Source organism: Lepus europaeus, chromosome X, assembly GCF_033115175.1.
Source record: "Lepus europaeus isolate LE1 chromosome X, mLepTim1.pri, whole genome shotgun sequence".
NCBI lineage: Eukaryota > Metazoa > Chordata > Mammalia > Lagomorpha > Leporidae > Lepus > Lepus europaeus.
Genome location: NC_084850.1, coordinates 90,175,227 through 90,319,405, shown reverse-complemented (window position 1 = coordinate 90,319,405; position 144,179 = coordinate 90,175,227). Strand labels below are relative to the sequence as shown.

At 38.5% G+C, this 144,179-nt stretch overlaps 2 protein-coding genes across 5 annotated transcripts in view; both read right to left on the bottom strand.

Moving 5' to 3' along the window:
* VSIG4 (V-set and immunoglobulin domain containing 4) overlaps positions 1 to 21,233 on the bottom strand; it is a 26,430-nt gene extending 5,197 nt beyond the window's left edge. For all 4 annotated transcript variants that reach the window (XM_062183368.1, XM_062183367.1, XM_062183366.1 and 1 more), the window contains exons 1-5: positions 21,088 to 21,233; positions 14,742 to 15,098; positions 12,419 to 12,700; positions 2,025 to 2,105; positions 1,338 to 1,415 (exon numbers count right to left, since the gene is read on the bottom strand). In XM_062183368.1, the coding sequence (XP_062039352.1) occupies positions 1,338 to 1,415; positions 2,025 to 2,105; positions 12,419 to 12,700; positions 14,742 to 15,098; positions 21,088 to 21,142 (853 nt within the window). In that variant the 5' untranslated portion in view covers positions 21,143 to 21,233. The remainder of the gene's footprint in view (positions 1 to 1,337; positions 1,416 to 2,024; positions 2,106 to 12,418; positions 12,701 to 14,741; positions 15,099 to 21,087) is intronic.
* Positions 21,234 to 58,566: 37,333 nt separating this feature from the next.
* LOC133752745 (heat shock factor protein 3-like) lies at positions 58,567 to 138,173 on the bottom strand. The gene is made up of 11 exons (XM_062183092.1): positions 138,103 to 138,173; positions 114,544 to 114,739; positions 92,027 to 92,135; positions 78,123 to 78,250; positions 74,462 to 74,586; positions 71,565 to 71,640; positions 67,629 to 67,762; positions 64,271 to 64,492; positions 62,076 to 62,175; positions 59,690 to 59,753; positions 58,567 to 58,946 (listed from the first exon to the last, which is right to left on the bottom strand). The coding sequence occupies exons 1-11, from the start codon at positions 138,171 to 138,173 to the stop codon at positions 58,567 to 58,569; spliced, it is 1,605 nt and encodes a 534-aa protein (XP_062039076.1).
* Between the last annotated feature and the right edge of the window lie 6,006 nt (positions 138,174 to 144,179).

The following is a 144,179-nucleotide window of genomic DNA, read 5'->3' as shown; positions in this document are numbered from 1 at the left end:
CATGGAAAAATGAATACAGTGACCTTAGTCAAATCCTTGTCTGTCCTCAGCATGTTTTCCCTATAAGTTCAATGAAAGGATTGAATTATGTCTAATGGACATTCAGCTGTAATATTCTGAATCTATGAGGATAGGTAAGAAGATAGAGAGAGGTACAAAAAGGAACTCCAACGTTTGTTGCTACAGTTGGCTTTATTTTTAATAGACACTAAGGTATTGTCTCCTAGAAATCGGGTGTGTGTGGTCTTCAGAACAGATTGGAACTGGAACTTAAGCTGTAAGTTTGCTGCAGATAAAAGATCTCCTCTAGAGGTGAGTCAAGGACTGAAAAACAATACAGTAAATATGGCATAGATCCAACTTATACTCCTCCCAAGGTTATCTCTTATCTTCCCAAACCAACTCTCATTATCTAACTTATCTTCTCCCAGTGATGTAGCCCAGCAAGAGGCATGGAACTTAGGAAGCCTCCAAGCCAAAAGTGGCAATGCAAAGTTTGCACAGGAACCTAATTTGAGTTATGCCCAGAGATAACCAAGAAACTCTGCAACTAGGAAATGAGAGGCACAAAGAGTATTCAGAAGTCTACCCTCAAAAATAAATAGGAAAATAATGAGACCAAGAGTGGCAGTCATCAGACTATTTAACACTAATAAATCAAAAACAGATGTGTAGTGTATATCTGGAGTCTTGAAGTCCCCTGGTATACCAAGCACTAATATTTTTGTTGTAGGTCTATGGAGTTGTCTGGAGAATTCTAGGGCATGGGTCATGACAACACAGTGGTTCATTAAAGGAAACAGTTAGCTATTGACTGTTATATAATATTTTGTTATTTTAGCCATCAATGCAGTAATGTCAGTGCAAAGCAGCAGACTCTCAGTTCCAGATGAAACACAGAAGATCTTATCTTAGTGGTTTGAATCTGTGAGATAATTATTTGGGGACCCTTGAGACTTTGGAGGAATCAAAAATCAGCTGAAAGCTACTTGGAAATCCTTGGTTAAGAGCTAAAGTAGTGAGATGCTGCCACTATCCTCACCTGGCTCAATGCCCATCTCTCTGAGAACTCGCTGACATCATGGCACTATCCCTATTCTTGCTCAGAATGCTTGGGAAGTATATTATTATGGCAACAAGGAAACGGATAAGAACAAATCCACTGCTCCTTTTAACTCCAGTGTAACTTGGCTCTCTATCCCATCTACCCCATTAATTTCCAGGGCCCTTGCTGCTTTGTTGAGTTTAATGCTGCAGGACAATGTGTATAGTGGGAAGTTCTAGTAGCAAAGATCAAATCCTAGAAGGAAGGATAGAAGTTCTGATATTGCTCTTACCTGGCCCAGTAATGGTTTCCTCATGGTGCCCATCTACTTCAGTGGTCCAGTTCCATGATGGGTTCATCATAGATGTCACTGTGAGAACAGGAAATTAGAATAAGAGGCCTCTCCTACATTCAGGAACCATGAGGTAGGGGATGGCTGCAAAGGTGGGGGCACTTCTCTGGGCAACTGTGTTGTGCCTTCAAGTGTACTTGGTTATGTCATTGACAACTAGTACTATGAGATAAGGCATCTTAGTTTCTTACTGTTTGGAGTGCTTAGTGGGAAGAAAGAAGATATGGGGATGTAATATTCCCCAAATCATATAGAAAGTCAGGCTAGGAGCAAAACTTAAATTACAGTGTTATCCTGCTTTTCCAATGGGAATGTTTTAATTTTATATTTTGCCTCTGTAGTTTTCACAAAGAAAAATATGTGCATATATTTATGATTCCATTTTTTGCCACCCTTAATGCATTGATATCTTTCTTTTGCTTCCATTCTTTTACTGCCATTTTCTCACTGAGGAACTCAGTGATTTTTTTTTCATTTTTTGATTCCTATCCAATGGCATTAGGGCTTCTTTCTTGGCTTCCATGGCATCATTTCAGACCTCTTCTGTTCCTATAGGCACACTGTAAGATAATGAGTAACAGGCCTCAGACAATTTAACACCAACAAATCAAAAGAATAAAAACTCACCTTCCAAGGGCAATTGCGTGGTTATATGTGTCTCAATTTTGGTAGGTGCCTTAGTCGTGATCTTGGGTGGCTTAGAGGAGTCTGAAAGTAAAAAGGGAGCCTCATCAGGGGCTCTGGTATCTCTGGATAGACAGTTGAATGTTCCAGGGAATTTGGAAATAAGTAAAGATACTGCAGATCTATACTTGGACATGTCGCACCATTTCTCTCATGATGCTAAGGCCTATATTGCCTTTCATCCTTTATACCTCATTCTTAGGCAGAAGTCTTAAACCAGGATTCATAGAGCTCTAAGGAATCCATATATAGAGTTCAGAGGGTGTTTTAATTCAGATAGGAAAATATATATTTTGTCTTGTTTTTATTTTGTTTGTAGCTCATTTTTTCTTATCATAAAAGGCAATAATTATAAATCTACACTGATGTGATTATAATACATAAAGATGCAATTTGTTGCAATTTCAGCATTAAAGAGAAGGAGTGGAGCTATATAGAAACAAAGTTCTTGTATACTATTATATACTATTTACTAGACTGTAAATTAAAAATTAATGGCAATCCCAAGGGCAAGTACCAAGAAAATAACTCAAAATATATAGTAAAAGGAATAACAAAGGGATTACATAGTGCACTAGAAATTATATATTTAATATCAAAGATGGTAGCAATGAAGGAATTAAAAAATACGAAAGACCTGAGACATAAGAAATAAGTAATAAATCATCACCTTATCTGATCTCAAGCAATCAAATTTAATGGAAAAGAATTATGGAGTGGATTAAAAATATAATGTGTTATATTCTATGCACACTTAGGATTCAAAGGCACAAATAATTTGAAAGCAAAAAATGGAAATATGTATCTTGAAAACAGTAGCAAAAATAGTTAGAGTAACTTTAGTGATATCTGACAAAAGGGACTTCCAATCGAAGATTGTTACTAGATACAAAGAACAATTTATAATTATAAAGTGATACATTCAAGAAACTATAATTTATAATTATAAAGTGATAAATGTCAAGAAGACACTTCAAATATAAACAGATAAGTGCCTAACAGTAGAGCCCCAAAATACAGGAAGCAGAAACCTACAGAGCTGAAAGGAGAAATAAATAATTCAATAAAAATTGTTTGAGACTCTACTTTCAGTTACGGATAGAACAACTAGACAGAAGAGCAACAAAGAAAATGAAGACTTGAACGGAACATAATGATTAACCAACTAGTTCTAATAGACATATACAGAGCACTCCACACAATAGCAGCAGAATACATATTATTTTCAGTGCACATGAATCATCATACAAAAGAATTCATATGTGAGGCCATGAAACAAATCTCTTGGGACCCACATTGTGCAGTGGGTTAAGCCACCGCCTGTGAGGTCAGCATCCCATATGAGAACAGGTTAAAATGTTGGCTGCTCCACCTCTGATCCAGCTCCCTGCTAATGTGTCTGGTAAACAATGGAAGGTGCCCCAAGTGCTTGTACCCCTGCCACCCATGTTGGAGACTTAGATGGAGTTCTTGGGTCTTGGATGTGGCCTGGCCCAGCCCTGGTCGTTGAGGCCATTTTGGGAATGAATCAGCAAATGGAAGTATCTCTCTCTGTGTTTCTCCTTCTCTCTGTAATTCATCCTTTCAAATAAATAAACAGTTTTTAAAGATACATATCTAATATTGAAGTATTGTTGTGTTCCTTTTGGGGAGTCATGCATAAGAAAAAAATTGATACCTTGAGTTTTCATTATTGTCTATACGACTGAGAGACAGTGACCTTTCTACATACTACTTGTTGAATTATTTATTTAGTGGAGGGTTAAGCTTGTGACTATAAATTGAAAGTACGTTACTGTAGAAATTAAAAGAAAAATAAGAAAAGAAGAAAGAAGGAGAGCGAGGGGCTATCTTTTTAAAAAGATTTATTTATTTGTTTTAAAGTCATAATTACAGAGAGAGGAAGAGACAGAGGGAGAGAGATCCTCCATCCACTGGCTCATTCCTCAGATGGCCGCAGAGGCCAGGACTGGACCAGACCACAGCCTGGAGATTCTTCCAGGTCTCCCAGGTGAGTGACAGGGACCCAAACACTTGGGCCATCCACTTTCTTTCCTGGGCCATTTAGCAGGGAGCTGGATCAGAAGTACAGTAGCTAAGACATGAACCGGCTCCCATATGGGATGCCAGTATTGTGGGCAATGACTTTACCCGTATTGCCACAATGTATGCCCCTATTATGTTCTCTTTTTTTTTTTTAAGATTTTTTTATTTATTTATTTGAAAGGCAGAGTTACACAGAGAGAGGAGGGGAGAGAGAGAGAGAGAGAGAGAGAGAGAGAGAGAGAGAGAGAGTTTTCCATCTGATGGTTCACTCCCCAATTGGCCACAATGGCCGAAGCTGTGCCTATCTGAAGGCAGGAGCCAGGAGCTTCTTCCAGGTCTCCCACATGGGCGCAGGGGCCCAAGGACTTGGGCCATCTTCTACTGCTTTCCCAGGCCATAGCAGAGAGCTGGATTGAAGTGGAGCAGCTGAGTCTTGAACTGGTGCCCATATGGGATGCACCACAGTGCCGCCCCCCACTCCATTATGTTCTTGAACATGTATATATGAAATAAATCTTGGGGCTTGTGTTGTGGCATGGAGGGTTAAGCCATCACTTGCAACGCCAGCATCCCATATGGGCAACAGTTTGAGCCCTGGCTGCTCCATTTCTGATCCAGCTCCCTACTAATGCACCTGGGAAAGCTGTAGAGGATGGCCCAAGTGCTCGGACCTCTGCACCCAGGTGGGAAACTCAGAAGGCACTCCTGGCTCCTGGCTTCAGTCTGACCCAACCTTGGCCATTGCAGCCATTTGGGGATTGAACCAGCAGATGGAAAGTTTCTCTCTTTCTCTCTCTCTCTCTCTCTCTCTCTCTCTCTCTCTCTCTCTGTCTTGTCTCTCTGTAACTATGCCTTTCAAATAAATAGATCTTAAAAAAGAGAAATACAAGAAATATGTTCCCTTTATATAAGTAAATAAATGTAAAAAAGGAAAAAATAAAGAAAACTCATTGAATGTGAAAGAATCAAAATAATATTATGTTCCCCAACCAAAATGAAACTAGAGCTAAATAACAGAAAATAATTTCTCAAGAAGAGACAAAAAAACCAAAAATGACAGATCTTTAACAAGACTGAACTGCTAATCAAACAGCCACAAAGAAAAGGTCAGACTCAGGTGGGTTCACAAGGTGATTCTACCAAACTTTAAAGAAAAATCAACGTCATGGGTGGTACTTTAGTCTAGTGGTTAAAGATAAGTTAAGACATCTACATCCCACATCAGAGTAACTGGGTTCAATACTTGACTTTGGCTCTTAATTCCAGCTTCTGGCTAATGAAAACCTTTGCAGTAAGCAGTGATAGCGCAAGTAATTGAGTTCCTGCCACCTACTTGGGAAACCTGAATTGAGCTCTTGGCTTGATTTGACCTTGGCCTAGCCCAAATCACTGTTCATTTGGGGAATGAACCAATGGGTGGGGGCTTGCTGTCTCTCTCTGTTTCTCTCTCATTCTCCCCCTCAAATAAAAAAAGACAAATAATGCTAATTCTTTATAAATTATTAAAAATAGTGAATAAATCATAGCATAGTATATGAGACCAGGATTAGTCTGATATAAAAGCAGACATAAAAATAAAACAAAACTAAGAACCAATATCTTGGGGCCGGTGCTGTGGCATAGCGGGTAAAGCTGCTGCCTGTGGTGCCAGCATCCTATATAGGCACCAGTTCGAGTCCCAGCTACTGCACTTCCAATCCGGCTCTCTGCTATGGCCTGAGAAAGCAGTGGAAAATAGTGCAAGTCCTTGGGCTCCTGCACCCGCAGGGAGACCTGGAAGAAGCTCTTGGCTCTTGGCTTCAGATTGGCACAGCTCTAGCTGTTGCAGCCATTTGGGGACTGAACCAGCAGATGGAAGACCTCTCTCTCTCTCTCTCACTATCTCTCTCTGCCTCTCCTTCTCTCTCTGCCTCTCCTTCTCTCTCTTTGTATTCTTATTCAAATAAAGAATAAAAAAGAAAATAAATAAATCTTTAAAAAATTTCCCTTGTGAATATATATGTGTATCTATATCTATATCTATATCCATATCTATGTATATATATATATATATATATATACACAAAAATCTTTTTAAATTCCTAGCATACTACATCCAGCAGTATATTGAAAGGATTATACAGCTTGGCCAAATTTGATTTATCCCAAGATAGTAAGATTGTATCAACATACAAAATGAGTCAATATTTTATTAATAAAACATAGAGAAAAAATGCACACCAAAATCTCAATAGGCACAGAAGGGGATTTGACACATCTAACACCCTTACATTTAAAACATTTAACAATCAGAAATAGAACTTTGTCACTTTGTTAAACAGTATCTATAAAAGGACTACAAGTAGTATCAAATTCCTTGGTGAAAGACTAAATATGTTTCCTATAAGATTGGGAACAAGAGAAGGCTATCCTCTAGCCATGTTTATTCACCATTTGCTAAAGGTATTAACCTGGATTATGCCAACAAAAAAAAGAAATAAAAATGATCTGGATTAGGAAGGAAGAAACGAAATTATCTCTAGTTTTAGATGGCATGACCATATATGGAACAGTCTTAAAAATTTGTCAATAAATGTGTTCCACAAGTGCACAAGGTGGATATATAATTATCAGTGGTATTTCTATACATTATCAATTTACAAGACAAAACTGCTATTAAGAAAACAATTCCACTAACATTAAACAATTCAGGGATGGGCACTTGGTACAGCAGTTATGTGGCTGCTTGGGATGTCCATGTTCCATATCAGAATGCCTAGTATAAGTTCTGGCTACTCTGCCTCTGATCCAGCTTCGTGGTATGCATAGCCCCCAAGGCCTCAGATGATGGCTCAATTAGGTTTGTCCTTGACAACCAAGTGGGAGCCCTAGATGGAGTTCTAGACTCCTGGCTTCAGGCTCGCCCAGCTCCGGTTGTTGTGGGTATTTAGGGTACAAACAATTGAATGGAAGATTTCTCTCTATCTCTATAACTTCCAAATAAAATGAAACATAAATTAAAAATTGAAAAAAAACATAATATATAGACGTCCGTTTAACCAACTAAGTCCAGAATTAAACCAATATATTATTGGTCACTGATTTTCAACAATGCTGCCTCACCATGACCATTCAATGGGAAAGCATAGCCTCTTCAGCTAACAGTGGAGAGAAAACTGGATAGTCACATGGAAGAGTGAAATTTGGCCCCTATCTCACACCATATAGCAATATTAACTCAAAATATGTCAAAGACCTAAACTTACGAACTAAAACTATCGGGGCCGGCACTGTGGTGCACTAGGTTAATCCTCTGCCTGTGGTGCCGGCATCCCATATGGGTGCCAGTTCTAGTCCCGGTTGCTCCTCTTCCAGTCCAGCTCTCTGCTATGGCCTGGGTTAGCAGTAGAGGATGGCCCAAGTGCTTGGGCCCCTGCACCCCACGTGGGAGACCAGGAGGAGGCACCTGGCTCCTGGCTTTGGATCGGTGCAGCTCCAGCCGTTGCGGCCATTTGGAGAGTGAACCAACAGAAGGAAGACCTTTCTCTCTGTCTCTCTCTCTCACTGTCTGTAACTCTACCTGTCAAATAAATAAACAAATAAATTAATTAATTAAACTATAAAACTCTTAAAGGAAAATGTAGGAGTAATTGTTCATGAGCTTGGTTTGTCAATAGATCCTTAGATATGACACAAACTCTAATATGTTGTTGGTGGGAAGGTAAAATTGTTTAAACTTTTGGAAAAAGTTTGATCCTCAAATAGTTAAACACACAGGGTTACTATATGACCTGAAAATTCTCATCTTAGTCATATAGCTAAGGGGACTACAAACATGTCCACACAAACATTTTTATATGATTTTTTTTTGACAGGCAGAGTGGACAGTGAGAGAGAGACAGAGAGAAAGGTCTTCCTTTTGCCGTTGATTCACCCTCCAATGGCTGCCGCGGTAGCGCGCTGCGGCCAGCGCACTGCGCTGTTCCGATGGCAGGAGCCAGGTGCTTCTCCTGGTCTCCCATGGGGTGCAGAGCCCAAGCACTTGGGCCATCCTCCACTGCACTCCCTGGCCACAGCAGAGAGCTGGCCTGGAAGAGGGGCAACCGGGACAGGATCGGTGCCCCGACCAGGACTAGAACCCGGTGTGCCGGCACCGCAAGGCGGAGGATTAGCCTGTTGAGCCACGGCGCCGGCCCATTTTTATATGATTTTTCATAGCAGTTTTTTTTTATCCATAATGGCCAAAATGTCAATGCAACCCAAGTGCTCATTTAATAAAGAATGGATAAATAGTGTAGTGTATCCATGTAATGGGAAATTATTTACTAATAAAAATAATGGAGCACTGATACATGCTACAGCATGGATAAACCTTGAAAACATTATTTTAAGTGAAAGAGAAGAGACATAAGAGGTCACATACTGTATGATTCAAAATTATATGAAATACTCAGAATAGGTAGATGAGGAAGGACAGAATACAAATGAGTGTTTTCTAGAAATTAGGGGAACAAAGGGATAGAAGTGACTGCTTAATGGGTATGAAGTTTCTTTTTGGGTTGGTTGATATGTTTTGGAACCAGATAATAGTGATAATAAATCAAGCATATGAAGTACTGAATTATATACCTTAAAATGTTGAATTTGGAGCAGGTGTTTGCTCAGCAATTAAGACCACTGCTTGGAATGCCAGCATCCCATATTGGAGTGCCTGGGTTTGAGAGTTAGTTCAGCTCATGATTCCAGCTTCCTGCTCATGCATACCCTGTAGGGCAGCAGGTGACACTCCAAGTGGTTGGGTCTCTGCCAATCATGTGGGAGATCTGGATTGAGTTCAAGGCTCCTGGATTCAGCTTAGTTCATTCCTGGCTGTTGCACACATTTTTGTAGTGAGCCAGTGGTTGGAAGATATCTCTCTGTCTTTAATATAAATAAATAATAAATTAACAAAAATTTTTAAAGGCTGAATTTTTTAGTATATGAAGTATTTTCCAATACGAGAAGATGTCAGTGAATGGTTAATAAAATTTCTTTAGGCAGAGGGAACATCATGCTATGTTTTAAATGTGGAGAGAAATATTAGAAGATAAGGTATACTAGGTAGACTAAGAAGAGACTAAAATCTTGGGCTTTGCTATTTGTTTGTGAGGATCCATTGGGAGTAATAGAAGCTTTTTGATGAATAAAGTAAAACTTGCTCAATGTAAGTTTTAGAAAAAATAATTCTAAAAACTGTGTAGTGAGAGTTTTAACCAAGTGAGTTCATTCTTTAACAAATACACATTTAGTGCCTCCTAAGCACTAAGAACTTATCTGAACTCTGGAGAGCATCCATGAAGTAGGCAGAATTATGCACTCGAGGATTTTATGATCTAGTGACATAAAATATACACTAAATAAGTGCTGGATAAGTTAGTGGTTTGATGACAATTGACAGACATGGGGAAGTCATTTAGAAGACTGTTGAAATTGTTCAGGAAAAAAAAAAACATGATTAGACCATGAGGATATGTGAAGAGAATGAGCTTAATAATAGATCTGATTTAGTCGTTTGATTTTACAGCAGTTGATAAATTTAATTATTACTTGGTATGAAGTAAAGGATAGGGAAGAATCAAAAGATAACATGGTGTCTTCCAACATGTTTGAGGAGCTGGTTTGGTGAGTAAAGGTAAGTTCAATTTTAGAGAAGCTGATATTAGAAATGAAGCTGTCCAGAAGGTAATTAGGCATTGAGATCTGCACTCAGGAGAGAAACTAAGCATAACATTATGGTTTGAGAGATATTAGCCTAGAACTGATATTGGAAGTTGCAGAATTGAGTAAAATCCTCCAAAACTATAGAGATACATGAAGAGAGGAATGTGAATGAAGTCTTTGAGAACACTTATTATTAAGGAGTTAATGAAAAAATAACCAGCAAAAGAGTCTGAGAAAGAACAAAGAAGTCTTAGGAGAACCAGGACAGAGTGATATCATTGATAGAAATAGTTGAAAGAATTTTGAGCAGGAAAGAATGGGCTACAGAGATGTTAAGAAGGATGAATGTGAATGGAAGATTTTGTTTTTTGGTGATTTGGAGGTCAATGCTGAAGCTTAGAAAGTTATAGTGTGGAGAATTAATTGGGAGGTGCAGCTGGTGGAATCTCCCTTCTTTACAAGGTTGGTCGTGACTGTAGGAGAGATAAAGTGCCAAGCTGAGAGACATATTTTGAAGGACAACATAAATATGTTATGGATATATATGTATTTGTATATATATATATATTTTAACTATATATTACATGCATGTTTGACTTAGCTGGGTAGAGCAGAGAGTCGGAGTAGCTGAAGTTGAGTTCAGGAGGAAGGATTGCTGTGGAGAAGAGCAAAGGCTGTCTTACTCTGTGCCAAGAGGAAATATGGGAATGGGTAAGGGAAATATCAAGGCTGAGAGGAGAGTAGTTGATGGAATTCATAGAGAAGATAAGTTAATAGAATTCATATCTGAAAAGGGTCTGGATCTTTTCAGAGAAGGAGGTGACTTCCTCTTCCAGAAGCTGGGTTAGAGGCCTGAAAAAATGTGCAATTGTTCTGAAGTTCTCTTATAAGGTATGAGACAAACATGAATAAATAGACTGGCAAACAGAATGAGGGTGGGCAGGCAGTGAATATTGCAGAACATTTAACTAAAGTGGGGACAATGTATATCGGTGATTTGTTTTGTTTCTTTGTCAGCAGAACTCAGCAGTGTAAGAGTAGGAGGGAAGGCGTGGCCTTTATGACCATTCCAGCACTGAAGAACAACGCAGAGGGTAAGGTGGGTGAAAGTTTAAGAACTCTGTAAGGCAGAGGAGACAGAGGGAGCTAGAGTCATACAACCAGTTTGGGATAGAGAAGGAAGCAGGCAGAGGAAACCAAGCTACAGTAGCATGATTCAGAGAGCAAGGAAGTGTGACAAGCTGAAAGTAACTTCTATGGGCCTCTGTTTTCTTATCTGTCAGTAGGAGGTAATGGTGAACATTGCTTAATAACATTGCACTAAGAATTGACTGTGGTTAAAAATAAAATAGACTGGTTGGCTATGAACAAGCATCTGTCCAGATGGTTCAGGAGCTAACTCACAGAAAGCAAAAATGTTCACATTGCTCTTTATGAAAGACATATTCTTGGTCTTTGTGATCATGACTTTCTCTCTGTTTTTGACCAGAATGTTAACTCTTAGAAAACAGGGACATTGTCCATGTAACTCACTCAGGGTAAGAAAACCCTTGATACTCTCAAACTATTAGGTCAGGATCTATGTATAGCTAGTAGTGCTATGGGAGTGCTGTAAGAAATAGACCTGAATTAACCAGAGCCCATATTCAACCAGAACTTGAACTTGACTTTAGGAAGAAAGGAAGGGGACTATAAGAAAGGATGCAGACATCTGGGCTGTATCTCATAAAGCAAAACCAAACTTCATTAAATAAGCAAAACAACAATCAAATAGAAAATGTAACATATAGGAGTGAATTTGACATTTTGAGGCTGGATGATTGTTTATAGCCCTTTGTCGACTGTTAAGGAGCAGTGTTTTTCTTTTTATACTATTTATTAACTCTTTATTTAGTGTAGGGTTAATCTTAAGAGTATAAAGTAAACTGAAAATAGATCTTTGTAAAAATTAAGAAGAGGGAGGAAGAAGAAGGGTGTGAGCATAGTAGGGAGGGAGGTGGGGAATATCACTATGTTACTAAATCCATATATACGAGATACATGAAACTTGTATACTTTAAATAAAAATTTTAAAAGAAGCCAAACAACAACAAAACCCCACTACCAACAACCAAATAAAAAGAACAAAATATTAACTTCCAAAATGTTTCCAGGATCTGATAGAGATTCAACCATGAGAAATGAGCAGAGGTAGTGGAAAGAGCATGAAATCTGACTGCAAGTCTAGGTTTGCACTTTCTTGCTGTGCGCCTATATGAGTGACTAGATTTCCCTTCTTGACTCTGTTTCTTCTTCTATATAATGGGAATGACAATAGCTATACATGAAACAGTTGTGGGGATTCAATGAGAAAGTATGTGTAGGGTTCATATACTTTGTACCTGGCAATATGAGATATATATTATCACTTGTCTCTTTTCCATCTTTATATGCTGAGTACTATCTCTAGTGCTGTTGTTTCCAGTCCTGACATTTTTTTCTTTGAAATTTTACAACCATTGCCTACCAAGGACCCCATTCTCAGTACTTCTCTGGCATATGTGCTCTGCTTTGAGATATCTCTGATTCAAGGTAGTCTACTAATATTCTCACAAAGAGAGAGAGTTGCTTACCTTTGACCACAAACTTCACAACGTCGCTGCGCTGCTCAGAGCCAACACGGCCCTTGGCAGTACAGAAATAGGAGCCCGAGTCAGCCACCATTGCAGGCTTGAAGAGTAAGGTACTCAAGACTGCCACTTTGATGGGTTCCTGGTTATTAGCTTGTTCCTTGAACCAAACATAACTGATGGGGGGCGAACCCCAAGCCTGGCATTGAAGGCTAATCCTCATTCCCTGGGGCACCGTGAAGCCATAACTGCTGCCAGTTGTCACCGTGGGCTTGGAGACAGAGACTGCAGAGGGAAGACAAGAGAGGGGGTTCTGAAAAGTCATAAGGCTACAGTGACACAAGGCCAAGTCATTCCTGATAGGTATAAGGGTATACATTTATCTGTAAGTGGAACTAAAGGGGGAGCTCCTGACTTGGGAGGGATGAAGGGAAAAAGGCAATACAAATTAAAAATAGCTTTCTTTGGGGGATTAGACACTTTTTTTCAGTATCTAGGATTGGAATTATCTGGAGTTAAAAATCAACTGACTTTAAAAAATAATGGCAGGGGCCGGCACCGTGGCTCACTAGGCTAATCCTCTGCCTGTGGCGCTGGCACACTGGGTTCTAGTCCCAGTCGGGGCGCCGGATTCTGTCCTGGTTGCTCCTCTTCCAGTCCAGCTCTCTGCTATGGCCCGGGAGTGCAGTGGAGGATGGGCCAAGTACCTGGCTCCTGCCATCAGATCAGCGCAGTGTGCCGGCTGCAGCGTGCCGGCCGTGGCGGCCACTGGAGGGTGAACCAACGGCAAAAGGAAGACCTTTCTCTCTGTCTCTCTCTCTCACTGTCCACTCTGCCTGTCAAAAAAAATATAATGGCAGGGACAGCATTGTGGCATAATGGGTAAAAGCAGCTGTTTGCAATGCCAGCATCCCATATTGGCACTGGTTTGCGTCTTGGTCTTGGCTGCTCCATTTCTGATTCAGATCCCCGCTAATGGCCTGGGAAAGCAGTGGGAGATGGCCCAAGTGTGTTGGCCCTGACCCTGGCCAACACACTTGGGAGACGTGAATGAAACTCCTGGCTCTTGTTTTTAGCCTGGCCTGGGCCCTGGCCACTGTGGCCACCTAGGGAGTGAACCAGTGGATAGAGGATCTTTCTCTCTGTCTCTCTATCTCTATAACACTGAATTTCAAATAAAAATAAATAAATATTTAAAAAATAAAGCCTTTCTTTATACTCAAGTAGCTTTTGGATTATCAGCAGATTTGGAATACCAAGGACATGCCTTATAAAATTGCAAGTCAGCAAATCTTATCTTGGTTAACCCTTGCATCCACTTCCCCAGGGCTTCACTACCAAGTATTTGTCTACTTTTCAATACCCTGATCAGATATATTCATTTTTATGAGTTTTAAGACCCAAAGTTCATGGAGGTCCTTGAGGCTATGGTTGCTAGAATTTCTGGGACACTTCAAGAGGTAGAGATTTGAAGGTCAAGAACTCTTCACAACACTTTCTACATTCTTCCATACAATGACAAACCCGAGGATACTCTGCTTGTTCATGTCCCTTTTTTTTAAAAAGGGAAATTCACTATTTTAATCATGGTGTTATAGCAAAACTATATAAAAAGATAAGAATGAAACAATTTATACTTTTATTGTCAATAAGGTGTTTTTCAGCCTTTTTAAAATTAAAAATTAAACTAGGTGTTTCACAATTCAATGCGGTTTGTAGGTACAATTCTAAGACTATATTGATATTTCCTTCCTCCTGCCCTCCCTGCCCCCTTTTCCTTCCACCCTCCTTCCCTCTTCCTTTCTTTGTTTTTTAGTTTTTGAGATAACATGTTTTAAATTTATGTTACAGTAAAAAAGGCTTAATACTTCACTGAATAAGAAGTTTAACAAGTAAAAAACAAAAAGGACCCTAGTTTAGTGGGAATATAGACAATGGTTATAAACAACAATTGAATGGGAAAGTGACCACTTAAGCCATATACAGTAAATTTTAAAGCAGTCACAGATCATTAAAATTACAGTAGAATACCATTTTTTGAAGTAACTCTCACTGTAAAGAAATGTTTAGAATGTAAAGAATGTTGGCATGCATTGTTCTAGTTCCTTTTTTTTTTAAGTTTAGTATAACATTCTTAACCATTGGGTTGACAAAGTTATAAAGCAAAGTTTTACAAAACTGATCAGCACAGAACTGAAGAGAGCATATGTAGAGATAAACAAAGGTCTCTGGGTTTCCAAGGCATTTCTAGGATTACTCTATGGGTAAACTAGTCCCCTATGGCTTCTTTGCCTATCAATACTTTGCTACCCCCACAGTGACTCACGTTTCTGGACTCGGAGCTCAATGGTCTTGTCTTTCACCACTTGGTTGCCATCAGGGGTCTTCCACCTGACTTCACACATGTAGTGACTCCGGTCATCCATCTCCAGGATGTTCAGTCGGAGGGACACATTTCCTGGATCCTCTTGGTTCACGTGCAGGCGACCGCGATACTTTGCCTGTTGGATGTGGTCCCCAGAGGAGTCACGCAGGAAGATGGTGACTGGATCTGAGCCACGTTGTACTAACCACTTCACCAAGATTTGGGTGTAGCCTTGCAGGGGGGTATAGGTGCAGGGAATATTCACATCTCCTTTCCATGGCCCTGTTACACTCTCTGGAGCTTCCAGGATGGGATGGCCTAAAGAGGGAAAACATAGGAAGAAATCAAAAGTGGATGACATATTAACATAGAAGCTTCAGTGGTAGTGGCAGTCCTCAGGAGACTTCTGAGAAACACCCCTCAACGTTCCTTCCATCAAGCCTTTGCATTTACTGTGCTCCTTTGTTTTCTGCCAATCTTCCCATTTAAAAACAATTGGTCCTCAGAAGTACAATCCTTAATATTTAGTCTTGTGCGTTTCAAGTCTTTCTCATATCACTGTCTTGCTATGAGGTGAACTTGGATAAGTCATCTTTCACTATGGAGATTCCTTTTTGTCTATTTAAAATGTGAAAAGTTTAGATAGAATGATCTCTAGGGATTTTGCCAAATCTTAACATTCTGCAAGTTTGTTTAGCATTTCATTTAGTGTTTTCATGTAGCATTTTCCAAAAGAAAAGTGGGAGCAAAACATGTTGAGCCATTGGGTCTGTGCTATTGCATTGGTATAAATATGTATCTGGTAAAATGTGGGGGCTACCTTGTTGTTATTTCCCTTTGCTCCACCAGAAGGGCTCAGTGGGGAAAGAAGAAGGCAGGCAAAACACAATTATGAGCATGGAAACTATTTAACAAAACCACTAGTTATTGTTATGTTTAAAGCCTATACTTTGTGAGGGTAACATTTTTTTTTTTCCTGATTACCCCCCTCCCCCTTTTTTCCTTTTATTTCCCTTTGGATTTCTGTTAGTTCTCAGTAAAGATAAACTGGAAAATTCCATCCTGAGGGGGAAAAGATTTTGTCTGTGCTTCACATGGAGAAGAAAATGGTCTGAATAAAGTTCTAGAACTGGGAATAGTGGGAATGCTGGTAGGAGAGAAGGGAGATTGCTCCTTGGTGTGCCGGGAAGGTAAGCCCAGAGGGAAGAAGATAAAGGCATTGAGACAACATTGCCCTCCATAATAATTTTCCACTTATAAGCTCATATTTTGAGAATTTTGTGTTTTATAAAATTGGGACCAAGAGTGAGAAATTGTGTGTAGGCAATGTCTTAATGCCTCTCCCAGGAGAGGTGTTTCCAAAATGTGAGCTCTTACTGAGTAAAAGCCTTTTACTTAGCCCAGGATTCCTAGGATTCAGTCAAGAAGATGGAAGATGACACATTTTGGATTGGATATTTGGCTATGCTTTCTAGATCCCAGAATGTTTTTTCAAGTACAAAGGCTTCTATTAATTGGGATACTAAAGCTGAGCCTCTGATTTGTGCTCTCACCAAGTCCTCTTAGAATATAAACAGCACAATTTGACCAAGATAAATGTCTTGAATATAAAAGAATAAATAAACGTAAATCCACGTTGCTCAATCCACCACACACTCTTTGGAGAGTTTTAGACATGGCCGGGAGTAGAACTCAGACCTACAAATGGGAAGACAAGAGGGGAAGATTTTTATTTGTCCTAAAATGAACTTTATAATAAATCAGAGCTGACTTTGGATGGACTAAGTTATCTGACAGTGTCCTAGAGTTTGTTTGGGTGTTGGATAACATTACTCTTTAAAGTCCCTTTCAATCCTGGATGGTCTTCTGTAGTAGACTATACTGGAAACAGAAGTTAAGCACATATTTTAGCTGGTGATGAACTTTTACCAGGTGGTGAATGTCACTGTGCTATTGAAAGTTAATGCTTCCATGTGTATGAAAATCCAGCTTCCCATCATCATGAACACAAATGCCCACACATATTTTAGCCACATCCAAACATAACATCCTTAAACCCATGAAAACCATCTGAGCCTAGGTTTCATGGGATCTTTCCCATTCATTTTTCTCTGGCCCTCTCTAATCTCCCTCCTCTCCTCTGAAAAACATTCTCACACTCCCCCCACCCAGACAAAAAAGCATCATTCTGCTGTGAGGACATCTGAACGTACTTTTGTCTATGCATGTGTATGTCTTCCTTTTGACCTAAGGGAAGCTGAAAGACCTGGCCGAATTACTCTCTGGAAATGTGCAAGAGATTCCCAAACAGCTTACATTGATCTGTCAAGAACATGGCCCAGTTTCACAATTTTGAGTCACTTCTGAAAGTAGGTCATGCTTGATTCCTCCATTCCAAAATGGGAGCATGAAACAGTTTGTAACCAGAATTTTCTAGAATGGTATGTTCCCCCACCTCTGTTTACTTTTTTCTTCCATCCTCCCTTCTTCCTTCTTCTTCCTTCCACCCATTCTCCTCTCTTATTTTCTTCCTTCTCCCTTTCCCTTTTCTTCTTCTTGCTCTTTTCTCTTCCTCATCCTGGCTCATCAGTAGAATAAGGAGAAAGAGGATGTTAGTCACAAGACATCATAAGAAAGAGGACATTGTACTATACTTCATCTTCCTTGATCTCCAAGGTAACAGTCACCACAATAGTATTGACCTTCCACCTATCTCCATGGTTCTCAGAGAGGCTAGAAAAACTGCTAGTGAAGGGCTTCATGAAGTAGTTAGAATAAAACCATGTGGATCCAAGATCTGCCTTATTCTATACTTATGTTACTTTCGATAAATTATTAAACTTATCTGGATTTCAGATCATCATCAATAAAATGGAAGTAATAAACATCATGGAGGGTTATTATGCAGATAAATATGTTCATAAGTGTGAAAGCACATAACATATAGCTGGTATTTAACAGGTGATTGGTGTTGATCTTATCCTATGCCTCAAGGGAAACCTCTCATATAAACTTTGATTCTTCCTATCCTTTACAAGTCCTCAATATACCTTCCCCTTTTAATAAGAGTTATTTAAATGGATCATTGTCAGCTTTAACACTGACCAGAAGAAGGTATCACATGGCAAGGTTAGGAGCTTCCTTCCCCAACCAGATAGACTCTAGTGAGTTATGAGTTGGCTATTAGGCCATCTGGGTAGTAGGGCAGCCAGAGAGGATACAGTGGCATAATAACAGGATCAGTTTGTCACCCATTGTGAAATGTTGGCCATTTTACACAATAATGCTGACTTTCCTGAAAGGTTGAGTAGGAAAAATTCATTTCAGGAAAGCCCCACCTTTTAGGGGAATGTTCTGCCCATTATGAATACCTGAGAACCAGAAAATGGCAAGCCACTTGGTACAACAGGGGTTGAGGTTATCAGGAAGGATGGGATTTGGAGACTTCTGTGATGTATAGTTGAAAGGCTTTTTAGAAACCAGTTAGTCATATTCTTTCATGGCACATATGGGCAAGCTGAGGCCCAGAGCGAGAAAGAAATCTGTCCAAAGTTACACATTGGAAGAGAAGTGGTCCTGAAGACCCAGACTACAGGGTTTCAGATGCTACACGAAATTATTACCTTCTTAGCTTACTAAAACACAAGTCACAGTTGTAATCAGCAACCCCTTACCTGGGCCTACCTCACATGGTTTCATGGATGTCATCCTCGGGCTAGATAGCTTCTAGAATGAAAAAAAATGCCCCCATCTTCCAGATACTTTCTTAAAAGTCTTTCACAGAATCTCAGAGCTTTGCCCTTCCCCCTTAAGGGTAGATTGTGTTTCCTTCAAGTATTTGTTTCCCTTGGGACAAAGGCCAGGGATAGACATTCAGTCAAGGGGTCTGTTGAAGAAGAGTTTGGTTGGTGAAAGAGGGAATAATCCTAGGGCCTATCGTGGTCTTGGGACCTGAATTCAGAAAAGCAAAATCCTGGAGCTTGTGTAATGGTCCAGAGGAAAATAAAGTCCTGGTTTTGTGCATGTGTGACATTCTGGGTCCCTTTCTGCATCTTCCTCTTCCCATAATCTTAGAGAGGGTGATATTCCCCAAGTCCTGCAATCCCCCACCCCCAACACATGTCTGCTTTCTCCCTTCTGTGAGTTGCCTCCTGGTTGGAGGATTAGCTTAGATAATAGATGTTTATCAAATGTTCATAAAATTTGCATGTTAGGACTTCTTTTTATTATGATTATGTCAACATTTGTCTTGGCCCCACAGGAAGAAACTGACAGTTCATTCTGCCCCTCTAGGGGCTTTTTAGCAGTGAAGCCATTCCTACAGAGTTGTGGTGTTGGTAAGTTCCTTTTAGACTAGCGAAGTTAATCTCCTTATTGCATAGCTGGGCTGGGGACACTGAGACTCAGGGAGAGGGAAGGCATTATTTACCAGTCAGTATATTCTGAACATCACATCTATAGTATATGATTCTATGCACAGTTGGAAGGCTTGTTCTAGGGCTGGAGCTCACAAGCTTGGGAAGGAACAAGACACACGTGAGTGCTCTCATGTCTCTCTCTCTCTCTCTCTCTCTCTTTCGTACACACACACAAACACACACACAGAGGATTTAAAATTAACATTTATATAATGTTCCTCAAAGCCCCATTTTGCCTCTATAAGTCTCAGCTCAAACCAAGTTGTAGAAGGTACATTCTAAAGCCTGGTATAGAATACAAATACTGTGGTTATCGAACAATATTCTTCAGGAATGTTAACTGCCAATAAGGCTCTGTGGTCTAGGAAAAATTCTTTCCCCTCTCAGTTGACTCAATTCAGAGTACTTTGTAACTCCTAGGTTTCTAGAATTTGATGGATCACAGAGCTCAAGGTTAGGGAATCCTAATCTAGGTTAGCTATGGAAACTGGGTTATTTATGACCTCACAAGTGACTTCAAATTAACACCCATCCAGCCTTTCCCTCTAGGGAGATGAAACAAGCAAGGTTGCACTGAGAACTTCTTTATCCTACAATGAGTTTCACTTAACAACTACCCAGGGTCAGTTTCCAGAAAAAACAATTCACTCTTCAGTGGTATAGTTGAGGGTAGTGGAAGACCCAAGGGAATGCTACAGTAGCAAAGTCGGTCTCTTCTGCAATACATGTCTAGCATTGGTTTCCCACAAATAAACCAGATAAACTGGGTAATGTCCGGAGGAATGTGAGTTAGTCCATGAGAGGGTAAGAATCTAAATCTTATGAAGATAAGCTGGAGGAACTGGGACTGGTTAGCTTGCAGAAGAGAAGAGTAAGGGGGCATAGTGTCTTTCCATAATTTTTTTGGAATTTATTTATTTATTTGAAAGTCAGAGTTACACACACAGAGAGAATGAGAGGCAGAGAGAGAGAGAGAGAGAGGTCCTCCATCCACTGGCTCACCCCTCAAGTGGTTGCAACGGCTGGAGCTGTGCAGATCCGAAGCCAGGAGCCAGGAGCATCCTCAGGGTCTTCCCACGTAGGTGCAGGGGCCCAAGGACCTGGACCATCTTCTACTCTTTCCCCAGGCAATAGCAGAAAGCTGGATTGGAAATGGAGCAGCCGGACTCGGATCGGTGCCCATATGGGATGCCGGCACTGCAGGCAGAGGCTCCACCTGCCACACCACCTGCCAGCGCAGGTCCCCCATAGACTTTTGAAAGGCTGTCATAGGGCATATGGAACAGATACATACTTTGTGGCCCCAAGAAATAGGGCTGTGGTCTTTGGATGGAACCCAAAGATTTATTTCAACAAAGATAAGAAATTCCCAAAAATGGGAGCTCCTCCTGTATTGAGTAGATTATGTGAGTTCCCAGCCATTTTAAGTGTGTGAATAAATATTGCTGATATGTGTTCATAATAATGCAGCATGATACAGGTTACTTCTAAAGTTCCATCTAAGCCTTAGACAACGTTTATTCTAAGGAACCAAAACCAGGAGTCAGAGAGGTTAAGTTTAATGGCAAAATTTCAAGTAAAAGAGAGCAAATGGAGGCAGTCTTAGGGTGACATTGGGAACCTATTTGATGTCTCTGAGATACAAAAATCCATAGAAAATCATATAGATGTTTTCCAAGAGGAAATTTGCTTAACTTTCTACCCAATTACTTCCTAGATTCTTCAGCAACCTTCAACTACTTCCCTCCCTTTTGCCCAAAGCTGAGAGAGCCTGCCACATTGGCTGAGAATACTAGTCAGTACAGACTTTCTGTGGTAAGCATTCACCATCAATCCCCAGTCTTTCGCCTGAGCCAGTAATGGTATCCTGGTCCCACTCAACGCCTTACCATAGATGACCACTGTTAGGTGACCCAGGAGCAGCAGACCCAGTAAGATCCTCATTGTAGCCAGAGCCACTTCTGATTTTTCTTCCAGCCTCCTGCTGCCACAGAATCTTGCACTCCTGGTGGCTCCCCGTGTCTGTGCCTGTGCACTTCTCTTCCTTTACTCTATTTCTCACTTGAACTCCTAGTTCCATCACGTATTCCCCTTCCTTCCTTATTTCAGCACGAGTCACATGGGGAACTCCCCCTTCCCCCTTGCCAGGGGTTGGAGATTTGAGGGTGAGTGAAGCAATTCCTCCCCCTGCTAGAGTATTGACTGGACTTTTCCTGGAGCCGATGGGGGCTCTCTGGCCTTTGATCCTACAGGCTGTATTTATTTTGGGTCCCCTCCACAAGACTCCACAAGAGGTTGGGAGATGACCTTTGGGATGAGTCTTCTCCCTCCAGTGTGAGGGTGTTTTCCTTTCTGGTGAGCCCAGGGAGGAGAGGTCAACTTTGTTGGTCTATGCTATTTTCACCAGTTATGCTGTTAATTCCTGCCTGCTCAGCTTATGCAAGTGAACAGTGTTGGAAGTGGAGTGCCTGTGAGCTTCAACAGTATAAGAGCTTAGTGTGTGAAAGAGTTTTCTACACATCAAAAAAAAAACAAAACCCACAATTAATTAGCAAGCCCATGGATAAAGTTGCTATGGGGGAATATGCCTTATATCTCATATGGAAAATCTCTTTGATGTTTGAATTACTTTCTCCAGTAGCTCCAGAACCCTGGTGGTGAGGGAGAATCTATTTTCATGAATCATTCTCATACCTTTCCATAATGGATCTAACATTTACTTTTTTTTAAGGGAAAATTAAGTATGGCCTCTAGTGTACTCTAGTGTACTAACCCATTGACTTGATGGTAGTGTGTTCTATTAGGCTGAACTTTCCATTGAATGTCAGTTGATACAGACATCACACCAACCTACAAGAGAGTAACATTAAGCCCCTTAGAAAAGCTCAATTGCTCCAAAAATCACTCCTATTCACAGGCAACAGAGTGATTGGAATTTCTTCAACTGTGTAACACTAGGTTTGGCACAGGATATTTTTTTAACTTCAACTTTTTAGATTTATTTATTTATTTGAAAGTCAGAGTTACACAGAGAGAGAAAGAGAGGCAGAGAGAGAGAGAAAAAAAAAGAGAGAGAGGGAGAGGTCTTTCATCTGCTGGTTCACTCCCCAATTGGCTGCAATGGGCAGAGCTGGGCCTATCAGACGAGATTGGGCGCGTTCAGGGTGGTATGGCCGTAGACAGCTGGGCCTATCAGAAGCCAGGAGCCAGGAGCTTCCTCCGGATCTCCCATGTGGGTGCAGGGGCTCAAGGACTTGGGCCATCTTTTACTGCTTTCCCAGGCCATAGAAGAGAGCTGGATCAGAAGTGGAACAACGGGACTTGAACCGGCACACATATGGGATGCTGGCACTGCAAGCGATAGCTTTAGCTGCTATGCCTCAATGCCCCCCCCCCCCATCTATGTTTAAAAAAAAACAAGGCCAGCTCTCTGCTGTGGCCAGGGAGTGCAGTGGAGGATGGCCCAAGTGCTTGGGCCCTGCACCCCATGGGAGATCAGGAGAAGCACCTGGCTCCTGTCATTGGATCAGCGTGGTGCGCTGGCCGCAGCGCGCCAGCCGCGGTGGCCATTGGAGGGTGAACCAACGGCAAAAGGAAGACCTTTCTCTCTGTCTCTCTCTCTCTCACTGTCCACTCTTCCTGTCAAAAAAAAAAGTAAATAAAAAAAAAACCCCAAATGATTTGGGACTGTGAGATGGTTAAGAAGAGATCCCAGCATTTCAGCCCCCATTTTCACATGAATTTCTATCAAGCCCCTTTGCCTTAAGGAACTCATATCCTATGGATGAGTGTCCCTTGCTTTTTGGTTTCATTCTGTTCACCTCATTGGAAGTTTTAGCTTTTATTTCCCATTGAGTCTTCACTTAGGCAACTCTGAACTTCAGAAAATCTTCCTATTGTATTTTCCAATCAACACTCTACCATGACTACCTCCTTCCCACCCATACCTCCCCCTGCAACTCCCCTCTTTAGCTTTCCCTGTGAAAGAGCTGGAAGCCCATGTCCCATTGGACTGGTGTCAATTTCTGCCTGACTTGATGACTGTGTATCTTTGCAGCTGCCTTTTGCATCTTGTTAGGACTGCTTGGATTTGAAGAAATTTCCTGAAGATGATGCTCAGTATTTCTCTGGGAAGGATTCCCAGCTTTGCCATGGGCTCAGTAGGCTTGTTGATGCAAAAAAAAAAATCATGGGAAGTAAGGAAGCCTGGAGATAAGCCTGGCTCTGTGTCTACTTCATTCTGAGATCTTGGGTAAGTCAAATCTCTCTGAGTCTCAGCTTCCAAGTTGCAACATGGGCATAATTAGGCTTGATGCTTATATCCTCTCAGATTTTTAAAGTCAAGCTACTTGGTATATGCAACAACAACTATAGCAAAGACAGCTGCTATTTTTCAACTCTTTTACTATTCCAGCACTGTGTGTTAAGCAATTTGCATGAATTTTTTAATTCCACTGTTAGATCCCTTTAGGTAGGTATTATTTTCCTCACTTTGCATTTTCTCATCATTCTTTACTCCCTTACACTGCTTTTCTTTTTCTTCAGAGTCCTTACCACTATTTGACATACTGCATATTTATTTACTGGCTCACCTGTTTGTTGTCTGCTTACCACTCTAGAATGTAAACCTCATGAAGGAAGTAACTTTCACATTATGTTCACTACTCAATCTCCAGTGCCTACAATTCCTAAAACACAATACTCAGCAACTATTCACTGAATGACTTGAGCAAAACATGACTTTACATGTAAAAATAAGGCCTAGAACAGTGAACTAATTTACCTTTATAAAAGGTACCTAGGCAAGATTCAAACTCATATTTGTGTCTCCAAAATTATACTGTTAAGTACCAAACTTTTCTGCTTCCTTCATATCTTTAATGATCTCTTATTTCCAGACCTTCTCTGGATGTTGTAAAGGAGTCAGAAAAATGTTAGAAATGGCCCCTAAGTGTTATTTTAGTATAGATGAAGTAGACACACAAACATGGATCATGGATGTACCAGTGGGCACACATGTGTGCACTCCAATACAAGGTGAATTATAACTGAGATTTAAAAGTTGTTGCATACTGGGGCCAGTGCTGTGGTACAGTGGATTATCGTCTTAGCCTGGAGTGCTGGCATCCCCTATGGGTGCTGGTTCCAGTCCCGGCCTCTCCTCTTCCGATCCAGCTCTCTGCTATGGTCTGGGAAAGTAGTAGGAAATGGACCAAGTCCTTGGGCTCCTGTACCCATGTGGGAAACCCGGAGGAAGCTCCTGGCTCCTGGCTTCGGATAGGTGCACCTCCAGTTGTTGTGGTAATCTGGGGAGTGAACCAGCGGATGGAGGACCTCTCCCTGTCTCTACCTCTCTCTATAATGCTTTCAAATAAATAAAATAAATCTTTTTTAAAAAAGTTGTGGCATAGACAGTATCTAGTGAGGACACAATAATCAAGGAATGCTTCCCAGAAGACATGATAACTAAAATTACTGTTTATAGAAATCCTACTCTAGGCTAGGCCATAACTTCTAGGCCTTGCCTTACATGTATATCCTGTTCTGATTAAGACAATTGATGTCCAGAGTTATCATGGAACCTGACCATAGTCATATAGCTGGTAAATGGCAGAATTGAGATTTCCCAACCAAGTTGGCCTGTTTTCAAAGACTGTCTTTTCTTCTTGATGGCCCAAGGCTATACTTGAGCTGAGCCAGCAAAAGGATGGGGTAGTTGAAGAGGAAAAAGGAGGCAGCTGGACAACTACTTTAATTCAGGAGGTTCACCTTTTTTCCCCCATATCTTCAAATTCAATGCTTCCTGAAATGATGGTATGTATGTGGTCGGAATTCACAGATTGTGGGTGAAAAGCACAGAAAATGGCCCAAATCTTTTGAGACCCAATAACCTGAGGTCACTGTGGCTCCATGCCTACTTTCACCATCACATAAAATAGACACGTAGACACACAAGTACTCATTGATATACATAAAGACATACATAAACAAGCATGGAAACACATGTATACACTCAAGCAGAATATACGAGATAACATGCATGTAAGCATATAAAACTCACTTAAATGTATAGATGTAGCATACATACACTGAGAAGCAGACATATAAAAAATCAACCTAATGATAAACTAAAAAAATAAGCACATGAGTTTAAAATCAAATATTAAGAAGCCTCACATACTAAAGACCAAAACAGTGGGAGAAACTCACATGTGCAATGGAAGTTAGAAGTTGTAGTAAACCCCATGGACTTCAGGGGTCTAGGAAGATTTCCCAGCAGAGCTAGAATATGGGCTGGGATCTGATATTTGTTTATCATTGGATAGGTAAAAAGATGGGAAATTAATTCCAAGTACAAGGCAGAAAAAGAGCCAAAACCTGGAGGCAGTCAAGGGCAAAAATAATTCTAGTGAAGACAAAATTAGTTGGACTGTACCTTGATGTATAGGTACAAAGGTAGAGAAAGAAAAATCTTGGCCAGATTATGGAGAGTCTTGAAAGCTAGGCCAAGATGCCTTGATTCATAGGCTTTTATGAGAACTCTAGGTTTAAGGCTGGAATAGGACTCTATTCCTGCTGAAATCAGGCTTTGCTCTTTATTTTTATTTTATTTTTTGAACCAAATATGTTAGCAAAATACCAGTGGAATAGAGTGAGGAAATTGGAAGCAGGAAGATGAGAGATTAACTAGACTATTGGCAGCATGACACAATGCAAAGGGCATTGGAATGGGCTTTAGGAGGCCTGGATTCACCCTCCTCTCTAGGCCTCAGTATTCCCATCTAAATCTTTTTTTTTTTTTTTTTTTTTTTTTTTTTTTGGACAGGCAGAGTGGATAGTGAGAGAGAGAGACAGAGAGAAAGGTCTTCCTTTTTGCCGTTGGTTCACCCTCCAATGGCCGCTGTGGCCGGCGCATCTCGCTGATCCGAAGCCAGGAGCCAGGTACTTCTGGTCTCCCATGCGGGTGCAGGGCCCAAGGACTTGGGCCATCCTCCACTGCCTTACCGGGCCATAGCAGAGAGCTGGCCTGGAAGAGGGGCAACCGGGACAGAATCCGGCGCCCCAACCGGGACTAAAACCCGGTGTGCCGGCACCGCAAGGCGGAGGATTAGCCTGTTAAGCCACGGCGCAGGCCCCCATCTAAATCTTAAAGTTGCCATATTCATATGTGAATTTTTCAAGCTATATTCTGGGGACCCCCAGGCATCTTGTAGTGGATAACGAGGGAATATGGAAAGGGAGGTTTAGGTGACAGGATTTCAACCAATAGTGTGCTGGAGTCAACTTAAATTCTGAAAGTTGATTGTGAAAATTTCTTCCCAACTCCATGTTTAGTAACATAACATCAGTAGCTTGAAATCAGCCATTGTTCAAATACCACAGGACAGACTTGTTTTTTTCTTCAGATGCCGATTCTTTATTTTTGAGTTTAGTCATTTATTTTTGGACTGTATTTACTGGTTTAATAGCCAAAAGCTGGGGTTGTGCCAGGTTGAAGCCCATCTGGTTCTTTAACATGGGTTGTAGGAATCCAAGTACTTGGGCCACCATCTGACACCTCCCAGGGTCCACATTAGCAGGAATCCGGATCTGAAATAGAGATAGGATACAAACTCAGGTACTCTGACATGCAATGCAGTCATCCCGAACGACAGCTGAATCTTCTGTGCCACAATGCCTATTATGAGAGCTATCTTAAACTCTACTGGTTTGAAATCTATCTTAAACACTACTGGTTTGAATTCACTTTAACCAGAATTAGTGATTTTATGTGCAACAACTATTGGGATTACAGTATGTCATTTGCCTTAAAGGTATTTATTATATGAGCGGTTTGAAAATCACAGGGCTAGCTCACCTTTAAAGACCCTGTTAGAGCCCAGGCATGAGATTAGAATCATAATAGATAATGAACAAATGCACACTATATACCTCAGGGGTTTCTTTAAATAATTATGTATTTCTTTATTTTAAAGACAGAGAGACAAATGGGGGAAGACAGAAACAGAGAGATTTTTATCTGTTGGTTCACTTTGTAAGAGCCCATGATAGCTGGGGCTGGACCAGACTAAAGTCAAGAGCCTGGAATTCAGGGGTCCAAGTACTTGTTGCCTCTCATGGTATGCATTAGCAGGAAGTTGGAATCTGAAGTAGAGCTGATATTCAAATCCAAGCACTCTATATGGGATGTGGGCATCCCAAACAGTGTCTTAACAAATGTGCCAAACACTTTGTTCCCCTTAAATGTTTCTGACAGAATTCTGGGTACTGGAGGTTTACCGGGAAGAAAACAGACATAGAGCTTACATTTTAGAGGAAATAGATAGATACTATTAAACAAATGACCAAATATGATAAGGAAAATTAATAATTGTGTAAGCATATCTGGACCCCCAATATGTCTAATGTTAATCCCAAGAACCTGTGACTATGTTAGGTTCCGTAGCAAAAGGGAATTAAATTTGTAGATGGAATTAAGAATGCTAGCCAGCTTCCTTAATCTAGGAAGATTATCATGGACTATCCAGATGGATATCCAAAAGTAATTGCAAGGGTCCTTAAATGTAATCTTAAGAAGGAGGCAAAAGAATCAGAGTTAGAGCAAGATGTGACTATTATGAAAGAAAGGTACCAAGGGAAATGAAATCAGCAAATAAGAGTTATCTGCACCCCCATGTTTACTGTAGCTCAATTTACAATAGCTAAGACATGGAATCAACCTAAATGCCTGTCAACTGAAGACTGGATAAAGAAATTATGGGATATTTACTTTATGGGATACTACACAGTGGTAAAAAAAATGAAATCTAATAATTTGCAACCAAATGGATGAATCTGGAAAACATCATACTTAGTGAAATAAGCCAGTCCCAAAGGGACAAATACCATATGTTCTTCCTGATCTGTGATAACTAATAGAGCACCTAAAAGGAAATCTGTAGAAGTGAAATTGACACTTTGAGAATCGATGACTTGAAGAACCCCTGTCTTGACTATTGAGGAATAGTTTTTTTTCTTAATAGAGAATGGGACTGGGAATGGGAGAAGGAGGAGGAGGTAGGGTGGGAGGCCGGGTATGATGGGAAGAATCACTATATTCCTAAAGTTGTGCTTATGAAATCTGTACTCATTAAAACAACAGTTTCTTTGGGGAAAAAAAAGAAGAAATGAAAATAAAAGATGATAATGGCCCTTTGTCAAGAGGAATCAACTCAGAAAAAAAGAAAGAAAGGTACACATATTTGTACCTTCAATGATGGAGGAAGAACATTTGACAAGGAATGCTGGTAGCCTCTAGAAGTTTGGAAGGGTAAAGAAGCTGATCCTACCTCTAGAGCCTCCACAAAAGATTGCAGCTCTGTTGACATATTGATTCAGCTCAATAAAATCATAGCAGATTTCTGGCCTATATTTGAAAGATAGTAAACTTGTGTTGTTTCAAGCTGCAGCTTGAAACTGGTGGATGAGATGACAAATTGGAATGTAGGGTCTTGTAGATCAGTTAAAGAAATTTAATTTTTACTGTGACATAAGGAATGATTGCAGGGATCTTAACAGAGAGGTGGCATGATCTTATCTGTGTTTTAAGTGAATTTCCCTGGTTTATTTATGGCAGGACACAGAGTGGGTAAGGGTTGAAGTAGAGAAATCTGTTTGGATGCTATTGTAAAAAATGTCTACAGATGGTCCCTGAAAATGTTTTGATTTTGCAATGGTACAAAAGCAATAAGCATTCAGTAGAAGCCATTTGGAATTTGATCTTTCCCTGGGCTAATGATATGTTGTGATGCTAAGCAGTGTCAGCCATGCCATCACAAAGGTATAGTATAATCAGTATTCTACACTGAACTGTGCTGTTAAGCTAAGATGTTTAGCAGTTAGGTGAAGTAAATGCATTTCTGACTTACCATATTTTTAATTTACGATAAATTTATTGGCATGTAACCATCTTTTAGTTGAGGAGTATATGTAAATGCAGAATAGTGGTGGTGAAATCAGAATTTAAAGAATAGATGTCAGGCACTGAAGAAGTGCCTAGGATTTCACTACAAATCATGGCTAAGTGGAAAGCTTAAAGATTGCTTATGTTGTAAGTTTGGTATGCCTGGGCAACAGTAAAGCCATGAGCTCGGGAAGCGCTAAAGGGGATGGCCTATTTTTGCAGAAGAAAATTGGGTACTAGCCATATGGAAATATGGTGATGGGACTCTTGCATTGAGATGATCTCCTAGGAAGAAGATGATATGACTAGAGCTCAAAAGATAGAGGGAGAGCTTTGATAATCACTTAGAGACAGGTGAAAGATAAACCAAGGGAACTGGCCATATACCTGAGTAAGGAAAAATAGAGAGAGGAATCGAGAATAAAGGATGGAGAACTAAGAATTCCTGTGGGGCACCCAATTTCCTCCTTTGCACACCAATTCAGATTCATACTGAGAATAACGTAAGTTCAGAGCTTAGAGGACCCTTTGAAACCATAACAGGTTCTATTTTGCCTTAGTTGTGCAGAAGGAAATAAAACACTGAAAGAATATAATTTGTTCAAAGATACATAACATAGTGAAGGTCAGTGGCAAAGGCAGGACTAGAACTCAGACTACCCTTAACTACATTACAGTGCTACTCATGCTGCTATATCCCCTAATTCTGCAGGTTCTACCTAATCACATTCAGAAATTTATTTGAGATATGTTACCTTTAGATTTGGCAGAGTGAAGCTGCTTTTCTTTTTCTAGGGTCTCAGTTTCTCACCCTGAATTATAATGCTAATAGAATTGATTTAGTCTATTAGCAAAACCAAAAATATGTTTGAAACTCAAAACCAGATCCACTGGTTACATGAATGCACACATAATGTGAAATAAAAAAAAGGCTAAACAAGTGTATACCACCAGCCTCTTTTGTTATGTTTTGACTGAACAGTAAGAGCCAATATTTTTGGAGCTCTGGCTTTCAAAATGATAGAGAAACAAGAAAGCAAGACAGTTGTGACTGTGACTGGGTAGGTGTCGTACACACACATTGCCTGAATTTCGTGATTTTCCCACTCCCACTCAATCTGTTCACTGACTTGGAGAGTTGAGCCAACGACGCTGATATCCCGAAGTTCAGGAAGATTTCTGACATGCTAGGTCTGCCAGAATTTCTCCTGGATCCTCATGAATGGATTTTCAACTTGATTCCAAAAAAATGTCATCGAAAGACTTGAGTACTTATTATGTGTGACAGGCTCTGTTAGGCTCTACACATGAGTGTTATCATTTATTCCTTCATAAAATATGTGGAAGATACTAATTTTATTCAAATTTTATAGACAAAGAGTGTAGGGCTCCACTATAGATAGCTTTCCTGACACTTGATGGTCATTTCAAAGCAGAGCTAGGATTTGAACCTACTCTACTCAGTCTACAGTTAGAGACCACGTTCTGACTACTACTACCACTACCAATACTGGCTATTATACTTTGAGTTTCATCTCTAATTCTGGGCCCAGTTTAAGGCCTGGTATATCCCAAGTAGTTACTATCTATTAGGTTTGGCCAAATTGAATGTGGAGGGTGCTATACAGGACATTTAAAGTACTATAAAATCACAGGGGAATGAAGAATTAAATGCTCTAGAGGACCATGAAAGAAAGGCTTTTGAGGAGGAAGTGGTGAGATTTGAAATATAGTTTGACGATTGAGTAGGTCTCCTATAGGAAAAATTAGGGACAAATGAAAGCACTAATGAAAGCTAAATTTTAGGGTAAAGTAGAACAACTTTTGATTGGATAAATGACTTCTAAAGATGCTAAAGCACCTGCAGCTTTGACCAATTTGCTACACTTCAGCTTCCACATTTGAGAAGTTGTTTTTGCCTCAGGACAGAATTTGACCTATGCTATTCTCAAATGCATGAAATTGCGAACTATGTAAAACGTTTTCTACTGTATTAAGCAAAAGATGCATTTCATGAGCACATACCATCTTGCAGAATTTCAAGAAACTGTTTATGCCTTGCCTCTATTGGTAGATGAAAATAAATAAGCCAACATGACCATGTTCTTTAAAAACCAAACAAATTATTATAGAATCAGAAAGTAGCTGTTGCTTAGCTCTGGGAAATAGGACAAACACAGGAAATGACTGCTAATGGATTCAATATTTCTTTTTGGGGTTGTGAAAATGTCATAAAATCGATTGTTGCTGAATCTAAATATTATTTTTTAAAGATTTTGTTTTTATTTATTTGAAAGACAGAGTTACAGAGAGGAGAGAGAGAGAGAGAGAGAGGAGAGAGAGAGAGAGAAAGAAAGAGAATGAATCTTCCATCTGCTGGTTCAGTCCCCAAATGGCCGCAATGGACAGGGCTGAGCCAGGCCAAAGCCAGAAGCCAGGAGCTTCTTCCAGGTCTCCCATGTGGGTGCAGGGGCCCAAGGACTTGGGCCATCTTACACTCCTTTCCCAGGCACCTTAACAGGGAGCTTGATTGGAAGTGGAGCAGCCGGGACTGGAAGCAGTGGCTATATGGGATGCCATGCCACAATGCCCTGGATCTAAGTATTCTAAGAAGCATTGAACTGTATACTTTAAAGAAGTAGATTTTATTGTCTGTAAATGATGTCTTGATGAAGGTATTAAAATCATTACAGTTTCAGAAGGAATTTTAATAGTCTAGGAAAAGAATGATAAATAATAAATCAGAATATGAAAGTTTAAAAAGACATATTCCCAGTTAGACTAAATATATAATGGGCTTCCAGATAATGTTTATTGTTCTAATTTTTAAAATAATTTGCATGCATCCTTTCTGAAATCAGAAAAAAATGGTAAGGTAAGGAAAAGATTGATAGTCCATATTCAGATAATGGTTTAATGACTTTGTCAGAGAGCAAGCAAGGTCCACATAAAGTGTCTAAAATCTCCCTATGAGGAGCAGAATATCTGGTACCACGCAAAGGAACTCTCTAAATGGGGAAAGCCTTGGATGATTGTTCTTAAATGGGTTTAGTTCTGGCTTCCTTAAGAGTCAATTTTAGTAATATGATCTCATATTAAGAATTACATAGCTCAAGATACAGAAATTTCATGTACCAGACATGATAAAAACTGATCTTTCAAAAATGTTAATGGAAACATAAGCATTTTTAAGTATATTATCCTAAGTCTGCCAGTTGTTATCATTGCTTTATTTTAGATGAAACAGAGGCTCTAAAGTTGTGTAACTTGTCCAAGGTCACACACAGTAGAACCAGGAGGCTTTGTATGCTTCCAAATTCATGCTCTTTCTATACTGTTCAATACTACTCAGATTAATTCAAGTGGAGCGTGAGTAAACTTCCCCTGGTGCATCCCCTTAGTTTCTGGCACAGCTGTAGCCTTTCACACACCCAGACTGTTTCTTTGCTTTCAGGGAGTACAAACTGGAAGTGGTGTCCCATTTCCTGGGTGAGCCAAGAGTAACTATGTGTCCTGCTAGGCTTTCACTGACCACAGAGATTGAGAACCCTTGAGCAAACCAAATTTTCGTATGTCACTGGTTTGGGAGTAAAGCAGAAGTTACAAAAGCTGACAAGCCCAGCTGGAGCAAGGATGTTGAAATAGACACAAAAAACATAACTAATATAAATGTTCTAAACTTCTACTTATCTGTGTATACTTCCTGCTACCTTATACCTAACTTTGAAGGCACTAGATATTTTTCATTTCTCTTTTGTCATTTCTTTCAGGTGCCTCATTTTTCTGCTCTCCTTAGAATCCTTACAGTCAAGTTTCTCATTGAGTCTTTGTAGCTCACATATGGAATACTATAAGCTTCTCATGAACCTATATACATCAAGTTTATGTTTATATTTAATCTCACTCTTTTTTTGATAATCTTTTCTAAATAGAATTCCAACCACTTCACTATTTCTTAATAATTTGGCTTTATTATCTAAGGCCTGAAGCCTGAACTTAAATATCCCAGACATCCTAGTACAGAGATAGGTAATAGTGTAGGACACAAATATAATTTATTGTTAATTTCTATTGTCTACTTAGAAAGTAAGCTCCATTGTGGGGGATGAGTTTTGTGTATTTTGTTTACTAGTGTGTTACAAGTGTCTTCATTCATGCTTGGAACCTATTGGGGTTCAATAAACATTTATTGAATGGGTGAATGAATGAACATTCTGAGGTCTTGTAGTTCATTTTCTTCCTTGTAGTGCTCACACAGCAACAAAATTCGCCTGTTAGATCTTAGAGGTCATATATGCCAAGGAATAAGACTGTATGATTTTTCTTGAAAGACCTTTCTGATTACTAAAACAGCCCACTTGGAGGGAGTGTATTCTTTTGTTCATGTTTTCATACATTCATTAGCTGAGTGTCTACTCTGGGCCTGAACCTGTGCTGGTGCCGCAAATACAAAACTGAGTAAAATACTCCTGCTTTAGGGAACTCTAAAATCCAGAGTAGACACACAACAACTATCTAGACTTCTAGTCTGTATATAATAAGTGGAATGTAATGTATATTAAGTTATACAAGAGTAGAAAGGGATAATCTTCATTCTATGATTACAAAAGAAAATTCCAGTATAGGATATACTTTCTGTAGCAGTTTAAGCACATTCAAGTCTTAGCAGAGAACAGTTAGGTGTTGTTTGGAATAGCTTTCAAGATTTATAGACTGTTGGCAGAAACAATCCCTGTCCTTAATCCTCCCTCTTCTACCTCTTCTAATCTGTTCTACTCTAGAATATATAATCCCAGTTCCATAAGCCTTGCTTCAGAAGTTGTGGTCTCATGGTCTTGAGTCATTTCCTGAGATGACTTACTAGGCTTTCGTCTTTATTAAAGATTTATTTTATTTATTTGAAAGACAGAGTTAGAGAGAGAGAGAGGGTTCACTCTCCAAATGGCCACAATGACCAGAGCTGGGCTAGGCCCTGGAGCCAGAAGCCATGAGCTTCTTCTGGATCTTCCACATGGGTGTAGGAGTCCAGTCACTTGGGCCATCTGCTGCTGCTTTACCAGGTGCATTATCAGGAAGTGGGATTGGGAAGTGAAGCAGGGATATGGGATGCTAGCATTTCAGGTGGTGGCTCTACTGGCTATATCACAATGCTGGCCCTAGGATTTCTTCTTAAGGACTAAGGATTTCATTTTACTTTGTGATTTTTTATTTATATAATGATATCCAACTTCATTTTTTAATATATAGTTTTAAGAGCATAATGACATTTTACATACTACTCTCCCTCCCTCTTTTTCTTATTTTTCTTTTAATTTTTACAATGACATGCTTTCAATTTTCTCTATAATCACAAGCTTAACTCTCCATTAAATACAGAATTCAACAAGTAGTAAGTAGAAAAATGGCTCTTCCTCAAGAGTATAGACAAAGGCTATGCACAATCAAATTTCAAAATGTCAATTTCACTCATATACATTCCATTTTTTGTACTCTGTATAGTGGCTAATAATTTTAATATGCTGTGATAGTCAATCATATGACTGGGGGTTTGGAAATTTAAGCACTTGCAGAGGGTATGCTGACTGAGATGGAGAAATACTGTTGATGACCTAATAGTGAAATCAGTGTTCCACTTCCACGGGGCAGGGAACAATTAATTACGATGGTGTAGCAACAGGGTGGAATTAAGGGATAGAAAGGGCAGATGGAAAGAACCAATCAAAAGGAGTTACCAGAATGCCCCGACTTGCTGAGGTCGCCGCCACTTGCACTTCCTTCACTGCCTGGCTCATTGTCACCTAGATGAAGAATGGTAATTTTATTAGTATGCTGTTTTGTAACGTTGTTTCTGGGTGACACCGCTGAGGATGAGACATGAATAGACATATCTACAGGCTCAGATATCTGTGGCAAAACTGGCTCAGTGGAACTCTAGTGATTCTGAGCCATGTGAGGAGGTGCAATGGGTCCAATAGTACATGTTGTTCTTTCAATATAAATTGACTATCTAGTAACTCAAATGCAGCTTTTGCCTATATTCACTTTGGAAGCTATTACAAGGAAAAATCTCTTCAAAACCTTACAGTTAATGATACTTCCATCTGGCTCTCTCCTTTTAATTTCTAAAACTAGCTTAAAGTGAGAGCTTTATATCACAGGCATGTTTTAAACATGGCATTTTCAAGAGCACTTTATTTTTCCAGAGACTTGATAAACATTTTATAAATTCCAGATACTAGGAAGAAATATGTATTTCTCATGAAACATTTGGGCACAAGTGTGTGCTGCTCCTGGCTGAAGGAGCTTCAAAGGTTTATGTGGTTCTAACTGCTCTAGGGTAGATTTCTAACTTTATGGGCCCAGTTACTACTAACAAGTCTGATGGTGTCAAATTAAGCAAAGACATAAAGTAGTGTCTCATTCTTGGCTATACTTTACAACCATCCGGAGAACTCTGAAAAGTCCCATTGTCCAGATACTACTTCAAGCAAATTAAAGTCTGGGAGTTAGTCTCAGACTCAGTATTTCATAACGCTCTCCAGCTGATTCTACTGTACAGCAAAGGTTGAGAACCACTGCGTTAATCACTGTGTAAATCTAAATACCACTGAGTTACTGTTATAAGAGATATAACTAGCACTGTTTCCAGATGTTACCATTTCTCTTTCCTTCCCCCTTTTTGGCACAACATACGTAAGAAATACTAACCCAGGAAATCAAACAATGCACTACCTTTGGTGAATATATGATCAAAATATAGAGTAAGGAACTCACTATGCATGGGAAGAATACTTATCATTTGGGAAAGTGCCTAAATGAGATAAAGGGTAAGAGGAGATCTTGGAAATAGGTAGCAGTTACCAAATCCACCCCTAACTTCCAGGCAGGCCCTGGTATTATATAATACTATCCCATATGCAAAGTTGTACCAAATATTAATTTACTCTTTGGCAAGTTTCTTCCTCTAATAGTTCCTTCTATGACTTTCTTATTTCATGAAACTCAATGTTACTTAGCATCTGAAAGAGTTATCTGTACCCCCACGTTCTTTGCAGCACAATTCACAATAGCTAAGATATGGAATCAACTCAGATGTACATCAACTGTTCACTGTATAAAGAAATTATAGTATATATGCACTATGGAGCACTACTCAGCTGTAAAACAGATGATATCCTCTCTTTTGCAACAAGATGCATGCAAAACTGGAAACCATTATACTTAGTGAAATAACCCAGTCCCAAAAAGACAGATATCATATGTTCCCTGACCTGAGGTAACTAATAGAGTACCTAAAATGTAATGTATTGGAGTGAAATGGCTATTTTGAAAACTGATTGTTTATAGCCATTGTCTCTTCCATTGAGAGACAGTGGTTTTTTTTTTTCATACTATTTGTTAAGCTTTTTAACTTATTGTAGGATTAACTATGATCACTAAGTAAACTGAAAATAGATCTATGTAAATATTAAGAGTGGAAATGAGAGAGTGAAGAGGAAGAAGGGTTCGAGTGTGGGCAGCAGGGAGGGTATGAGGTAAGGGAGTATCACTATGTTTCTAAATCTGTATATATGAAATACAGGAAACCTGTATAACAAATAAAATTTAAAAAATATAAAATCTAAAAAAATCTTTTTCTAGTCAACTTTATTGGAATGTATAGAAGGGATCTGAAAAAATCATGAAATGTCCATTTTGAAAAGAAAACTATTCAAGGCTTTCAAATTTTTACATCAAAATAAACCTATCTTTCAATTAATTCAATTTTCACAAGCTTTTTGAAATATGCTTATATATTATCAAACAAGAAGTAACTGTACTTACCAGTCTGAGATTAAAAAAATTAGATTAGGAAACTCCTGACAATATTCAGACTGAGTCTGCTTAATAAGTAGTATGGAAGAAACATAAACAAAATGCTTAAAGAAAATATTGAATATTGGAAGGTAGAAAAAAGAAATAATATGAAATTGTTAATTGCATTTCAATCATGAAACAAAGGTAGAATGTCTTTCCCAATCTATAGGTATATTCCAAAATAAAGTGGGATAGCATCAGGATTCTCAAGACAGATGGAATCACCTCCCACTTTATTTTAAGCACTTGCCTCATGACTATTGGTTCTAAGTGGAATGCTCCAAACTAAGTATTGCCTTCAGAAATTTCATTGGATACGGAGGCAATTCTAAGTCCTAAGATTTCATAATTCTGTCCAAGCACTATAAAATGACTCCCTCTACTCAGCAGATAGCTTAACTGATTTTCTATCCATGTACTCATTGAACAAACATGTATTGAGGGACTACCATGTACTGGGCATTGATGATACAAGGAAAGTACTAGATAAAATTCTTACTTTTGGAACTTACAGTCTAGTTAAGAAGAATGAACAAGAAATAAGTAAACAAAGAGAGATTCAAGAAGGCTGTATACAGAAATCCAGTGTTCATCTCTTCCTTCACTGAAAAAAGCCAAAGCAGGTACTCCTAGAGGTGAATGCTCAAAAAAAAAAAAAAAAAAAAAAAGAGCACCTGATGTCGTAAGAGAATAGTGGGAACACAGTATGACACTGATAGCAGGCAAAGCAGCATAGAGACAGGAGAAAGATGAACAAAGTCAAACTGAGGGAGTCTGAAGCCCCAGCCTCACAGACTAGGAGATTCTCTGCTGCAGGGGAAAGGGTGAACAGGGAGTGGCAGAGGAGTTTATCTGCAAATCCTTTACCTGGGCACTTGACATGAGCTGTCTAGGCTATGGAAGACTTTTGAATCCACAAACTAGCTCAGTAGACAAAGCCATAAGCAAAGTAGAAGTTCTCTCCTCCCCTCAGAGAAAAGTTCATCCTCCTTTGATGGCCACTTCTTTCCATTGGAGTCTCATCCACAGAAGAACTTCTTGTGGGACACTTTTTGCCACAGTGTTTTGTCTTTCCATGCCTGACATGCTCTCATGGGTTTTTCAGCCAGACCATGATGCCTTAAGAGCTGATTCTGAGGTCAGAGTGGATAATATACTTTCAGTTTACTTAATAATCACAGGATTAATCCTCTACTAAATAAACGATTCAACAAGTAGAAAGTAGAAATACCACTGTTCAGCAGGAGTATAGATTGGGCCAGAGTTTTCTATACCCAAATCAGCCCAGCAAGCACCTCAGAGAGAGTGGCCCAAGACGGTGTCTTGCTGTTACCAAGCCAAAGTCACTCTCAAAGATCCAGCCATGGAGCCGGTGCTGTGGTGTAGCGGGTAAAGCCACTGACTGCAGTGCCGATGTCCCATATGGTCGCCAGTTCGAGTCCCGGCTGCTCCACTTCAGATCCAGCTCTCTGCTATGACCTGGGAAAGCAGTGGAAGATGGCCCAAGTCCTGGAAGAAGCTCCTGGCTCTTGCCTTTGGATCGGCGCAGCTCCAGCCATTGCGGCTATCTGGGGAGTGAACCAGCAGATGGAAGACCTCTCTCACTCTCTGCCTCTGCCTCTATGTAACTCTGCATTTCAAATAAATAAAAAATTAATCTTTAAAAAAACTCCAGCCACTTTCTCAGACAGCATCTGTCTTGCCTCCTCCATCCAGCATTAATGTGACTGGCTGGAGCTCTGGATTTGGGCAGCAGATACGGGTCTGTAAAACTGCCGGGTTCCTGATCTTAAGACTTCAGTGACTGACATGGATACTGGCTGGGCGTCTATGTGCCAAGCACACTCATGACACCAGCAAGGCCTGCTCCCCGCAGCTAAGAGACACGTAACACCAGCACTACCTTGCTAGATGGCTGGGGACTTGCATAACATGGACTTCCGTGACTGCACTGAGCCACAGGAACAGCCCAGATCCCTACTACTGTTATTATCAACTCTTGCAAATAAAGGCACAAGGAGACTATACTACAGAATCTAACAGGAACTGAAGTTAAAGCAATTGACCAAATACCCAGAGACATACCTATAGGAAAAGGCCTTCAATCAACAAACCACCCTCTGAAAGTCATAGAAACAACTGATCCCCCCAGATGAACACACACACACAAACACACACACACTCAATGAAATGATATCATGTATCTTTTCTCATTATAAAGAAATGAAGCTGGAAATTAACAACAGAAGTAATTCTAGAAATTACAGTAATATATGGAGACTGAACAACATGTTCATGAATGAACATTGGGTCATAGAAGAAACCAAAAAGTAAATTAAAAAAATTCCTTTAAACTGTTGAAAACACAACATATTAAAACCTGTGGCATGGGGCCGGCGCTATGGCGCAGTAGGTTAATCCTCCACCTGCTGTGCCGGCATCCCATATGGGCGCTGGTTCTAGTCCTGGCTGCTCCTCTTCCAATCCAGCTCTCTGCTGTGGCCTGGGAAAGCCGTAGATGGCCCAAGTGCTTGGGCCCCTGCACCCGCGTGGGAGACCAGAAGAAGCACCTGGCTCCTGGCGTCGGATCGGCACAGCTCCGACCATTGCGGCCAATTGGGGAGTGAACCAACGGAGTGAAGACCTTTCTCTCTGTCTCTCCCTCTCAATTGTAACTCTAACTCTCAAATAAATAAATAAATAAATATTTTTTTTAAAAAACCTGTGGCATACAGCAAAAAGCAGTATTAAGAGGTAAATTTATAGCAATAAATCCCTATATTAAAAAAGGGAAAAGTATGAATTAGATAATCTAACTGCATCTCAAGGACCTAGAAAATCAAGAACAAGCCAAACTCAAAATCAGTGGAAGGAAATAAATAGGAAGAAATATACAAAATATAAATTAGAAAAACTTAAAAGATCAACAAAATAAAGAGCTGATTTTTGATAAACCATGAACTCTACTAACCAAGAAAAAATTTTCAAATCAATAAAATTAAAAATAAAAGGGGAATATTACAACTGACACCACAGAAATACAATCATCAGAAACTATTATGAACAACAATACACCAACAAATTGGAAAATTTAGAAAAAATGGATAGATTTCTGCAAGCATAATTTACCATAATTGAGGCACAAAGACAGTGAAAACTTGTATAAACCCACAAACAAGATTGAGATGGAATCAGTAATAAAGAGACTCCCAACAAAGAAAAACTCAGGATCAGATGGTTTCACTGTTGAATTCTACCAAGTTTTTAAGGAAGAACTTACACCAATTCTTCTCAAATTATTCCAAACAACTGAAAGGGAGGGAACTCTTCCAAACTCATTCTATTAGATCAGCACTGCCTTAATTCCAAATCCAGATAAGGTTACAACATAGAAAGAGAATTATATACCAATATCTCTGTTGGATACAGATGCAAAAATCTTCAACAAAATACTAAAAAAAATCAAATCCAACAACACATCTGGGATTTAACCCAGAGATGCAGAGAATATTCAAGATATGCATATCCATAAATGTGATATTTCACAACAACACAGTGAATGACAAGAAGCATCTAATATAAGCATGAGTTTGAGGCCTGGCTGCTCCACTTCTTATCCAGCTCTCTGCTAATGCACCTAGGAAAGCAGCAGAAAATGGCTCAAGTGCTTGGGCCCCTGCCACCCATGTAGGAGAACTGAATGGAATCTCTGCCTCCTGATTTCAGCCTGGCCCAGCCCTGGGCCTTTGCAGTCATTTGGGGAGTGAACCAGAGGATAATACACCATCTTTATCTCTCTGTCTTTGCATTTCTTTCTCTCTCTGTGTTACTCTTTCAAATAAATAGAATAAATCATTTTAAAATGGGCTGGCATTGTGGTGTAGCAGGTAAAGCCATCACCTGTGATGCCAGCACACCAGCTAATGGCCTGGAAAAAGTAGTAGAATATTTCCACCCACGTGGGAGACCCAGATGAAACTTCTGGCTTTGGCATGGCTCAGCTCTGGTTGTTACAGCCACTTGGCAAGTGAACCAGTGGATGGAAGATCTCTTTCTCTCTTCCCCTCTCTCTGTAACACTGACTTTCAAAATAAATAAATAAATAAATTTCAAAATAAGGAAATAAGTCTAAATAAATCTTTTAAAAAATTATCAAAATGTCCATATTACCCAAAGCAAGTCACAAATTCATCCAAACTCCAATGATATTCTTCACAGAACCAGAGCAAAAAAAATCAAAATTTGTATGGAAACAAAAAACACCAAATAGCCAAAGCAATCTTAAACAACTCAAACAAAGCTGGATGCATCACAAGGCTAGATTTCAAGAAACACTATAGGGCTATTATGATTGAAACAGCATGATACTGACATAAAAATATACATGTGAACCAATGGAACAGAATAGAAACCCCAGAAATAAATCTGTGCATCTACAACCTACTAATACTTGAAAAAACATGCTAAAAACATTCCCTGGAAAAAGGACAGTCTCTTCAACAAGTTGTGTTGGGAAAATTGAATTTAAGTCTTTTACCCATTTTGAGTTGATGTTTGTATATGGTGAGAAGTGGGGGAGATATCTAGTTTCATTTTTCTGTGTATGGATATCCAGTTTTTCCAACATAATTTATTGAGGAGACAGTCCTTTCTCCAATGTATGCTCTTGGAGCTATTGCCAAATATCAGTTGGCTGTACACACAAAGATTAATTTTTAGATACCTATTCTATTCTATTGCTCTGTGTGTCTATTTTCGTGTCAGTCACACCCTGGTTTGATTACTATAGTTTTGCAAAATATTTTGAAGTATCTTTTCAATATGTAGGAACTTATTTATTTGAGAGAGAGACACATACATACACAGAGATATCTGTGAGTGCAAACAGAGGAGCACCACACATTGCTAAAATTTAAAGTCCTTTCCAGCAGTGGAGAGCAGGTTCATGCCCTAAAGAACTCTCGACCCTAAAGCTCAAAGAAACAGGGTTTATAAAGGCAAAAACCACAAGGCTGGGGGGAGAAGATATGGTTGCTCAGGTCAGGGGGAATACATGGTTACTGGGATCAAGCTGACCTAAATCATATGTGAAACTAATATCAGTTACAATCTTGATGATACCAATTACAGTCTTGACATTAGTCCAGGTACTAACCTACATCATCATAGACAAATTACAATTGTAACATTAGTCCAGGTGTAGCCTATCTATTTTAAACTTGAGTGATCATGCTGTGGGATTTTTATATTCTGCCAAGTGGGATGTAGTGTACTGTCTTAGTTCTAGACCATAGTCTCACAGTACAAGGGGTGCTTTCTCAAGATGGAGTCTCGAGTCACTTCACTTTTTGCTTTCTCACTCCCCAAATGCCTACAACAGTTAGGGCTAGTCTAGGGAGAATCTAGGTCTCATGCATGGCAGTGACCCAGCAACTTGAGCTATCAGCTACTGCCTCACAGAGTATGTATTTGCAGGACACTGAAAACAGATGTGGAGTTGGGACTCAACCTCATGCCCTCTGATATGATATGGGATGTGAATGTCCCAAGTAGGTGTCTTCTTTTTCTAAAGATTTATTTTATTTGTTTGAAAGACAGAGTTACAGAGAGAGGTAGCAATAGAGAGATAGAGATCTTCCATCCGCTGGAACACTCCTCAGATGGCCACAACGGCTGAGCTGAGACTATCCGAAGCCAGGAGCCAAGAGCTTCTTCTGGGTCTCCCACGTGGGTGCAGGGGCCCAAGGACTTGGGTCACCTTCCACTGCTTTCCCAGGCCATAGCAGAGAGCTGGATTGCAAGAGGAGCAGCTGGGACTAGAACCGGTGCCCATATGGGATGTTGGTGCTTCAGGCCAGGGCTTTAACCTGCTGTGCCACAGCCCCGGCCCCACCAAGTAGGTGTCTTAACCAAACTCCAAATGCCTGCTCCTGAAGTTACGTATTATGTCTTCAGCTTTTTTTTTTTTTAACTCAGGATTGTTTTGTCTATTTTGCATCTTTTGTCGTGCCATATGAATTTCCTGATTGTCTTCTAGTTACATGGAGAAACTCATTAATGTTTTCATAAAAACTGCATTGAATCTGTAGACTGCTTTGAGTAGTATGGGCATTTTAATTAGACTTAACAGAAATTTACAGAACATTTCATCCAACTGCTATAGAATTCACATCTTTTTAAAAGATGAATTTATTACTTAAAGGCGGGGGGGGGGAGGGGAGGGAGAGAGAGAGAGCGAGAGCGAGCCTGCTTCCTATCTTTCTTCTACTGGATCACTCCCCAAATAATTGATTGCATCAATCAGCTATGGGCTAGGCTGAAGCCAGGAACTCTGGATCCCCCATGTGGGAGGCAGGAATCCAAGTACTTGGACCATCATATGTTGCCCCCCACCCCTGGCCAGGCACATTAGCAGGAAACTGGATTAAAAGTTCAGAGCAGCCTGGACTTGAACCTGCACTCTGACATGGGATGCAGACATCCCAAGTGGTAGCTTAACCTGCTGCACCACAATGTCTACCTCAGAATTCACATTCCTCTAATCAGCACATGAAACATTCTCCGGGACATATAATGCATTAGTTCGTAAGTCTCAAAAATTCCAAAAAAATTTCAAGTAAGATCATGAATCTTTTCCGAATATAACAGAATGAAACCTGAAATGATAAGACTTTTAGAAATTGAACAAATACACGGAAGCTAAACAACATGCTTCTGAATTGTTAATTGGTCAATGAATAAATTAAAAAGGAAATTCAAAATTTCTTGAAACAAATGGAAATACACCATACTGAAATGTACTGGATACAACAAAAGCAGTACTAAGAGGAAAGTTTACGGCAATAAGAGCTTACATAAAAAAATCAATTTCAAATAAACAACCTTACAATGCAACTCGATGAACTATAAAAGAAAGAACAAATCACATCCCAAATTAGTAGGAGAAAAAATAATGAAAATCAGAACAGTAAAGAAAATAATAGACTAGAAAAACAAAGAAGGTCAATGAAATGAGAAGTTGATTTTTGAGAAGAGAAACAAAAGTGACAAACTTTCTTCCAAGCTAACCAAGAAAGAAAGAAGATCCAAATAAATAAAGTCAGATACGAAAAAGGAGGAATTACAACTGATACTGCAGGAATACAAAGGATCATTAAGGCTTATTATGAATAATACATCAACAGTTTTGAAAACCTAAAAGAAACTGATAAACTTTTGAATACACACAACCACCAAAATTTAATCACGAATGCATAGAAAACCTGAACAGACCAGTAATGAGGCTGAATTAGTGACACACAACTCAGAACTTGATTGCTTCCTTGCTGATTACTACAAAACATTTAAAGAAAATAAAAATAAGAGTTCAAAGTGTTCCAAAAACTGTAAACTAGGGATATCTCTAAAACTCATTCTCTGAGTCCAGCATTACCCTGGTATGAAAACCAAACAAAAATGAAACAAAAACAAAACTATAGAACAATGTCCCAGAGGAACATAAATGCCAAAATTCTCAACACTAGCAAACTGAATCCAACTGCACATAAAAAAGATTATACACCATAATCAAGTGGGATTTATCCAAAGAATGAAAAATGTTTCAACATTTACAACTCAATAAGCATAATTTAGCACATCAACAGACTTAAATGTAAAAGGCATTTGATCATCTCAACAGATATAGAAAAGCATTAAATCAAATTTGTCATTCCTTTATGATAAAAACCCTCAACAAAGTAGGTATAAAAGGAACATTCCTCAACATAATAATGGTTGTATGTTTAATCAGCCACCAACGTCATGTTATACCAGAACTCATTTTTGACAGACAATGCACTGAGCACAGGCAAAGTAAAATAATCTAAGGCATTTGTTTGAAAACTTTACATTGTATGAGATAAACTCTTTCTTACTTTTGACTTCTAGGGAGAGTATGTAGAAGCTGCTAAATGTTCTTTTTAAAAATGATTTATTTATTTTTTTTGAGGGAAAGCGAGAGAGAGAGAGAGAGAGAGAGAGAGAAAGAGAAATATCTTCCACCTGCTGGTTCACCTTCAAATGTCTGCAACAGCCAGGGTTGGGCCAGGCTGAAGTCAGAAATCCCCTCTGGGTCTCTGACATGGGTGGCAGGAACTGAAATACTTCTTTAAGAAGATAAGTTAAAGCACTGTACTGGCATAAAAAATATATATATATGTGGATCAATGGAACAAAACAGAAACCCCAGAAATTAAGTTCATGCATCTACAACCAAATGATCTGTGACAAACATGCTAAAAGTATTCTCTGGACAAAGGACAGTCTCTTCAATAAATGGTATTGGAAAAATTGGATTTCTATAGGTAGGAATTTGAAACAAGACACCTACTTTATAGACTATACAAAAATCAATTCAAAATGGATGATGAATCTCAACTTAAGATCTGAAACTACCAAATAACTACAGTAAAACATAAGGGAAACACTGCAAGACATTGGCATAGGTAAAGGCTTTTTGGTAAGATGCCAAAAGCAAAGGCAATGAAAAAGAAATAGACAAGGAGGATCCTATCAAGTTAAGAAGCTGCTACATAGCAAAGGAAATTACAAAGTGAAGAGACAATCAACAAAATGGGCTAAAATATATTTGAGAACTATACATCTGATAAAGGATTAAAATCCAGAATATATAAGGAACTCAATAAAATAACAAACAAACAATCCAGTTAAGAAATGGGCAAAGGCTATGAATGATCAGTTTTCAAGGAAGAAAACAAATGGCCAAGAGACACATGAAAAAAAAAATGCTCAAGATCACTATGTATCAAGGAAATGCAAATAAAAACCACTATGAGGTATCATCTTACTCTAGTTAAGCTCTAGTTAGAACAAATTCCTACAGTGTTATGGAGAAGAGGGAACCTTAATATATTGTTGGTAGATTAAAATGTAATGCAAGGGGCCAGTGCTGTGATGCAGTAGGTTAAAGCTCCATTCTGCAACACTGGCATCCCATATGGGCTCTAGTTTGAGTCCAGGCTGCTCCACTTTCAGTCCAGCTCCCTGCTAATGCACCTGGGAAAGCAGCAGAGGACAGCCCAAGTCCTTGGGCCCCTGCACAAAAATGGGAGACCCGGAAGAAGATCCTGGTTCCTGGCTTCAGACTGGCCCGGCTCTAACCGTTGTGGCCCATTTGGAGAGTGAACCAGTGGATGGAAGACCTCTCTCTCTCTCTCTCTCTCTAACTCTATCTTTCAAATAAATAAAATCTTAACAAAATATAATGCAGTTGTGGAGGGCGGAGCCAAGATGGCGGATAGTGAGGACGTGTGCCTTAGTTTGGGAAAATAAACTTTCATAAAAGTGGAATTACTGTAGCCTCAGGAAAAGACTCAAGAAAAAAACTGCAGAGGAAACGCTTCCGGATCTCGTGGATGAGACACAGAGGACTTACAGGGAACCCACCGCGTGGAAAACCAACCGAGAGGAGCCGAGTGGCAGCGGCGAGAGAGGAGCCAGAGCCTCAGAATCTCGCCAGCGCGGGAACGGAGGAGGAGGGTAAGACAAAGACCTGAGAAGTCCGAGACATTGGGGGGAGGGGGAACAGAGGCCTCTCCCTTCACTCACCAAGCAAAACAAAGAACACTGCGAATTTACATATGTAAAGCTCAGCCAAACTCAGTATCTTTAGCGAAACTGGAGAACACATTGAGGGCTGCATAATCTCTGTGGATGGTCCCAGGGGTAGATCAAACGAATACTCACAAAGGCCAGATTTCAACTACACTCAACCCCACTCCCAACTGAGTCAAAAAAAAAAAAAAAGAGAGAGAGAGAGAGCGAGCCAGCAAGGAGCAAGTGAGTGAGAAATCTGGGAGAGTTGCTCTTTACACAGCCTTAAACCTGAAGAAACAAGCATAGCTCTCTGGCCACACCCATCACAGCCCCTAAGGCTCCAACAAAGCAGACAGCTCACTTAGAGGCATAGTATAACGAGAGAAAAAAACAAAAACAAAAACACCACAAATTATCTCTAACATGCCAAGCAAGAAACATAGAAGCGGAGGTACCAAGGACAGGGAAGGCACTATGACGCCCCCAAGTGAACAAGACACGCCAATGCAAGATTATGAAGATTATGAGATAGAAGAAATGAAAGATACAGATTTCAAAAAATTTATGATAAGAACATTAAGAAGTTCTCAAAAACAAATTCTTGAACTACAGAAATCCTTAATGGACAAGATAGAAAATCTCTCCCGTGAAAATGAAATATTAAGGAGGAATCAAAATGAAATGAAAAAACTAATGGAGCAGGAATTCGCGATACTGACAAAAAACCACAATGAAATGAAGAACACAATAGATCAAATGGCAAACACATTAGAGAGCCTTAAAAACAGAATGGGTGAAGCAGAAGAGAGAATATCGGAATTAGAAGACAGAGAACAGGAAAGGAAACAGTCAAATCAAAGAAAAGAAGAAGAAATCAGAAATCTAAAAAATACTGTCAGGAACCTACAGGATACTATTAAAAAACCTAACATTCGGGTTCTAGGAGTTCCTGAAGGCATGGAAAGGGAGAAAGGATTAGAAGGCCTTTTTAGTGAGATACTAGCAGAAAATTTCCCAAGTTTGGAGAAGGACAGAGACATCCTAGTACAGGAAGCTCAGAGAACCCCTAATAAACATGATCAAAAGAGATCCTCACCACGACACGTCGTAATCAAACTCACCACAGTGAAACACAAAGAAAAGATCCTAAAATGTGCAAGAGAGAAACGCCAGATTACTCTCAGAGGATCTCCAATTAGACTTACAGCTGATTTCTCATCAGAAACCCTACAAGCCAGGAGAGAATGGCGGGATATAGCCCAGGTACTAAGAGAGAAAAACTGCCAGCCCAGAATATTATATCCTGCAAAGCTCTCATTTGTGAATGAAGGTGAAATTAAGACCTTTCACAGCAAACAGAAATTGAAAGAATTTGTCGCCACTCGTCCAGCCCTGCAAAAGATGCTTAAAGATGTGTTACATACAGAAACACAGAAACACGGTCACCAATATGAAAGAAGTTAAAGGAAGGAAACCTCACAGCAAAAGATCACAGGAATCTCAAACCAGATATTAGAAAATATCTTTGGCAAATGGCAGGGCAAAGTTACTCCTTCTCAATAGTCACATTGAATGTTAATGGCTTGAACTGTCCAGTTAAAAGACACCGATTGGCTGACTGGGTTAAGGAACAAAACCCATCCTTTTGCTGCTTACAAGAAACCCATCTATCCAACAATGATCCATACAAGCTGAGAGTGAAAGGCTGGAAAAAGATATACCACGCCAACAGAAATGAAAAGAGAGCGGGCGTAGCCATCTTAATATCGGACAACATAAACTTTACCACAAAAACTGTTAGGAGAGACAAAGAGGGGCACTATATAATGATTAAGGGATCCATTCAACAGGAAGATATAACGATTATCAACATATATGCACCTAATCATAGGGCACCAGCTTATTTAAAAGACTTGTTAAGGGACTTAAAGGGAGACTTAGACCCCAATACAATAGTACTGGGGGACTTCAATACTCCACTCTCAGAGATAGACAGATCAACAGGACAGAAGATCAACAAGGAGACAGTAGATTTAAATGACACTATAGCCCAAATGGATCTAACAGATATCTACAGAACATTTCATCCTACATCTAAGGACTTTACATTCTTCTCAGCAGTACATGGAACCCTCTCTAGGATTGACCACATACTAGGCCATAAAGCAAGTCTCAGCAAATTCAAAAGAATTAGAATCATACCATGCAGCTTCTCAGACCACAAAGGAATGAAATTGGAAATTGGCAACTCAGGAATCCCTAGAGCACGTGCAAACACATGGAGATTGAACAACATGCTCCTGAATGAACAATGGGTCATAGAAGAAATTAAAAGAGAAATCAAAAATTTTCTGGAAGTAAATGAGGATAACAGCACAACATACCAAAACCTATGGGATACAACAAAAGCAGTGTTAAGAGGAAAGTTTATATCAATAGGTGCCTACATCAAGAAATTGGAAAGGCACCAAATAGATGAGCTTTCAAGTCATCTCAAGGATCTAGAAAATCTGCAGCAAGCCAAACCCAAACCCAGTAGGAGAAGAGAAATAATTAAAATCAGAGAAGAAATCAACAGGATTGAATCCAAAAAAACATTACAAAAAATCAGCCAAACGAGGAGCTGGTTTTTTGAAAAAATAAACAAAATTGACACCCCATTGGCCCAACTAACTAAAAAAAGAAGAGAAAAGACCCAAATCAATAGGATCAGAGATGAAATGGGAAACGTAACAACAGACGCCACAGAAATAAAAAGAATCATCAGAAATTACTACAAGGACTTGTATGCCAGCAAACAGGGAAATCTATCAGAAATGGACAGATTCTTGGACACATACAACCTCCCTAAATTGAGCCAGGAAGACATAGAAAACCTAAACAGACCAATAACTGACACAGAAATTGAAACAGTAATAAAGGCCCTCCCAACAAAGAAAAGCCCAGGGCCAGATGGATTCACTGCTGAGTTCTACCAGGCATTTAGAGAAGAACTAACTCCAATTCTTCTCAAACTATTCAGAGCAATCAAAAAAGAGGGAATCCTCCCAAATTCCTTCTATGAAGCCACCATCACCTTAATTCCTAAGCCGGAAAAAGATGCAACATTGAAAGAGAATTACAGACCAATATCCCTGATGAACATAGATGCAAAAATACTCAATAAAATTCTGGCCAATAGAATGCAACAACACATCAGAAAGATCATCCACCCAGACCAAGTGGGATTCATCCCTGGTATGCAGGGATGGTTCAACATTCGCAAAACAATCAACGTAATACACTACATTAACAGACTGCAGAAGAAAAACCATATGATTCTCTCAATAGACGCAGAGAAAGCATTTGATAAAATACAACACCCTTTCATGATGAAAACTCTAAGCAAACTGGGTATGGAAGGAACATTCCTCAATACAATCAAAGCAATATATGAAAAACCCACGGCCAACATCCTATTGAATGGGGAAAAGTTGGAAGCATTTCCACTGAAATCTGGTACCAGACAGGGATGCCCTCTCTCACCACTGCTATTCAATATAGTTCTGGAAGTTTTGGCCAGAGCTATTAGGCAAGAAAAAGAAATTAAAGGGATACAAATCGGGAAGGACGAACTCAAACTATCCCTCTTTGCAGATGATATGATTCTTTATTTAGGGGACCCAAAGAACTCTACTAAGAGACTGCTGGAACTCATCGAAGAGTTTGGCAAAGTAGCAGGATATAAAATCAATCCACAAAAATCAACAGCCTTTGTATACACAGGCAATGCCACGGCTGAGGAAGAACTTCTAAAATCAATCCCATTCACAATAGCTACAAAAACAATCAAATATCTTGGAATAAACTTAACCAAAGACGTTAAAGATCTCTACGATGAAAACTACAAAACCTTAAAGAAAGAAATAGAAGAGGATACCAAAAAATGGAGAAATCTTCCATGCTCATGGATTGGAAGAATCAATATCATCAAAATGTCTATTCTCCCAAAAGCAATTTATACATTCAATGCAATACCCATTAAGATCCCGAAGACCTTCTTCTCACACCTAGAAAAAACGATGCTGAAATTCATATGGAGACACAGAAGACCTCGAATAGCCAAAGCAATCCTGTACAACAAAAACAAAGCCGGAGGCATCACAATACCTGATTTCAGGACATACTACAGGGCAGTTGTTATCAAAACAGCATGGTACTGGTACAGAAACAGATGGATAGACCAATGGAACAGAATAGAAACACCAGAAATCAATCCAAACATCTACAGCCAACTTATATTTGACCAAAGATCCAAATCTAATCCCTGGAATAAGGACAGTCTATTCAATAAATGGTGCTGGGAAAATTGGATTTCCACGTGCAGAAGCTTGAAGCAAGACCCATACCTATCACCTTACACAAAAATCCACTCAACATGGATTAAAGACTTAAATCTACGACCCGAAACCATCAAATTATTAGAGAGCATTGGAGAAACCCTGCAAGATATAGGCACAGGCAAAGACTTCCTGGAAAATACTCCAACAGCACAGGCAGTCAAAACCAAAATTAACATTTGGGATTGCATCAAATTGAGAAGTTTCTGTACTTCAAAAGAAACAGTCAGGAAAGTGAAGAGGCAACCAACAGAATGGGAAAAAATATTCGCAAACTATACTACAGATAAAGGATTGATAACCAGAATCTACAAAGAAATCAAGAAAATCCACAACAACAAAACAAACAACCCACTAAAGAGATGGGCCAAGGACCTCAATAGACATTTTTCGAAAGAGGAAATACAAATGGCCAACAGACACATGAAAAAATGTTCAAGATCACTAGCAATCAGAGAAATGCAAATCAAAACCACAATGAGGTTCCACCTCACCCCGGTGAGAATGGCTCACATTCAGAAATCTACCAACAACAGATGCTGGAGAGGATGTGGGGAAAAAGGGACACTAACCCACTGTTGGTGGGAATGCAAACTGGTTAAGCCACTATGGAAGTCTGTCTGGAGATTCCTCAGAAACCTGAACATAACCCTACCATACAACCCAGCCATCCCACTCCTTGGAATTTACCCAAAGGAAATTAATTTGGCTAATAAAAAAGCCATCTGCACATTAATGTTTATTGCAGCTCAATTCACAATAGCTAAGACCTGGAACCAACCCAAATGCCCATCAACAGTAGACTGGATAAAGAAATTATGGGACATGTACTCCATAGAATACTATACAGCAGTAAGAAACAACGAAACCCAGTCATTTGCAACAAGATGGAGCAATCTGGAAAACATCATGCTGAGTGAATTAAGCCAGTCCCAAAGAGAAAAATATCATTTGTTTTCCCTGATCGGTGACAACTGAGTGCCAAAGGGGAAACCTGTTAAGTGAAATGGACACTATAAGCAACAATGAACTGATCAGCTCCTGTCCTGACTTTAGATGTACAATGTAATACTTTATCCATTTTAGTATTTGTTGTTATTGTTGTTGTTCTAGTACTATTGGTTGAACTCAGTAATTAACACACAATTATTCTTAGGTGTTTAAATTTTAACTGAAAAGTGATCCCTGTTAAATCTAAGAGTGGAAAAAGAGAGGGAGGAGATGAACAATTTGGAACATGCTCAATCGGACTGGCCGCAAATGGTGGAGTTAGAAACGTGCCAGGGGATTCCAACACAATTCCATCAAGATGGCATGTACCAATGCCATCGCACTAGTCCAAGTGACCAATTTCAGCTCACAATTGATAGCTCTGATAGGTCTAAGACTCAAAGAGATCACACAAACAAGACAAGTATCTGCTAATACTAACTGATAGAATCAAAAAGGGAGAGAAAGATCCAACATGGGAAGTGGGATACACAGCAGACTCATAGGATGGCAGATGTCCTAAACAACACTCTGGCCTCAGAATCAGCCCTCAAGGCATTCAGATCTGGCTGAAGAGCCCATGAGAGTATAGCAGGCATGGAAAAAAAAAAAAGACCTAAATGAATGATCTCTGTGAGTGAGATCCCAGTGGAAAGAACGGGGCCATCAAAGAAGGAGGTACCCTTCTCCGAAGGGAGGAGAGAACCTCCACTTTGACTATGACCCTATCGGAATAAGATCAAAGTCAGCAAACTCTAAAGGCTTCCATAGCCCTGGCAACTCATGACTAGAGCCTAGGGAGATTACTGACGCCATGAACAGGAGTGTCAAATTGTTAAATCAGCAACAGGAGTCACTGTGTACTTACACCCCATGTGGGATCTGTCCCTAATGTGTCGTCTAAAGCCAAGTGATGCTATGACTGGTACTGAAACGGTATTTTTATACTTTGCGTTTCTGTGTGGGCGCAGACTGATGAGGTCTTTGCTAATTATATACTGAAGTGATCTTCTGTATATAAAGAGAATTGGAAATGAAAAAAAAAAAAAAAACAACCTGGTGTTAAAATGGAAATGGCATAGAAAATTAATTAATTTGAAAAAAAAATTATGTAGGATCTCTGTCTTTAATGTGCTGTACATTGCTATTTAATGCTATAATTAGTAATCCAATGGTAGTTTTTTCACTTGATGTTGCTATATGGGCAAAAAGTTGAAATCTTTACCTAATATATACTAAACTGATCTTCTGTATACAAAGAGAATTGAAAATGAATCTTTACATGAATGGAAGGGGAAAGGGAGCGGGAAAGGGGAGGGTAGCGGGCGGGAGGGAAGTTATGGGAGGGGGGAAGCCATTGTAACCCATAAGCTATACTTTGGAAATTTATATTCATTAAATAAAAGTTTAATTAAAAAAAAAGAAAAAAAAAAAAGAAAAAAAAATATAATGCAGTTGTTAACTCAGATCCTTAAAAATATTTCATTAAATATATACTACCCATTAAATCTCTTACTTGAGGATTAAAGAAAAAAACATATACGCTAGGAAACCCTGGCTTTCCTGCAGTCAAAGTAGCTAGACAAAACATATGGGTAATAAGACAGCTACATATGTAAGTGCATTCTTTTGTCAGAAAATACTTCTGTAAGATATAAAAATTCTGCCTATTTGAATAAGTGTTACTTAGTGTTGAAGATTTGCTATTAGATAAAAACATATCCTTTTTTTTCACATCTGTGCTTATTCTGTAATTTTTCCAAATATGACATACAAACGAAGTATTCATAAAGTTCATGGAAATGCATATTATGAAAAAACTATTCATGGATTTCCAAGGTTTTTTGCATGAAAGTGAGTTTATCTTTTAATTCCATTTTCCATAACTTTTTGAGATACTTACATATATATGACCACTAATATCCTTAAGATAAATTAAAGAAAAAAAGATTTGTTCTACTCATAAATTAGCATATCTAATGTATGTATGAAAATAGGTTTTTTTAAACTTTTATTTAATGAATATAAATTTCCAAAGTACAGCTTATGGATTACAATGGCTTTCCCCCCATAACTTCCCTCCCACCTGCAACCCTCCCCTTTCCCGCTCCCTCTCCCCTTCCATTCACATCAAGATTCATTTTCAATTCTCTTTATATACAGAAGATCAGTTTAGTATATATTAAGTAAAGATTTCAACAGTTTGCCCTCACATAGCAACACAAAGTGAAAAATACTGTTGGAGTACTAGCTATAGCATTAAATCACAATGTACAGCACATTAAGGACAGAGATCCTACATAATATTTTTTAAAAAATTGATTAATTTTCTATGCAATTTCCATTTTAACACCAAGTTGGGTTTTTTTTATGAAAATAGTTTAAGTTAATCATTGATCAAGGGTCATCTTTGAAAAACAAAAAAATAATTTCCCATGCAGCATTATTCATAATAGCCAAGAAATGTAATAACCTAAGTATCCATCAATGAATAAAGATGTTACATATTAAATTTAATATTATTGTGCCATTTTTTAAAAAAAGATTTGTTTATTTTATTTGAAATGCAGAGCTATAGAGGGAGAGATACAGAAAGAGAGAGATCCTCCATCTAGTGGTTCACTCCCCAAATGGCCGCAAAGGCTGGGACTGTGCTAGGCTGAAGCAAGGAGCCAGGAGCTTCATCCAGGAGTCCCACCTGGGCAGAGGGGCCTAGGGACTTATGCCATCTTCTTCCGTTTCCCATGTTCATTAACAAGGAGCAGGACTGGAAGTGGAGCAGCCAGGACTCAAATCAGCACCCATACTGGATGGTAGCACCACAGCAGCTTAACTTGCTACTCCACAGAGCTGGTCCCTATTTGGCCAGTTTTTTTTTTAAGGATGAAATCTTATCATTTGCAGCAGAATGAATGGAATTTTAGCTAACTTTGTTAAGTGAAAAGAGTCAGGTGCAGAAAGACAAATGCTGCATGATCTCATTCATATGTGGAATTTAAAAAAGTTGATCTCATAAAGAATGAGAATAGGATGAACTGAGTAGAATGAGGCAGAGGAGAGTGGGGTGAGCTAGGGGAATGGGGAAAGATTTGTCAATGGGAATTAAGTTATAGTTAGAAAAGAGAAATAAGTTGTGTTATATTGCACAATAGTGACTATAGACAGTAACTTTAATGCAAATTAGTGCAACTGTTATGGAAAACAATAGGAAGATTGCTCAAAAATTAGAAATGAACCAACCATATGGTAGATCTCAGTTCTGGAAACATATCCAAATGAAATGAAACAGCATATGAAAGAGATAACTACTCCCATGTATAGCAGCCCAATTCACAATAGCAAAATATAGAATCAACGTAGAAGTCCATCAACTGATGACTAGATAAAGAAAATGTGGTATACATACATGATAGAATATTATTCAGTCATAAAAAGGAACCCTGACATAAAAATTCCGATATTTGCAACAAAATGGATGGAATTGGAGATCATTACACTAAGTGAACTAAGCCAGATGCAGAAAGACAAATACCAGGTTTTCTCTCATATGTGGAAGTTAAGATATATATATATATATGTGTGTGTGTGTGTGTGTATACACACATGTAGTATAAAAACTATGTGGATGTCATATTATTTGGCATGTAATTATCAATATTGTCTTCACTGAATTATACTATATAAATGGCAATATACCATTCTATCCTCACCTTATGATCACTGTCATGAAATCCATGTTATATTATTAATGCCCTTGTTTGTGTGTATGTATATAATATTTACATATGAAAGAATATGACACTTAAAATTGTTGAATCTTAAAATACGTTAAAACATACTTCTGGGAGTACAAAAGAAAGAAATGTTATATTGTACCCTATAGTATGTATACTGTTGAGAAAAATTGTTTAGAGGCTGGCATTGCAGCACAGCAGGTTAAGCAGCTGCCTGTGATGCTGGCATCCCATATGAATGCCAGTTCAGGCCCTGGCTGCTCCACTTCTGATACCTCCCTGACAATGCACCTAGAAAAGCAGTGGAAGATGGCCCAAGGTCTTGGGACCCTGCCACCCATGTGGGAGACCCAGAAGTACTTCCAGGCTACCGGCTGTGGCTGGGCCTAGTCCCAGCGGTGCCAGCCTTTGGAGAATGAACTAGTAGATGGAAGGATCTTTTTCTCTCTCTCTTTCCCTCTCTCTGTAACTCTGTATTTCAAATAAATACATCTTTTAAAATATTTTAATATTTAAAATAGTAAGTTAATACCAAAATACATTTTGTTATGCATTTCAGAAAGCACATTATTTCTAATAATTATTATTTCTAATTTGGGGGAAATCACAGCCTCTGCATAAATGAATTTTACCAATGGAACATTTTACCCTTTCTCAGACATATTGTTTGATAGAATTGTTCATGAAAACACTTGGGTAGTTTCATGACTTGGAAGAAGATATTATGACTCTGGAGAATAAGAGAAGCAAAATCCACATTCTTAGAACTTACTTAGTGATCTGGAACAAGGACAATTAACCCAGATTACTCTGTGATGGTCAATACCACTCAGTGTAGTGATTTTTATTATTCTGAAATTATAAAGTATGCTAGATTCACTCATTCATATGAAACCTCAGTTCTGTGTAAAATTAAGCCTGGATTTATTCTCAAGAATTTTAAAGATTCTGTAAATCATCACATTTCAGTGGACATACTCTTTTTAAGATATACTGAATAAAAACAATGACAAAATCTTTTCTTTCCTTTGAAGTTCTCTTCATTGGACAGGCTGGAGGAGCATGTGTGAAATTTTATAAAACAAAAGAAGCACAAAATATGTCAATATATAAAGGATAAAATAGCAGGAATGTGTACAAACATATATTTAAAGATTTAGTGAGAAAATGTCATGTTCATTTGGAAAATGTAAAATTTTACATGTTTTTTTTTTTTCTAGTAGGAGAAAGGGTTTATTGGGGAACACCCTACAGACCGGAGTGAAGGGGCGGTGAAGGAAAAGAGAGAGAAAGTATGAGAGAGAGCCAGAGGAGAGGAGCTAGTGATGAGAGAAGATAGAGCAGAGAAGAGAGGAGGAGAAGAGAGCAGAGAGCAGGAGAGGAGAGCTAAGAGACTAAATTTTACATATGTTTTAAAATACTCCCTCTACTAAATAGATTTAAAGTTTAAGTGTTACAGTGACCATTGATTTGGCAAATCTGAAAGCTTCTGCAAGAAAAGCTTATTTGTTAATTTTTCCAGCCTTATGAAAAACACAGTACTTCCAAAGCATAAATTGTAAAATAATTATGTAGAAATCAGGGTGTACTTGAGGCAACTAAGAGATAAATGTAGAGATGGGAGATACAGTTGAGAAATGTTAGGTTGTGGATGGGTCATCTTCCTTTCTGATGAGTAACTTGTTCTCGGGTTTCCTTCTGCTTTGAGAAAGAATGTGGCTACAGGGTGACTCTTGGAGTTCTTGCACAAGATTTTAGGTGAAATTCAAGCGTTGAGTAAAAGCACTCTTCAACTAGAACAACAGAGACCTGGTCTTTCTTAAAACTTTTAAAGATTCTATAAATCATTATAATTAAGTGGATATGCTCTGTTTAAAATACACTGGATGGAAACAATGACAAAATTATTTCCTTTAAATTTGACTTCATTAGAGAGGCTATTGAAGCATATAAGGAATCATATAAAATAAAAGAAGTATAAACTAATTAAATACACAAGAAGAGTTTAGAAGATGGAAAAAAGAGTAGAAATTGGTGCAAACTGATCTCTTTTAAAATTTTATCATATTTTCACAATAATTTTGAAATAAAGAAAGATGAAAGGAAAAGAAAGGAAGGACAAAAGAAAAAGAAAGGAAAGGAACAAAGAGTGAGGAAGGAAGGGGAAGTGTCATTATATTCTTAGACTTGTATCTATGAATTATATGTAATCTGTTCTTTGTATTTATATCAGATTAACAGGAGAATTGATGAAAATTGTGTTGTAGTAATTATCATGTATTTGATGTGACCCTGAGAATTTAATGTATTAATAAATTCCTTAAAATAAATAATAAAAAATTAAAAATCCTAAATTATTACATACTGGTATATGAAATAAAATTTTATGTTGAAAATTTAGTTTTCCTTAGGAGCTAAAAATTTTATAAATAATAAAACTAGACTTATATAGAAAAGCTAAAATCAACATATTTGCAATATCTTAGGAAAACTTTAGTACTAACTTTTATGCATTAAGAAAATATATTGATTTTCAGAAAAATATCTGTTTCAAGTAACCCTGGAATAATATAACTCATTTGCTATAATCAGAACCCAGCTATATAGACTTGCCAATTATTTAGAAAACAGCTATGCTTTGTGGTATTTAACACAAACTTCTGTTCTAGACACAAATAAAGTATTGGAATAACACTGGTTTAAAAGTTAAAGGAAAAAAACTTAATTCCCCTCAAATTTGATGTATTCCCTCTATTCTTTGTATGAACTGAATTTCAAGCTTGCTGTGAAATCTTGCTTTGGTAATAAGAGGGAACAATTTTAACTATATCTTTAAGATAGAGATTTAAGAGATGGAGAGAAACACACTAGTCAGTCAAAGATAGTGTGATCCTGTGGTCCCTGTTTATTTTCCATCAGAAAGCTGGACTGAGAAGATTCCAAAGTAAATTCAGGTAGAAGGCTCATTGATATGAGACTTTTCTGTAAATTGGGAACAATGCTGAGACACAGAATAGGTAATAGCTCGTATTCTACACTGATTTCCACCAATAACTGGGTCTCAAAGATTTCAATATGATTTGAAAAGTCTTCTTGTGGATTACCTAAATTTGGTGATACATCCGTTGGGTTCTTCGGATTATCCAAGAGATGGTCATTAGAATATTGAAGTTTTTCTCCCAAGTTACTTATCGGCACTTTCTCTATCAGGGAATGCAGTGGGTTGTTTCCATTTTGTACTCCCTGCTTGTCTGTGGAGAGACAGTGTTTTTGTTATGCTTGAATGTGGTAGGAGATGGGATAAAGTAAAAAGTAAAATGCTATATGTATCATAGCCCTTCACACTGGCTATATTGCATAGGCTTCTTAGCTGCACTCTCGTCTTTGGTCTCAGAAACTAATATCAGCCTGTGCTAATACCCTTTATTCATATAGCCAGTATTTCAATGTTTCTGATGCTTCTATGGGAGAAGAGTGTGATATAATTACAACAAAATCTATTTTGGATTTAAGAATAGCACTAATCATTGAAATATAGACCTTTACAGGATCCACTTACCATAATTAAGACTGACTGTAGAGGACTAGACTTAGTAACCAACCTAGGAGCTACCTTTGGGGAAAGAAAACTTCTTTGGATGTCATGTGAAAAACACAAACTCATTACAATGTACCCCTTTAGTGATTTTCTTTTCATCATTTTTGACTTAAAATAAGACATCATAATATATTCTCCCTTAAATTTATATAGCAGTTTTCAGACCTTTTCCATATATATATATATATATATATGTATATATATATATATATGATCATTTAGTATTCATAAGGACTTATGAAGCAAGAAAGGCAGTTATTATTATCCTTAGTTTACATAAGAGTAAACTCAGTTCTAAAGAAGTTAAATGATTTTCGCAGGGACATTTAGAAAGCAGGCTGTGGGTCTGGAACTAGACATAAATCTTCTGATCCTTTTTCGAATATTATTTCATACCTTTATTTCCATTGGCTTCAAGCAGACTTTTCTCTTTTTCTTCAATGTTCATTACATTTACTCCCTATATGGGAAAAGGAAACACTGGAATCTTTATCTGCCAATTGTTCTTAGAAATGAATTTAAATACTTTGGGATAAAGTCTGTCTCTTGAGAAAATAACATAAATGAGGGTAGAATGTTTCTATTTATTTTAATTTTTAAAGGCTATAGTTTTCTTTACTAACTGATCTTTAGACATGAAGGAGAAAATCAATTGTGAAGTGAGAGTCAAATATTCAATGAAGGTCCACTTGTCATTTAGCTCAAACCAATATTGACCAACGTTTATTTACCAAGACAGAAGCAAGTGCAGTAAATACTGGATTTTAACCTGAGTGTTTGAATGTGAATGATGAGACTTCGTCAAACAAGTCTACTATGTCTGGCAAAAGAAAAGAATACTTTTTTTCAAATCATCTTGGCTAAACAATATAAAGAATCAATGTCTATCAGGTCTATTCAAATTTATTGGACAATGACAAAACGTGGTTACCTCTGGAGATCTTTGGTGGCTAGAGAAAGCAGTTAGGAAAGCAGTAGAAGGGTTTTATTTTTTGTTTCAAAATAGCAATAGCAGTAAGACCTTACTTAGCTAAGAGAAAGAGACCTGTAAGAAAGTATTAAAGGAAATTATCTACTAGGAATTAGGTTTCCTTGCTATTCACAGAAGACTGATGAAAATTTTAATAAAGGCAATTTTGCAAAGCTAATGCTCCATTCTTTTTGGTCCTCTTAAAATTTCAAGTTATAATTATGACCTGGCACAGTCTTGTCAAAATGCATGATTTCTTTGTATACCTGAAATTTGGTTTCCTATGCAATGTCTATAAATTAGTGCACTGAAATATTTATGTACTTATTCATCTCAAGATCTTAAATGCACAGATTCTCCCTTTATGAGATGTTTTCACCAAAATGTCACCAATAGCCGCAGACTCATGGTATAAAATAAAGGGTGAGTATCTTAGAATATGAAGTAATGTTTAAGAAAATCGAACAGATAGGTAGTGTGGTAATGTTAATAATTAATACACTTATTCTTTTTCTGACTGAAAAGTCTTTAAAACTTCCCCTTAAATACTCTCCACAGTCTCCTAGGCCACAAGAGGCAAGTTCTCAAGCACATCCTGTTATTCAAAATGGTAAGTCAAGCAAAATCCCACAGAATTGAACATATATTCCAGTTTGTGATAATATAGACAGAGATAGAATACTCTTTCTCTTTGTATAATTTATAAAGAAATAACTGCCAAGAAGAGCAACAATTTATTTAGAATAAACTTGGCAACTATTTTTATCAGTATCCATTTGCAATGTGTGAACAAAGAATTTCTACATTGCTGAGCAGGTCTCTGATGTACTTCTGCCTCACTGAGTAGGCTTTTGATGTATCTTGCATAACCACTAAAATAATGAAGTATTGAAAAATCTTGCTAATTTATGCTGCACATCTCTATAATTGGTCAATATCAAGGCAAAGGAGAAAAAATGTAAAGGAGTGGAAGGATAGATATGGCGTGCCTTAAGTCATCCTATATTCACCTAACTGAAAAGTCTTCCTACTAACATGGAACCCTTCATGAGTAAAGGTATAATACAGGGCCTTACATCTGAGTGGTGTCCAAAAAGCAACAAAGTTCAGAGATATGGATCTTACATCTGTTTTTTGCAATGGAATCCTTATTGACTAAAATTTTGGTTCTGTTTGTCATCAAAGTAGGGAGTTCAAAATTGACTAGCTAAAAAATAAAGACAATTTGTAAACACAATCCTCTAAATACAATAACTTAACATCTACTTACCAGGGAGAAATGACTTTTATGCACTAGTGAGGGATAATGTGACAGGAAGAGGAACTTTGGATACATGAAGCACTGTTATGAAAGCATCACAATTTTACATGAAGGGCTACTTTCTTTTTTTTTTTACTTTTATTTAATGAATATAAATTTCCAAAGTACAGCTTATGGATTACAATGGCTTTCCCCCCCCCATAACTTCCCTCCCACCCGCAACCCTCCCATCTCCCACTCCCTTCTCCCCACGAAGGGCTACTTTCATGACTACTTTTAAGTGATTAGAATAAGGAATAATAAACAGATGATAAAAAGTTAATTTTGATGCTACTATGGAAAAATATATAATAACTTTTTTATGTTTCAGTTTAGAAAACTAAGACATAAACACTATATACAATACACTGGTGAAAAAGTCAAGGTTAGAATTCAAGTACTCTTCATTCTCAGGTCTAATATCATCAATGTCAGTTGTTATATACCATTCTTCCTTTTGGAATAATCCATGTCAATGTGGTAAATTATCAAAGATGATTTGGTAGGTTTACCTTATTGGCATGCTCAGAATTGTCATTCATTTTTTTCCTAGATAGCAATGACTTCAGCTTTATCACATTGGCTTCAATACTCTGCATGCGTGTTTCATTCCTTAAATGAAAAATAGAGGCATGGGGAATCAACAAGTTCTGCTGCCAAGCAGGATGAAGGTGAATGGAAAAATGGTGACTTAACTGCCAGGATACAATCTTTGAGAAAATACCACAAGTATAATAAATTTCACAGATTATGGCAGGTTTTCGACCAAGAAACCACAAACCATATGACATTTTCCAGTTACAGATATTTCACTTCCAAACTCTAAAGCCAACTGCTATTTGGAAGATTTAAGTACATAATTTAGTGGTTATAATTCAGCCAGAGTGTCCACTTCCAAGTAACATACCAGAGTTTTCAACTTGAAGAGGCCCAGAAAAGCAGCATGGATGAAAAAAAAAAACACATTAGTCTATTCCTTAAGAATTCTGAATAGGAAATACTCTTCAGCCCAGGGAAGCTCTCAGTCCACAGGATGCCTTTTTGCCATTGTAGTTCTTGGTAAAGATGAGAAATCATTTCACTGTCCCCAATAGAAGAAGTGAGATGCAAGGCACTACAAACGACCTCAACAATATTGCCATCTATGATGTTCTATACTATTCCCAATGTAGACTTTGAAATGACCATATTTTTCCAAGTAAACAAATCCTCAGTCTGAATTTCATCAACAGATTAGAGTCATAGACTTGAGGGAATGGACATACGCTGTCAGTGAGCAAAATAATTCTGTAATTAGACTTCATTCTGTTGTGCATCCTTGACTTTATTTAATTTCTTAGTTGGGAAAATCAGGTAGTTGGAGGACCATTTGTGGTATTATTGTCAATTTATTTAATCTAATTTCAAAAGCCTAAAACAGTACTAAATTATTATTGAACTACTCAACATTTACTGTTAAAGCTACCCTGAACAATCATCTCGGTCAACAGTAGGCAGGATCAGGTTAAATATTGTGGGGGGTCCAATGCCCTGAAAGATGAAGACTCTTTAATTGCCTAGATTAGTTCCATTTGTCACAAGTCTGGGGGTCCACGCTTAAAGTCTTGGATCAGGCTGAGGAAGCTCACTAGGCTGCATTGGGGGTGTGTTTCTTAGGAAGTTTTTTTGTGTGAAAAGGTCTACATGGCCCACACATGACCTCTGTCTTCCTGGAGTTGGGTAATAAATGAGAGTCAGAAGCAGGGAATAATACAAATATAAGACAATAAAGCTTGTAAACAGACAGATACAAATACTGCTGATGAAGATGAAACTCGGGTGGACCTCCTTCCTCCACATGCCACTAAGGGTTTTTATGGGTAGAGATTTGCTGATGATAGCGCCTTTGTGGCTCCAGTTTAGTAGAGTTTCTGCTGAAGTACACACAATGTCCTAGTTTCAGGAAGTGAAGACATCTTTTTTTCCCCTCTATAATTCTGTGCCAAGCAGAAGACTTCACCCTATGTGCAGAGCTAATTTAAGATGTTAAACGGAGGGGAGATTTTATACTCCCTCTATTTGGCTCTCAGTTTCAGATGACCAGAGAGAAGACATCAAGCATATCACCACAGAGTGAATCTTTGGTGTATGAGAAATAATAATAACGTTTATAATTGGACATGTAAAGGAAAGCTTTCCTTAATCACATCTCACTTTCCTTACCAAGTGTATTACATTTTGGACTAGCAGGTTATTTTCTAACTTTAGAATATATGCCTAAAAATCAATATCCAGGTTTCCTTAGAAACACAACTCGTACGTCAGAGCTAAGCACAGTAGGAGGTATTGATCATAATTTAATTTCCCCCTAAAATGTCTCATTGGTTAAGGTTTTAAAATAAATGTAGATTTAATATTTAAGTATATAATCATTGGATATAACACCAAATGAAACTGCATCTCAGCTAGATTTGGAGGTCCCTATCCATATACTTAGACTTCTAACTCTTCATCACCATTCTAAATAATGTTTCTGGGCTTCACAGAAAAGAAAAAGGAAATAAAGTGCAGAGGTGCTATTCAAAGACTCTACAAACTATTGTTGATACATCCTTGCATTTCCTCAGATTTATCTAAGGTATTGCTAAAATATGAAAAGATTAAAAAGAAACATATTCTTAAAAACAAGTGTAGCAACCCCTAAATTAGAGAAAGATAGATTGTATACCTCTTCATTATAGTTTTATATGAAGTGTCTGATTTGATTTTAGTCAAGATCAGATTATTGTCCCAAGAGGAAGATACTAATTCCAAAGAAGCATCTTTAGTTTCCTGTCCAAAGGATTCTTTGGTCACTGTTTCTTTGCAATCTTTCTTCACAGCACCCCAATCAATGGTCAGCAAATTTTCACGCATAGGTATATTTTGAATTGACACTTCAAAGTTTTTTCTGAGAAATAGAATGGGAATACATTATGTCAACATGTTGCAAGAGCTCAAATTAAATCTACCATAGCATATCAATCAGTTATATAATATTAGCAGATTTACAATATTTAGGTCAAAGAGCCTATAATGTGCTGACAGCTTCTCATTCTATTTTGGTTATGTATTGTATATTGCAATGTCCAAGCACTCTGACAGGCCAACCATTCCATCATCTTGATTTAAGAGAACAAAAAGGCTTATCACATCCAGAGTAGCTGAAACCCAAAGGACAATGTCAAGTGTTGGGGACCATGTGGAAAACTAGGAACCTCACACATTGCTGATGGGAATCAGTATAAAATGATATATTCAAATTTGAAAGAGCTTAGCAGTTTCTTTAAACACAATTTCCATTCAATGCTACTGATTTCCAGTATTTTAATTTTTGGGTATCTACGAAAAAAAATAAGCATATTTTCATAGGAGCAGGTTCATAGGAGCATTATCCATAATAGCAAAACAACTGGAAAGCATTATTCATAATAGCAAAAAATTGGAAAGTGTGTCAATGCATTAACTGATGAATGAATAAATGATGAAATATTATATGGAATTAAAAATTGATCCATAATATAACATGGATGAACCTTAAAAAACACTATTTTAAATGAAATAAGCCAGATGCAAAAGACCACTTATTATATGGTTACATACAAAATATCCAGACTAGTCCAGTTGATAGAGACAGAAACCAGATTAACAGATAATCATGAGGTATCTTATGAGGCTGATGAAAGTGTTCTAATATGAGAGTACAGTGATGATATTTCAACTCAGTAAATTCATCACAAATTGTTGAACTTTATACCTATGATACATTAAGCATATATCCATAAAATTGTATATAAAGAGGCTTCAAAAATTCATGGAACTTGCATATTATGAAAAAAATTGTAATGATCCAAAAATTTTGTACCAAAATAGACATGTCTTTTAATATCATTTTTCCATGAAGACTTTGGAGTACTTTTAGAGAAGCTGAGTATAATGTAGCACGTTACACAGAAATGTAATGGTACCATCATCAATGTCAGCACTCATATCCAAGTTTCAATTCTGTAGTTTAGGCACTAAATTCTGGCTTCTCAATTTTTATTAGGAAAGAAGCAGAATGAGGCAACTATTTGATTTTCATATGAAGGAGGATTCCTGGATGTTTCACAAATTATATACTAATTTATATAAACTTCTGTCAGGTCTCTGCAAAGAATGATGAAAACATTAAACTACAGCTTAAAATTTCCACTGAGGTAGTGTACAGACACAGTGGAGGTTAATTTTCTCATAGGATTAAATATTTGTTTAAATAGGATAATTAGGTTCAATAGAGAACAATATTTATCTGTATTCTTTCTGAGTTGACATTTTAGAAGACTGTTAAATGTCTGTGATTGTACAGCTTCCCTGAAAGTCACATTGTTAATTTAGCTTCTAATGTTCCATGTGCAAATGTTCACATAGCATTTACTACAATTATAACATTCTTGATGCTATAAAGTCTGAGGTCCACTAACTTCTTTCTCTTTGATCTCAATAGGAGAGCTTTCCTGGTGACTTCTATTTTTCATATGTGCCTACTATTAACATTCTGCACCTCTGGTTCACTTGATGGATGCACTTACGGGAGTAGATGTATGCCTCTTTTCTCTGTCAGCATTCAGATGGATGGTTTTCTTGCTCTTGGCTTTAGCAGACATTACATGTGCAAAAATTTAATGCAAGAACTAGTGTTCTACATTCACATTTTCTTCTCCAGAAATATGTCCTTTCCATTTTCTTGTTACTTCAACACTTAAGTTCCCATGCATAACTCAATGGCTTGTTTCTTCTTTTGATAACAAAGGCTTTCAGATATCCCCACTCACAACTCTAATGACTTTCCCCTCTAACATGTTATCTCTTCTAAAATATTCTAGCCCCCTAGGTTTCAATTGAATACCCCAAAGACATTTCATGCTATTCTGCCTCCTAAATTATCTTCCATTGGAAGGCATCTCCTTCAGCAATCGTGTGCCTGTCCTCCTCCTCCTCCATCACAATTAATGAGCCTCTTTTGCTATTTCTTTCTATCCAAATAGGCATCACGTAGACCTAGATGTCTAACGATATAATCTTTTTATTTATTTATTTATGTATTTTTTGACAGGCAGAGTTAAAGAGTGAGAGAGAGAGTCAGAGAGAAAGATCTTCCTTTTTCCGTTGGTTCACCCCCCCAAATGGCCGCTACGGCTGGCGTGCTGTGGTCGGCGCGCAGTGTCGATCCGAAGCCAGGAGCCAGGTGCTTCCTCCTGGTCTCCCATGCGGGTGCAGGGCCCAAGCACCTGGGCCATCCTCCACTGCCTTTCCAGGCCACAGCAGAGAGCTGGACTGAAACAGGAGCAACCGGGACAGAATCCGGCGCCCCAACTGGGACTAGAACCCGGGGTGCTGGCGCCACAGGTGGAAGATTAGCCTAGTGAGCGGCAGCGCCAGCCTAACAATATAATCTTAATTCACTGACACCCAGATACCTAACATCTACAAAATGCATATAAAAATGATATTTCTGTTTGTTTTGCTATTTTCTTAAACACAAACAGAAAAATCTCAAATTTGCAGACTAATTCTTTTGCCAAATATTGTTATTTGTATTTCTTACATAATTTGCTACTTTAATTTTTGTTGTTCTTGTGAATGAAATTTTTCCACTATAATTTTAATGGTCTGTTGCTGATAAAAGTATTGACCTTATACATCATTTTATATTAAGTAAGCTATTTTTCAGAATCGTATTTCTTCAATAGTTGTAGTATTGTGTACATTTCTAATGGGTCAGTTGTCGTTGCCGTGTTCTGTAGCCCCAAATACAGATCAAACTAGTTTGCAACAGTGTTTTAATGATCATAAGGGGCACTGTAAAAAATGGATGGCAATACTATTACCACCTTTAAGAAATAAACACAAGTGCAAAATATATAGATAGAGCATCACTAGCATTATTTTTGTAATTGAAGGAAAACATTATTTGCTCACTTGAAATATGATATTTACCATGATTTAACATAGCTACAGTCCATATTATATTACATTGCCGATACACTACCCACAAAATTGCTTACCCGTCATTTCCACTTGCTTGATTCACATTTAAAAGTGAATTTTTTGATTCATCTTTCAAAATAGGTAAGCCATTGTCAATGAGAATTTTATTGTTGTCTTCCAAAAAATCATAACCATTTTTAAATATCTCCATCTAAATAGGAAGGTTAGAGGAAATGAGAGTTGGTTATGTACCTGTGTATACATCTGGTCTTTCTCAGATCATATTTGATGTGATTCCTGTTGGGAATATTTAACAATGGTATGAGAAATAACAGCAACAATCACTGGGAATGTTACTGACAGTAAATGTTCTTCTTTTCCCCACCCACCACCATCTTATCTTCAAATCTTACAGCTTCTTTCTTCTTCTCTGCTGGAAGATGAAAACATTGACGAGCACATTTGGATGCTGGAGCCCCAGACATGACTGGCAATGACCTGCAATGAAATCCACATTTCATTGCCATTAGCTCCTAGAATGTGGCAATGGTTAAGCAACTCTGTTGTATGGAACCTAAATTTTAATTGTCTTTGTTAGAATGTTTCCTATTGGAGATAAATGTTTTATGATTTCAGCAACAAAGTGGGGAAAAAGGACCCAGCACATTTAAATGGTAGGTGGTATAGAAGAATTAATGTCAATTTGGAATATTATCCCTGTATATTAGTTTCCTTCTGACTGCCTACATTAAAACATTCTGGAAGTTTGGACATTTTAACATGGCCATATAAAACTTTTTTTTTTTAATTTTTGACAGGCAGAGTGGACAGTGAGAGAGAGAGACAGAGAGAAAGGTCTTCCTTTGCTGCTGGTTTACCCTCCAATGGACGCCACGGCCGACGTGCTGCGGCCGGCGCACCGCGCTGATCCGAAGGCAGGAGCCAGGTGCTTCTCCTGGTCTCCCATGCGGGTACAGGGCCCAAGGACTTGGGCCATCCTCCACTGCACTCCCAGGCCACAGCAGAGAGCTGGCCTGGAAGAGGGGCAACTGGGACAGAATCTGGCGCCCAAACCGGGACTAGAACCCAGTGTGCCGGCGCCGCAAGGCAGAGGATTGCCGTGGCGCCGGTGGCCGTATAAAACTGAAGCAAAGCTCAAAACAGGAAATCAGGATCCTTGGAACATGTCTTATTCCAGCTCTAGGGAAGGCAAAATACAGATTATGCCTGGAATATCCTATTATATCAAAGTAAGTGGTCAAAGTAATAAGGACATGTCTATTAATGGACATATTGTAAGGATTATAATCCTTTTAGTAAAATGAGAATCCATGATTCCATACAGATGCAATTAAATGAATAAAAAAGTAAATGGCAATGAAGTTGAAAAGATCTTCCGTGTAGTAGAATGCAAACTGAAATGTAGAAGAATGATGAAATAGGGAAATCATTTTTGTACAACCATCATATTAATATATGGTTTAGTTAAGAATCACTAATATATTCTAAAATTAATAGATAAAATTTAAAGATTTAAAGACTATAGATTAAAATTATCTGCCATCAATTACAAAGGCAAAAGGCAACTTAAATGTTGAAAAACTTGGGAGACAAAATGATCACAGTTATTATCATCAATGATGCAAACTGGACAGAAGGGTACAACATCCCTTATTGACACTAATGTCCAAAATGTATAACTTGATTTTACTCAAGACATTATGCCAAACTCAAAGGGAGAAGTATTTTATAATTATTACTGGCTTGCACTCTGCAAAATTGTTGAGGTTGCAGAAGACAAAGACAGGCTGAGGAACTGTTCCATAGAATTAAGAGACATAATAAGTAATGCAGTGTATGAACCTAGGTTGAATCCTAGACTAGGAACAGAAGACAGTGGGTAGCTTTGGTTATAAAGAATTTTAGTGATAAAATTGGTGAAATTTGAGTATGGACTTGGGATTAGAAAACTGTATCACATTATTGCTAAGTTTTCTAATTTTTATGCTGTGCAATGGTTATGTAAGAAAATGTTATGTTCTTAGGAAATACACATTAAAACATTTAAGGTTAAATGGTCACGACATCCACAATTTACTCTCAAAAGGTTCAGTTAAAAAATTTGTACGTGTGTGTGTGTGTGTGGGGTGGAACAGAGAGAACAAATGATAGGAGAATGTGGGTATAGACTACATGCAGTCCTTTGTAGTTTGTTATAAATTTTCTGGCAATTTTAATTATGTTAGAATTAAAAGTTACCAAAAAGAAAATCTGAAGTGGGAAGAAGGGCCCACTCAAATGGGAGACAAAGCTCTGGAGGCAATAGCTCTACCACCTGGGTTTGACTATCTCAATTATGTATTACCTATGAGACCTTGAAAAATGTAGTTAAAACTTGCAGTGAACTCAGTTCCTCATCTGTGAAATGACAATATTAGAGATTTCTCACAGGATTTTTCTGAACATTAATGTGATCATTCATGTAAGGCACTTAAAGTATCTAGCATATTGTAAGAATTTAATAAATATTAGCCATTAATTATTATTCATTGGTTCTAAATTGCTTAATCCAGTATGAGGAATCAAGCAAAAAATGTGGGACTTTGTGTATGAGGTAGAACTAGATGCTACCTTGCAAAGGCATGTTTTACAATTAGATACCCTGTCTTCTAAGCACTTACACAAAAATCCTACAAATTTAGGTTATAAAAGTTAAGATGGAACTGGGAATGCTTGATCATATCATAAATCATAGGTAAAATGGTTTTATTCTCTCTGGCCAGGTTAATACCTTGCATAAAGAGCCTATATGGAAGTCCCAGGACTCGTTAACAAGGAGTTAAGGGTATCTTCACATTTTTTAGGGTAATCCTATGGGAAGTGTAAGAAGCAATCCAGCACCATTTGGCCCCTCAGAGCTGACTAGAAGCCTTAGAATGACTGGTACTTTACAGACATACATTAGTTATCAATGACACCCCTAAAACCATCTTAAGGATATAGATCGAAACAGTCTATAATCAACAACCAGCAACTAGCAACTAGCAACTAGCAACTAGCAACTAGGGTACTGCTATCATGATTATGCAACAGCAAATTAATCTGTTATCTTCTAAAAAGCATTAAAACATCAACAACAAAAACAATATATACTGAGTTAATGATATGTTTGGCTTTCTTTGTCGGGTATCTTTTCTATCCTGGAATCATATATACCATTCATACATGCTAACTGCTCTGACCTCAAAGATAAGAATAAAGAATAAACTTGCAAAGTGAAAAATTCTTGAGAGATGAGAGAAAAGAGCCTTAGTAATCAAGAAAATATTTGAGAGTCAATGAATTCACCTTTTTCTATTTGTGTTTATCATACAGTTTCCATTTGTCAAACTTAAGAGAAATTGGAGAATCTGAAAAAGCATAGAAAATATTTCAATTAGGACACAATGCTCAATATTTAGAAATATCAGTAGATAAAGAGGAAGTTATGAGATCCAACCAAGTTGGATTTAAAATTAATATACTTTTTTGGCCTTTGCAGGACTTTACATTGTAATCATTTATTTTTCTAAGATGGAAGTGTGATAAAGTAGCTCTAATAAACAATTTACAGAAGAGATAGGATAAGTAGTTTTTAAAAATACATTTATTTATTTGAAAGGCAGTTAGAAAGAAAGCGCGCGCGAGAGAGAGAGAGAGAGAGAGAGAGAGAGAAAGAGAATCTTCCATCCCTTGGTTCACTCCCCATTTGACCACAATGGTCAAGGCTGGGCCCAGCCAAATCCAGCAACTTGGAATACCATCCAAGTCTCCAACCTGGGTGGCAGGGGCCAAGGTACCTGGGTCATCTTCTGCTTCCTTCCCTGGTGCATCAGCAGGGAGCTGGGCCAGAAGCAGAGCAACCAGGACCTGAACTGGCACTCAGATATGGGATGCCAGCATTGCCGGTGGCGGCATAACACACTGTACCACAACACAGGCCCAAGAAACCCTTTAAAATACTGAATTGGTACCTGTGCTGTTAGCTGCTGTTGCTCATGGAACTTCTGCGTTAGTTTTGTCATATCAAGAAAAAGTGTAGCATATTTCCTGTAACATTAAATTCCACAAATAAACCAGGATGAAAAGATGTTTGTGGCATTTTGAAGATGTAATATCTAATAATACGCTGAACTGTCTGATTTAACATCATTCACAATATTCTTCATGAATATTATCCCCCCATTCCCTGCCTGAATATTTCAGCCTTCAAATTTAACTCCTTTCAATCTTTGTCACTTAGTCCACACAAGTATCACATTAACATTTTTGAAAGCACAGATTACCTTGATACTCTCCTAAATTTGACAAGATGAAACTCATTGGAAACCAAGATAATATTAATGAAATTCATTATTAATGATCACAGGAGCAGAAAATAATGCTTCACAGAAGGCTGGAAGTCATTTTAATCAAGACCAGTGGATTTACACAAAACCTGCATGTCTTTACTTCTGAACAATATGACACTGCACCCTTTGTTTCAGATTAAAAGACTACAAATTTCTTGTACAGAATTAATTTTAAATATGATCTAAATTCCACAATGGGAAAATATTACAAATATTTGTGTAGAAGGAATCTCAGAAAGTCATTTATCAACTGTTGTCCAACAATTTTTGTCTGGTCTACCTATAAAACCATCCAGAGCCCACTGGTACATCATCAATCTCATGATATATAAGTGTGGTATGGTTAACATTCAACAGCAGGCCAATATCCAGAATTAACATGAAAGACTGGCTTATGGTCAAAGTGAATGGAAATCTTGGCTTATGTTCAATGTGAAGGTCAGAAAAATACTTTCATTACTCTCACTGTCTCTCTTTTTTCCCTTGCTGGAAGTGAAAAGTTTAATTTACTAAGTCAGTTACAAAAGACAGAATCATGAACTTAAAGGTACATTTGCACTTCAATGAAAGATTAGCAGATGAGTTCAAGTTTAACTTAGACATTGATGGATATTTCCTGGAACATATACACATATATATTCTCTAAGGCAAATAATTAGTTATAAGCTGCTCTCACAAGTACTATTGTGCAACTATTTAGCCATTTAAATTTTGCCTTTGAACTCTACTACCTGAGTAAAGGCTCTAATGTTAGAGTCATTGCATGCTCTACTATGTACTCTGTAGTTCTTTATAAAATACCAAAAATAGCTTAAAGTATCCATTTTACAGACATAGTGAAAACAAGGCAAGAGAAAAGAACCATCTTGGGACTCACCAATACTTAGGAAATAACCCAGGAATATAGGTCAGAGTACTTAAATAAGAACCTGCTTTAACATATTTTTTTCTGTTTTTCCAGTGTCAGATGGAAACTGTTATCTGCTTATGCTGCCCATACCTATACAATTGTCTTGGATGCTGGTAACTTATTTCTGATTTATACAGCGGTCTGCTAGTCAGCCAGAGTTCTGAGTTCTGAGCTATTGGAACATTAACAGCAGTCCAAACACTAAAGCATTTGATTCATGCTGTGGTTTTATTTAAAAGAAATCTCTTTAAAGCACCATGGAAAACAAGAGTTCGGTTCTTCAGTTCAGAGGAAATCAACTTTAAGAACCTTAGAAACATCAAACCGAGCACCAAAAAGGAAAGCTGTTAAAGTGAAATGGACACTATGAGAAACGGTGACTTGATCAGCCTTTGCCCTGACTGTTGATGAACAACTTAATACGTTATCCCTCTTAGTATTTTTTGTCTGTTCTACTTAATACTATTGGTTGAATTCTATAATTAATACACAGTTATTCTTAAGTGTTGAAACTTAACTGAAAATAGATCCCTGTTAAATATAAGAGCGGGAATAAGAGATGGAAGAGATGTACAATTTGGGACATGCTCAAGCTGACTTGCCCCAAACAGTAGAGTTAGAAACATACCAGGGGATTACAATTCAATCCCATCAAGGTGGCATGTACCAATGCCATCTCACAAGTCCATTTGATCAATTTCCATTCACAATTGATCATAATGATAGGTGTAAGAATCAAAGGGATCACATAAACAAGACTAGTGTCTGAAAACACTAACCGATAGAACAAAAAAGGGAGAGAACGATGCAACATGGGAAGCGGGATACACAGCAGACTCATAGAATGGCAGATGTCCTAAACAGCACTCTGGCCTCAGAATCAGCCCTTAAGGCATTCGGATCTGGCTGAAAAACCCATGAGAGTATTTCAGGCATGGAAAGCCAAGACACTGTGGCAAAAAAAAATGACCTAAATGAAAAATCTCCATGAGTGAGATCCCTGTGGAAAGAACAGGTCATCAAAGAAGGAGGTACCTTTCTCTGGAGGAAGGAGAGAACTTCCACTTTGACTATGACCTTGTCTAAATATGATCAGAATCAGTGAACTCAAAAGACTTCCATTGCTTTGGCAACTCATGACAAGAGCCTAGGGTGATTACTGATACCAAAAACAAGAGTGTCAATTTGTTAAGTCAACAACAGGAGTCACTGTGCACTTACTCCTCATGTAGGATCTCTGTCCTTAATGTGCTGTACATTGTGATTTAACGCTATAACTAGTACTCAAACAGTATTTTTCACTTTGTGTTTCTATGTGGGTGCAAACTGTTGAAATCTTTACTTAATATATACTAAATTGATCTTCTGTATATAAAGATAATTGAAAACGAATCTTGATGTGAATGGAAGGGGAGAGGGAGCAGGAAAGGGGAGGATTGTGGGTGGGAGGGAAGTTATGGGGGGGGGAAAGCCATTGTAATCCATAAGCTGTACTTTGGAAATTTATATGCATTAAATAAAAGTTAAAAAAAAGAAAAAAAAGAAAATACTACACGCAACATTTTAAAAAAAAAAAGAACCTTAGAAACAGACATTGATAAACACCCACTTTTCCAGTTCTGCTAATTTGGCCTCCATATTGTTTTGCTTCTCATTAATCTCCTGCATTTCAGTCATTATTCCCTGGAACTCATCAGGGGAGTTTCTGACATCTGCATTTCTCATTCCTGGAACCTAAAATGGAAACAGAATATAGTTGGGTTGGTTAGAATTTTCATACCGTTAGTATCCATTATAAGCACTAATGGGAGGGAAGAGGAATGGTTAATTTATGACAGTAGCCTAAATTTCCCAAATGTACCTCTATTTTAGCACTAAACAAAATAGGCTTCATATTACAGTCATTGCATACATTTTCATCTCTCCCACTAATTTGAAAGTTTCTAGAACATGAGGAGCGTATTCTATGGTTATCCTTCTCCTTGATTCTCAAATAATAATTTCTACATAGTGGAGCTACGATAAATGTTCATTAAATTAAGCATGTATTTTGGGACTGAAGTTTACACAATAATAAATGTGCAAGAATGAATACACATTACAGTTTCTATTCTCACCTAATTGAAAATATCCTATGGGAAAAATAAAATATGCATACAAAGAGCTATAATTTAATAAAGAAAATACACAAAGACATTTAGATGTTATTTTGATTAAAAAAAAAAAACTAGATTGGGGCCGGCACTGTGATGTAGTGGGTAAAGCCACAGCCTGCAGTGCTGGCATCCCATATGGGCGCTGGTTCGAGTCCTGGCTTCTCCACTTCTGATCCAGCTCTCTGCTATGGCCTGGGAAAGCAGTAGAAGATGCCCCAAGTCCTTGGGCCCTGCACCTGCATGGGAGACCCGGAAGAATCTCCTGGATCCTGGCTTTGGATTGGTGCAGCTCTGGCCGTTGTGGCCAATTAGGGAGTGAAGCAGTAGATGGAAGAGCTCTCTCTCTCTCTCTCTCTCTCTCTCTCTCTCTCTCTCTCTGCCTCTCCTTCTGTCTCTGTGCAACTCTGACTTTCAAGTAAATAACTAAATTAAAAAAAAAAACTAGATTAATTTAGAAACACACTTTCATGCGCATTCTGTTTAAACCTGAGGTCTGATCATCACCCAGCTCTTTCCTTTCAGAAATGATTATGAACAGTGTTGGAGAAGACGCTTTATCTCATGGATAATCTACAATGTGATTAAATCTCCGAAACAATCCAAAGTGGACTGTAGTTTTATTTTATATGCCCAGAGAGATGCAAGCATGTTGAACTAGGACTTTTATAAATGAAGCACCATATGAGAACTTTTAATGGAGAATACTGTCTATAACAATAATGTTATAACCATTTCCACAGATGGTGACTAAACAGGCTTTAATGACTTGGATCTATACTGCTTGAATATGTCTGTAAGATACATTATCATATTTAATGACTTTTTAAAAATTCTCATTCATTCAGAATTTCATGGCATAGGCACAATACATGTTTTTATTTAAGCAGTTAATACAAGCAAGAGGGGCTGGTGTGGTGCAGTGGGTTAAGCTGCCTCCTTTGATGCTGGCATCCCATATAAATGCCATTTCAAGTCCTGGGGCTGCTCTAATTCTAAGCCTGCTCCTGCTAATGTGCTTGGGAATGTAGTGGAAGATGGCCCAAGTATTTGGGCCCCTTCCACCCACTTGGGAGACCCATATAGAGTTCCAGGTTCCTGGCTTCAGTCTGGCCCACCCATGGCCGTTGACGTCATTTGATGAGTGAACCAGTGGATGAAAGATGTCTGTCTATGTGTCTATGTCTGTCTCTGTATCTCTCTGTGACTCTGTCTTTCAAATAAATAAATATATCATTTTAAAAATTCAGAGAAGTCATAAGAGTAACACTTTAACAGAATAGGCAATGAATCAATTGCATTATCAATCACTCTAAATTTAAGCTTCATATAGTACCATAACTGTACAAGCCTATGTTCTAGCAAGCAAGGATGTCCAGACACTAGGTTTCTCAAATTGAAACTTAGGAAATGTGAATAGGAATTTCTAACTTGTTTCTATCTGCTGTCAAAATGTGTGAGAAATAAGTTGATTTGTTAAACATCCTTTGTGGAATTAACAGAACAGGAGAGAAGGTTAGACATGCAGACATAAAAAAGATGACTGTGAACAGCAGTATGTGATAAATTTCATCAGAACTCAGAATAGAGAGCAATCACATTTGGAATAAAGCAGATGTCTGTTTTGATTTTGTGATAATGAATAAATTGCTTGCTGTATGTTTAACCCAGAACCTGGTCACTCTTCTGTGGATGATATGTATCATTTCCCAAAAATTCACTAAACCAAATGAGAAAAGCCTAACACAATACTAGAAAAAGCATTTCTATTTTCAATGGAATTGGGCACTGATTTATCTTAGTTTAGCTTTCTACTTCATTCCTCTACTTCGCACAATGGAGATGATTCCAAGGTCACTACAATAATGCAAAGACCATGGGTGCTTTGGTATTATTGAAAAAATTGCCCTGAGAAGCAAAATTTGTTCTATTGCAGTGGTTATTAACTCTTTAGTCTGAGGATCTCTTTAAAAAGTTTTTAGAAACCAAATATCTTTGGTTTATATATTATATGCACCAATATTCACTTTATGAAATTAAAAGTTGATAAAATTTTAGATATTTACTGATTTCCTAACAATAACACATTCATTACATATTAATATTAGAATGAAATTTCACTATACTCATGATAGAACAAAGGGTGAAAATAGCCAATAATATTTTGGTATTATTTTGAAAATATAGCTGACCATGTAGGTCCCCTAAAAATGTCTTCTATGTCCCTAGGGGTTTACAAGTGATCTAAGTGATATTTCAAATCTTTATGGTTTTCCTTTTTGTCTTGAATGTCCAGAACACAGACATAATCTGCATATAATGTTCATGCAAGTGTCAATATACACAGATATTCCAAAAGTGAAAAACTGTGTTACTATTTTATATTTTGTCCTGATTTGTATGCAGCCATAGGTATGAACAAGCAGATATGGCAGTCATTTTGTTCATTAAGAAAAACAATAAAATAATTACTTTATAAATTATCTTAGTCTTCTCTATTTCCTAAAATGTTATATTCCCATCTACATGGTAAAAAGATAGCAACATATTCTTTTTTTTAAAAAAAATGTATTTATTTGACAGGTAGAGTTATAGAAAGTGATAGAGAGAGACAGAAAGGTCTTTCTTCTGTTGGTTCCACTCTCCAAATGGCCGCTACGGCCAGCACTGTGCCGATCCAAAGCCAGAAGCCAGGTGCTTCTTCCTGGTCTCCCATGCGGGTGCAGGGGCCCAAGCAATTGGGCCATCCTCCATTGCCCTCCCGGGCCACAGCAGAGAGCTGGACTGGAAGAGGAGCAATCGGGACTAGAACCCGGCTACCATATGGGATGCCGATGCCACAGGCAGAGGATTAACCAAGTAAGCCATGGTGCCAGCCACAACAACTTATTCTTTAGGAAGAGTGACCATGATTGTCTTTTTGGATAAATTGATACCTAATATCATCTTTCCAGGGAACTATTAGAAGTACTTAGCAAATGAGTATCCAGATGGCAAATTTCAACTGCCAATGACTTGACCCTTCAGACTTAGAGAAACTCTAAAATGTGTAGATCAAGGAAAGACTAGCTATAGCCCAAAATGCTATGGAAAAATATGTGGCGATAGTCGCTCTACCTTGCGCTTGATACTACCCACAAGGTTGGTTTTCCCTTTTTGGAAGAATGGATGTTGAAATTCCTGCATATTTTTCTTTTCCTTGACATGAAATACACTGTCAAACGAAATCACCTTTCGGAAACCATCTAGTAAAAAAGAAAAAGAAAATAAGATAATATAACAACAACAACAACAACAACAACTGTTTCTAAGTAGATTCTGAAGGGAGAGTTAGCAACCATCAGAATAAATAAGCAATACAAAAAAATTGACTGCTACAAAATATTACATTGGTGAATAATTTTATACTCAGGAACTGAGAGTTCAATAGTAAATTCTTTTTTGTTTATTTATATAAAAGGAACATATTTCAAGTACTTCATATATATAGTTTTAAGAGCATATTGATAATTTCCATCATCCCTCCATAACTTTCATTCTCTCTCCTCCTTCCTTTCTTTTCTTTCAATTTTTGCAATGACATATTTTCAATTTACTTTATAATCATAAGCTTAATCCTCCACTAGAGATTACTATTCCTCAGGAGTTTAGCAAGCATTATAGACAACAATCAAATCAGAAGATGTCAGTTTAGCTCGAAATACATTAAGATTTTTTGTACTCTATATATTAGCTACAATCAATCAGAGAAAACACATGATATTTATCTTTTGGGGGTTGGCTTATTTCACTAATCAATAATAGTCCCAAGTTGCATACATTTTGTTGCAAAAGACAGGATTTCATTCTTTTTATGGCTGAGTAGTATTCCATCATGTGTACATGTAACATTTTTTTAGCCAGTCATCAGCTGATGGACATCTGGGTTGATTCTTTATCTAGGCTATTGTAAATTGAGCTGCCATAAATACAGAGGGTACAGATAATTATTTCACATGCTGATAGTAAATGCTACCTTTTTTAAAAATAGAATTTATAAATAACTCTAGGATACTAGTGTGGAAGCATGGACAACTGAAATCTATGTACAATCCTTAGACTATATTTTAACCAATAGATTCAAATTTTTGAAACACCCACTCTATGCTGACATATCTCAACAATTTATTGAGTTGGAGAAAATAGTTTAATCTCTTCATGTTGCTCCACTCACTCTTTGAAAACGACTCAAAGGAAGGCAGTCTGAGAAAGGAGAAAAAGCAATGGGATTTGAAGCGATGACAAGTGAGGTTATCTGTTCCTGAGTAATCAAGAATTTGAAGTATTTTGTATGTAAGCATAGATGTTTTTAACGTAAGAATTCACAGTCATGGGTAATAAAGAGGAAGCAAAATAGAGACTAGTAGGTATACTGTTCAAAAAGAGCAGAACTGCCACTTTCCAGATGCAGCCTGATGTACTGATTAATAGGGAGTTGGGAAAGGATAACAATAGGAGTGTAATGAGGTGATTCAAGCTTCTGTTGATACTAGATATAACATACCCATCTCATTACTCTAAGCTCATGTAGTAATCTGGATTTATGAACACACACAGAGATTCATAGTTCAAAGAAAGTAATCAAGGAAGGGAGAAAAATATATTGGTAGCTGTTAGCCAGAGTGGGTATGTATGAAAATGTTCATATGTGTAGAAAAGACCAGATGGGAGTTGGGGCAAAACAGCGTTATAGTAGTGGAACGTTCCCAGTCACACAGTGAAAAATGGATGATTAATGAGTAGAGGGGATACTCCTGGGAATTTACCCAAGGGAAATGAAATCAATAAACAGAAGAGCTATCTGCACCTCCATGTTTATTGCAGCTCAATTCACAATAGCTAAGACATGGAATCAATATAAATGCCCATCAACTTAAGACTAGGTAAAGAAATTATGGGGTATGTACACTATGGAATACTACACAGCAGTAAAAGAGAATGAAATCTGGTCTTTTGTAACAATGTGTATCAATCTGTAAAACTTCATACTTAGTGAAGCAATCCAGTCCCAAAGGGACAAATAACATATATTATCCCTGATCTGTGAGAATTAATAGTGTTCCTAAACTGAAAGTTATAGAAGTGAAATTGAAACTTTTAGAAACAATGACTTGAATAGCCATCATCCTGACTATCAAAGGACAGTTTTTTATTTTTATTTTTTATTTCCTTTTTTCATTTTTTCTTTTCTCTTTTTCCTACCATATGTTGAACTCTTTACGTAACATGGAGTTAACCATATGTATATAAAGTCAATTGAAAATTGATCCCAGTAAAAAATAAGAGGGGGAATAAGAGAGGGAGGAGGTAGTTTATACCTGTAAAGTGTATAGTTCTCCAAACAGTCCTATGGACTTACTTCTAAGAGTACAGCTTAAAAACTTGTCATTGTACTCCAATCCCATTAAAATTGTTAGTAAAAATGCTATCTTAATTGTTAAAGTGATCACATTAAGTGTTAAATTCAACATACAGTTAGGATTATGTGTAAAAGAGATGATATAAATAACATCAAGTGTTTGGTAATAATAATAGACAGAATTAAAAAGGAGGGAATGTCCAATATGGGAAGCAGTCCACACAGCAGACTCCTAGAATGACATTAGCTGTAGGCTTCCTGGTCTGGCTGAAAGGCCTGTGAGAGTATTTCAGGCATGGAAAGCCAAGACGCTGTGGCAAAAAATATCCTACATGAAAGATCTCTGTGAGACCCCAGTGGAAAGAAAGGGCCATTAAAGAAGGGTGTACTATTCTCTGAAGGGAGGATAGAACTTTCATTTTGCTTATGGCTGTGTCCAAATACTGATGGAGTCTGTAGTCACAAAAGGCTTCCATAGCCTTGGGAGCTCATAGCAAGAGCCTCGAGTGATCACAAATGTAATAAATAAGAGTGTTAATTGTTAAATGAACAACAGAAGTCACTGTGCACTTACTCCTCATGCAGGACCTCTGTCCTTAATGAGTTGTACCATAGTACATAGAATTAACTGCAAAACTTGTTCTCAAACTGTACTTTATATGTTGCGTGTGTGGGTGCAAACTGTTGAAATCTGTACTTAGCATAGAGTGAGTCCTCTCTATATAAAGTTAAACTAAAAGTTAACCATAATGAAGAAGAGGATGGGAGAGTGCATAGGAGGTGAGATGTAAGTCAGGGTGGGAGGGTGTGTATGGGGAAAAGAATGACTATATTCCTAAAGTTTTACCTATGAAAAATGAATTCATTAAATAAAAGTTAAAGAAAGTCCAACTTTCTTTTTGTATCTACCTTCAGGAAGGCAATGATTTCCAAAACCTATAGAATTTCTTATTCCAGCTTATAAGCAGTATTTTTAAAAAGTCTTGATGAAGGTGCCGGTGTTGTGGCATAGTGGATAAAGCCACCTCCTGCAATGGTGGCATCCCATTTGGGTGCTGTTTTGAGTCCTGGATGCTCCACTTCCAATCCAGCTCCATACTAATGCACCTGGGAAAGCAGTGGAATATGGCTCAAGTGCTTGGGCCCCTGCACCCACATGGGAAATCCAGAAGAAGCTCCTGGTTTCGGCTTGGCACATCCCTGGCCATTGTAGCCATTTGGGGAGTGAATTGGCAGATGAAAGATTCTCTCTCTCTCTCTCTCTCTCTCTCTCTCTCTCTCTCTAACTCTGGCTTCCAAACAAATCTTTTTAAAAAGTCTTGATGAAGATGTGAATCACATCCTTTATACAATCACAGTCTAGTAGCAATACTTGGTGTACTAAGTCTCCTTCTGGTGGTTGAAATACCACTCATAACTGCTTTGCTGTATAGCAAAAAGCCTGACTAATGGTTTCTGCTTCTAAATTATCTGTCTTAGCTTTTGCTTTCAGAATTAAAAAGATCATGCCTTTTAAACAAGAGGATAGTAAACTCATATTCCTCAACGTCTATCATGAGGAATCTCAGTGTACCTTGCCAGGGAGACATCTTTAGCTGAATTCTAACCCAAAGCAAACTCAAATTTATAATTATTTCCTTTGAAATATTAGATTCTGGGCATTCATCAATTCATCTAAATAGTGAATATTTTGGGGGCCTCATCAGTTGCTATTTCCTGGTTAACTATGGGCAATAAATAAAATGCTCTCACTGGAAAAAACTAGAAATAAGATTATAGCATACTATTTTCACATCCCTCCACTGACTGGATATGCAAAGAAGAGAGATTTTTTCCCCTTAATCTTCTGTTATTTTTCAGGTAATTTAACTCTCTTTTTATCTTATTTTTACTAGTTTCTGATTTTTACTAGTTTCTGATTGCTATCCTAAACAATGAACCACTCTTCTCTACATTCATATGAACTACCTTGTATACAATACTTTAAACACCAAATTTCTCTCTAAAGGAGAAATTCTCTCCAAATTCTGAATTCTTGAATTACACTCAACTTGTATTTTTTCCATGGGAAGAAAAGCATATGACAGTTTCTTCTCTTTTGCCACCTACTCTTCTAAAGGGTAAGCAGAATCCTCTTGAGAGGTGATTCCCTTTTGCCCTTGCTTGTATACATATCCCATATGAATATATTTCCCTGAAAAACACACCAAAGAGCATTTGCAAGAGAGCATCTGTTCTGTATGTCAGGGAATGCATTGTGTAGTTCAGGGACCCTGCTGATGTTCACTAAGACTAATAATAACTCTCAACAAATTAGGTTTAGTAAAGGTCATATATTACAAACCCATAGCCAACATCATATTAAATAGAGAAAACTTGAAACTTTTTTCTTTTTTTTTTTTTAAATTTTTGACAGGCAGAGTGGACAGTGAGAGAGAGAGATAGAGAGATAGGTTTTCCTTTTTGCCGTTGGTTCACCCTCCAATGGCCGCCGCGGTAGGAGTGCTGCGGCCGGCGCACCGCGCTGATCCGATGGCAGGAGCCAGGTGCTTCTCCTGGTCTCCCATGGGGTGCAGGGCCCAAGCACTTGGGCCATCCTCCACTGCACTCCCTGGCCACAGCAGAGAGCTGGCCTGGAAGAAGGGCAACCGGGACAGGATCGGTGCCCCGACCGGGACTAGAACCCGGTGTGCCAGCACCGCAAGGTGGAGGATTAGCCTAGTGAGCCGCGGCGCCGGCCTGAAACTTTTTTCTTTAAGATCTGGAACAAGACAGGGATGCCTGCTTTCAGCACTTGTATTCACTACAGTACAGGGACACAGCAATATGGCAAGGGTAAGAAATATAAGGCATGCAAATCAGAATGAAGAAAGTCAAACTGTCTTTATTTGCAGATGGCATAATCATATATATGGACAACTCAAAAAATTCCAAACAAAAACTGTTACATTTAAAAAATGAACTCAGTAAATTTGTAGCATACAAATTTGTGTGTTGATTACACACAAAAATCAATATCATTTTATTTATTTATTATTTTTTTTTCCTTTTTTTTTTAATTTTTGACAGGCAGAGTGGACAGTGAGAGAGAGAGAGACAGAGAGAAAGGTCTTCCTTTTGCCGTTGGTTCACCCTCCAATGGCCGCCGCGGTAGCGCGCTGCGGCCGGCGCACCGCGCTGTTCCGATGGCAGGAGCCAGGTGCTTCTCCTGGTCTCCCATGGGGTGCAGAGCCCAAACACTTGGGCTATCCTCCACTGCACTCCCTGGCCACAGCAGAGAGCTGGCCTGGAAGAGGGGCAACCGGGACAGGATCGGTGCCCCGACCGGGACTAGAACCCGGTATGCCGGCGCCGCAAGGCGGAGGATTAGCCTGTTGAGCCACGGCGCCGGCTATTTATTTATTATTTTTAAAGATTTTATTTATTTATTTGAGAGGTAGAGTTTCAGAAAGAAGGAGAGACAAATGGCCACAACAGCCATAGCTGAGCTGAGCTGATCCGAAGCCAGGTGCCAGGAGCCCCTCCAGATCTCCCACATAGGTGCAAAGGCCCAAGAACTTGGCACATCCTCCATTGCCTCCCTAGGCCATAATCAGAGAGAGCTGGATTGGAAGAGAAGCAGCCGGGACATGAACCAGTGCCCATATGGGATGCTGATGCCACAGGCAGAGGCTTAGCTTACTACTCTACGTGGCCCTAATAAATAGCATTTTATATGTTGATAGTGAACTGTCTAAACAAATCAAGAAATCAATTCCATTTACAATAGCTATGAAAAATAAAATCCTCAGGAATAAGTTTAACTTGGGAAGTGAAAGTTTTTATTTAATGAAGCTATAAAACATTCTGAATAAAAATTTTTTTGACAGGCAGAGTGGACAGTGAGAGAGAGACAGAGAGAAAGGTCTTCCTTTGCTGTTGGTTCACCCTCCAATGGCCGCCGTGGCCGGTGCGCTGCAGCCGACGCACCGCGCTGATCCGAAGGCAGGAGCCGGGTGCTTCTCCTGGTCTCCCATGGGGTGCAGGGCCCAAGCACTTGGGCCATCCTCCACTGCACTCCCGGGCCATAGCAGAGAGCTGACCTGGAAGAGGGGCAACCGGGACAGAATCCAGCGCCCCGACCGGGACTAGAACCCGGTGTGCCGGTGCCACTAGGCGAAGGATTAGCCTGTTGAGCCACGGCACCAGCCCTGAATAAAATTTAAGAGGAAAGAAATATAGAAATAAATGGAAAGATATTACAGGTTCTGGAATTATTCAAAAATTAAAAGGATTAATAATGTTAAAATGTTAATACTATCCAAAGAGACTTATAGATTCAATGCAATCACTATTAAATCTACATTATTCACAGGTAAAGAAGAAACAACCACAAAATTTCTATGGACTCAAAAATGCCCCCAAATGGTCAAAGTGGTCTTTATTTTTTAATTGTTGTAATTGTTCTATTTTATTATTTGTTGTTGGCAATCTCTTACTATGCCTAATTTATAAGTTGCGCTTCATCATAGGTATATTTGTACAAGAAAAAACTGCACTAACAAAGCGCCATCTGTGGTTTCAGGCACCCACTGGCAGTCTTGGAATGTGAAGCCCTGGAAAAGTAAGGCCTGCTGTATTTTTTCATTCTAAACAGGGATTTTGGCAGACTGGCAGGGTGAAGAACGACCCAAGGCTTTATTTGACCCCTGATCTCTAATCCCAAACACACAATAATTTCATCAGACTTTGAAGAAGGGGGACACCCTGAGATGCATCCAGCTGGAAAGTTGTGCTGTTTAATGGGAAAGGGCGCTCTGGTGTGTGTGTTGGGGAGTCCTTGGCTAGGAGGAAGCTCCAGCTGGTGAGAGGTGTCCTTGTGATGGGTGTGTCCCAGCTGTGTGTGGCAGGCCAGTGTTCTGGTTAAGGAAAATGCTGCAACTGGGGGCAGTGTCCTGAATGGGAGTGGTGTGCCATTTAGAGGGAGTGCCTTCGTTTGCCTGAAGATGGTGTCTGGCTGACTGGGGTATGCCCTGGTTAGGGCTGTGCCCTTCCTGGTTACAAGCTCCTCCCTAGGCAAATGCCTGTCTCTCAGACATGCACAAGGCAACACCTTTCCTTAAGTCCCAGCATTCTTCACTAGACAGCATCCCTAGCACCACAAACACTATCTTAGATCATCTACTTCCTTCAGCCAGACCTGACCCTTCCATCCCCAGGACTTGAGAATCAAGAAACGTAGGTTGCAATTGAGTCTCTCTGGTGGGCTGTGTGAACCCGAAGCATGGTGCTTCACCATGAATTGAGTGGTCCTTCCCCATTGAGGGCTTAGTCTCATGGGAAGGTGCACTCCAGAAAAATTATCCTTCCAAGTCTGACCATTGGTGGTGCACACAGATACAGGGAAGGAGAGGACAACTTCAGTGCCAAGCAAACCATTTCAGAGTTTTTTGTCAGCTGTGGGTGGGGCCCATTCCCCTCCCCACCTGCCTGCTCACCCCATCTGGGGCCAAAATAATCTTTAGGAAAAAAGAAAAGGTCTGGAAGCATCATACTACCTGGTTTCAAACTATCCTGTAAAACTACAGTAAGCTAAACAATAAGGTATTGGCATAAAAACAGACTAATAGATTAGTGGAAGAGAACAGAAACATCAGAAATAAGCACACACATCCACAGCCAAAAGATCTTCAACAAAGGTGCCATAAAAACACACAGGTAAAGGACAAAAGTGATATTAGGGGACCAGTGTTGTAGCTCAGTGGATTAAGCCACTGTTTGCCATGCTGGCATCCTATAACAGAGTGCAGGTTCTAGTCCCAACTACTTCACTTCTGATCCAGCTTTTTGATAATGCATTTTGGAAGGCAGTGGAAGACAGCTCAAATATTTGGACCCCTGCCACCCATGTAAGAGACTGGTATGGAGTTCTTGGGTCTTGGCTTTGGCTTGGCACAATCCAGATTGTCATGGACATTTGGGGAGTGAATCAGCAGATAGAAAAATGTCTCTGTCTCTCTCTCTCTATCTCTACTGCTCTATCTTTCAACTAAATAAATTTTCAAACACAAATGCTGCTGAGAAAGCTGATTTCTATATGACAGAAGAATAAATTTAGACCTTTATCTCTCACTATATAAAAAAAATTCAAAATGGATTAAAGCCTTAAATGTAAGTCTAAAAAGTATAAAACTAATAAAATCAAACATATAAGATAAAGCTCCATGACACTAGCCTAGGCAATGACTCTTTGGATATGACATCAAAAGCACAGACAACAAAAGCAAAAATAGACACATTTGATTTCTTTTTTTTTTAGCTTGATAATTTTTTTATTTAGTAAATATAAATTTCCAAAGTACAGTTTATGGATTACAATGGCTTCCCCCCCCCCATAATTTCCCTCCCACTCGCACCCAACCCATCTCCCACTCCCTCTCCCATTCCATTCACATCAAGATTCATTTTCAATTATCTTTATATACAGAAGATTGATTTAGTATAGATTAAGTAAAGATTGCATCAGTTTGCACCCACACGGAAACACAAAGTGCAAAATACTGTTTCAGTACTAGTTATAGCATTACTTCACATTGGACAACACATTAAGGACAGATCCCACCCGAGAAGTAAGTACACAGTGACTCCTGTTGTTGACTTAACAGTTTGACACTCTTGTTTATGGCGTCAGTAATCTCCCTAGGCTCTAGTCATGAGTTGCCAAGGCTATGGAAGCCTTTAGAGTTCGCCGACTTCGATCTTATTCAGACAGGGTCATAGTCAAAGTGGAAGTTCTCTCCTCCCTTCAGAGAAAGGTACCTCCTTCTTTGATGGCCCCGTTCTTTCCACTGGGATCTCACTCGCTGAGATCCTTCATTTAGGTCTTCTTTTTTTTTTTTTTTCCCAGAGTGACTTGTCTTTCCATTCCTAAAGTACTCTCATGGGCTCTTCAGCCAGATCCGAATGCCTTAAGGGTTGATTCTGAGGCCAGAGTGCTATTTAGGACATCTGCCATTCTATGAGTCTGCTGTGTATCCCGCTTCCCATGATAGATCATTCTCTCCCTTTTTGATTCTATCAGTTAGTATTAGCAGACACTTGTCTTGTTTGTGTGATCCCTTCGACTCTTAGATCTATCAGTGTGATCAATTGTGATCTGAAACTGATCACTTGGACTAGTGAGATAGCATTGTACATGCCACCTTGATGGGATTGAATTGGAATCCCCTGGCACGTTTCTAACTCCACCATTTGGGGCAAGTCAGCTTGAGCATGTCCCAAATTGTACATCACTTCCCTTTCTTATTCCCACTCTTATATTTAAACAGGGATCACTTTTCAGTTAAAATTTAAACACCTCAGACTAATTGTGTGTTAATTACAGAGTTCAACCAATAGTACTAGAACAAAACAAAGAAAAAATACTAAAATGGATAAAGTATTACATTGTACATCAACAGTCAGCACTTGAGCAGATCAAGTCACTGTTTCTCATAGAGTCCATTTCATTTCAACAGGCAGACACATTCGATTTCATCCAACTTAATAGCTTATGTATAGCAAAAGAAACAATCAACAGAGTGAAGAGATATCCAGTAGAATGGGAGAAAATACATGTTCACTAGGCATCTAGTAAGTTGTTAATATTCAGAATATATAAAGGGTTCAAACATCTCAGTAACAAGAAAACTTGTTAAAAACTGTTTTTTGTAATCTAAATTATGATAAGCATTATTGAAAACAGTACAGAGATTTCTCAAAAATTAAAAATAGAAGTACCATATGATCAAGCAAGCTCACTATTGAGTATATATTCAAAGGAAATGAAATTAGTGCATGGAAGAGATAACTGCACTCTGATTATAGAAACATTATTCACAATAGTCACAGTATATAATCAAACTAGGTGTCCAGCAAAAGATAAATGGATAAAGAATTTGTGATTGGGGCCAGCACTGTGATGTAATAGGTTAAGCCTCTGGCTGCCTGCAGCGCTGACGTCACATTTGGGCACCGGTTTGTGTCCTGGCTGCTCCTCTTCTGATCCAGCTCTCTGCTTATGGGCTGTGAAAGCAGTGGAAGATGGCCCAAGTGCTTGGGCCCCTGCACCTACATGGGCGACCCAGAAGACAATCCTGGCTTCTAGCTTCAGATCAGCTATGGCCATTGCAGCAATTTGGGGAGTGAAACAATGAATGGAAGACCTCTCTGTCTCTCTTCCTCTCTATGTCTGTAACTCTGTCTCTCGAATAAATAAAATACATCTTAAAAAAAGAAATTGTGATATACCGACACAATGAAATACTATTCAGTCATTACAAAAGACTAAATTCTATCACTTGTGACAAAACAATGGAACTGAGGATATTATGTTAAGGGAAATAATCTGGGCACAAAAAGGCAAATATTGTACAATCTAACTTGAATGTGGTATCTAAATAGTTGATCTCATAAAAAGTAAAGAAAGAACAGAGCTTGTCAAAGTCTGGGTGGTTAGTGGGGAGGAAGAGTAGGGAAATTTTGGTCAAAGGATATATAATTATGGTGAGATGTTCAAGAGATTTATTGCACAGCATAGTGACTATGGTTAAATGATGATGATTGCTTGTTTAAAAGCAGTTTTCAACATTTTCTCTTATGTTTTAAATGTTATGTTTATTCACTCTTGAAAAATCCAGAGAGTGGCTAAGAGTTCTCACCACAAAAATGATAACTATGTGAGGCAATGCATTTGTTAGTTACCTAGATTTAATTATTCTACAAAGTATATATATTTCAAAATATCAGGTTGAGGCTGGTGTTGTGGTGTGCAATGCTGGTATCCCATATGGGCGCCGGCTCGAGTCCTGAATACCACACTTACAATCCAGTTCCCTGATAATGTGCCTGGGAAAGCACTGGAGGACTGCTCAAATGCTTGTTCTCTGCACCCACATGGGAGACCTGACTGACGCTCTTGGCTCCTGATTTCAGCCTGGCTCTGCCCGGGCTGTTGCGGGCATTTGGGGAGTGAACCCGAGGGTGGGAAGAGCTCTCTCGTTCTCTCCCTCTCTCTGTAACTCTGCCTTTCAAATAAATAAAATAAACAATAGATCTTTGTAAAAAATAACAATGGGAATAGAAGAGGGAGGAGCAAGAAGGGTGGGAAGGAGAGTAGGGTGGAAAGTATCACTATGTTCCTGAAACTGAATATATTACATGAAATTTGTATACCTTAAATAAAATTTTAAAAAAAGCACAAAAAAGAAAAAACACATCATGTTGCACACAGTAAATACATACAATATTACTTTTCAATTTAAAAAATTAAGAAATTGAGTCATTTGAAACAAGAAAAGAAAATTAAGGTCTATAAAATATTATAAATCAGTTGTCTTTGGATTATAAAACTAAGGGTGATTTTTCCCTCTTTCCTGGTGGTCTTCTAAACTTTAAACACATATAAGAGTGTACACACACAGTAATTTTAAAAAAAAGTCAATTTTACATGTATAAAAATATGAAAATGCAGCAATTTTTAAAATATTATTAGAATCATTTCTGACTGCCTACCCTATTAGTCAAACTACATTTTCTTACTGTGCAACTAGCCTAATTTACTAAAATTTCTCATTCTGATAATAATAGTATGAAGTCTTTGTTTCCTATTAAAGAAATGAGATAAACACTGAATTCAAAAATTTTTTGTCAAGAGAATATGTGTTACTCTAAATTAAATTATTTAGAATTATGAAATGTGGAAAAATGAAAATTCAATGTACTTTTCCTATTTGAAATTCTTATTCAGTATATGTCAATAACACTCTAGAATATTTGATTAAATATTTTAGAAATTAAATATGCTAGAAAACATTGAGAAAGCATTAGAAAATGTATAGTTTTTTATTTTTCTATATAACTAGTTAAACAGATTATGTCTCTAGTTAAGTTGCGAGAGGTTCAATAGTAAATGCCTGAAGTTGGAAGATAAAAATAAAAGGTGAGGAAAAAGTAAAAAAGAATAAAATAACAACACTAACTTGAGAGTACATGAAGAAATCCTAAAATTAAATCCCGTGGTTCTGGTGAGTATACATTAAATATTTAAAATGAAAATATTGTGTATCGTCAATAAATAAAAAGTTTCTGTGATTCTAACTCAGACAATTTAAGGCACTATAATGTATAGTCTCTTGCACTATGATGTTGAGGTTCTGAAGGAAGTATTTCAAAGTCATTTCATATAATTAATTTTTACCATAAAATAATAGATGCTCATTATGAAAATTTCAGAAAGATACTGAACAGGAAACATTTTAGAAAGTATATAAATTCCCTCAATAATGATCTCATGGCATTACATGAGATGATAAAATATTTTAAATGTGAGAAAATATTTATGAAACAATGCCAAGTTAAAATTATGCAAGACACAAATTTTACAAAAAGAGGATTCTAAAGTTATATTGTGTGTGTATGTATGTGTATGTACACACTTTTATACTTTTAGTATTTCTCAATATTTCTATAATGGTAACACAAAATAATTGTGTGGAAAAACAGAAACCTTTTGTCAGCAATAGAACCTCACATCAGTGCTATGTCAGACCCTCTATTCAAAAGATCAGACAGAGGGGCCGGCACTGTGGTGCAGCGGGTTAAAGCCCTGGCTTGAAGCGCCGGCATCTCATATGGGCACCGATTCTAGTCCCAGCTGCTCTTCTTGCAATCCAGCTCTCTGCTGTGGCCTGGGAAAGCAGTAGAAGATAGTCCAAGTTCTTGGGCCCCTGCACCTGTATGGGAGACCTGGAAGAGGCTCCTGGCTCCTGGCTTCGGATCGGCACAGCTCCGTCCGTTGTGGCCATCTTGGGAGTGAACCAGCAGATGGAAGACCCCTCTCTCTGTCTCTACCTTTCTGTGTAACTATGTCTTTCAAATAAATAAAAATAAATCTTAAAAGAAAAAAAACAAAAGATCAGAGAAAAATAATCAATTTTTCATCAAATTAATAAAATCTAGACCTGTCTTCGCTAGCTGTACGACCTCCAGCAAGTATATTTAATCTCCTAGAAAGGCTCCATTCTTCAGCTATAACATATTAGTACTGTACTAGATAAATTCTTAGTTATTATTCAGTTCTAAGATTCTATAACTCAAAAGGAGTAAAGCAGGTCTTGCCAGAGTCAATTATTTTTTAAAATTTTTGTTTCATAGGACTAAGGGGAGAGAGAGAGAGAGCAACAGCCAGGAGTAGATCAGACCAAAGCCAAAAGCCCAAAATTCCACCCATGTCTCCAATGTGGGTGGCAAGGATCAAAGTACTTGAGCCATCACCTGCTACCTCCCAGGAAGTACATTAGCAGAATCCAGATTGGAAGCAGAAGAGCTGGGACTTGAATCTAGCACTCTGGTATGGGATGCGGGTATTCAAAGCAGAAACTTAACCAGCATTCCAAACATATTGCTCCATCTCCAGAAAGCAAATTTTTTTTATGTTTAGGCTTCTAATCAATAAATCAAACTAAATAGTTTTAATAATACACTGTATTGAGAGCTCTCACTGAATTCAGAATGATACTCATATGTTTAAAATAAAATGTATAATTTTTGCTGTGACCTTCCCCTAGATTCTAACAATGCATACAGAAGTATAAGCCATACTTACACAGGTTGAGCTGTCGTACGAAGCTGGACATATTGTTATGTTTGAAGTATTTTGGAAGTACTTCCTTGGAAAATATTTGTTCATTCCTAATGTAGAAGCTCTGACCACTCTAGAAATAATGGAAAAAAATGAAGTTTCAACACAATAACAATTCAATGACAATACATCAAGAACCAAAAGCTTGAAAGACTGATGAACATGTAAAGCCAAAAATCATTATCAAAATATCCTCCCATAAAGAGGTAGAATACACTACAGAGAGTAGCCACAAAGAAAATGAATTGGATTTGACAATAGAAAAGGAAAATACATGTATTTAAGTATCATAATTTTAAAAATAAAGAAAATAAAATTAAAAGACAAAATATAAAATGGGAAAATTACTTTAGCACATATAACAAGGGACTGCTTACTATGAGCATACAATGAGCTTTACAAATTATTAAAAGACAAAAACTCCAGTAGAGAAAAAGTGGAAAAGTACATGAAAAGGCAAAAATTAAGACTTCTCAATTAAGATTTGAGAAAAGAGTATTCAAAATATAAATTAAAATAGCAATGAGGTATAATTCTTTGTCTATCAAATTGGCAAAGATTTAAAAATATATTAATCTTGATTGTTGGCCAGAGTTCAGCTAAACAGGCAACCACACACTGTTGATGACAGTTTAAATCATCTTAACCTCTGTAATATATGCGTTCAGGTACTACAATATTCACTCTTTGACTTAGAAATTCCAATTCTAAAATATATAGGGAATAATTATGGATATGTGTAAAGATTTAGTTTATAAGCTGTTCAATAATTGTAAATAATATTTAAAAATTGAAAGTAAATTTGACACCAAGAGAATGACTAAATTCTCCTTACAAATGAATTTTGTGTCATTGTAAAAATGAAATTATAGAAGAATGCTTAATGAAATGGAACTATGCATGACATATTTTATAAATAAAAAGATACTTACATACACAAAAGCATATACTTCAAAATGTTACTAGTGATTATTACTGGATGGTGTTGTTTATTAATATTCTCTTTAACAAATGTACTTGGATAAAGTTATTTTAAAAGTAGTCAAAGGTGATAACATACATATACATATTGCCCATTCTTATATGATAAATTTAATATACTGAATTAGATCATAGCACAGTAAATTAACTTCAAGATTACACTAGTTAACTTAAAATATCTGGTTGGATTAACATTTAGAAAAAATTGAGACTGGCATTGCCGTATAGCAGGTTAAGTTGCTGCCTGCTATGCCAGCAACCCATATGAGTGCCTGTTAGAGTCCTGGCTGCTTCACTTCCTATCCAACTCCCTGCTAATGCACTTGAGAAGGAAGCAGAAGATGGCCCAAAAGCTTGGGTCCCTGCCACACATATGGAAGACACTGATGAACTTCCAGGCTCCTGGCTTTGGCCTGGTCCAGCCCTGGCCATTGCAGCCATTTGGGGAGTGAACCAGAGGATGGAAGAATTTCCCCACCCCTCCCTTTCTCAATAGCTCCCTGTCTCAGTAACTCTGCATTTCAAATAAATAAGGAAATCTTTTGGATTTTGAAAAAAATTGCTTATCTGTCATTTCCTCATATTATCTATAAGTTAGTTCAGTCTTTAAAGTGAAATGGGTTATAATAGCAACAAACACCACAAGGGCGAATCTAAGAATTTTAATTCATTATAGTCTAGTTCACAAATTTCCTGAGTCAAATTTAAAGAGTGTGGGTTTGGGGAAGAGGAGTGTTTTAAATTGTTTTGCCTCTCAAGAGCCTGCTGGATTATTTATAAACCAAATTGTATTATTCTGGAACCAGAATCCACCTCAGATCAGGCTTTTCCCACAACTGACTGGTGTTCAGAGATAAGAGAGAATACTAGGAAAAACTTGCTTAATGACACATTAGAGTATCCCTTTGATCAATACACCCCATTGACACAAACAAATGATAATTCAATGAAAAGTAGTCAGGAAGTGAAGAAAGGCCCCAGAAAAATTATCTGTAAATCTGCCATAATTTTATATATGGGATCCAAAAGACCACCAAGAGACTATCGGAAGACATAGAAGAGTTTGGTAAAGTAGTGGGGTATAAAATCAACACAGAAAAATCAATGGCCTTTGTATACACATACAATGTCAAGGCTGAGAAAGAACTTTTAAGATCAGTCCTATTCACAGTAGCTCCAAAATGAATTAACTATCTTGGAAAAAGTATAACCAAAGATGCCAAAGATCTCTAAGATGAGAGTTACAAAACACTAAAGAAAGAAAGAGAAGAAGATACAAAAAATGGAAAAATCTGCCATGTTCATGGGTTAGAAGACTCAATATCATCAAAATCCCCATTCTTCCAAAAGCAATTTACAGATTCAGTGAGACCCCAATCAAAACACCAAAGGCATTCTTCTCAAATCTAGAAAAAATTATGCTAAAATTCATATGCAGGAACAGGAGACCTCGAATAGCTAAAGCAATCTTATATACCAAAAACAAAGCAGGAAGCATCACAATACCGTATTACAGGGCAGTTACAATTGAAACAGCCTGGTATTGGGACAAAAACAGATGAATAGACCAATGGAACAGAATAGAAACTCCAGAAATCAACCCACACATCTACAACCAACTTATCTTTGACAAAAGAGCTAAAATAAATCCAAGGAGGAGCGACACTCTTTTCAACAAATGGTGCTTGGAAAACTGTATCTCTGCATGTAGAAGTATGAAGCAAGATCCCTACCTTACACAAAAATGTACTCAAAATGGATCAAAGACCTACATCTATGACCTGATACCATCAACTTATTAGAAAATATTGGGGAAAACTTGCAGGACATTGGCATAGACAAAGAATTTTTGGAAAAGACTCCAGAAACACAGACAATCAAATCCAAAACTGATAAATGGGATTACATCAATTGAGAAGATTCTGCACTGCAAACTAAACACTTAGCAAGGTGAAGAGGCAATTGACAGAATGAGAAAAATTATTTGCAAACTCTACAGCTAGTAAAGGGTTAATATTCAGAATATATAAAGAGCTCAGGAAATTTGACAGGCAGGTGCCGTGGCTCACTTGGTTCATCCTCCACCTGTGGCGCCGGCAACCCATATGGGTGCTGGGTTCTAGTTCCGGTTGCTCCTCTTTGAGTCCAGCTCTCTGTTGTGGCCCGGGAAGGCAGTGGAGAATGGCCCAGGTGCTTGGGCCCTGCACCCAAATGGGAGACCAGGAGGAAGCACCTGGCTCCTGGCTTCAGAGTGGTGCAGCGCGCCAGCCGTGGTGGCCATTTGGGGGGTGAACCAATGGAAGGAAAACCTTTCTCTCTGTCTCTCTCTCTCTCTCTCACTGTCTAACTCTGCCTGTCAAATAAAAAAAAAAACTTGACAACAACAAAACAAACAATCTAGTTTAGAAATGGGCAAAGGACTCAAACAAGCATTTTTAAAAAGAAAAAATCCAAATGGCCTACCGACACATGAAAAAGTGCTCAAGATCTCTAGCCATCAGGGAAATGCAAATCAAAACTACAATGAGGTTTCAATGCACCCCCATTAGAATGCCTTTTATTCAGAAATCAACAAACAACAAATGCTGGTGAGGATGTGGGGGAAAAAGTTACCCTCATCCACTGTTGGTGGGGATGTAAATTGATACAACCACTGTAGAATACAGTATGGAGATACCTCAGAAATCTGAATATAAACCTACCATATGACCCAGCAATCCCACTCCTGGGAATTTACCAAAGGGAAATGAAATCAGCATATGAAAGAGTTATTTGTATTCCCATGTTGATTGCGGCTCAATTCACAATAGCTAAGATATAGAATCAAACCAAATGTCCATCAAATGAAGACTGGATAAAGAAACTGTGGGATATGTACAACATGGAATACGGCAGAGCCATAAAAAAATGAAATCCTGTAGTTTGTAACAAAATGGATGAAGGTTGAAAACATCATGTTCAGTGAAACAAGCCAGTCCTAAAGGAACAAATACCATATGCTCTCCCTGATCTGTGATAATTAATAGAATACCTAAGAAGTAATCTATAGAAGTGAAAATAACACTTTGAGATGCGATGACTTTTTTTCATACAATTTGTTGAACTCTTTACTTAATATAGAGTTAATAGTATATGTATAGGAACAGTGCTTTGGTGTAGTGGGTACAGTCACTGCCTGCAGTGCTGGCAGCCCATATGGGCATGGTTTTGAGTCCTGGCTGCTCCACGTCCAATCTAGCTCTCTGCTATGGCCTTGGAAAGCAGTACAAGGTGGCCCAACTGCTTGGGCCCTTACACCCGTGAGGGAGACCTGGAGGAAGCTCCTGGCTCCTGGCTTTGGATAGGCACAGCTCTGGCTGTTACAGCCAATTGGGGAGTGAATCAGCGGATGGAAGACCTCTCACTGCCTCTCCTTCTCTCTGTGTAACTCTCACTTTCAAATAAATAAATAAATCTTTAAAAATTGCATATGCATAAAGTGAATTGAAAATTGATCTTAGTAAAAAATAAGAATGGGAATAGGAGAGGGAGAAGGAAGAAGGGTCAGAGTGTGGGTATGGTGGGAAAAATGACTATGTTCTTAAAGTTGTATTTATGAACTGTATGAAGTTTGTACTCCTTAAATAAAATGTTTCTGAGGAAAAAAAAAAGCAATCAAAGTACTTCTCAGGAGGTGAATGAATAAATAAACTTTGGTAACAGAATATTATTTTATCTAAAAAGAAATGAGGTATCAAGCCAAGAAAAGAGGTGGAGAAAACTTAAATGCAAATTACTAAGTTAAAGAAGTCAATGTTAAAAGGCTACATACTGTACAATTCAAACTGCATAATGAAGTCTTTAAAAAGTTCATGCAAAATTCATACTAGGAAAAAAACTCTGGATGGATTTTGAAAAATATTTGTACCAAGATGAGATTAATTTAATTCCATTTTAAAGCCAAGACACTTTGAAAAAAACAAGAAGAAGAAGAATAAGAAGACCTAAATGAAGGATCTCAGCGAGTGTGATCCCAGTGAAATAATGGGGCCATCAAGGTAGGAGGTACCTTTCTCTGAAGGGAGGAGAGAACTTGCACTTTGACTATGACCCTGTCGGAATAAGATCGAAGTCGGCATACCCTAAAGGCTTCCATAGCCTCGGCAACTCATGACTAGAGCGTAGGGAGATTACTGACGCCATAAACAAGAGTGTTAAATTGTTAAATCAACATCAAGAGTCACTGTGTACTTAGTCCCATGTGGGATCTGTCCTTAATGGGTTGTCCAACGTGCAGTAATGATATAGCTAGTACTGAAACAGTATTTTTACACTTTGTGGTTAGGTGTGGGTGCAAACTGATGAAATCTTTACTTAGTATATACTGAAGCGATCTTCTGTATGTAAAGATAATTGAAATTGAAAAAAAGAACCTTGGTGTTAAATTGGAAATTACATAGAAAATTAATCAATCTTTTTTAAAAAAAATCATGCAGGATCTCTGTCATTAATGTGATGTACACTGTTATTTAATGCTATAACTAGTACTCCAACAGTATTTTTTCACTTTGTGTTGCTATGTGAGGGCAAACTGTTGAAATCTTCATATATACTAAACTGATTTTCTGTATATAAAGAGAATTGAAAATGAATCTTGATGTGAATGGAAGGGGAGAGCGAGTGGGAAAGGGGAGGGTTGCGGGGAGGAGGGAAGTTATGGGGGGGGGGAAGCCATTGTAATCCATAAACTGTACTTTGGAAATTTATATTCATTAAATAAAAAAAACTTCAGGTCATAACTTAAAAAAATTAATTCCATTTTACACTGACTCCTTAATACCCTTACACGGCATTTTGGAAAACAAGAATCTATAGAAACAGCAAAAGGATTAAAAGTTTATGGGAGGAAGTGTTGAATACAGAACTCAGAGGATGGCTAGAACAGTAAAACTTTCTGTTTGATAATATAATGATGAATGTGTCATTTTATATTTTTCAATTCCTATAGAATTCACAACACCAGCAGTGAAATTGAGTGAAAAATATGGACTTCTCAAGACAATGATCTATCATTGTGGGTCCCTCAGTTGTAACACAAATTCCACCCTGTGTAGGATTTTGATAGTGAAGGAGGTTATGTGCCTGTGGAAGCAAGGAGTATAACAGGAAATCTCTGTGCCTTCTATTAAATTTTGCTGTGAATCTACAAGTGCTCTGAAAAATAAAGTCTATTTAAAACAGAAATAAAAATAATAGCAGCTTGGAGTACCTTTAAAGAGCACATTATCCTTCAAATCTGAAATATTATTTGACTGAAAAGAACCCACATTTTCAACCAATAGGGAGAAAGGTTATATCATCTATGTCATTTTTGTAGAATTGAATATTATGTAACCTTTAAAATGCAATTTGAAAAATAATTCTATTGGAAATGGTCATGATACATTGCTATTTAACTATTGTTAACCTTTCAAACAGCTTACATCTCCCTACATGTTGATACTGAACTGTATTACCATACTTCAAAAAGTTCACGGAAAAATAGAATTAAAAGATAATTTTATTTTGGTGAAAAATAACTGAAATCCATGCATATTATTTTTCAGAGTACACCTTTTCTATAAACTTTTTGAAGAATTCTCATATGTGCAGATTTCATTAAGTTTTGAACCAAATAAACTCATCTTTTAATTCAATTTCCATAAAAATTTTAAATATCCTTGGTGTATGCAAATGGACTGAAAAATATGAGTATACACTAAAATGGATAGTTACACACACACGTATATATATATATGTAATGATGTGCATATACATACAGGTACACAAATATACATACAGGCACACAAAAATGAAATTTTACTTAAGTAAAACAAAATTTAATTTTCTGTCCTGCAAGTCTTATTTCTATAAAATGTATGAAAATAATTCAGGAAATCAAAGTATTACTTCCCAGAAATAGTCTGTGCTTAAGATTTTGGTATAGTTACTTAAGTCTATACTTCACAAATTTTTTATGAGTACACATCATATTTAGAATTTTAAAACACTTAAAATATTACTTGATTTTACAGACAAATGCAATTTTTCAGAAACTCAATTACAGCATAAAATAGTTACCTATGTAATTACAACTCTGTTCCTAACAATATTAAAGAATACCTCATTACTGTTCACTACTTTTATTAATCACAACTTGCCATTTTAGTTCCAGACAGCAAAAATATTGTTCATCAATTTGTAAAGGAGAATTTGGCTTCCTATTGGTCCTGAATTACCATGGGAAAAAATGTCTGTAGGGTGGACAGATGTATACATTTCTCTTTTTTTTAAAGATTTATTTATTTATTTGAAAGTCAGAGTTACAGAGAGAGAAGAGAGGCAGAGAGAGAGAGAGAGAGAGAGAGAGAGAGAGAGATCTTCCATCCACTGGTTCACTCCACAATTGGCCGCAACAGCCAGAGCTGCGCCGATCCGAAGCCAGGAGCCAGGAGCTTCTTCCAGGTCTCCCATGTGGGTTCAGGGACCCAAGCACTTAGGTCATCTTCCACTGCTTTCCCAGGCCATTAGCATACAGCTGGATTGGAAGTGGAGAATCTGGGACTGGAACGGCACCCATAATGGGATGCTGGCACTGCAGGTGGAGCCTTACCCTACTATGCCACAGTGCCAGCCCCAGAGGAATGTATTTGATGTGATGTGGATTTGGGGAATTTACTCAAAGATCAACAGTTTTAAATTACTATAATCAGCTTGCTGACTAGAAAACCAAAGGTCAAAAACAATAGCTCTTAACTCAGAAAGGCACTAGGTGGCACTATCTCCCATCCCATTCAAACAACAGTAGATGGCCTTTGAAAAAATGTTCTAAGTCCACTTCCATTTCACCTTAGCAATAGAGTTGTACATACCCAATTTCAATAACTTAGATGCAGAGACTACTTAATACTGGAATGAAAACAGCCTTTTTTTTTTCATGAGGCCTTGACCAGGCTCACAATCCCTTTCACAAGGCCAATGGCCAAAAATATATGAAAAAATGCTCAGTATTGCTGGGAATCAAGTAAATATGAATAAAAATCGCAGTGAGCTATCACCTCTTCTCTCAGAATGGCTATTATCTAAAGGCAGAGAGAAATACATGCTGGTGAGAATGTGGACAAAGGGGAACTCTTGCATAATTCTGGTGGGAATGTAAACTAGTTCAGCCACCATGGAACAACACAGTATGGAGATTTCTTAAAAAACTGGAAACGAAGGTAGGCATTGTGGTATAACAGGCAAAGCTGCCACTTGCAATGTCAACATCCCATATCGGTGCTAGTTTGTGTCTGGGCTGTTCAACTTCTGATCCAGCTGCCTGCTAATGGCCTGGGAAAAGCAGTGGAAGATGGTACAAGTATTTGGGCCCCTGACATCCATGTGGGAAAAGCTCCTGGTTTCTGGCTCCTGGGTTTGGCCTGACCTGGCACTAGTAGTTGTGACTGTCTGGAAAGTGAACCAACAGATGAAATATCTGTTGCTCCCTGTAATTCAGGCTTTCAAATAAATAAATAAAATCTTAACAAAAAACTCACCCTGTAAACAGACTTGCCATGTGATCCAGAAATTCCACTTCTGAGTATATACCCAAAAGACATGAACACATACTATCAAAGAGATACCTTTACCAGAATGTTTATAGCAGCACTGTCTACAAAAGCCAAAATATGGAATCAACCAAAGTGCCCATCATTAGAAAAACAGATAAAGACAATGTGGTATATGTGTTCAATAGAATATTACTTATTCAGCTATAAAAAGAATGAAATTCTATTCATTTGTATTGAAATGACTGGAACTAGAGGACATGATGCTGACTGAAATAAGTCAGACACAGAAAGGCAAATACTGCATATTCTCCCTTATATATGGGAATTAAAATTTTTAAAAATCAGAAATAAAAATACAAAAAAAACAGAAATGCCTATGTTTAGCATTTGTGCTGCAAATAAAGTGTTTTGTGAAACTTCAGTTAAATCTTTGTCAAATCGTTAAGAATTTAATACTACTATAGTTTTAATGAATTCACGGCTATTTCAAAATTTATATAAGTGAAGTTCAACATTTTTTAATTTGATTTTTTTTAGCTTTTGCCTATTTTTCTGTTCAACTATGTTTTTGTTTTTTACTTCATATCTGTCGAACTCTTTATTTAGTGGAGCATGAAGCCTTTGACTATAATATAAATACAAATGTTATCTCAAAAATAAAAACTAAATTAATTTAAAAAATAAAAATAAAGAGGGTCAAGACATTCACTAGCACTATGCCAGAGTTCAATGATAGCTTCTACCATATGGCATAGACAAGTCCACAATAAAAAAAAAAAGCATGACATACTTCACAAAGTAAACCTCTTCTTAAATTCATATTCAGCTTGATCTAGGGTAACTGGATCAGAAGTGGAGCTGAAGGGACTTGAACCGGCGCTCATATGGGATGCCGGTACCCACTACGCTGCAGGGCTAGCCCCAATATACAGATAAATTTACAAAATTCATATTGATTTAGTACTTCTACTAAGCCTTTTAAACTCATAGTTTGATGTACTAAGCTAGGAATATATGTGTGAAAGGGTAAAATGGGGCCAAAACTTAGTTTCTGCACCAAACACTTAGTGTGATAAGAGGCATAAGAACCATAATACATGAAACATAAAAAAACTGCAATTCATGAGGGGCCGGCACTGTGGCATAGCGGGTAAAGCCGCTGCCCGCAGTGCCATCGCATATGGGGGGAGCCGGTTCGAGACCAGCTGCTCTGCTTCAGATTCAGCTCTCTACTATGGCCTGGGAAAGCAGTGGAAGATGGTCCAAGTCCTTGGGCCCCTGCACCCCATGTGGGAGACCCGGAGGAAGCTGCTGGCTCCTGGCTTTGGATTGGCGGCAGCTCCAGCCATTGCAGCCAATTGGGGAGTGAACCAACGGATGGAAAACCTCTCTCTCTCTCTCTAGTGAACCAATGGATGGAAGACCTCTCTCTCTCTCTCTCTCTCTCTCTCTCTCTGCCTCCCCTCTCTCTGTGTAACTGTGATTTTCAAGTAAAATAAATAAATCTTTAAAAAAAAAAACTGTAAGGCCAGCGCCGTGGCTCAACAGGCTAATCCTCCGCCTTGCGGCGCTGGCACACTGGGTTCTAGTCCCGGTTGGGGTGCCGGATTCTGTCCGGTTGCCCCTCTTCCAGGCCAGCTCTCTGCTGTGGCCAGGGAGTGCAGTGGAGGATGGCCCAAGTGCTTGGGCCTTGCATACACATGGGAGACCAGGAGAAGCACCTGGCTCCTGCCATCGGATCAGTGTGGTGCACCGGCCACAGCGTGCCAGCCGCGGCGGCCATTGGAGGGTGAACCAACGGCAAAGGAAGACCTTTCTCTCAGTCTCTCTCTCACTGTCCACTCTGCCTGTTAAAAAAAAAAAACAAATACTGTAATGCATGAGTGGATAAAATTGGTGAAGTATAGAGAAATTATCTGTAACTTGGTAAATAATGTTTTTTTTTTTTCCCCCACTGAGGTGATGGGCTTTGGGGAATTTAGAATTTGGTTAAAATTTCAACAAGGGACATATAGGTAGATTTAGAGAGCAGCAAATAATTTAACTTGGCAGAAACATAAAATTCATGTAGAAAATCCAAGAAGATAAGACTTGACACAATTTGAGGATTCTAAATGTCATGGAGAAACTTCAAGCAGATATAAACAGAACAAACATCACATAATGATGAAATTAGCAGTTAAATAATTAAGTCAACGACTTTCATTTGTAAAAAGTCTGATACAGGAAATAAACAATGATTAAAGGCTAATATTAAAATAATTCCAAGGAAGTGCAAAAACTGCTTTCATTCTTGATTCCTTATTTTCCACAGTGGTCAGAAGATTTTGTCACTCTCCTCATCAAAATCATTTTTTAGAAAACTTTTATTTAATAAATAAAAATTTCATAGATACAGCCTTTTGGATTATAGCAGTTCTTATCCCCATACTCGCCCTCACACCCCCAAACTGTCCCACTTCCATTTCCCTCTGAATGACACTTCTTCCTGTGGTCTATAATGTCCTGCATAATCTAGACCTTGCCTACTTCTCCAAATTTACTCATTATTATCCTTTTCCTTATTCTGTCTGTTACACTGTCGTCCTTGCTGTTCTTCAAACATTCAAATATACTTCTATTCATGACTTATGTACTCAGTCTTCTCTCTGCTTACAAAGTCTTTCCCTCAGACAACTGACATACGTGTGCATTCAGGTTTCTGATTAAATTTAATCTCCTCAGTGATATCTTCTTTAAAATATTTCCTATTTTTATCTCATACTTTGCTTTATTCTTCTTCACAGGAATCATTGTTATTATTTTTATTACCCCTTTGCTGTAATATTTTGATGATTTTAGCATAGCAGACCCCGCAAAATTTATTGACAATATAGTCATTATCCCCCCCCAATTCTTTTCTTTCCTCAATCTACTCCAATCAGATTTCTCATCCAGAACTACACTGAAAATGCTACTGTCCTGATCTAAGTCACTCATATCTTGCCTGGGTAACTGCCCAATAATAAAAACAATAATTAATAATAACAAATAGTAATGGCCACAATAATTATTTTAAGTCAAATTACTAATTTCTATGTTCCCATAATCTGTCCCTCACCTTTCTCTATATATCACCCAGAGTGATATTTCAAAAACATAAAATAATTCCTACCACATTCTTAGCTGACACCCCTTAATGGGACACACAATGATCCCCTCAGGCAAACCACGATTTAAACTCCCCCTGAAAGACTTCCGAGGAAAGTAAGTGCCTCACAATAATAAAAACATGTTACCAAACTTTGAAGGAAACAGAGAAAACAGAAATAGAAAGACTTCAAAGATTAGCAGTGTCAGGGCGAGGGTGGTGATGCAGTGTGGATAAAGCTGACGCCTGCAATGTAGGCATCCCATATGGGTGCTGGTTCCTGTCCTGGCTGCTCCACTTCCAATCCAGCTCCATGCTAGAGGCCTGGGAAAGCAGTAGAAGATGATCCAAGTCCTTGGGCCCCTACTATCCATGTGGGAGACCTGGAGGAAGCTCCTGGCTCCAGACTTTGGCCTGGCCCCATGCTGGCCGTTGCGCTGTCACAGCCATCCGGAGAATGAACCAGCGGGTGTAAGATCTTTCTCTCTCTCTGACTGACTTTGCAATAAAAAAAATAACAGTATCACAGATTTAAAAAATGACTATTTGAAAAAGGGCTGAAAATACTACCTAGAAATAAGAGTTTATTAAAAACACTCAGAAAGATTAGAAAAATAATTGAAAGTTTAATATTTGAGATTAAAAACTAAATGAATGGGGGCCGGCAGTGTGGTGTAGTAGGTTTAGCCTCTGCCTGCAGTGTCAGCATCCCATATCAGCACCGATTCAAGTCCCTGCTGCTCTACTTCTGATCCAGATCTCTGCTATGGCCTGGGAAAGCAGCGGGAGATGGCCCAAGTGTTTGGGGTCCTGCACCCATGTGGGAGACCTGGAAGAAGCTCCTAACTCCTGGCTTCGGATCGGCACAGCTCTGGCAGTTGCTGCAATTTGGGGAGTGAACCAGTGGGTGGAAGACCTGTCTCTGTCTCTCCCTCTTTCAGTCTGTAACTCTTCCTCTCAAATAAAAATAAATAAATAAATAAATAATAAACTAAATGAATGTATTAAACAAGAAATTAGATACAGGAGAAGACAAAATATGTGAATTTAAAATAAAACTAAAGAAATTACCTAGAATGCAATGCAAAAACAAACTGGTCAACAATATAGAGGAAGAGCAGAAGACAGAGGGAGGATCTACTACATATAATCGTAATTCCAGAAGGAAATACCAGATAGAATGGAGAAGAAATAATATTTAAAGAGATAATAGCACTTGGGGCCGGTGCCGTGGCACAGATTAATCCTCTGCCTGCGGCGCCGGCATCCCACACAGGTGCTGGTTCTAGTCCCGGTTGCTCCTCTTCCAGTCCAGCTCTCTGCTATGGCCTGGGAAAGCAGTAGAAGATGACCTGAGTGCTTGGGCCCCTGCACCCGCATGGGAGACCAGGAAGAAGCTTCTGGCTCCTGGCTTCCGATCAGCCCAGCTCCAGCTGCTGCAGACATCCGGGGAGTGAACTAACAGAAGGAGGACCTTTCTCTATGTCTCTCTCTCTCTCTGTCTGCAAATCTACCTCTCAAATAAATAAATAAATTCTTAAAAAAAGAGAGAATATCACTTAAATCGGCTTACACAATATATAGATATTTTATTGATGGTTTTTTTTCAAGATTATTTTATTTATTTGAAAATTAAGTTAGAGAGAGAGAGAGAGAGAGAGAGAGAGAGATTTTCCGTCCACTGGTTCACTCCCCAGATGGCTACAACAGCTGGAACTAGGCCAGGCCGAAGTCAGGAGCCAGGAGCTTCTTCCGGGTCTCCCACATGGGTGCAGGGGACCAAGCAGTTGAGCCATTTTCCGCTGCTTTCCCAGGCTCATTAGCAGGGAGCTGGTTTGGAAGCAGAGCAGCTGGGACTCATACTGGCGCCCATATGGGATGCTAGTGTCGGAGGTGGCGGCTTTACCTGCTATGCCAAAATACAGGCCCTGACTGGTTGATTTTTATCCCTCCACTCCCCAGTAGAAAATAATATCCACAACAGGTACACAGATAAACCTGAGAAAGAACTGGCAAGTAGAACTACAAGCACAAAGGGATCAGGCAGAAATGTGCCTGGTATGTTCAAGGAATTATCAAGATGGTCAGTGTAACTCAAGTGGCATATTCAATGAGAGAATGGTAGGAACTGATTATTAAAGAGAAAATTGGAGAGGGGAAGGGTTACATATAAATTTGAAAGCTAAAACTTCAAGTAGTTTAGTTTTTGATTTTATTAAGATGAAAAGCTGCTGGTGAGGTCGGGCAAAGGAGTTACATAAAATCATATTTTAAAAGAATCGTCGGATGTTGGGTCTATCAGTCTGTATTTTGGAATATGAACAGAAACATAAAGAGTAGTTAAGAGGTTATTTCCATAACTCACATGAGGGACAATGTTGACTTCGTGCATATATTTTGTAAATCTAGGCAACAGGATTATCTTACAGAATAATGCATGTGAGCAATAAAAGAATGTAAAGGATAATTGCAAGGTTTTTGTTTAGGTAGTAGAAGGATGGAGATGATATTAACTAAGTTGGAGAACACTATAGGATAAGTAAGTTTCAAGAAGAACGATCAGGAGATTTTTTTTTTTTTATTTTTTCACCCTCCACTACTTTTGAGTTTTCTGAAATGAGAAAATAAAGGGGTAGTAAATGGGGGGGGGGATGTTCAAGAGAAAAAAACAATGAGAAATGATGGAAGTTTTGTATGTTGATGTAGAATGTTTAAGGGAAAAGAAACAAATTGTTATGAGAAGAGAGAAAAGTTTCTGGAGAGAAACAAAGAAATTGAGTGTACATGTGGAAGGCTATGTGTGTCTAATAGCAAAGTAGGTCATCAATAGTAACAGGAAGTAAGGCAGAGTAAATGGAAACTAGCAGCTAATGAGTGGACAGATCTGGTGTGGGAGATTATGAGTTCTCTTTTCCAATTACTTTTTCGGTAAAATAACAAGCTGAGAGTATGGGATGGGAATAAAGGTGCTGTAATTCTGAGAAAGGAGAAACCATGAAAAAAACTGTCTGTGAAATTTTGCACATTAACTAGAGAAAAGTGGAGTTACTATTACCAAGTAGCTTGAAAGGCCTACTTCATATTTCTCATCATAATGATTTTGAAGTAAAACTGGCCAACACAGTTGTGTATTTTTTAAAGTAATTAAACAATTACTTAATTTTCTATTGAATGGGGGAAGGAAGCGGGAAGAGATAGATAGATAGATAGATGGATAGAGCGAGTGATTGAGCTAGCTAGCTTAGATCAAGCTATTTCATTCTCTAAATACCCTCAACAGCCATGGCTAGACCAGGTCTATGCCAGGAGACTGGAACTGAATGTGTCTTTCACTTACATGTCAGGGACTCAAGTACTTGAGTCTTCATCTGCTGCTTCTCAGTTAAATTAATCTCACACACATTTTAGGTTACTTTTAAAAAATATTTATTTATTTGAAAGTCAGAGTTACACAGAGAGAGGAGAGGCAGAGAGAGAGAGAGAGAAGTCTTCCATCTGCTGGTTTACTCCCCAATTGGCTGAAACAGCTGAGGCTACGTGGATCCGAAGCCAGGAGCCAGGAGCTTCTTCCGGGTCTCCCACAAGGGTGCAGGGGCCCAAGGACTTGGGCCATCTTCTACTGCTTTCCCAGGCCATAGCAGAGAGTTGCATCGGAAATGGAGCAGCCGGGTCTCAAACTGGCTCCAGTATGGAATACCAGCACTGCAGGTGGTGGCTTAACCTGCTATGCTACAGCACTGGCCCCTAGGTTACTTTTTTTTTAAGATTTTATTTATTTGAGAGGTAGAATTACAGACAATGAGGAGAGACAGAGAGAAAGTTCTTCCTTCGTTGGTTCACTCCCCAGATCACCGCAGCGGCCGGAGCTGTGCCGATCCGAAGCCAGGAGCCAGGTGCTTCTTCCTGGTCTCCCATGAAAGTGCAGAGGCCCAGCTGGCGCCATGGCTTTACAGGCTAATCCTCCGCCTTGCGGCGCCGGCACACTGGGTTCTAGTCCCGGTTGGGGCGCCGGATTCTATCCCGGTTGCCCCTCTTCCAAGCCAGGTCTCTGCTATGGCCCGGGAGTGCAGTGGAGGAGGGCCCAAGTCCTTGGGCCCTGCACCCCATGGGAGACCAGGAGAAGCACCTGGCTCCTGGCTTCGGATCACCGAGATGCGCTGGCCGCAGTGGCCATTGTAGGGTGAACCAACAGCAAAAAGGAAGACCTTTCTCTCTGTCTCTCTCTCTCACTATCCACTCTGCCTGTAAAAAAAAAAAAAAAAAAAAAAAAAAAAAAAAAAAAGTGCAGAGGCCCAAGGACTTGGGCTATCTTCTACTGCTTTCCCAGGCCATAGCAGAGAGCTGGATTGGAAGAGAAGCAGCCAGGACTAGAACCGGCGCCCTTATGGGATGTCAGGGCCACAAGTGGAGGACTAACCTACTGTGCCAAGCAGCCAGCCCCCCTAGGTTACTTTTAACTTTCCTTGTAAAATTCCAACTTTAAAAAGTGGCATCTTGATATGCATGTATCCCATATTAACATAAATTATGATTTAATAAATAAATGAATGGGAGATAAGAGATATAACTACTTCATCTAATTGATCAAGATTAACATTACCAGTGATAAGTCATATTGGTAGCATGTATCCCCTGATATGATGTAATGGGGTCAATACGTTCACAGCTGTGGTATTATTTCCTGAAATCTATAACTCCAGTATAATCATGATATACACATTTGGTCAATTCAAATTACTGATCATTGAGGTACATCTTCAAGACTGATCAGTGTCACAAAAAATATAAAAGAAAGACAGAGCAATTTCCATAGAGCAGAGGAGACTAAGGAGAAATGACGATGAAATGCAAGGTGGCTAGGGTCCTAGAATGGAAAAGGGACAATAGTGGAGAAGCTGGTGAAATACAAATAAAGTCTTAAGCTCAGAAGTTAAAGATAATGTACAAACATTGGTTCCACAGCTTTAAAAATCGTAATACAGTTATGTAAAATGTTAACATAGAATATTGGATTAAATAACATACTAGAAACTTCTGTATTATATTTTCAACTTTTCTGTAAATCTAAAACTATTTCAAAATTAAACATTTACTTAAAAGATAATATTCGACATGTTCTATTTCATTTATACTGACCAGGCATTATAAATGCATTACCAGTGCTGTCAAATGATATAATTTACAAATATAAGAGAGCCATATTGGGAAATACTCAGAAAGGACATATATGATGAGAGCTGTATTTATATGGGAAAAGTTGAGTTTTTGTTGCCTGCCAACATATAGAGACCAGTATTCTCACAACACTATAAAAATATTTATAACACAGAATCAGAAGGAAACTAGTTTGTTATTAATACTGGTCTATCAATTTACACAAACATCTTCAGTGAAAAATCCTTCCTTTCGACTACAAATTTTCAAAGTTTAAACCACAGTAATAATTTTAAGGCTTGAAACATCACTAGTAGTAAGGTACTTCTTTTATGGTACAGAAAGCCAACAACTAAACTGCTATAATACGTATTATTTTAGAAGTTGACAGTAAAAATAATACAATTCCCTGAATTTATATTGAATTTTACCATTTGCAATGTTCTCAGATCCTAATAGCAGAATTACAAGGCAGGTAGGATTATTAACATCATAATTATAACTGTTAAAACAATTATGATTCTTATGAGGTTTAGTTCTCACACCTCTATGATTTGTGTGCTAACAGTCTTAATTTTACAGATAAACTCGTGGCAAGAGAGGTTAAGGAGCTTAGCCAAGGCCACACACAGCTAGTAAATACCAGAGCTAGAATTTTTATCCCTCTTTTTTGTAATCATAAAAGTTAGCATGAATATCAGTTAATTTTTTTTTTTTTTTTGAGAAACAGTGGGAGAGAAAGAGATCCCATTTGCAGGTTCATTCCTCAAATGCCCACAATAGCTGGGACTGGGCTGCACTCAAACCAGGAGCTGGGAATTCAGTCCAGGTTTTCCAGGTGAGTGGCAAGAGCCCAGATACTTGAGCTATTACCTGCTGCCTTCCAGGGTCTGCATTACCAAAAAGCTGGAGTGAGGAGGCAAAACTGGCTATCAAACCCAGGTACTCCAGGAAGGCACGCAGGCACACTTTTTTTTTTCTTCTTAAGATTCATTTTATTTATTTGAAAGGCAGAGTTACAGACAGAAATGGAGAGACAGGAGTGTGCTGGGGTGGGGTGGAGGGAGAAGGAGAAAGAGATTGATCTTTCCTCCTCTGTTTTCACTTCCCAAATGGGGACAGACACGGCTGGGACTGGGCCAGGGTGAACCCGGTGATCAGATATGGGATGCCGGCATTGCAAGTGGAGGCTTAACCTGCTGTGTCACAATACCGGCCTGACATAAGCATCCTAACTGGAGTTGTCCTTATAACACCACACAGGAGGTTTTGATGAGGAAAATAAATTTCCAGATATTTATAGTTTTTCTTAGGCCTTTTATATACGGCTGATATTTTCTCTTTAATAATGAAAAAGCTTGCCCCTGATTACTGTAAAACACTAACCAGCTGAAGATAACTGCATAGAAAACAAGAGAACTTCTGTGTTATACCACCATAATTCTATTTACCAATACTTTTGAAGTAATTGTTTTATGACTATTTTCATGTTGGCCTCACATCTTGGGCTGTGAGCATCTAGAGGGCAATTTATTGTTTATGTCTCCAGGGTCTAGACCAGTGCCTGATGCATAACCAGCGCTGAAGAAACATCTGCTGATGGAAGTGATTTTTGCTGCAGATCCCAGAGTCAAAACAGAATTAGGATTAAATTTCTCAATTTGGAGCTATTTTATTATATTATAATATCTTTAGAGATTGGTATAGTGAGGTTTTATGATGCCATGAAAAACATCTGCTTGATTTTGGACTAGTCATTTATAAGCATGCTATTTCTTCAAAAATGCCTTCTAAGTTGGGGATTCTGCACGGGAATCACTGCAGTATTGTTAGAAAAATGCCTTAGAGCAGTGTGTTTTTAAGTGTGAAATAATAGGCTGGGGTGAGGGAGTGGTGGCTAGTGGTATCTGATGATTTCCAAGATGTAAAATTATGCCCACTATGGTCCATTTCACTTTGTGAACATGATGTCAATGAATGCACAGCTGGGAGATGAGCACTGGCTTTATGAAAACCATGAGCAGAACGAGCCCACTCTAGCACACCCCTGTCTATAAAGTACTGCTGCCATAATGGGCATATCTGACATGTCTTATATGACAAAAATCAGGCAGAGCCTATGAGAAAATTCTACCTTGTGTAAATGCAGTATAGATTTTAGTAGACCTTGTGAAAAGGCTTTAAAAAGTTCATTGTTTGTAAAGAGGCTTACTTAAGTTTCAGTGCTTTAAGTGAACAACATAATTTCTCTATTTTTTTTGTACAAATTTTCAAGTGCACAGAAAACCTGAACACCCATATTCCTACCAGGTAGATTTCATGATTAATTTTTCACTCTATTTGCTTTATATCGTATCTATCTATTTATCCATTAAACCATATAATTTTTGATGCATTTCAAGATGCTGATTCACTCTTATTTGTTTAGGGTCTTCTAGGAAAAAAATAGGTAAAATACATCACTCAATGAGTTTTGACAAATGCATATACTTGTAACCAAAATCCCGTCAAGATCTCCAGCATTTCCAGAAAACTTCTCCACATTTGATTTTATAGCCAAACTTGCCTCTTCAACAAAAGTGCACTCTCTCTCTCTTTCTTTAAGGGTAAAGGGAGGTAGAGGGGATAGAGGGGAGAGAGAGAGAAAGGGAGAGAGGGAGAGAAGGAGATCTCCACCCATTGGTTCACAAACCAAATGCCCACAATAGCCAGGGCTGGGTTAGGTTGAAGCTTGGAGCTTAGAACTTGGTCCAGGTCTCCCACTTGGGTGACAGAGACCTAACCACTTAAGCCATCACCTGCTGTCACTCAGGGTGTCGCTGGTAAGAAGGTGGAATTGAGAGTGTACGTGAGACTTGAGCCCAGGCACTCCAGTATCGGATGCGGGCATCCTAAGTGACACTTTAATTGTTGCACCAAATGCTACCTTTTTGGGGGGGGGCATAGATTGTCAATATGACATTTTAAAAAATATGTCCTTGGTGCTGATGCTATGGCGTAGCAGGTAAAGCCACTGCTTGCAGTGCTGGCATCCCATACAGGCACCAGTTCAAGTCCCGGCAGCTCCACTTCCAATGCAGCTCTCTGCTATGGCCTGGGAAAGCAGTAGAAGATGGTCCAAGTCCTTGAACCCCTGCACCTTCGTGGGAGACCGGGAATCAGCTCCTGGATCCTGGCTTCAGTTCAGCCCAGCTGATTGCAGCTATATGGGGAGTGAACCAGTGGATGGAAGACTTCTCTCTCTCTCTAGCCCTTCTTCTCTCTGTGTAACTCTGACTTCCAAATAAATAAAATAAATCTTTAAAAATAAAATTAAATTTAAAAATATGTCATTAAGCCTCAAGAACTATAATAAGGGCTGGAGCTGTGGTATAGCAGGTAAAACCACCACCTGCATTGCTGGCATCCCATATGGGCACCATTTGGAGTTCCAGCTGCTCCACTTCTGATCCAGCTCCCCGTTAATGTGCCTGGGAAATCAGTGGAAGGTTGCCCAGGTGCTTGGGCCCCTGCACTCACGTGGGAGATGGGGAAGAAACGCCTGGCTTCAGACTGGCCCAGCTCTGGCCATTAGAGCCATTTGAGAAGTGAACCAGTGGATGGAAGATTTCTCTCTCTCTTCCTTTGACTCTGCCTCTCTGTAACTCTGCCTTTCAAATAAATAAAATAAATTAACCTTAAAAAAAGAACTGGATTAAAAAAATGGAATAGATCTAGAGAATGGATTCCAGTTTCCTGCTTGTGTGCTCTAGGGAGGTGGCAGATGATGGATCAAATAGTTACTGCCATTCACAAGGAAGATTCGGATTTAGTTCCCAGGTCCTAACTTCTGCTTGTCACAGCCCTGGCTACTGGGGGCAATATGGGGAGTGGACCAGCAGAGGGGATATCTCTGTGTCTCTCTCTCCTTTTAAATAAATGGATAGATAGCTGAATAAATAAATATCTGTCATTTACTATTTTTATATTTTTCTGAGAGCAGTTCTTCAATAAACATGAGCAGCTATATAGTATTTTATACTTCACAGTAAGGAATATCACATCTCCATATCCTTTACAAATCAACTTTGTACATATTCCTTCACAAATGCTTAAGTTGAAGCCTTATAGGTAGAAAACCCCAGAGTAAGACACCAAAGAGTCTTAGCAAGACTCATTTTCTCCAAATTCTCTGAGTTGACTTAAGTGCTAATTATTTTATATAAGGGTTTATTTTCTTTAGCTATATGTATTAAAAAGTGATGAATTAATTGATAATGATATCCAGCATTTCTTTCAAAATAGAGGTGAATAAAAAGGTGTCTATGAAACAAGAAAAACCAAGAGATCATTATTACTGAAGTTGCCAAGGATATTTGAGAGTCTATACATAGCACTTTATATTTTTATGCTTAGTTTTTAATAATAAAAAGTTAAAACAATATTTTTACTTTGTTTTGTATGAATATTTTTGCAAGGTGACTATTATTAAGTTAGCGGACTGGCCAAGATCTGCTCTAAAAGACCCTGCAGGGTTCTGGAGTACCGAATGTGGGTGGTTAGAGACTAGCAAGAATCAGAACGCTAGCACGCGAGCTAAGGAAGCTAAGGAACGAGATTAGCAGTGCGTGCAATCTCTATATCCCCACGGAGTTTCTCTGTGGGAAGAAACCCCCAAAGCCTGGACGCGTGAGGTTCGCCACGAGAAAACTCTCTCAGAAGCTGAGAGAAAAGGAACGAGATTAGCAGTGCGAGCAATCTCTATAACCCCACGGAGTTTCTCTGTGGGAAGAAACCCCCAAAGCCTGGACGCGTGAGGTTCGCCACGAGAAAACTCTCTCAGAAGCTGAGAGAAAAGGAACGTGATTAGCAGTGCGAGCAATCTCTATAACCCCACGGAGTTTCTCTGTGGGAAGAAACCCCCAAAGCCTGGACGCGTGAGGTTCGCCACGAGAAAACTCTCTCAGAAGCTGAGAGAAAAGGAACGAGATTAGCAGTGCGAGCAATCTCTATAACCCCACGGAGTTTCTCTGTGGGAAGAAACCCCAAAGCCTGGACGCGTGAGGTTCGCCACGAGAAAACTCTCCCAGAAGCTGAGAGAAAAGGAACGAGATTAGCAGTGCGAGCAATCTCTATAACCCCACGGAGTTTCTCTGTGGGAAGAAACCCCAAAGCCTGGACGCGTGAGGTTCGCCACGAGAAAACTCTCCCAGAAGCTGAGAGAAAAGCTGGCCTTGTTAAAATCATCCATATCACTTCAATCTAGGTACACTAAGCAGAAAAACTTCCATTATTAACCAGTTAATAAAGGAAAAAGCAATCAGTGATCTCCCTAGTACGTGTTACGGCACTCCCGGTACTTTTGAGGAGAGGCGTTTCCATCCTGGGTAATGAACATTTTACACACGTGCAGAATCCTACGGGGTTTGAAGAATCATAAAGGTGGAAAACAATGCTAGATTTTGGTGGAGACCATATAAAAATCAATGAAGAGATATTCTCATTTTAAGGGGAAGCTTTAATGCTGGGAAAAGCCCCTCTGCCTCCCCGCTTGTCCTTGCCTGAACTCATCGCACAACCTGGAAAAATCTTTTCTGAGCCCCACTCCTTCTCCGAACCCTGCTCCTTCTCCTCACAGGCATACCTCTCCCCAGTTGGTTCCTTACCTGGCTCCAGCAGACCAGTTCATCCAAGGCCGGGTCCTCCACTAAAGACCACAGTTTGGAAAGAAAGCTGGGAATGCTTTTATTCCAGGCTGCCTCCATAGTGCAGGACATGAAAGCGATCCTGTTCTGTGAAAACAAGATGGGCGTCAGTTGCGCGCCAATGCATGATTGGAAGTCGGTTATGACTTTACGCCAGCTGGAGGCGGGTACGAGATTACAATACATAAACTTTATTGGCTGGTTAAGCTGTCACACTTTCAAGCCCAGGTAGCATGTGACTGTGAAGGAACTCTGGGTAGAAGAAAGCCTTTAAAGGGGCAGAGAGAAATAGTCTTGAGGAAATACGAATACGGGGAATCATTTTTTTTTTTACTTTGATTCCATTTGCTTCTCTGGCTCTCAATATGGAAGTAACGGAATTATTGAAGATTTTTGAACCCTATCGTCATTCTTAGGGTCATTTAAAACTTGTGGACATGGCAGTATAAGGAATGGCATTACACAACATGCATCATGTTGTTTCTTGTTTTGCTTTCAATTTTATGTTATTGACATTTTTATTTTTCTTCCATGAATTTCATATTATTCTTGTCTATTTTTTATAATTTTAAGTTTTAAAATTTTTATTAATATAAAGTGAACAGATTTCATATATATATCAATGATACAATTCTCAGATTACTATTCTTTCCTCCCTCTCTTCCTCAATCCCCCTACTTTCTTCCTTTTTTTTTCAATTTTTGCAAAAACATGATTTCAGTCCACTGCATAATCACAGGCTTCATGCAACACTAACCATAATATTCAACATGCAAAGGGTAGAAAGATCACAGTTACACAGGAATATAACTGAGAGACAAAATAACAATCAAGTCACAAGATGTCCATTTCATCCATATGCAATTTTCATATTTTATATTAATTGCCACATATCAGAGAAAACATGATAGTTGTGCTTTGAGGACTGGCTTATTTTACTAAGCATAATGGTTTCCAGTTGCATACATTTTATTCCAAAAAACAGGTTTTCATTCTTTTTTATGGCTGAGTAGTATTCCACAGTGTGTGTTTGTGTGCGTGTGTGTGTGTGTGTATATATATATATCACATTTTCTTTTTCCAGTCATCATATGATCTATTTTCAGATTTCTCAGGAATTTCTATGCTGTCTTCCAAAGTAGCTGTATTCATTTAAATTCTCACCAACAGTGGATTAGGGTACCTTTCTCCAACATCCTCACCAGTATTTATTGTTTGTTGGTTTCTATATGAAGGCTATTCTAAATGGGATGAGGTGAGACCTCATTGTGATTCTGAGCATTTTTCACATTTCTGTTGGCCACTTGTATTTCATCCTTTGAAAAATGCCTGTTCAAGTCCTTTGCCCATTTCTAAAATCATTTATTTGTTATTATTGAGTTTCTTGAGATCTTTATGGATCCTGGATATTATCAGATGCATAGTTTGCAAAATATCTTCATCCATTTTGTTGGTTACTATTTCACTTTGCTGAGTGTTTCTTTTGAAGTCCAGAAGCTTCTTAGCTTGGTATAATCCCATTCATCAATTTTGCTTGTATTTCCTGTGCTTCTGGGGACTTATGCAAGAAGTCTTTGACTCTTTTAATGTCTTGGAAAGTGTTCCTGATGTTTTCTTCCTGTAATTTGTTGATATCAAGTCATAGCTCTAGATCCTTGATCCATTTTGAGTGAATTTTTGTATAAGATGTAAGGTAGAGGTCTTCTGAAAGCATAGATCCAGTTAAATTGATAAAAGGATTATATCAAGCTAAGAAGCTTCTGTACTGCAGATGAAACACTCAACAATGTGATAAGGCAATTGACGGAATGGGAGGAAATACACACACTATGACACTGATAAAGTATTTTTTTTAAGGGAAAGGGCTTATTGGGGAAAAACCAGCGGACTGGAGGGAAGGATTGAAGAAGGAAAAAGAGAGTAAGAGATAGAGATAGGAGAGAGAAGAGAGGGGGGAGCAAGAGAGAGGAGCTGAGAGAGAGAGAGAAGAGAGCAGAGGATGAGAGAAGCCGAGAGAGAGAGAGAGAGAGAGAGAGAGAGAGAGAGGAGACGAGAGAGAGAGTGAAGCCAAGACAGCCACATATTCAGGAACAGGTCCTTTTAAAACTTTGCCAGAGGGTGGACAGGGAAGCAGGAGCAGCGAATCCCATTAGGATGGAGGTGGAGCTTGACAACAGCGGTTGGGCCATGTGGCCATGTGGCTTCCAGCAATGGCAGAGCGGGCTAGAGCCTAGAATGGTGTGAGGGTGTAGATCACACCACAGATAAAACTGCACCATTTTCCTAGCATTCCCCCCTTTTGTTTTTTATAAAGCAGGAGTTGTATGGGAGTACATTAGTCCCAAAAGTCCAGGAGGGGTAGAGGGATGATCATCTGTCTTTAGAGCTACTTCATGCTGACATGGGGTGATGAGGTACTCTTTGCTGGCATGGGGTGATGTTTCAAGCCACTGTCTCCTGGGTGGGGAGCTGAGTATATCCCTGTAGCAGCATTTGGTTGACCGCTTGGTTTCTGAAGACCTTGATTCATTCCATTATCACCTCCTATAAACACTTAAACAGACACTGTAGTATACAAGGCAGGGTGATAATAGCAGCAAATGATCCTAAGAGTGGCATTAACCAGGTAATGAGAGGATTTTCTAGAGGAGAGGAAATCAAGGCGGGGGGGTCTCTGGACCCTTGTGAGGACAGCTTGATGGACATGGTTTAAAGCTGATCCCAAGACTGGGAGAAAGGCCACTCATCTTTTGCAGGTAGAGGGGTTTGTAGAGAAATTCTGAACAATCATACAGCATTAAGTGGGGAAGAGAACCATCAATACACACAGGTTGGGAGTATAGCCATTGATATTAGAGTAGAGGTTACGATTACAAAGGAATGAAGCCCAAATGGCCTAGATAGGGTCTAGAACAAAAGACAGAGTCATTATTAGAGAAGATAAGAAAGGTGCTATCTAAGGCACAACTAAGTTTTTTAATTGAGAGACAAATAGAAATTGACAGAAGGGGCTTGATAATAATCTGGTGGGCTTGAAGGCCTTGTAAATTAAGAATCCCAGACCTTGAAATCTTTACTTAGTATATACTAAGTTAATCTTCTTTATATAAAGACAATAGAAAATGAATCGTGAGGAAAAATGGGATGGGAGAGGGAGTGGGAGATGGGAAGGTTGCAGGTGGGAGGGAGGTTATTGGGGGGAAAAGCCGCTATAATTCAAAAGTTGTACTTTGGAAATTTATATATATTAAATGAAAGTTTTTTAAAAAAAGGGCCCAGACCTATCTATCTCTTCACATAGAGTACATCCTAAGGGAGGTGTGAACCTCCTTGGGAAGGCACCCTGTTGACTTCAATTACCTAGCTGGCCTGGGAGGACGGTTGCCCAGGTAAAGGCAGGTGGCAGCTCTAACAGGAAATTTACAGTTCTGCCTGGAATGTTACTGACACTACTTGGCCATCTCCCCAGCTGTGGTGGTCACTTTGGAACTGGTCCAAGTGAAGGGCTTTTCAGCTTAGAGCCAGCAAGATCTGTGGCTCTGACCTGGGCATCCTTCAACTCCAGGGTAGTTTCATTTCCAGTGATCCAACTCTTGCTGGCAGAGTTTCCAGGGCTTTTTATAAGTTGACTTCTGCTGAAGCCCAGGCTTACCCCATTGAAAGCCATTGCAGTGGACTGGCTTGGGTCTTCTTGAGGGCAGATCACTGTACAGAGTTGCCTTTAATAAGCCTGTCATCTATCTTTTACATTTCTTCTGATGCATAGCTTTCTTTTCCTCCTGGTTTTTGTTAAAGCAGACCAGAGGATGCAAGTTAAGGGCGTGCTCAAGTCCCATCTCTAATCTTTGGTGGCCTAAATTAGAAGTCTATAGTCACAGACATGTTCTGGTAGTGGTTTATTTTGAGGTAGACATGCCCATGAGGAAACCTATGTCCTTACTTTAAAATTTTCTCTCCTTGGCCGGCGCCGCGGCTCACTAGGCTAATCCTCCGCCTTGCGGTGCCGGCACACCGGGTTCTAGTCCCGGTCGGGGCACCGATCCTGTCCCGGTTGCCCCTCTTCCAGGCCAGCTCTCTGCTGTGGCCAGGGAGTGCAGTGGAAGATGGCCCAGGCCCTTGGGCCCTGCACCCCATGGGAGACCAGGATAAGCACCTGGCTCCTGCCATCGGATCGGCGCGGTGCGCTGGCCGCAGCGCGCCTACCGCGGCGGCCATTGGAGAGTGAACCAACGGCAAAAAAGGAAGACCTTTCTCTCTGTCTCTCTCTCTCACTGTCCACTCTGCCTGTCAAAAAAATTTTTTTTTCTCTCCCTTTTTGGTCTGAAAGGGAGGTTTTGCCCCTTACTATGTCCATGATGAAGTAAATCTAGTTGTGAAATTATAATTTAAGCTTTGATTTTGGCTATACTATTACAGAAAATGTTATCCATCCCTTCTATAAGATATAAAGATCAAATTTTGTATCTTGGAGAGTCCTTCAGAATAGAATTAGTGTCCTACCTCTAAGAGAATAGAGAAGTCAGAGAACAAGTCGGGTTTAGAAAAGAGAATTGCGGGAGCAAATCCCAGATTGCTTACTGACACTAGCAATATCAAATGAAAGCTTAGCAAACAATTTCTTTTTTTTATTTTTTAATTTTTTTTAATTTTTTGACAGGCAGAGTGGACAGTGAGAGAGAGACAGAGAGAAAGGTCTTCCTTTTACCGTTGGTTCACCCTCCAATGGCCGCCACGGTGGGAGCGCTGCGGCCGGCGCACCGCGCTGATCCGATGGCAGGAGCCAGGTGCTTCTCCTGGTCTCCCATGGGGTGCAGGGCCCAAGCACTTGGGCCATCCTCCACTGCACTCCCTGGCCACAGCAGAGAGCTGGCCTGAAAGAGGGGCAACCGGGACAGGATCGGTGTCCCGACCGGGACTAGAACCCGGTGTGCCAGCGCCGCAAGACGGAGGATTAGCCTAGTGAGGTGCGGCACCAGCAGCAAACAATTTCAACCATTAGATAACAACTTAGTAAAATATTTACCAGAAGGTCCAATGCCTTATATAAATTTTAAGAACACATGTATTTGGAAACATCTCTTAAATATCTAACATGGTGTGGCTTGTTTAACCAGAAAATTCAAGCACAAACTTATAAAACCTTTTTAGTTTCTACCAACAGATTTAAAACATCTGATACAGAGACTCAGGTCACATGAATCAAAATGTATCTGAATAATTTTAGCTGTTTAAACTTATGGGCAATCTTTTATCTACAAGCCAATTAAAAGAAAACTCAATAAATTTTCCCATGTAGACATACAATAAGTATGCACATATAACATAATAGAACAATATAGAAGTTTCAATAATAGCTTTTTAAACTCTTTAACTGTTTTTTTTAATTTGATTCAAATTACTTTCTGCTCTTAGTAACCTCACTTAACCATACTTCCTCTCAGTTGGTACCTGTAATACATTATTGGCTTCATCTGTTTAGAGCCATCCCAAAGTACTGAATACAATAGAAGTGGCTGGAAAACATCCATAGGAACCTATATAAAACTGTGGACAACAAAAGACTAAGTTGTCACGTTTAAAATTATAAACTCATTAACCAACAAGAGGCAATTGCTTACTCACACAGTATTTTCAAAAGCACCTGTAAGATCTTTATAAAGCATTTAACACTTTTAGACCTCTGGGGCTGTTTCATTAAGATAACCATCATGTCTAGTAACACAGGATCATTATACTTTTTAATTCTCAGACATTTGTATCAATAACATTTTATATTATAGAAACTTAAAATTATTGCACCACTTCACATCTTGACAGTACTTCTAATATAATCCAAATAGCCTGATTAGTTGGTGTCTTTACAAGATGAGAGACATGTATATGTCCTTCAATTTTTTCAGTTGGGCCCAAACTGGAAAAACCAAAGTCCGAATTTACTGGAAATTTCAGAGTCCAAATTCTTTGGAACTTTGATTTTTGATTTTTTGAATGCCTGTCAAGGATGCCAAGAAGGCTTAAAGTATCTGGTTGAAATAAGATCCCTTAACATCATGACATAATATAGACAAAATTTGGTCATTGTAACAAGGTGATTATTCAAATATTTGAAAATAAGCACATATTTAGATAACCCATAGCTTTTCACAAAAAACTCAGTTATTTTCAAACAATTAGAATTTAACAGAGACATCAAGAGAACATAATAGATTATTTTAACTCATTGCTTTAACAGAGGATCAGATTCCAATTCTATGTCAAAGAGAAATAGATTAGTATACTTGTGATGTTTCCCATCTGCCAGTGTCCTTGATTTACATTTTGAAATAACCTGTTAAAAATCTCCAAATTAAGATAACATTGTAAAATAAGGTAACATCAAATTTCAACCTGAGTTATTTTAAGTAGTGTTGAATTATTTTTCATGGATAGTTTATAAACTAACCCAAATAGTTGTTTATAGAATATAACATGTTGAGAGTACCAAAGTTTACATTTAGATGCATATATCTCATTTGCCTTATCCCAATTTAAATTAGCAGTTACATCTAAATGGCATAAGATGCTGATATTATATCTCTATTTGAATTCAATTAAAATTAAAATTGCATTCATCTAAGTACTAATTACCCATTGCTGTTTCACTGAGTGTTGATTACCAAAAAACCTGTTAAAATAAATTGCAAAATAAGTTCATCAAGTTATAAAACAATATTTTTAAAGGTAATGATCTTCCTAGTTTCAAGAGAGAAATTCCTTCAAACTCAGTGTCTAGTTACAGTCGCCTTTTTCCTAAGAACACCTTAGGCCCATGACATCATAGTCAACAGTCAGCCATGTGGGACTGCTTCTGAAACAAAAGTTTAGGCAGCTTCCAGACAGTTCCCAAAGGTGATGATGGGTCAGAGTTCAATGTACCAAGGACAAGAAGTGGAGATCAGAAGACCTGATTGTCCTGTCTGGCTTGCTCATGATAAAACAAAAGAGCCATTCGAAGGTTGGGATACCTAATTTGTTTCAATAGACTGGGAGCTCAAAAGGATGGGATTACCACTCCCTTGCTATTATGGTAATACTGGAACAAGAGAGGGAGGGGCAAAAGACCTGTTGGAGGACAAGTGCTGGAGAGTGAAAACATGGAGACAGCCATTCCAAAAACTGGGAGAGGATCATTGACAAGACAGGAAAAGTAGACTTTGGACCAGGAGAGTACACTTTGGACCAGGCCTGGTTCTAAGATAAAGTCTGAATTCCTGCATGGGAGGGGGAGGTACAGTGAGCCAAGATAGTGAAAAGTTGGGGCCACAAACACGGAAGGCAGAGGGTTTGGCTCAGGCCCTTGATCTCTAGTGGAAACCTTGGAGGCCAATAGGACCTCGGTCAGAGAGCAGTACACACAGAAGGTTTAGATTGAAGATAGAAAAGCTTGAGCATATGGGATCTCCTTATATTTTCGCAAATGCTCCCAGAAGTGATCAAGCCACTTCAACTTTGGGCCAATCCCTCAGGGCCAAACACACCGCCATTTGGGGGGAGTAATTTTGATTGGCTGTTAAGGTCATACATGGGTCATGCTTGATTACAGAGAGAAAGATGAGGCATCAGTGTTTGAGGGCTAGAGACAAGTTGAGAGAGACTTAGTAGGCTACCAAGAGGAGAATTGGACGGAACGCGGGAGGAGAAATTTCTCATGGTGACTTAATAAGTCAGATCGGTGGACAGCAAGCGTCCTAGAAGTCCTGGCCATCTGACTAATGAGAGGATATGGGAGCAGAGGGTGGGGTCATCATCCAAGTGCCCACTGGAGCCCAGGGCCTAGCCTGTAAAAGGGAAACAGAAGTTGAGTCGTCATTCACACCCACTGTTGCCCGGACGCAGTGTCCATAGAGACTAAAAGTCTTTACGTAGGAGTTGTGGTTAGTGCTTAAAAATTAATTAATTTTCTATGCCATTTCCAATTTAACACCAGGTTTTTTTCCCATTTCCAATTATCTTTATATACAGAAGATCGATTCAGTATATAATTAGTAAAGATTTCATGAGTTTGTACCCACACAGAAACACAAAGTGTAAAAATACTGTTTCAGTACTAGTTATAGCATCACTGCACATTAGACAACACATTAAGGACAGATCCCACATGAGATGTAAGTACACAGTGACTCCTGTTGCTGACTTAACAATTTGACACTCTTGTTTATGGCGTCAGTAATCTCCCTAGGCTCTAGTCATGAGTTGCCAAGGCTATGGAAGCCTTTAGAGTTCGCCAACGTTGATCTTATTCTGATAGGGTCATAGTCAAAGTGGAAGTTCTCTCCTCCCTTCGGAGAAAGGTACCTCCTTCTTTGATGGCCCCGTTCTTTCCACTGGGATCTCACTCACAGAGATCTTTCATTTAGGTCTTCTTCTTTTTTTTCTTTTCCATGGTATCTTGGCTTTCCATGCCTAAAGTACTCTCATGGGCTCTTCAGCCAGATCTGAATGCCTTAAGGGCTGATTCTGAGGCCAGAGTGTTGTTTAGGACATCTGCCATTCTATGAGTCTGCTGTGTATCCTGCTTCCCATGTTGGATCGTTCTCTCCCTTTTTGATTCTATCAGTTAGTATTAGCAGACACTTGTCTTGTTAGTGTGATCCCTTTGACTCTTAGACCTATCAGAGCCATCAATTGTGAACTGAAATTGATCACTTGGACTAGTGAGATGGCATTGGTGCATGCCACCATTTTTTATGATTTTTTTTCTTTTTTTTAACTTTTATTTAACAAATATAAATTTCCAAAGTACAACTTTTGGATTATAGTGATTTTTCCCCCCATAACATCCCTCCAACCCACAACCAACCCATCTTCCACTCACTCTCCCATCCCATTCTTCATCAAAATTCATTTTCAATTATCTTTATATACAGAAGATTTACTTAGTATTTACTTAGTAAAGATTTCAACAGTTTGCACCCACATAGAAACACAAGGTATAGAGTACTGTTTTAGTAGTAGTTTTACTGTTAATTCTCATAGTACAACACATTAAGGACAGCGATCCTACATGGGAAGTAAGTGCACAGTGACTCCTGTTGTTGATTCAACAACTGACACTCTTATTTATGACGTCAGTAATCACCCAATGCTCTTGTCATGAGTTGCCAAGGCTATGGAAGCCTCTTGAGTTCACCAACTCTCATCTTATTTAGACAAGGCCATAGTCAAAGTGGAAGTTCTCTCCTTCCTTCAGAGAAAGGTACCTCCTTCTTTGATGACCTGTTCTTTCCACCAGGATCTCACCCGCAAAGATCTTTCATTTAGGTCATTTTATTTTTTGCTAGAGTGTCTTGGCTTTCCATGCCTGAGATACTCTCATGGGCTTTTTAGCTGGATCCAAATGCCTTAAGGGCTGATTCTGAGGCCAGAGTGCCGTTTAGGACATCCACCATTCTATGAGTCTGCTGTGTATTCTGCCTCCCATGTTATATCATTCTCTCCTTTTAAATTCTATCAGTTAGTATTAGCAGACACTAGTCTTGTTTATGTGATCCCTTTGACACTTAATCCTATAATTATGATCAATTATGAACTTAAACTGATCACTTTGACTAGTGAAATGGCATTGGTACATGCCACCTTGATGAGATTGAATTGGAATCCCCTGGCATGTTTCTAACTCTACCATTAGGGGTAAGTCCGAGTGAGCATGTTCCAAATTGTACATGTTTTCCCTCTCTTACTCCTATGCTTATATTTAACAGGGATCACTTTTCAGTTAAATTTAAATGCCTAAGAATAATTGCGTGTTAATTATAGAGTTCAACCAACGACATTAAGTAGAGCAAAAAATACTAAAAGGAATAAAATAGTAAGTTGTTCCTCAACAGTCAAGACAATGGCTGATCAAGTCATTGTTTCTCATAGTGTCCATTTCACTTCAACAGGTTTCCTTTTTGGTGCCCGGTTAGCTGTCACCGATCAGGGAGAACATATGATATTGTCCGTTTGGGACTGGCTTATTTCACTCAGCATGATGTTTTCCAGATTCCTCCATTTTGTTGCAAATGACTAGATTTCATTTTTAACTGCTGTATAGTTTTCTATAGAGTACATATCCCATAATTTCTTTATCCAGTCTTCTGTTGATGAGCATTTAGATTGATTCCATGTCTTAGCTATTGTGAATTGAGCTGCAATAAACATTGAGGTGCAGGTAGCTCTTCTATTTGCCAATTTAACTTCCTTTGGGTAAATTCCAAGGAATGGTATGACTGGGTTGAATGGTAGGGTTATATTCAGGTTTCTGAGCAATCTCCAAACTGACTCCCATAGTGGCTTTACCAGTTTGCATTCCCACCAACAATGGATTTGTGTCCCTTTTTTCCCACATCCTTGTCAGCATCTGCTGTTAGTTGATTTCTGTATGTAAGCCATTCTAACTGGGGTGAGGTGAAACCTCATTGTGGTTTTGATTTGCAATTCCCTGATTGCTAGTGATCCTGAACATTTTTTCATGTGTCTATTGGCCATTTGGATTTCCTTTTTTGAAAAATGTCTATTGAGATCCCTGGCCCATCTCTTAAGTGGGTTGTTTGTTTTGTTGTTGTGGAGTTTCTTGATTTCTTTGTAGATTCTGGTTATCAACCCTTTATCTTTAGTATAGTTTGCAAATATAATAATCCACTGCTGGCAGACATGTAAACCAGTATAGCCACTGTGCAAGACAAAATGGAGTTTCTTTAGAAATCTGAAAATATCCCTACCATGTTACCCAGCCATCCTACTCCTGGAAATTTACCCAAACTAAATGAAATCAGCATGTGAAAGAATTATCTGCATCCCTATATTTATTGTAGCTCAATTCAAAATAGCTAATATGATATCAACCCAGATGTCCATCAGCTGATGACTAGATAAAGAAAATGTGGCATATATATTCTATGGAATACTGTTCAGCCATAAAAAAGAATGAAATCCAGTTATTTGCAACAAAATGAATGCAACTGGAAGCCATTATATTTGGAGGAATATACCTGCCTCCAAAAAGCAAATATCATGTTTTCCCTGATCTGTGGTAATAAAGAAAGTATAAAAATGTAATGTATATGAGCAAAATTGACATTTTGAGATTTGATTGTTGTTTACAGCCCTTGTCTCTATTATTTAGGAACAATATTTTTTTCTTCTTACTATTTGTTGAATTATTTACTTACTGGAAGCTTAACCTTATGTTAATAAAATAAACAAATTATGTCATTGTAAAAATTAAAAGAAAGAGTAAACAAGGAAGGAGGAGGGAGTGTGGAAATATGGGTGGGTAGGGTATGTAGGGTGGGAAGTATCACTATGCTCCTGAATCTGGATATATGAAGTTTGTTCACTTTACTTAAATAAAAATGTATTTGAAAACACTACAATGAACTACCCAACAATTCTCTACTCCATTTCCAGATTTTTTTCCCTTTGTATTATTTACTACTATTTATTATGCATGTTTTAATTTATTTTGTTTATTGCTCTCATATCCTACTTGAAAGAGCATGTATGTCCTATGAAAACACAGATTTTGTTTATTTTTGTGATCCTAGTGACTAGAACACTACCTGATACATGTTTGTTACAAAAATAAATGAGCAAATTAGTAAATAGATATATCTATTGATACCTGTTTTTTCCTGGTTTGCTGAAACTTGTTCTCTGAACAAATAACTATCGGTTGCTTACTGCATGTCAGGTAGTCTGCTTGCTGCTGGAATTTAAATGAGGAACAGGATGAATGTGATCCCTGTTTCACAAAGCTTAAACAGGGTAGTCAGGGTTGTAAGTAAGTAAAGAAGCAATTGTAGTACAGTTTAATAAGTGTGCTGCTATCATTAAATAGAAAGAGGTTTCTGTGGGAGCACAGAAAACCCTAAATTGGATTTCAGGGACCAGGGAATTCTCTCTGGAAGAAGAGATTTCTGAAGTGAGACATTTAAAAAAAAGAGGAAAGAAATGCACTCCAAATAATGGTAGTATATGCAAAGTTCTAGGGATATAACAATGAATGTAGCACCTAGAATTTTTTCTCATTATACAAAAATTCAACATCCACAAAAAGGGGAAGAATTTAATAATGAGCTAATGTTACTCTTATCTGATTTTAACAATTATCAATTCAATCTGCTTCAGTTTCATCTAGAATTCTCCTCAACTCTGCTCTTCCCTGTATTATTTTGAATATCCAAATATGTCTTTTAATCCATAAATAATACAATTTAATCCATAAGTAATTAAAAGACTTCTGCAAAAGATAAGGACTGTTTTTATTTTAATATAACCACAATATCAGTATCTCACACAAAAAGTAGTAATGGTTCTAAATCATCAAACATTCATTATTCAATTTATTTGGCCATCCATAATTTTTAAATTAAAAATACTTTGTATTATTAGGAATATTTCAAAGCATATGCGAAATTCAAAGGAGTGGTATAATAAATTTCCATTTATCTGTAAACAATTTAGCAATTACCAACTCATAGCTGCCCTAGTTTCATCAGCTCCCCCTGTGACATTAGATTATTTTCAAGTCAACATCAGTCACCACTATATACTTTTGTGTTGGAGAACAAAGTACTTTTGGGCAATGAAAGAATTTAGATATTGATAAAGCTGGAGAAGTAGCAAGGGGCTGGATTACTTTAGGTCTGGAAGGGCCACATTAAGTAATTAGAATTTTAAGTAGGGGAAAGATCACTAGATTTGCATTTACACAAAATTTTCCTGCTCTATTGGAAAAAATGTGTGGAAGAAGCAGACTCAAGACTTGAGGCAGGCCACTTAGTTGAGAGACTGTTAACAACAGTTCCAGTTGGAGATGATGGCATTGCAAACCACTAGTAGTATAAAGGATGGAGAGAAGTAAATCAAGCCCAAAAATACTTAGGAGGAAGAATTGACCCAGGCAGATATGACAAATATTAGAAAGAAAATATCAAGAATAAATCCCAGTATTACTGTCTAGAATCCTATCCTCGAAAAGACATGACAACTGTCCTTAGAAAATTTTCAGCAAATCTTGGCAGTTGCTTTTTATGTAGAGTGTCAGAAAATTTGGGCTATGCGTGTTTTTTTTTTTTTTTATTTTGACAGGCAGTGAGCTAGAGAGAGACAGAGAAAAAGGTCTTACTTTGCCGTTGGTTCACCCTCCAATGGCCGCCACGGCCGGCGCACTGCGCTGATCTGAAGCCAGGAGCCAGGTGTTTCTCCTGGTCTCCCATGCGGGTGCAGGACCCAAGCACTTGGGCCATCCTCCACTGCACTCCCAGGCCATAGCAGAGAGCTGGCCTGGAAGAGGGGCAACCGGGACAGAATCCGGTGCCCCGACCAGGGCTAGAACCCAGTGTGCTGGTGCCGCAGGCGGAGGATTAGCCTAGTGAGCCGCAGCCTTTTTTTTTTTAACTTGAAATTTATTGCACTCTCAGCTAACAGAATTTTACTTTCTTTCTTTTTTTTAATTGATTAATTTTATTTTTAACATTTATTTATTTATTTGATAGGCAGAGTTATAGAGAGGCAGAGGTGTCAGTCGTTCATCCACTAGGTTCACTCCCCAGATGGCCACAACGACTGCAGCTGTGCCCATCCAAAGCCAGGGGCGTCTTCCTGGTCTCCCACACAGATGCAGAGGTGAAAGGTCTTGGAACATCTTCCACTGCTTTCCCAGGCCACAGCAGAGAGCTGGATCAGAAGTGGAATAGCTGGGATACAAAATTGGCACCCATATGGGATGCCGGCACTGCAGGTGGAGATATTACCCACTATGCCAAAGCGCCGGCCCCACAATGACCATTTATCATCACTGAAGAAGGTGAACTACTTTTTAAAATTTTCCAGAATATTGAAGATCCTTTATAGAAGTGAAAACTTTATTTGTTGATTTTTAATTTTAGAAAATATTATTCTTTTCAAAATATATTACAAATGTTTGGCCTTCTTATTGAAGTTCCAGATTCAGCAAAGTCAGTTCTATTACGAGTCAATGCAGTCATGTTCTTCAGTGTTATCAAGGCATAGAATAAAAGTTAACCACAGTCTCAAAATGCCCCTTGGTGGTTATAAATTTTTTATTCCTTGGGTATGGTTATTATACTTAATTTTTAATGTCTTATTTTTAAATTATTTCAATCTCAACATCCTAGGAATGCATGGGACTGCTTTATATACAGATTTACTTAGGAAAATATACTAACTCTAATCCTTTTGCCATTCCTTGACCTGGGCTTTATTTCTAGCAAATATTTCAATGTCACTTTAGTAGTGTCAAACTATCCATTGAAACAGTCAATAGTCTGATCCAGTTGTGCAGATTTATAGTAGAAAATGATGCTAAACCGTAGTAGTGGTAACACAGTTCCTCCTCAGAAGTAGGTGGAATTGATCATTTGCTACCTTATCAAGAACTTGGTGCTTGATTTGCCATTGTTTCAGTGACTCTTGTTCATTTAGGAGATAACCAGAGAAAGGTTCCCCTTTAACTTTTATTTAATGAATATAAATTTCCAGTGTACAGCTCCCTCTCCCCTTCCATTTGCATCAAGATTCATTTTCAATTCTCTTTATATACAGAAGATCAATTTAGTATAAAGATTTCAACAGTTTGCACCCACATAGAAACACAAAGTGAAACATACTGTTTGAGTACTAGTTATAGCATTAAATCAAAATGTACAGCACATTAAGGACAGAGATCCCACATGAGGAGCAAGTGCACAGTGGCTCCTGTTGTTGACACAACAAATTGACACTCTAGTTTATGGCGCCAGTAACCACCCTAGGCTGTCGTCATGAGTTGCCAAGGCTGTGGAAGCCTTCCAAGTTTGCCGACTCTGATCATATTTAGACAAGGTCATAAAAGACAGAGTGAGGATAGTACCCAATGATCCTAAGAGTGGCATTTACCAGGTTTGAACAATTATACAGCATTAAGTGGGGAAGAGGACCATCAGTACACACAGGTTGGGAGTAGAGCCATTGGTGGTAGAGTAGAGGTTATGATTACGAAGGAATGAGGCCCAAGTACACTAGACAGGGTCCAGAACAAAGGACAGAGTCATTATTAGAGGAGCTAAGAAAGGTGCTGTCTAAGCTACAATTAAGTTTTCTGATTGAGAGGCAAATAGAACCTGATAGAAGGGGCTTGATAATAATCTGGTGGGCTTTAGGCCTTGTAAATTCAGAGGCCCAGACCTATCTATCTCTTCACATGGGGTTTATCCTAAGGGAGGTGTGAACCTCCTAGGGGAAGGCACTCTGTTGACTTTCATTACTTGGCTGGCCTGGGAGGAGAGCTGGCCAGGTAAAGGCAGGTGGCATCTCTAACAAGAAATTTACAGTTCTGCCTGCAATGTTGCTGACCCTACTTGACCATCCCCTCAGCTGCGGTGGTCACTTTGGAAGTTGGGCTGAGTGAAGGGCTTTTCAGCTTAGAGCCAATAAGATCTGTGGCTCTGACCTGGGCATCCTTCGACTCCAGGGCAGGTCCATGTCCAGTGATCCAACTCTTGGCAGAGCTGCCAGGGCTCTTCACAAGCTGACTTCTGCTGAAGCCCAGGCTTACCACATTGAAAGCCACTGCAGTGGACTGGCCTGTTGGGTCTCCTTGAGGGCAGATCACTGTACAGATCAGCCATTAATAGGCCTGCCACCCATTGCTTCTGATGCCGAGCTTTCTTTTCCTCCTGGTTTGTGTTAAAGCAGACCAGAGGATGCAAGTCAAGGGAGTGCCCAAGTCCCATCTCTAATCTTCGGTGGCCTGAACTACAAGTCTATAGTCACAGGCATGTTCTGTAGTAGTTTTTCTATTTTAGACAATGCCCATGAGGAAAATTATATTGTCACTTTAAAACTTTCTTTTCCTTTGGTCTGAAAGGGAGGTTTTTTCTACTTACTGTATACTTCGCTGATGGCGAAGTGAATCTAGCTATGAGATTATTATTTAAGTTCTTATTTTGGCTATGCTATTATACAAAAATGTTAGCCATCTCTTTTATAAGGTCTAAAGATTAAATTGTGCGTCCTACAGATTCCTTCATAATAGAATTAGTTTCCTACCTTGAAGAGAATAGAGAAATGAAAGAACAAGTTGGGCTTAGAATAGAGAAATGAGAGAGCAAGTCCTAGATCGCTTGCTGACAATAGCAATATCACATGAATACTTAGCAAACAGTTTCAACCATTAGATAACAACTTAAGAAAACATTTACCAGAAGGTCCAATGCCTTCTATAAATTTTAAGAATCATGTATTTGAAAACACCTCTTAAATATCTAACATGGTGTAGTTTGTTTAACCAGTAAACTTAAGCACAACCATATAAAATGTATTTAGTTTCTTTCTACCAACAAGTTTAAAACATATGATACACAGATTCAGGTCACACAAATTAAAATGTATCTTTGATTGATTTTAGCAGCTTAAATTTATGGACAATTTTATCTATAAGCCATTGAAAATAAAACTCTTAATAAAATTTCCCCATGTGGACATACAATATGTACACACATATAACATAGCATAGTAGACCAATATAGCAATTTTAATAGTAGCCTTTAAAATCTTTAACTCTTTTTGTAGATTACCAATTGATTTGAATTGCTTTTTGTTTTTAGTAACCTCAGTTAACCATACTTTCTCTCAGTTGGTACTGTTAATACATTATTGGCTTCATCTGTTCACAGAGCCATCCCAATGTACTGAATACAATAGAAGTGGCTGGAAAAAGTCGATAGGAACCTATAGGAGGACAGCTAAACACAGAACCAACAACGCTTTAGTTTTATGTGCAGCAAATCATATATAAGTGTGGATGACAAAAGACTTTAAGTCGCCATGTTTAAAATTATAAACTCATCAACTAACAAGAGGCACTTGCTTACTTCACAGTATTTTTGAAAGCACCTGTAGGATTTTACAAGTATTTAACTATCATGTCTAGTAACACAAGATCATTAAACTTTTTAACTGTCAAACATTTGTATTAATAGCATTTTCCATTATAGAAACTTAAAGTTTGGTACCACATCACATCTTGACAGTACTTGTAATATAATCCAAATAGACTGATTAGTTGGTGTCTCTATAAGATGAGAGACATAGGTCCTTCGATTTTTTCAGTTGGGCCCAAACTGGAAAAACCAAAGTCCAAGATTTACTGGAAATTTTAGAGACCAGATTGTTTGAAACTTTGATTTTTTGAATGCCTGTCAAGAATGCCAAGAAGGCTCAAAATCCAAAATATCTGGTTGAAAAAAGATTCCTTAAAATCATGACATAACATAGACCAAATTTGATCATTGTTACAAGGTGATTATTCAAATCTTTGAAAATAAGCACATATTTAAATAACCCATAGCTCTTATTAAAAATTCAGCTGTTTTTGAACAATTAGCATTTAACAGACATCAAGAGAACATAATAGATTACTTTAACACATTGCTTTAACAGAGCATCAGAGTTTAATTCTATGTCAAAGAGAAATTGAGCTTCCTGTGATCTTTTGCTATGAGGTTTCCTTCCTTTACCTTCTTTCATATTGGTGACCATGTTTCTGTGTTTCTGTGTGTAACACATCTTTAAGCATCTTTTGCAGGGCAGGATGAGTGGCAACAAATTTTTTCAGTTTCTGTTTGCTATGAAAAGTCTTAATTTCACCTTCATTCACAAATGAGAGCTTTGCAGGATATAATATTCTGGGCTGGCAGTTTTTCTCTCTTAGTACCTGGGCTATGTCTCGCCATTCCCTTCTAGCTTGTAGGGTTTCTGATGAGAAGTCTGCTGTGAGTCTAATTGGAGATCCTCTGAGAGTAATCTGGCGTTTCTCTCTTGCACATTTTAGGATCTTTTCTTTGTGTTTCACTGTGGTGAGTTTGATTACAACATGTCGTGGTGAGGATCTCTTTTGGTCATGTTTATTAGGGGTTCTATAAGCTTCCTGTAATAAGGTGCCTCTGTCCTTCTCCAAACCTGGGAAATTTTCTGCTAGTATCTCACTGAAAATGCCTTCTAATCCTTTCTCCCTCTCCATGCCTTCAGGAACTCCTAGAACCCGAATGTTGGGTTTTTTAATAGTATCCTGTAGATTCCTGACAATATTTTTTAGATTTCAAATTTCTTCTTCTTTTCTTTGGTTTGCCTGTTTCCTTTCCTGTTCTAGGTCTTCTAAGTCCGATATTCTCTCTTCTGCTTCACCCATTCTGTTTTTAAGGCTCTCTAATGTGTTTGTCATTTGATCTATTGAATTCTTCATTTCATTATGATTTCTCATCACTATCACAGTTTCTTGTTCTACTAGTTGTTTCATTTCATTTTGATTCCTCCTTAATGTTTCATTTTCACGAGAGAGATTTTCTATCTTGTCCATTAAGGATTTCTGTAGTTCAAGAATTTGTTTTTGAGAACTTCTTAATGTTCTTATCAATTTTTTGAGATCCGCTTCTTGCGTTGCTTCTATCTCATCATCTTCATAATCTTGAATTGGGGTGTCTTTTTCATTTGGGGGCATCATAGTGTCTTCCTTGTTCTTGTTACCTCGGTTTTTGCGTTTGTTGTTTGGCATGTTGGAGATATTTGGTTTCTTCACTGTGGTGTTTTTTCTTGTTACACTATGGCTCTCTATTAAGTGGACTGTCTGCTTTTGGTGGAGCCTTAGAGGCTTGAGATGAGTGTGGCCTGAGAGCTGTGTTTGATTCCTCAGGGTTGAGGGTGTGTCAAAGATGACACTCCCAGGTTAGGTGTGGTAAATCTCTTTCTTTCTTTTTTTTTTTATTATTAAAAAGGAAAGTAATTCCACACAGCTGAATGTAATTGGAGGTAGTTAGTAGGTGAATGATATACCCACAGGAGCTGGAGATTGGAAGCTCTTTCCCAAGGACCACACAGGGAATCTCTGCTGCCCTCAGTGTGGGCTCCAATTCTCCTGCAGTCTCCCACTGGGTTGCCAAGTTAGATCCTAATCTCCTGTTATTTCACCCCCCACCCCCCAGAGTCAGGTTTTTCTGCTAGGCTCAGGGCCAGTGCAGACCTGAGGTCGCCCTGCTTATGACGTATGTACAAAATGGCGCCTGCTCTTTGTCTTGCTCACCTTTGAGGGGTGAGCGGAGAGAGAGAAACTTGTGTCCGTATCCGTCACTTTTTTTTTCCTCTCTCTCTTCTAGTTAGCCTGGTGAACTTTTCCCCACTGAGTTTCAAGCCTCGTTCCCTCTAGTCTCCTCTTTCCGCTTTCCCGCTGGTGTCTCAGGCTATTGAGGTTTGGCTCACCTTGTGTTCCAGCGCTGGTGTGTTGATTCTGCCGCTGGTGTCCTGAACTTGGGCTCCCACGCTCTCCATGCAGGTCCACTGTGAATCACTAGTTTCGGAAGAGTTTCCTCTGCTGTTTCTTCCCCTACTCTTCCTTGACCCTGCAGAATCTCCACTTTTATTAACCTGTCTCTCCCCCGGACTAATAGTGTGCTCCCTTCCTATTCTGCCATCTTTCCGCTCCTACTTTCAAGGACTACAGAGATAAACCAAGTGTATAAAAGTGGTTTCATAGGAGAAAACAGTCATATGGATGTGAGAAGAGATGGAACTAGAGGGCTCCAGATGGGTTATTCCATACAAGTATAGAATGTTGAGGATTGAAAGTACTGCCAAAATAACAATGTCTTATTTTGTGTAATAACCATACCTGTTAGTCATGCCTTCAGTTCTTCATATGTTTGCCTCTAGTTCTGTTTTTGTCAATTTATAATTGTACCTACCAACTCCTTTGCTTGCTCATCTGTATTTTCTAGAAGAGCTATATGCTGAAATGAAATTTATTAAACAGGACAACTAGAAAAAAATGGGTGTTTAGATGAGTGAATAATAATTTTGAATTTAACTGTTTTTGAAGTGGAACAGTTTTTGCTCCATATTGGGTATTTGCATATATTTTTTTTGACAGGTAGACAATGAGAGAGAGAGACAGAGAAAGATCTTCTTTCCGTTGGTTCACTCCCCAAATGGCTGCTACAGCCGGAGCTACGCCGTTCCGAAGCCAGGAGCCAGGTGCTTCCTCCTGGTCTCCCATGCGGTGCAGGAGCCCAAGCACTTGGACCACCCTCTGCATATATTTCTTATAACCTCTAATGGACTAGAGCAAGGTTTTGCTAATTTTATTCCTGAAGCCCAAAGACAAACTGTGATCTGTACAGCTCTTGAAGTAAGAATAGTTTTACATTTTTATTTTTATTTTATTTTATTTACATTTGTATAAAAGCTAACAAATCACAGTAACATAAACTTCATGTGATTGTAATGTCTAAAGCATTTACTCTCTGACTCTTCACAGAAAAGGTTTTTCGAACTCTTGGACTAGAGCTATGATGACCAGTAAGGTAGCTGGAAGCCACATGTAGTTATTTAAATATGCCACTTAAAACTAAATGGTATTAAAAGGCAGTTTCTTAGTTGTACCAGCGACATTTTAAGTGCTCAACAGCATTATGTGATCAGTGATTATTGTACTATGCAATTCTGGATTATAGACGTTTGATAACAGTAAGGATGAATTTCTTTTTTAAGATTTATTTATTTGAGAGGCAGAGTTACACAGAAAAAGGTCTTCCATCCTCAGGTTCACTCTCCAGATAGCTGCAATGGCCAGAGGTGGGCTGATACTAAACCAGGGGCCAGGAACTTATTTCAGGTTTCCCACATGGTTGCAAAGGCCCAAGTACTTGGGCCACAGGTAGGATGAATTTTTCAAAAATTTAAATGAAAACATCAACAGACACATAAAACCTGTACATATTTGTGGGATAACATCTAATATTTTGATATAAGGTTGCACTGTCTAATGTCAAATCAGGGTAAACATATCTATCTCCTCAAATATTCAAGATTTATATATGATGAAAGCATTTAAAATCTTATCTTCTAGGTTCTTATTATAGAGAAACAAACAATTTATTATCTATAGTCACCCTACTATGAAAAAGCACCTCAGAATATATTTTATGTAAATATAACTTAGTACCTATTATTCAAGTTTTCACATTCCTTTCTCCCCCTTCCTTCTCCAGTCTTTGATAACCAACATTATATAATTTTTCTGTTTTTGGCTTATTTCACTTAACATAATGACCTGCAGTTATATTCATGTTGCTGAAAATGACAAGGTTCATACCTTTTTATGGCTGAGTAATATTCCATTGTGTATATGTACCACATTTTCTTTATGGCACAATGCATTTTAATTTCTCTCTCTCTTTAGTGTGTAGATATTCAGTCAATGCTGTTGGCTGTATAACCATAACACAATTTCAACACCAAACATCAGTTTGAACAAAGGAGGGAAGGAGTTTGCTCTTGGGACATACTAAATACTCAATGCATTTTAGACCCTGTTATTATTGCTGCTATTGTTATGGGATTTTTTTCAAAGAGAAAAATAATTGCTTGTAAGGTGCCAACATTGAAGTGAGAACAGGAGGTTATTTGTCCCAATGAATGTGATATTCAGCTAGATTCTTAGGGGCTTTAGGGAATCACTAATAAATGCAAGTGTCACCCCTAACAGGAAGAATTTTCTGCAGAGTGGTGGAAGGCAAAGAAGAGTAAGTAGAAGTAAAGTAGCTAAAAAAATCAAAACAAGGCAAGACCCAGGGAGATGTTTTAGTATTCCTTCCTTTGTTCAAACTGTCGAGCTTCCTCACCCTCACCAATGGCCCTCTTGTAGGTGAAAACAGTTGTGCTGGGCTTTTGCTGGATGGATTAAGCAATATTTTGTTTTATTTATTTATTTGTTTATTTGTTTATTTCTTTTTAAAGTCAGAGTTGTGTGTGTGTGTGTGTGAGGGGAGAGAGAGAGAGAGAGAGAGAGAGAGATCGTCCATCTGCTGGTTGACTCTCCAAACGGCCACAATGGCTGGGGCTGGGTGGGCTAAGCAGAAGCTAGGAGCCAAGAACTCCATCTGGGTCTCCCATGTGGGTGGCAGGAGCTCAAGTACTTGGGCCATCTTCTGCTGCTTTCCAGGCTCATTAGCAGAGGACTGGATTGGAAGTGGAGCAGCTGGGACTTGAACAAGACTCATATGAGACGCCAGTGTTGTAGGTGGCGGCTTAATACACACAGCCAAAAGCCCAGTCCCTAAACACACAGTTTGGACCACTGGCCTGTTGCCAGACACAATTCATGGACAGGACATGCATAGTTTCTGATTAAGGTCATCGTTATTGGTATCAGGGACTATAGGGCAAGATGTAGCCTGTTTTCACCCTCATGAGCTGTAGCCAGCTCTATAGTGGCAGTTTAATACAAGAGTACCAGGTATGTTGCTAGTAGGTACTAAAATATTGACTTAAAAGCAATATATTCTACTTTGTGTATTTTCTGAACTTGAACTATCTGAAATTATCTAATCCAGAGCTACTTGCTAACGATACCAAAGCAGGAAAAAAAAATTACTAATTGGTTCTTCATAAGCATTTTTTCTTATTTTTGTGTGGCCAAAGCAAAGGATATTGTTGACATGGTGATGATGATGAGGAGGATAGATAATGTTCTGACTATTACTTAGGTCACTTAATAGCCTTGTGAAGTAGGCACTACAAAGTAGGTAGGTAGTACCCCTAGATGAAAGCAATGAAGCATAGAAAGGTTACATAATGTGCCCAAGGTCACAAAGCCAATCAGTGGAAGAATCAGGCTTCCAACCCAGGTTGTGTTATTCTTGAACCCATACTCACAGCCACTCCATAATAATGCTATAATTTAAATATATATGCCTTAGTAAATATCAATAATATCCCCTTGAATAAATTATAATTTTCTTGAATTTTATTATTTCATTTAAAAATATGTATTATTTATAGTCTCCTATGTACTAAATACTGGGCTCAGTGTTTAGTCTGGTCCCTGACCCTGATCTCATGAATTAGGAAAGAGATATGAACACATTAAAAAGCATTGAAATGTGGTAAGTGCTAAGGGAAATTTGACAAAATGCATTAAAATATTTGCAGGATATCAGAGAAGGAATGATTATGTATTACATGAGGTGGATCAGGGAAAGCCTCTGAGTTACATTAAGCTAGTTTTTTTTTATTTATTTGACAGGCAGAGTTACACAGTGAGAGAGAGAGAGAGAGAGAGAGAGAGAGAGAAAGGTCTTCCTCCTGTTGGTTCACTCCTCAAATGGCCGCAATGGTCAGAGTTGCGCTGATCCGAAGCCAGGAGCCAGGTGCTTCCTCCTGGTCTCCCATGTGGGTGCAGGCGCTCAAGCACTTGGGCCATCCTCCACTGCCTTCCTGGGCCACAGCAGAGAGCTGGATTAGAAGAGGAGTAGCCGGGATTAGAATCCGGAAGCTAGTTTTTGAAGAGTGTGCAGGCTTGTAAAAATATGGAATGTGCATTTCAAGTAAAAGGGATAACAGAACAAAAATGCAGCTTGGCGATACTTGTAGAGCATGTAATGAGTGTAGCAAGCACTAAGAGACATAAGGTATTTCTCTCTTCCACATGCCGTGTGAGGTTACAGTAAGAACACAGCCTTCTGCAATCCATGAAGACTGCTTTCATCAGGCACAGGATTTACTGACACCTCCATCTTGGACTTCCTAGCCTCCAGGATTGTGAGAGAAAAAATATTTGTTATTTAAAGTACACAGTCTATGATGCTTTACTATAGCAACATAGGGAGAATATTTTTTTAAAAAAACGGTAATATGTATTCTTCCAACCAGTATGTTTTGTTTAATTTACAAACAACAGCTTGCTAAAATTGGTTGTGCTTTCCTTTTTCAATAATGAACACATTAAATTATCATGGTAAATAATTTAAATCATACAGAAAGGTACAAAGTTAAAAGGAAAAGGTCTCCCTCCCCTACCAGGTTCTTGTTAACTCTAGTTAATTTTAAGCTATGTCTTATGTATACTTCTAGTATTTTCAGTGTACAAGTATGTCTGCCTGAATATATGTTTATATGGGCCTTTTTTATTTTACAAAACAGAATCATATTAACTGTAATTCTGTGCAAGTTACTTTCTTCACTTGGTAAGTTCTACAAGAATTTCTGGATAACCCTGTCTCATGTTTTAATTATTGCACAGTATTTTGTCTTAGAAACATACACTTTTATTTGTACGATTACTAATGACTCTTCAGTGGTTATAGTTTTCTCTTGTTATTACTAACTGCAATAACTATGTTTGTGTATATGTGCATGTATGTTTATTTGTGTACATATCTGCATGATAAATTCTTTGAACTGGAGTTGATGGGTAGGTAGGTGCATGTATTTAATAATTTTATCACAAATCTAAATTTTCCGTCAATATTTTTACCAGTTGGTTGTCATGTCAGTCTATTTCTTTTGAAAATGAATGTTTCAATACTTTCATTAACATTGTATGTTATCAATCTTTTTTAATCTTTGCCAATCTAACAGGTGAAAATGTTACTTGCTTTGTGCTATACTTAACATTCATTGGAATTTATTAAAGTTTTTTATGTGTCTGTTGCACATTTTTCTACTGGGTTGCTTTCTATTATATTGAGTGTTTTTTTTTTTGACAGGCAGAGTTAGACAGTGAGAGAGAGAGAGACAGAGAGAAAGGTCTTCCTTCCATTGGTTCACCCCCCCAAATGGCCACCATGGCCGGCACGCTGCACCGATCCAAAGGTGCTTCCTCCTGGTCTCCCATGGGGTGCAGGGCCCAAGCATTTGGGCCATCCTCCACTGCACTCCCGGGCCACAACAGAGAGCTGGACTGGAAGAGGAGCAGCCGGGACAGAATCTGGTGCCCCAACTGGGACTAGAACCAGGGGTGCCACTGCCGCAGGTGGAGGATTAGCCTAGTGAGCCATGGCACCAGTCATATATTGAGTTTTAAATATTGTATCTAAGGAATTGTACTAATATTCTATTAAGGTTTTTGCATTTTGTCTTCCCCTTTCTAGTGCTTTTATCTACATGTAATTTATAAATTGATTCTTTGATCCATGTAAAATTCATTTTGGCATAAGGACTGAGGTAGATGTGTGTGTGTGTGTGTGTGTTTGGCAAAATGGCTAGTTAGTCCTAACATTTGTTGAATAATCTTTCTCCTATGTATTGTATCTGTTTTTGTTCTTTGTTGTATTGATTTTTTTCTATCTATACCTTTGCTGCTATTAAATTAATGTAATTACTGTAACTTTATAATAAGTGTCATGTCTGCTAGGGCCATCCCTTTTCATTACTTTTTTAAAAATATTTATTTATTTATCTGAAAGGCAGAGGCAGAGAGAGAGGGGGAGAGAGAGAGAGGGGGAGAGAGAGAGAGAGAGAGAGAGAGGTCTTCCACCTGCTGGTGCACTCTCTAAATGGATGCAATGGGCGGAGCTGTGCTGATCTGAAGCCAGGAGCTAGGAGCTTCTTCCGGGTCTCCCACATAGGTACCGGGGCCCAGGCAATTGGGACATCTTTTACTGGTTTCCCAGGCCATAGCAGAGATCTAGATTGGAAATGGAGCAGCCAGGACTCGAACCAGCACCCATATGGGATGCCAGCACTGTAGGCCACTTTACTCACTATGTCACAGTGCCAGCCCCTTTGTTACTTTCCTTTTTCAAAACTTTCCTAGTTCTTGCATGTTTCATTTTCCAAAAGAATTTATTATTTTTTCAATTTCTAAAAAAAAATCGTCTTTTAAAATGGTGATGTCATGGAATATACAGAAGAATTTAGTGAGAAAAACAATTTGGAGAGTTGTGTGTTACAACAAGATGTGTTTTTCCAATTTTTCAAGTCTTAATTTATTCTCCCATGCTTGATTTTTCAAAAGTTTTTTTTTTTCCGCACAGGTACAAGTATTTATCTTTATATATCATGGGAAAAAAAGATATGCAAAAAGATTCAGATCCTGAAATTTTTAATTATTCTTATCTGGTCTAGACAGCTCTTGTCATAACAGTGATACCATCCTTATGTGACTGAAATAAATGACTGGTTTGTGGTGAGAAATTTTTTCTCTGATGCATACACTTAGAGCCTGACCTTTTATTTGCAGCTACAATTATTTCCAGAGTCTGGTGTTTACACTTCTGCCTATTGGTTTCACATTTTAGCCTGTACTTGTGTTTTGGATGGACTTATTTCTTTCCCTGCATGATTTATGGACTAAAAACAATGTACTAACAGTGGACTTTGGGGCCAGTCACTATTCTCTCTCTTTGAGATCTGGCTTCCTTATCTAGAAAGTGTTCTGTTTTGCATCCAGGGATGTTTTGAGGATCAATTAAGATAATCTGGGTAAATGAATTTGATAAACAGAAGCATGATGCCAATTCCAGGAATTCTTATGAATTATATTAACTTCATGCATGCGCTTTCCCTCTGCAGCTGTGATTTTCCAGAAATTCATGGTATTCTGCATCATTTGAAGTTGTGCTTCAATGTATCTTTAAAAATGTTTTCTTCTCTTCAAACTGTTCTCATTACCCTCATTTCAGCTCAGCTCCACTTGCTGACACCCACTCTTTCACCACCCACTCACAGTTTAACCCCTGCATGTAATTTTCATTCCTACTTCTTCAAGGAAATGACTCACATAGAGGTCAGCAGTGACGTCCCAGTGGAAAGCCCAGCTGCCTCTCTCCTGTCTTCATTTCCCTTGGTATTTGTTGCTCATCTGACATTGCTGACCACCTCCTCCCTCTTCCAACTTTCTACAGCCTGGATTTGTGATACTATATCTTTTTGGCTTTGCTGCTGTCCCTGCGGCAATGTTTCTCTGTGTGACAGGAATGTTTCCCATTTTAATATATTGCCATAGCTCTTGGGTGCCCCACAATTTTCTAAAATTCAGTGTATCATCCTCCCTGCAACCACTACCTGCTCTACTTCAGTTAAGGACGTTGCTCCTTTACCTGTTACTCAGATTTTTAGTTTTCAAAATTTTCCACTGACATTGAGTTCTGTCCATTTTTTTATAATATTTTCCCTTTAAAACTGTACTATGTGATATAAAAGATACATGAAATAATATAAAAGATAATCAAGGTATGTTTATCTCCCAGATCAAGAAGCCTGGCATTACTAAAACAGACAACATTGCTCTGAACTCTTCTCTAGAGGTAGTCATTGTACTGAATTTGATGTATATCATTCCCATAAATTCCTTAGTTTTTTTTTTTTTTACTATTTATAAACAGACAGTATCATACTGGATGGGAAAAATCTGCATTTCCTTGCAGATCTTAAAGAGGACAAGAATGTCTACTTTCACCAATCTAATTCAATATGATATTAGAAGTATTAGCAATATAATTTAGGGAAGAGAAAGAAATAAAAGTCATCAAAAGTGGAAAGGAGGGAGTCCATATATCCGTGTTTGCAAATACATGATGCTCTACATGGAAACACCTATATACTTCAGCAAAACACTATCAGAAATGATAAACACTTCAGTGAAGTCATAGGATACAAAACGACGTACAAAAATAATAATAATAGCATTTTTACACACCAATAATGATCTTGTTTAAAGGGGAATCAGGAAAGAAATCCCATTAACAATAGCTACAAAAAATAAATATTTAAGAAAAAGTTTCACTAAAGATGCGAAAGATCTCTGCAATGAAAATCATAAAACATTGATTAAAGAAAACATCAAGGAACAAAAATGGAAAGACATAGCATGTTCATGAATTGGAAGAATTAATACCATTAAAATGTCCATACTACTTAAAGCACTCTATAGATTCAATGCAATCTCTATCAAAATACAAATGATATTCTTTATAGAATTAGAAAAGATTCTAAAATTCATATAGAAACACAAAAGACCCAGAACAGCTAAAGTGATCCTGAGGGAAAAAATCAAGCCTGTGACATCATGATACCTGATCTCAAAGCATACTACAAGAAGTATAAAAATTAAAACAGCCTGGCACTGGCATAAACACTGACACATAGATTAGTAGGATAGAATAGGGATTCCAGAAATTAATCCACATAAATTCTGCCAACTGATTTTTAAAAAAGATTTATTTATTTGAAAGGCATAGTGATGTGTGTGTGTGTGTGCATGGAGAGAGCGAGAGAGAACTAGAGAGAGAGTGAGAGAGCAAGAGATTGATTGATTGATTGATTTTCTATCTGCTGGCTCATGAAATGGGCACAAAAGCCAGGTCTGGTCCAGATTGAAGGTCAGGAGTCAGAAAAAACATCCTGGTCTCTCACATGGGTGGCAGGAGCCCAAGTAATTGGACAACTTTTTGTTGCCTTCCTAGGCACATTTGCAGGTAACTGGATCCAATGTGGTGCAGCTGGGACTTGAACCATGACTCTCATATGGGGTGCCAGCATTGCAAACAATGGCTTAACTCACTGTGCCCTGGCCAACTGGTTTTTGAGCAAGTTACCAAGATCATGCACTAGAGAAAAGATAGACTTTTCAATAAACAATGCTTACAAAACTGGATATACTCATGTTAGAAGAATTAAATTGTTGTAGGCAGGCATATAGGATAAAATCGATCAGGCTTGTGAGCTGGAAGATCACGCCTTCACCATACCCCTGTGTGACCTCATGCCTATACCTGACCACACCTGGGTGCCCACTGGCCAGTCAGTTTAATTAAGCACTCCCCTTTGGAAGTGGATTAAAAGCCTGGGGCTCAGTGGGCTCGATCTCTTCTTTTGGCTTTTTGGCCTTTTGCCAGTGTGGACCCTTGCTGCCTTGCGCCTCCAGGGCACGTGGCCTTTGGGCCACCCACCTCATGCTTCCTGGCCTGCATGCTTCTCCACGTGGCTGGCTTCTGATGTTCGGTATGAATCTAGATAGGGCCCTCACTCTCCTATGCATCTTTCTCACTGAATAAAAGCTTAAAACATATCATGCTGCCTCATTCATTTATGCCAGTATTCAGGATTCTTCTCTGAGTATCAGGCAAGAACCCACACAGGCTTATTAATATTGGGAATTTATTAATCAGCACATGGTGATATCGCATGGCACCCTATATTCTGATATCATATGGCACCGCAGATTGGACTTTTGGGGGACTTTTAGGGGGTCATATTCTGATTTCAAAATTAGATCCCTACCTTTCACCAAATACAAAAACCAACTCAAGATGAATTAAAAACCCAAGTATAAAACCTGAAACTATGAAATTGTTAGAAAAAACATAGGTGTAACACCTCAAGACACTGCTGATGTATGCAATGATTTTTGTTTTGGATAAGACCCCAAGCACAGGCAACAATAGCAAAACTAGATAAATGGGGTTAATATCAACCTCAAAAGCTTCTTCACAGCAAAGTAAATCCACTGATTTGACAAAGGAGTAATATTTAGCGGAGTGGGGAATATTTTTATTACCAAGGGCCATTTTGATATTAAAACAATGTATGCAGGCCACACACTATTATCAAATTAAAAATTAGTTTGCTAGAGAGATATTGAATTTTGAGTCCTGCCTGCAGTTGCCTTGGTAGGGCCAGAGCAAATGATTTCATGAATGTTCACCCCTCCTGAATATATCATCAACTCAAATATATCAACAACAAAAATACAACCAATCCAGTTAACAAACAGACAAAGGACAGGTGCAGACATTTCT

Excerpts from the sequence above, each read along its gene's own strand:
- LOC133752745 (XM_062183092.1), bottom strand. The coding sequence starts at position 138,173 with ATGGAGGTGTCAGTAAATCCTGTGCCTGATGAAAGCAGTCTTCATGGA. Across the intron at positions 114,740-138,102 it reads CAGAAGGCTGTGTTCTTACT|CTGGCGTAAAGTCATAACCG; the intron begins GTAACCTCACAC and ends ACCCGCCTCCAG. Across the intron at positions 67,763-71,564 it reads AACAGCAGCTAACAGCACAG|ATGGAGATATTTAAAAATGG; the intron begins GTACCAATTCAG and ends CTTCCTATTTAG.